The sequence below is a fragment of the Chiroxiphia lanceolata genome, chromosome 4 (genome assembly GCF_009829145.1).
Source record: "Chiroxiphia lanceolata isolate bChiLan1 chromosome 4, bChiLan1.pri, whole genome shotgun sequence".
NCBI lineage: Eukaryota > Metazoa > Chordata > Aves > Passeriformes > Pipridae > Chiroxiphia > Chiroxiphia lanceolata.
Window position 1 is genome coordinate 16,194,862 of NC_045640.1, and position 144,179 is coordinate 16,339,040.

Consider the following 144,179-nt stretch of genomic DNA (forward strand, 5'->3'; position numbering starts at 1 on the left):
TGTAAATCATAGAATCATTCAGGCCAGAAGACACCTTAGGAGATTTGTAGTACAACCTCCTCAAAGCAGTTCACAGTGAATTCTGACTATGTCGCTTAAACTTTGTCCAGTTGGTCTTGGAAAGCTCCACAGATGGAAATTCCAGAGCTGCTCAAGGGAACCCACTGCTGTGTCTATCCTCCTTAAAGAGAGTGTTTTCCCTTACACCTAGTCAGAACCTTGCTTGTATCAATTTGTGACCACGACCTCTTTTTCTCCTATCACACAAGTCAGTGAAGAGCACGGCTCTATATTCTCCACAGGCTCTTCACATGTATTGAGGGGCAGCTACTAGGTCCCCCCCCCACCTCCTCAGGTCTTCTCCAGGCTGAACATGACCCATTCCCTTGCTCTTTCCTCACAGGAGCATGCTCCAGTTCTGACCATCTCAATGGCTTCCCATTACACTCACTCCAGTCTTTCTTAGATTGTAACTATGCGTGTTAAATACACATCCTTTCATACACAGGCTCTCCAAATGCTTCATATTACTTTTCTTGAAGGCTTCCCTTGTCAAAGTAACAAATACTTGTGTTGCTTCACTGGGAACCTAAACGTGAGGATCCCGAGGCAGGTGGACACCTCACATTGCACTGAATTAACAGCAGAAGTAGCAGGTCTGGGTATCAGTGGTCTCCCCGCCTGCAGGAATCCAGACAAACATTTTTGCCTGCTTTTCCTCTCTCAGGAAAATAAAGACAAATTCAAAGACCTCCACTTGAATGGATTTCCAGAGGTACTTACATATACAGGGACTAACTGGTTTACCTAAAATGAATGAAACAGCAGTTTTCATTCACAAGGTACTCAAAGACTGCATTAAATTCACCACAAACACTTCTCAATCCATCCTTTAATAAATAGCACTTTCATACCTAGAAGGTAACTGAAATGTCATAATTGGTTTCTGGTGCTAAACACAGTGAAATGGTAATGTGGCTGATACAATCACAGTGCTGTTACACTGAGGTGGGGTACTTCAGTTAATATCCAATTTTTAAACATTTTTAAAGCAAGATCATTATAGTTGCTGACTTGCTGATGGCATAAAGGGGAAAATTTTCTTTTGGTGAACTGATGATACCTCCTCTTTTCTCCTGCTACCAGTACGGGGGCAACAGATTCTCTCAGACTTCTCTCAATGCAAGTCATTGTCTCATTTTTGAGGTCATTAGTGTTGTAGTGGAAAACATTCATTGTACTGCAAAACATTCCCTCTGCACAGTGGATTTCGTATCAGATAAAAAAAGAGTTTTAAAATATTTAAAAGTACACCTCAAGAAAACATGCAACCTTTCCTTAACATTGCAAAAAGTTCCCTAATATCACTTAGATGAATTTTGCATGTCTGCAAATCTAACAATTATATTCATGTCTATGACAAAAATAAGGCAATAGGTGTACTATTACATTTTTTTACTCACAACACAGGAGCCTGACAATGGTAACTGAAATTACCAATGAAGATTAACCACACTGGATTCATGGCAGACAAAATTACAGCTTACATTTTATCAGCATTCAAGATGCATTTCTGCCTTGTACATACAATCTTCTGCACTGATCCTGTGTTCATGGCTTGCTGTTCTTTCCACATATTTCAAGAGGTTTGGAGACAGAAAACTATTGCAAGTTTTTTGGTACAAGGTTCCAAGTTTAATGATTGGACAGTCACAATCTGGAACTGTGTAGTGAGAATTACAAATCTGTAAGGAAAGCTAGAGAAGTACTTCAGCAAACACTACCTTGCACAAACTTTGTAATGGCAAACATAGAGAACTATTAATTTCTACAGTATGAAGTTTTCCCAGTTATAGCCCTGATGCAAAGCTTACTTGGGAACAAAAGGGATTATTGTTAAATAATAATCTGAATATAAACGTGTCATAGTCTGACAACAGGCCATTAGGTCTTGTTTTGTGTTTTGATGAAATTTATGCAACTGCCCAAGTTGCCAAGTGAGTTACTTTTCAGAAAATCTACTGAACCCAAACGTTAATATTACCACTAAGAGGTCCTGATAACACTGAACTCTGCAGATGCATCACTGATGAACATTTGTTTAGAAATGTAAATGTATTCTTACGCTACTCTCTTATTTCTACAATCTTTTTTTCCCCTCTGGCTGAAACTCATCATTGTAATACAAACCTCATAATATTGAAAATATTAATGAAAATGTGTTCACAGTGCGAAAGTAATGACTCAGACCTGTAACTTCTCTAACACATTCTACCAACAATCTCTTAGGAAACAAGTGTCAAATACTGTGACTTTATACAAGTAGCATTAGTTAAAATTTTATGAAAGCACACAAGTATGTTTTCAAAAATTTTATTTTTATTGTTTGCACTAACTGTATCATCATTAACAGTTTTAATCTCTAACAAACTAAAGCAAATCAGCACACACAAAAACCTATGCAAGGTCAGCATTCCTAGAGCAGAACCTCTGTTATTTAAATGCACACCTGGGTGTGTAACAAGTCTAGTGACAGTTAGTTCATCCTAACACTTTAAACACAGTCATTCCAGTTTCATGCACTTTTCAGGGCTGTTAAAAAGTTTAATTTTAGGGGCAAAAAAAAGAGAACAGCTACAAGATTTATGGAGATAACTCGTTTTTAAACCAAAATTCTTATGGTCTAAATTATTAAACTACAGCAAGCACTTTTCTTCAGCTGTAATAATTTTGCTCTGCAAAACAAAAAAGAAAAAAAATTAGTCACTTTGCTGTTTTAGGCATAAATTATCATTAGCAACCTAAACACTTGCCAGCTCATGCTGCATATACTCCCATTTCTGTCAAGTGTTTGCCAGGTTCACTCACCAGCTCCTGGCTTTCCCTCTGAGCCGAAATGGAAGTGCGTATAAAACTAATCAGTTCTGCAATGAAGGGCTTTGCCTTTTTAAATCCTGGCTGAAAATCTGAGACTTACCAGGCAAGCACCTGCATGTGGTCTCTTGTCAACCCTACAGTAACAGACCCACAAACCAAGACAGTCCATTTGGTTTTACTCGTTTCTGCAAGTTGTTTCTGAACTAATTGTTGAAATTAAAATAGTTGATTATTAACTAGCAGTTTTGATGAATAAACTTAATCCTCTCAGTTTCTGAATGTAGTTTTAATTTGTTCTAGCTGGTGCATTTGGTTTTGGATCTGATGCATTTGTTATTTATCTTACTTCCCTGGCATAAATCCAGAAGGCAGCACAAGAGGGAAGGAGTGACAGAAGGAGAATAATTAGCCCAATTCAAACAGTTAGAATGGAAATACTGTAAGATTAACAACAGTAGATAGGGCAAACATCTGAGTACGTACTAAAGACCTCATGTGAGGCTGTAAGGGAATCCTGAACTAATAGGCATCACTGGAAGTTTAGCCCAGCCTCTCAGAAGCCACAAAACAGGATTTGCAATGTCAGATTTTAGCAAGTGAGACTAGAACCTCCCTGTCCACATCCCTGAGAGATCCTCAAAGTAAATTTAAAACAAAAGTACAATAGAATTACTGTTGGGTATATTCTACTGTGCTTCCAGATGCTAATTTTACCTGAAGTGAGTCCTTAACCCCTAAAGATGCCAATAATGTAGGAGCAGAAACCATGCAGGGATTCCCAGCAATGTTCCCGTGCCAGTTTCATTGCTTCTGTTTCATTTTCAGACCCTTGCACTGCTCCTCTCATAGAAGTGGACATTTTCTGCACTGATTCTTCCTGGTTTGCTAGCTCTTCTGGCTCCACACCAGTAGCTATTTGCTTCATGAGAGCCTCTGGAGGAGCCTTTTGGCACATGGAGGTCTTCAACACTTCCGTGGATTCACAAGCATGAGGGATCTTTCTAAGTTCCGCGGCGATCTGATTCCAGTAAATCTTTGGATTATTTCTGAAAGCACGACAGACTGATGGTTTGCCAGTGAATTCACACCAGTAGGACATGTCTTGGCTTTTGCATTCAATTCTAAGTTTCATCTCCTCATCGTCCCCACTAATGCTCATTGTGCAAATGTCTTTGGTTTTAGTTCGAAATTTGATTTCTTCACCATTGCTTCTTTTCTTTGGCTTCAGCTTCTGTCCCAGTCCTCCCATGCCACAGATAACAACTAGGAAAAGAAGAGTAAAACCCTTCATGGTCTGAGGAGTTGACCGAGATCCCTGAGCAACACGATCCAAAAAAGTGAAATCAGTAAGTAAAATGGTTGCTCACAATTTAAAGGCTTGGTGCACAAAGAAGCCTCTTTCCAGCAAAACATGGTATGTAAGGGTTGGGCTTTTTTATAAAAATAATAAATCACACTTCAGTAGGCACATGCCCATAATTTATAGCCTGAGGGAGTGTCGAATAACCTTGGGAGTGTGAACTCCCAAGTAGGTAACAAGACATGTCTTGTAAATGCAGTTAAATACAGAACGATAGTTGTATAACTAAGAAGCACATCCCTATTCAGATGAACATGTCATATTTGATTTTTAACAGATATCTGCCATTCTCCAGCTGCTTTATAGCTATCTTCATGCCAGAGCTTGTAAGACCATATCAAAGAAAAAAAAGATAAAAGTGCCAAAACAATCTCTGCAGCTACATCTGGATGATTATAAATGTGTCCTAGTAAAAAAGGCTGATTTGTACAACAGGTTTTCTTTGGATTTGCACAGTCAGGATGCACCTTTAGCACTTCATTTTGTCAGCACATGACATGCAGTGAGGATGCATGAAAGATAAACCATACATTCTTTGAGCCATGAAAGATTTTTACACTTGCAATACTTAAGCAAGATAAGGAATAAAGCTTGAGCAAAATAAGGTATTACAGGCCTAAACATACACTAAACATTTGGAAGTTTTATCATCACTGTCACACCATGAGTTACTTTCAGCCAACAGAGCAAGACATCAGAACTAATTTATCATGGGTCACAGCAGCAGGAAACAGACCACAAAGCATATCAGACAGATATTTGTGTTTCATCACTTTTTAGTATTTTTTTTTAAAAACAGGTATTTTCCTGTTCATAAAAAGTGAGCTGTAAAAATGACATAAAATAAAGGCAAGAGAACAGAAATATTTTAGTGCAGTTTCTGCTGCAGTAACTAAAAGCAGAGTTAAGGAAAAATCACTGTAACTCCCTTGGCATTCAGAAGGTTGTAAGGAAAAGCCCCTCCCTTGCTGTGGTAAGACAGTACTTTTCTGGCTAATAAGACCCCCACCAGGCACTTCTTCCTAAGACATATATGCTACACTCAGCTTTACCTGACCAGCTGTTGGAAAGGGGTATTAGGTATGCAACTGTGAGGTGCTAGAAACCCTGGAGTTAAGACTGGCCATACATAACAGAACAGAACACCATTTTCTGTATCTAGTTGCTCACCGGGCAGCATTAAAGAAAATAGTATGGCAAAAACATTCATTTAACGCATTGTGCAAAGCAGAACAACAACAACAGAAGTTTCTTGGGGCAGTTGACAAGAGTCCCAGCTGCTGTGGGGAGTCCCCAGCTAATCTGGAAGTTGCCCACTTGAAGGTGGAGCCATCTGGAACATCCATTCTGGGTATCATGAACCTTGTTCTTCCAATGTGTCATCAAGTTCCACAGGACTAAATACCATTTAACAGAGAGAACAACCTTGTTTTCTTTTCATCCCCTCTCTAAGGCTATTTTAGTAACATTTTTAGTAGAGGCCTCATCTCTATTCTTCCCATTAGTTTCTCCTGTCTGTCTCTTTCAAGGTAGGGTGTGACTCTCCAGCCAAATCTAGGGACAACAATGGTACAAACCTACTTAAGACTTAAAATTCACTCTTAGTTATTTTCTAGGGAGTCTTCTTACCCTTCAGCCAGCCAGAGAGAAGAATCCCTTTGCCCACCTCAAACTTAATTTCAAGGATTTCAAATCCCTATTGCAAGCACTCAAATGCCTCATAATATTTGACAAACAACTGTATTGTTTGCACTTTGTTATACACAACAGAATTGACAGTTCTTAGATAAGAAACTAAAGACATCTGTCTCATTCTAATAACTGCTAAAGAGTTTAAAACAACTTAAAAGTTACTTTATACCACTTTCAGATCTCTTCTTCTCAAAGTTTTCAAGTTTAATCATGAAAACAAATAAATTACAAGGATAAGGATAAATACCAAAGCTTGAATTCCAGTATATTTACATATTACAGCTACTAGGTTACTGCCAAGTGTTTGTCTCACTCCCATCTGACTTTGTGTCCTCTGTCTGCCTGTGCTTCAGATGAAAGAGCTCATGGTCTCTTGTATCAGTAGAACACAACTGCCATTTTACAAGGTAAGCTAGAATGCCAGCAGTGAACTATGGGAGCTGAAGAACTAGCAAATGTTTAATTCTCCTGTCAGGGCTACAGAAACAGGTTATATGGATATACTCCACAACTCATTAGCTTGAATCCTACCATCTCTGCATAATTCAGATCCTTTGTGGAAGTTGGAAGCTCCCTCACCCAGTGTCAATGTTCTTTCAGTCCATCCTGCTCCAAAAATAAAAGTCAAATACAGCAGAAATTTTTATTCAAGGTAAAAAAATTAATTTTCCTAAGATTTTAACTCAGTGTAACTCTTCTGAGACAGGTCTACACAACAAAACAAGTGAGAATCAAACATCAGGTAGTTAAGCAAGTTCTTTTTTATTTAAATGAACTGGGAACATTTTCTCAAATTAAAAATAGAAACTTTTAAAAATCTGCAGTTCTGAACATTACATATACACATATGCTACATACTGTCAATTAGAAATGTTTCCATTTATGATGTAAAAATTAAAAATTTAAGGTTATTCTGGATTAAAGACTTGTATCACTTTTCAAGCATTTCTTTGAAATTATAATAATGACTTACAGAATTATCCCTACTTCAACATAATGAACCTTGCTGGAAACAAAACTGACAATACTGATATATGAAGAGATTATTTTAGATCAATATATCCAACTACTTCACCTGCCAAAACGTTTTAGACTGGTAACATACATACTTTTGGCCTTTTGATGAATTCTGTTGTTAACTAACTCAGCAATGCAACTGTTTGCCTAAATTCAAGGCAGTAACTCTTAGTAACACAAATGTTAACTCCATTGCTAAACATATTTGAATTTTAACATTGGAAATCACAGTTTAAAATTATTTAGCAAGAACAGTATCACTGCCCCCAAAAGAGTCACAGTGATACCATTAAGGACATTAACAGAAGTGGGTGTCAAAGAGGAAAAGGAAGACAGAGAATGTAAAGCATTCTAAAAATTGCCAACATAGGACATCCCTCATGCTCTTTTTGAGTACTACTGAACTCTAGAAAGCTTAGCTTTTTCACTATATTATGTAACCCGCACACTCCCAACCCCCCACCCCAAAGTTTAAAAACAAACTTCTCCAAAAAGTTTTTTTTTTAGGTCTATACTGCAAAACCCACTAAATATTAAATAATTTTAAAAAAAAAGAGGAAGAAAACAAAACTACAACTGAACTTTTCAGATGCACAAAGAGACACAGTGGAACCCATTAAAATTCAAATTTAGTCCAATGTGGTCATTCAAGAGCACCAAATAGCAACACTGATCATGCTGGTAAATTCATTTGTGTAGAGTATTATACAATATTAAAATCTTAACTAAACACTTAGAAGTTTTAAGAAAAATGTATATACAAAAGTCTCTGTATACAAAATGTATTTTTATGTAAACGTGTATGTACTGTATTTAACACAAATCAACAATTTAAGATAAGAACTTGAACAACTGTCAGAGAATTCCTAGGCAAAGGCTGTTATCTAATTAATTTATATACTGTGATGTAAGGTACAAAGCCCAGTGTAAAAAAAGTAAAAAACAGAAAACATTTTTATTCAAGCCTTGGACAGTGGTATTTGAGAGGCAGTGCCCTGATCTCAAAATATTCTGTACAGTAGTTTATGGCATAACATTCAATAGTATATTTGGGATTTACAGTACAGCTGACATAAAACAAATGGCTCAGGATTCGTCAGATGAATGGAAATGCCAATACACTTGGAAGAATAATGATATGCTCCCGTAGAAGAATCTTGAGCCTCATTTACATAGCCTGGAAATAATAACAAAAACAATTCAGGAAAATCTGATAAAAAATTGATAAAGATAGAATTTTAATGTCATTTAAAAAGAATGAAGGCACAGATTTTCATATGAACCTGAATATGGTTGAAAAAGTTTTTTATTTTTAAACCTTAGAGCACCTTAGAGAGTTACAGAAATCAGAGCAGCTTTCTTAAAAATAGTAAAGTAGTAATAGACCTAGAATTGACTTAAAAAGCTTATTACTTACCCCTTAACGTTTCCAGTATGTGTTACCACTGTTCCACAGAGCTGTACAAGGAAAAAAAACAGAAACCAAACCCATCATTTTCTTTTGGCCACAAATGGAACAGAAATACTCTGTCTAACTAAGGTGAGACCAGCTCAGTTGGCACAGACTCTTCTCAGTCTTTTACCCATTCAGTCAAGCATTCTTCAAACAAGAGGAAATAGATTCACGGTTCTCCCCATCAACCTTTCTGGTTATCTTTGTTTCATGATAGAAAGAAATGCCTGGAACACCTATTCAACACCATTCCTTTGCAAACTTAATCCCCCTTAAACTTAAGCCTCCTGTTTTGCTCTCACAAAAATGGTGGCTGCATTTAAGGTTATTTGTATCTTTAATATGTATATGAAAACCCCTTGTGTGAGACACACACACCTCAAAGACCTCTCACTTGTACTTACGTATCGTAGTGTTATAAAAATATTTGCCTCTCTCTCCTGATTTTGAAGGCCAAAAAAAAAGTCTCAACCCTATGGGATTCTTTAAACCTGCAAAAGTACAGGTGTACAGAGATCTATTCAAAGTTGTATCCCTCAAAGCATCTCCAAAAATAATTTGTAGGAAATCAAAAAAAATCAAGGATAAAAGTGAAGAGTATGCCGAAATGAAAATTAAACCCAAGACTTTATTCATATGGGAATTCCATATTGAGAAATTCAAAGCATGTATGCCATAATTAGCAGTTTTTCAAATTATCTCAGCAGATCAGAAGGCAGCACTGCTTCAAACTGAATGTTCAAATTTTATTACAGAAGCCCATTTTAAGTAACTCAGAATTTAGGAAAAGGAAGTCAGACTGAACTAGTGGATCTTTGTGTAAAACATTATTTTATGCTAGTCATTTTTAGGTTATTCAGGAACACAATTACCTATTCATCGACGACTGAAATACCACAATAAAACATGATATGAACCTCAAGAGTATTAATATCCACACTAAAGATTCAAAGATAAGAAAGGGACTTCTAATGCCTGAGCAATTATTAGTTTCCTCTTATGTACAGTACTGAAAGTTCTTAAAAATAGATATGACAGTGGACAGTACTTTAGAATTAAACACCTTGTCAGTTAATTTAGAGAGTAAGTACCCTTTAGTTGCAGAACAGACCAGAAAAATTGTGATCATAAATATCACTAAAAACTCCTTCAGAATAAGATGTGGAATCAAGATCTGGTCAGTAAATAATTATTGTAAAATACAGTTTTAAATACTACTACTACTAATAATAATCATTATCATCATCATCGGATGCAGGCATAAAATCTGGCAAGACCCAAACTCTGAGCTCTCTTGGTATTTACCCATTATTTGAGTGGTTTTATCTTCTCTGCAAATACTCAACCTCTACTTTCAGTCATGAAGTTGCAAGTTAAAGCACAGTGATTTCAATCAAGCACACAGATTTCAATCATAAATTTGATCCTTCCTTATGCAACTTGCAAAGTTTGCAAAGCCAGATACTGAAGTTGTGGGACATCCTATGTTATCCCTATGGAAACTGAAATTCTCACAGCTAGCTTAAGTTTTATGGCACAGTTGTTGCAGAGGCAGAAAAGAATCCAAATCTCCTCTTTTTACACATAACTTGAACTTCTTGTTTTGTGATGTTACATTCTAGTCCTACCCATACAGAAACACCCATTTTCTATGTTCATGCTTTCTGCATACCTGAATCACCTGCCTTCTGCACAGGAAAAGCCCTTCTCACCATTTAAAAAATAAAATTACTCAAGAGTACAAATGCATCCCAGCCTATCACATTCAACTGCTATCAGAGTATTTTAATAGGTTTGTCAATTTAGGACTACCCACTGTGCTAGCTAAATACCTAATTACATGGATTTTAAGATCAAATATAGGCAATTCCTTTGTTAAGTTGCAAGAAATTACTACAGTGTCTGCTGTTATGTAAAGAATATTTGAGAAATATAAATCATACAGCATTTGTTATAGTGAATAATCATGCAAAAAACCAAACAAAATTAAATGATTCACTTTAAAGCATGCAGAAAATTGAACAGATGATTAAAAGAGTAGCTTAAGTAAGGACACACGAAGGCATGCAGTTTCAGACTTGGTTTACCTTGTAAAAACAGGATTGTGTATACCATATAAATGTTCTTTATGATAACCATTATTACCATTTTCTGTACTGTAATAAAATAAATACACCAAGAAAGACCATGTTAACTATAAGATGCATTATGTACAGTATGGCTTCTAAGACATGTACATGGGTGATGGTATGATATGCAAAGATAAACTGTGTCTGTACAAGAGAATATAATTTTTCCTTTGTAACTTTCAGGAGTTATGGCATAATTATAATTTTACATTTTAAAATATTTTTATATTCTCAAAAAATCAATTAATTACTTTTCTATTGTTGTTGAGTTGGATACTCTAATATAATCTATAAAGTCTGGTGAAACAGAACACGTTACCTCTTTAGAAGTAACAAGTTACATTAAAAATATAAACCCTCCCACATTAATAAAATAATTTTAGCAAATATCAGCAAAAATGTCTTACGTTTTCATGGGTATAGTTTCGACACTAAAAAAACACAGAAAAGGAGGAGTAATTAACTAGACAGTAATAAGTGAGTAATTTTAGCTGTACACAACTGTTTCTGCTCTACTGACTTGTGAATGTGCCATGAAAAATGACCAGTGTGAAATGTGAGAAATGCAGGGCACAGGCTACATGAACGATGAGCAAAACAAAGAGCAGAAAAGAAAACAGTAAAAACAAAACTGATGGGAAAATACGTAAGAATAGTTATCATAAAGTAAAATGCCAAGTCCCTGAGACAGAGGAACTGCAATTGAAAAAGGAAAGACTGGTTAGGAATAACTAAGACAGCAAGAAAGCAAATCATTAATTCAAGGAGATTACAAATCAGGCATAATTCACCTTAACAGGTTACTTAGCAGAGCTAATAACTTGCACATTTGGAACTTATTTATATAAACATTGCTCATGAAGCCCTGAAGAGCTCATCCTGAAATAAATTTCTCAAGGTCAGAGCCAGCACTATCTGCAGAGTCATGGCCCCCAAAGGCCAACTGCATGAAGCACTTTGCAGGCACCGACCCAAACCAGCAGCATTTCCCAGGAACATTAGGGTCTGCTCTGTCAGCACAGGTTTGAGGATTATAGAGCCTTCACATGAAACACTAGAAAAAACATTTTAATCCATTTGCCATTTAGTTTATTTAGGAGTATATACTTACTCATCATACACATCCTCTGTATCCATTCTACGATAGTATTTAGAGAGTTTTACAGCAAAAATTATGGCAGGAATTAAAAACATTGAAGAGCCTCCCAAACCAAACCAGAAGGTATTCTGAAACAAAACAAAATCAAGGAAAAAAAAAGATCATGGAGAAAATTAACCAGAAAAGTAATGAACCCCTGCTTCATGTTTGAACCATTGTTCCCAGGACACAGCAGAAATTAGTGGCACCGGTCTGATGGTCTGTCTGAGCTCCTTTATACCAGTGTGGAACATGGCACATAAAGCATCCTCCACTGTCAGTGTGAGCCAACATAAGAACACGACCAATCTTACAAATGTAACCAAACAGAAATATGGCCAAAGTTGCTCAAAGCTACAGGGCCAGAGTGGCCTAAGAAGTTATTTCAATGTACTCAGCTGTGGACTAGAAAGCAACTTCCCAACTCTTAATTTACTAGCCATGTTGGGTTTTTTCCTTGATATTTTAAACCATCTTTCTTGCAATTCTTGTCAAAATATGAGTTCACAGCACTTTCTCAAGGTACTTTATAACTTGTTAATTGAAGCCCTGTTTGTGTAACTGATTTCATTATCATACAGTTGAACTGAGTCATAACCTGATGTTAAAATGATGATTTTTCAAATTTGATTTGTATTGGCTGGAGGCATTTTGACTTCCAAGTGACTCAGCTAAGTTCTATCATGAGGGAAAATCATGGGTCATCTCTTACCACAAAGGAGAACAGAAGTTCTGTAACGTATGAACTAATCAATGAGTACAGCATGATTCCAGCAGGTTAAGAGGTTTTCACAGTTAAGCATTACCAAGATTAAGCATTACTTAGTTAAGCATTATCAAGGTTAGAGTGCTTTGCCTTTGACAGCTTGCACGTATTTACTGCTGGTACGATTAGGACCCAGCTCAATGTGCCATAAAGCTAAGTAATAGTTGGGAGACATTTTAGGTACTTTCCAGGCACATGGTTGCTTGCTTTACTTTTAATACATGCTGTCCTCTTTCCAAGCTCTCTTGGCAAGATGAAAAAGCCAATATTGCCCTTATATACTGCTACAAGTCATGCTCCAAGTCCCCAACATACAGAAACTAATCAAGATCTGTCTGCTACAAGTCAAGTGATAAAACCTCATTCAGGTTTTCTAAATTCCAGGAAAGACACTTGAGAAAGTTTTCCCTTGGTATTTTCCACTCACTTTCTACTCCCACTCCAATCCCGTTAAGTTAGAAATGGTTACAGTTGAAACTTCAGACCTTTCTGCTTTTCCACTTCAAGGTGGTACAGAATCAGTTGATCTTACAGAATTCTTGCTAATACAAGCTGAAGTTTAATGAAAACCTAAAACAAGTCCAGCACTGGTTTGTCTTTGGACTTGATCCAGATCAGAACATTTTCCTTACATAACTTGGTGTGTGATACTTTACTATTTTACTTCAGAATAGTCTAGCTGGAATAATTAAACGCAGATGTACATTAAAAGAATTTCCCACTTGATACCCCAATTTTGAGTAACATAAAATGTTTCTTACCACAGAATCGGTTATATAGCTGCATAAAAAAATATCTACTGCTGTATCTATCACGTTGGCAATAGGCTTGCATGCTGCTACTTCCATGGCAATCTGAAAGAAAGATTTTAAAAAAATACAGTATCTAACAGAATAAAATAAGAATCTCGAAACTTGCTTACAGTTAAATTTTACTAAATTGTTATGTCTCACCCTACCCAAATTCAAAATAAATACCAGTGGGATATGCCACCATCTGAACATCTTTTAAACATCAGCTTACTCTCTCAAAGCCTGCAGCTGAAGAGAGAAATTTAAAACAAGAAGCTAATGACATCAGTTTAAACTATGCAGGTGAGACTCAGTGCAGTATTGCTACAAATGGTAGATTTCAGCCTAGCCCTGAAAACAATACTGTTAAATTTGCACTGCATTCCAACCAACACAGCTCCTCATTTCTATTCTGCAAACCCAACAAAACTCTACGAGACCAACTTTCTCACTGATACTAAATACAAATGTATTAAAAACTGAAACTATAGAACATACCAAAAGTAACATTCTGGTGGTATTATTATTATTATTATTATTATTATTATTATTATTATATTTAGCTTTATTATGGGGGATTTTTTCTCAATTAAGGAAATGCACCTTACCGATTCCTTGACCCACTCAGTGTATTGCTCAAAGTAGCCAACTATGGTATCCATGTACTTTTTTGTCTCCTAGGACCAGATAAAAGAGAACAAAAGCAAGTTAACCTCTACCTCCATGACATCAAATTAATGTACTTTGACCAAATAAAGCTTACCTGGACAATAACTTGAGAAGCGTTGTTATTTATGAGAAACTGGGCAGCATTAACAGCACTAATGACATTTTTCACCTTAACCTGCAGAGGAAGAGATGGTGCTTAATATAAATAAATCCCTTTCAGGCTGTTGCAATGGCTCTGGAGCCATTGTCAGGACCTGCTCTCTTGATAAACCAGTGTCACTGTCTTGTCAAAATCTGACAAAACATGCAATTCTAGACAGAACATGAGCCTGCCTAAGGATTCATGATCATCTGACAAAATTCTCTCACTACTAAAAAAGGCTTGTATCAGTGGTTAAGACTAGTATCTTTTCCTGGAAACTACATAACTAATTAATATACTAGGATCTGTTTTATCTTCCACTCTCTTTCTTTTCTTTAAGCGTAGAAATAGTTACATCAATGCCTGTATATGCACTACAGACACACATGGTGCACAGGAAGAAAACACTGGGCCATATACTATCACAACAACTCTTGATGACTAAAGTAGGATTCTATACAGCCAGAATATGCCCCTAATCAATAACCTAAAGGATTGAGATGCTTTTTCAATATATGTACAACCCCATAAAGTCTTTCAAAGAACACACATAAAGAATATTGCACATAGAGCCTGAAAATGTAGAGATGTCAAACATGATCCCTTTCTTATCAACACTTTATTTTATGGTTTCTTACCTCCCCACCCAGACTCAAATCACAGACTCTAAAAGACATCTAACTGGTCTGCTGCTGTGGTTGGGTGAAAACTGCAATGGGAAGCACTGAGGTAGGTATGACCCACAAAGCTGTTGTAACTATGACCAAGGTAATGTGCCTAGATTCTTGCTACCAGAGCCAAGGCAGGCTGGTGGCAACAGAAAGCTTTGCTGCCAGAAAAGTAACTGTCCTGTTGGCCTCACTCTCTGGCAGAGCATGGAGCCAGCTGGTCTCACTGTGATGCAGGCAGCAGTTGCTACCTAGAGAGGAAACCTGGGCTGCCCTGGGGAAGCCTCTATACAGATCCAGGTTCCCACAGCGAGGATGCTGCTGCAGGAGCAGGGAATTAACAAGTACCATCTAATGAAACAGAGCCCAATGGGAGCTCAACGTGGAACAAGAGGTGGTTAAGGATGTGAATCACAAAGCTCTCTCTTGTCAGTTGTACTTTTGCATTTTGTTTCTTGGTCGTTCCCCCCAAGTTTTGCAGTCAAGGATTCTAGAAAAACAATAAACCTACATTTTGAGGAAAATGAATAAGCACACTATACAGAACTGTACTGAAGCCTACTTTATCATGTGACAACTCAGTTTACAATTCATTCTCCAAAAAACATCTCAACCATTCATTTTTTTTCCCCTTTCTATGCAGAAGAGATACCTAACTTCTTGTTACTACCTCAATACATTACAATCTCTCACAGTAACAGAATAGCAGTAAATAGAAGAAAACTGTACTGAAAATATATGCCCTGCATATGTGGCAAAAGGATTTAAAACACAAAAATGTTCCTGTTGCCAGAAAGAGAAGCTTACCATAAGTTCAGATGATGTTTTCTTCAGTAACCTAATGCTCTGGTTTAAAGTGCCCTATTGGAAAAGGGGGGAGAAAAAAAGCTTCAAGTCATTACTACAGGTATGAGCACACCTGGTTTAATATTATATTAATGCTTTGATCTTCTATAGATTATTTTGTTATTAATACTAAGTATCACACTATGTATAACAGTAACAACTGCATTAAAATGAATACATTGTGGGTTTAATCAGTATTTTGCCAACAGCACTGACTTAACTAGAGTTAGATCCAACAAACTCAGTAAGATTTAGCTGGAGGGAGGACAGAACAGTTAAAATCAGAACCAAGTGTTCAGAGAATTCTACATTGTGCAGTTTCTGAAGGGAAAAAGCACTTACCCTAGCTTTAACATATTTCTTGACAGTCAGTTTTTGTAAAAGAAAAAAGAGATGAAAATAATTAGGAGTTAATTAGGAAAGAACAGCATAGAATCAGAGTGGACCAGAAGACCTAATGTTTTTCTACAAGCCGGCTTTGATAGGGGCAGAAATACTGTATCAGATGCCAGGATACATTAAAGGTCTTCGTGTTATGTAGAGGAAGAAGCAACATCAAGCAGGTAGGAGATTCACAGCTTGATACTATACAAATCCATGTTTGGCAAAATCAGGCAGAAGTAGCCCTTTCACATCTTTCAGAGCATCAATAAAAAAACCACTTTGGCTCCAAATGCTACTCTCGAGAGTTTCCAGTTCTGTTAGGTGACTGCTAACTCCAAGAAATAAAGTGTGAAAGTGGTAACTGCCTTTATTACTGAAGACAAACGGCAAGCAAAAAAGAAAACGAGTGATTTCGGGTTAGAGCTTTGTAAAGTTCTCCCCTGCTTCCTCTTTTATTCATATATAACCACAAGTAGCTACAGAAAAAATAGTGAAGAAAAAGGTCGTGATTTTAAACAGTATTATAAAACAGTAGTATTACAAGTAGGAAAACTATTTATTAAACACATACTTTAGTTCAGATTACTCTTCACTGACACAATCTATGCTAATGCAAGTCCAGCTTTCTAACCTTTATTAAAGAGATTTAGAGATTCATATTTTCTACAAATGTTTCAATATTAATTTCATGTTTTTACCATAGCTTGCTCTAGTGGAACGACTTGCTGGTTATGAATCATCCGAATGCTGTTTGCGTGTCCTTTTAAGGCATTTTCCAGTGCTCCTTTTGGCTGCAAAAAATGCAATTATGCAGTATTGTTCAGTAATCTCAAAGCTTCCCAACAAAGCAAAAACCAAAGAAAGTTGCACATTATACCCATCCACTCCAGAACAGCTGATGCTAAAAATGAGATATGGCAGACTGAATTCCTCAACACAAGGAGGGGAAAATAATCACCGTATTAATAATTCAAGCCTCAGCAACCAAACCAGATATATCACCTTGCTTTTCTGGCTACAACATTATCAGCACAGATTTAACTGAAGGGAATTTTCACATGGTGCACTAAGTAATTTTAAATACAGAAGAGTGAGCACACCTCCCTAGCAGTTGCCACAAGCCAGACCCCACTGCAAGAACCCCGCAGCACTGTGCCCCAGCTGGGACAAGCATCTCTCAGTCATGGGTACTTGCTTTTGTTTTGGTAATGTGGACATCACCCTGAGGCATCCTCTGCTTTCTGAGAGGCACAGAAATATAGATATTTTCAGCCAGCAACTTGGAAAGATGCCTGTGAAGGTTATTTTCCATTTCTGTGGCTCCTGCCTTTCAGTAAGAAGATTTGAGTTCATGCTCTGATTTTCAAGTCCAAATGCCTGTCTGGAGCTCACGCTCGTTGCAAAACCCTAAAAATTTCGTTTTACTCCCAGAAATAAATTTATTTTCCATTTCCTTTTGGTGGCAAAACCACTTGGCCCCCTGCATATACACTGAATACACACTGTTAACTCCATTTTGGAAGTGTAATAATGGCAGATCTCAATGCTCAGAGATGTGTTTCCTTCCTGGGAGGTGTTCGTGTAAGCAGTCAGTTGTGGTCACTGAACAGTTATTTTCAGGATATTTCATCTCCTGTACTGACAAGGTGAATTCCTTCACCTAATAACACCTGTTGGTGGCATTGCTCCCTCCTCCATATGCTGACCCCCTTGGTTTGATGAAAGTTTTTTTTCCATTGTAAAAACATATGTTCAATTTTGTGTAAGGTGTCAAAAAATGCAAACTATACAACTGAAGTTACTGAATTCCAAAAGCTTTTAGTTTATTTTTTAATTGATTGCTCTAAGATCTATCACTAATAACAAAGTGGGATTATAAAATATCTGTGGAAAACAGTATCATTTTTTAACAATCTAATGTCTGTAATACATTGTATTGCTGTCATTTTGGCTTGGTATTGGGTTTCTTTGGACATTTCATAGATTACACTAAATAGCATCACAAGGAAGAAATAAAAACATACACTGTAATAGTGAACACATTTACTACTGCATTTGTCTTTTATATGAAGAAATTACTCTGTCTGATCTAGTCTCAATTCTATTGCTTCCTTAAGATTCTACTACTATAAAAAATAATGAAAACAGCCTACCAGGACAATGTATTTTCCTCTATGAAACTATGCAGAACATATCTCAGGGGCAACTCTATGTTAACACGTTTGAAGAACTCCAGCTTTCACTTGTAAAATAGCCCCAAATCAACAACAAAACCACCTCACCTGTATAACCTTCCACAGTAAAAACCGGAAATTGAAGTAAAGTGTGGTCAAAGATATTGGTATGTGCCCAAGTTAGCAGGCAACCCACATGGGTAAGCAGGCAATGTGCAGCTCACCGATGGTGCTTGGAGAAGTTGCTAACTACAATATAGGAAAACTCCAGGAGCAGCTGACCTTGACACAAGTGCACGTGAAGCAGAAAAAAGCCCCAACCAACAAAAAAAACCAAACCCCAAACCAGCAACAGGTGTGTGCAAATTATGCAAAAAGCTGAAGTAAACAAAGCAGGGGCTTCCACTGGTGCCCTCCTCTCCCTGGAGGAAGGATGGATGGATATCTGATAAATTCCAAACAACGTGGTCTCCCTCTGCTGTGTCCCTTAGTGATCCAACCAGTCGTAGTATGTGTGCAGTGTAACTCTTCCTTCTGCATTGCAATGCAGGAATCTGTCTGGGGCCAGCATCCAAACCATGACTCTCATTTTGGAAAATGAGTACAAAGCGACCTTGACATGCATACAAACATATCAACTGAATAGTCACTATCCATTAACATGGATCTGTGCCACTTGCAGATTGATTCATTTGTGGGAAATGTTGTAGCAGTACCCTCTGACCATTCTCCATGTGTCTGCTTTCAAAAACCCCTTCAGAGAAGACAGGGTTTCTTTTGTGCATTCTCCCTCCACAATGGAGCCCCAGTTCTCACTAGAGCTCTTATGAGCTGCCACAGTACAAATATCATCACTAATTGCAAAGTCTTCCGCTCACTAACTGAAAGAAAATTAATTCAAATCATCTTTTCCATCATGATCTAACCCATTTTTCTTCTATCTCGGACCTGAAAATGTAGCGAGCATAACAGGAAATACTGAAATGGAGTATTCCCCTCAGTTCTAAAGCAAACAGTGCAATTTAAGAAAATAGACTTCCAAAGCAGAAACTGTACAACAGCATACAAAAATCAATAATTAGCAACATCTAAAATACAGCTCATAAGAAACACTGTTCTAGAAAGTTTTTCCTTACATGACAGTGCACAACGTATGTAAGTGTCTAAAGTACAAGAATTCTCCCACAGAAAGTCTACTTTGCTATGTATTTATATTTATATGATATAAAAGTGATACATTTTATGTATTATTTTATTATTGAATTAAACTTACCAGCTGGTCTGCTCTTGCTTCTAAGTCATTAGCAAAGGAGAGAAGATCAACCTTGGTAACACTTTTATTGATCTGAAACAAGACGTGAACAGTGAGAAAAGGAGTCTGGTGTTATTGCATTTACACGATTTGTACTAACTATACTACCTACTCTGTTTACTCTTTATTTCTTTAAATATTACTGACCTTAACTTCTGAAGTGCTTTTTTCCCCCAACTTCTATTATCCTTCAAAATATGGCCTTTCACACAAAAGTAGATTTTTCTGTTTTGCCCATAGTTAAAGAATATTTCATTTTATACTTTGTCCCAGTCATGTCTCTGGTTGACTACAGTCTCACCTCTGTCAAATATGCTGAAAAGTCTATCCCATCTATTCCTGAAGAGCTGAAATTCAGAAGATTCTCCTTCCAATTTCATCCAGTAGAATGATTTTGCTGAGGTTTATCTGAATATGTTCAATTTTAAGTGCCACATCTTCTGTATACTGAGAGGGAAACAAAGAAAGCATAAAAGTAGTTTGCAACCAGTTCATATTCTGCTATAGCCCCTGCCCAAAGCATCTTGCTTTGGTGATGACTCATTTCCACGGAGAAGCATGTACTGACTTTTGCTTACATCAGTTAATTCAATTAACTTCAAAGAATCCACCAGGTAATGTTGGTGGTAATGTTCTTCCCTTCCCTGCAGTATCCACAGTAGCCAGTCAGGCCAGGTTCTAACCTACCTATGCCTCTTTCATACCAATGAATTACTTGCCTTCCATTCTGTTTTAAGCAGGCTTCCCTGAATAAATGCTAGTCCCTCCTAAGAGAGAGACTAACATCCCTCCAGGAAACATTATCCTTAAGAATATTATTTGGGAGAGGGACTGTGTCTATTAAGTGTGGGTTCAGTGCCTGGCAGTACAGAACTGAGGGTTTGCTGTAATGAAGACAGGTACTACAGGCAACCCCAAAATTACTACAGTCATGTAATGACAGTGCAGTCATGGATTATTAGATCTTAACTGAAAAGACTATTTAATCCCAACCCCTTCCAACCATTCTTAAGACCACAGTACATCATATCCTAGATCAACACAAATCTGACTGTAATCAGAAGAGAAGACACCAAGAAAGGCATTTATATAAAAAGAAGACTGTCATTAAACACCATAAGCAGCCTTTGGAAGACACGAGACTTCAACCTTCCTTCTATGCAAGCTTCAAAGTTAAAACCAACATTATTATCAGCACCCATAAAAAAAAAGCACATTAGAAAATCTTCCATGGACCACTAACACTGGTAAAACACATCTTACTTGTAACTAGACTTCTTTTTTTCAGATTAGCTTGGACAGTTCTTGACTCCTTGAAGGATGTTTTGTATATAAAAACAAAACTCTCATAAAACCAGGACACAGTTTTGAGAGTACAATGTTTTGAGAGCAAACGTCCTTCAGAAACAATCACGCACTCACTCAAAGTTTCTTTACTTACCATACTAATATTTAGAAACTCATTGATATTGAACAGGTATTCCAGGTGAAGGGAAGTATAAATTCCTTTGTTTTCCTTGCAATCACTAAAAAAACACAAATACACAGATCAGCCTAAAAACCACCTGGAGGACCAAGTATTAAAAGAATGATTAATGATTTTTTCTTATTCTAAGAAAATCAATCCTTTAGAAAAAAAATACTGGCTATATTTTTTGAAGCTCAGACTACAAGAAAAGTAACTAACAGTTGTCTCAAAGATGCAAAATATTTTATCAAAGAGTTTAACCAGTATCACCATACAATATTATGCTAAGACCACCTCTAATAACTCATATATGGGAGAAAATTGCTTTTGCTAGTGATTCACTAGAAAATCAGAATGTCTTCTGGAACATGTGTGATTTTTGGATGTGCCTGGAAAACAGAGCATGGAAGATACCACCAAATCAGTATGTGTAAATGAAATGAACTAAAGTGAAGTAAATATGAAATGAATTAAATGTTAATCATAATTTTAATACCTGTACACTTTTTCAAAAGTCAAGTTAACATTTGGATTTTTAAAGAGGATGCCAGCAAGATAGTTTTTCCATTGCTTATTTAGTAAGTAAGGTGTATCCAAACCTAGAAGACAAATTCAGTAACGTTACTATAATTCCAAGTTTCTTCGTGTACTTGTTCATATGTGGTCTTTTGACACATACCCACATCTAAGCTTATCACCCACTAATGAAAATATAAGCATAACAGCAAATTCAAACTCTGGTGTAGAAAGTGAATATTAAAGCTCCCCATCACTGAGGAAAGCTGAATCAGAAAAATCTGTCTCCAAAGGAAGACAGGCATGCAGTACTTACACTGCAAAGCAAATTAAACCAAGAAAGGATGAATGTCTCTTTTTGGTGTGTAAGGAGAAGGTGTAAAACCAGATCCAAACTCACTTAAAGTGTCCTATAAAAAATAATATGCCATACAGAGCTGACAAGACCACTGGGACTCACTGGGATCCTAATAATTTAATAACATGAATAACTTCACCTTGAATAAATTTTTATCTTCAAAGGGCTCACAGACCAGTTTTTCTACATTTCCACCCGTGACAAAAGTGAGCACCACTACAGTCATCAGCACCCAGGAGAAAAGAAAACTGAATCCAACTCCTCTGAAAAAGAAATAAGTTGAATAAGTTTTTGCTTTTTAAGAACATTTTATATTACCACACACCACACACACACACTTGGGGCAACAGTGAGGCAAACAGTTAGGAGTTATAACAGATAGGAAAACTGATAGACAGTTGAAATACTTCTGTTTTCCAAATACGTTCTTGTCCTCTGAAACAAATGTTTCAGCACTGTAAAGTCTTCAGCTAAAGTGCATCTAAAATGCTCACATTTTGCATTGGGCGTGCAAACTGTTTAAGAATTACATTTAAGAGCCACAAACCCATACAATTTTCTTTTTAAAATTCAACTCTTTAGCCTTGTGCTCTCAAAAAACGTTTTAGGAAGGTTTCAGTTGCAATCTTCTCCTACACCAGCAGAAACATTAATCCACTACTGGGCACTTTTCAACCCCAAACCTTCTGAAATGCTCTGAGAAATCAAGTGTCTTGGTCTCCTCTCATGGCCTTTTAATTTTGAGCAAATGTTCAAGTGTACTAAAAGCTATGACTTTCTCCTTTTATTTTCAATTATCTGTTCCCAGTTTTTCCAGCTCCCAAAGGGGCTTACACAGAAATTCATTAGCTAAAACACTCGCCTTAGAACAGTAGATTCAGAGGTTTTATCCTTCAGCTATGATCCTCAATGAAAGAGAAACCCAAATCCCCAAGTCCCTCAAGTATGTGAGATCAATATTTATTTCTACTTTTTCTCAGCAGATATAGATAGGTAACAAACCAGATTGTTTTTTACATCCTCCAAAATCAACCAAACCAACTTTCTACAGGTACACTTAGTTCATTTTTCCCATATAAGTGAAACTTACGCCATAAGAAAGTTTCCTCCAGTGTTGGAGATACAGCCTCTGGTTGTTGGAGAAGCATGTTTATCATAACCACAGGTGCCACAGAGCAATCCAAGATAGTAAAAGACCAGAATGAGGACCACCATGCAGCACAGAATGAGACACCCCAGCCACCTGAGGAAGAAAGATGAAGTTTTTTGTTATTTTCATGCAAAGAACACGCTGGACACCTGCAGAGAACATCATGCAATACTATATTCCCAACTGGCCCACTTGTGGATCTGTGTGAGCAACAAATGCTAGCAACAAAAACAAGCTACACTAGCGTGTATTTTGGACCAGAATATGGTTATTGCTGGATTACAGGCAGTTGCTGCTGAAGGACTGGGGAACAGGCAAACACAGGAACAAGGTGTCCCCAACACAGTTACTGCAGGTGGACTGTGCTGAAGCATCAAAGTGCTCCAAGTGGAGCAAACAATGACTCAGAAGAAGCAGATGTTCAAACAGTAATTTATTCAAGAAGCAATGGAGAAATTTATGAATGTGGACTTGCCATCAGTCATTAAGTACACAGCTGCTCTTACTGCAAGGCTTACTAACTTTTTGCACACTGTGTTAGGCTTGTAATTGTAAAAACCTAGGCATTGTGTGGAATGCTTTCAATGATTGGAACAGTTAATGGAACTTGATGAGGAGAAAGATCTTGGATAGGAAACGAACTTTAATTTTTATTAAATACATCACACAACAGGTCTATCTGTCCACATAGCTGGAGCATATCTATTTATTCATACATTATATATCACATTCTAGCCTTTAATCTTCTCCCAATTTCCTCTGCACTTCTTTTTCTCTTCTGTTGTCACTATATTTTTAAGTTCCTTTTTTCCTCCCTGTACCTCTGTAGAGAAAATTCTGTAAAAGAAATACTGTAATGAACATGCACAGCCAATAAAAAGAAAGCCATTAATGCTGACAGGCATATTTGTAAGAGAATATTATTAAGAACTGCAAATAAGGCACCTGTACTTAAGAAAGGAATGGATAGAAAATAATTTAAACAACTAAGGCTTGTTGGTCTCATTTGTACTTGAAGTATTATTAGGTTAGACAAAACCATGCATTTTAAGTGTCAATGTAGATGAGATATATTCTCCAGTAGCAGAATAAAACAATATATTTATTTGGTTAAATGTTATGTGAGCTTCAAAGAAAATACTGATAAATTTGTCAAATTAAGGCTCATCACAAAAAACTGTCAGATAAGGAATGGGCTAAAGGTAAGGTTCTAAAAAGGTTCTAGAAGTTCAGTCCTTCTGCTCACTTTTATTTAACACTGCATTAAAGCCATCAACACATAGTCTGTAGCAGTGAACTGATTAGGACACAAAGATAAAAGCAATTATCAATTATAAAATCAACCGAAGAGTCAAACAAAATGTAGGGAGAATCTGATGAGCTGGACGACAGAAATGACTAAAACTGGACAAAGGTAGATGGTAGGAAATAAAAAGCTTTATGCTTCAAAATACGAGATTACTCAACTGTAAGAGTCACAAAGTCTCAACCAGAAAGAGTATGTTCCCTCTCAACGTACCAGTTAACCCAGGCATTTGCAAGGACAAGTGCTACACCAGCAGGGACACATGTGGGTGAGCACAGATTTACAGGTGTGAGGCAGAATCCCTGCTACTCCCCTGTGGTAAAAAGGGTGCAATAACAAGGGATTGGCTGCAAGGTCTCTGTGGTCCTATGCCCTCACAACTTACCTGTAATTTAGTGAAAACAAGCCCTAACTAAAAAGTCACCCTGGCATTATAGAACAATTGATTTCCTTTAGGTGTTACATATTTGACATCTACCTACCTCTATCCTTCCTGAAAAAGACATGAAGGTCAAGAGTAGAAACTACCTCCTGCTCTGTGGTGGAACAGCACACAGATGTTGATCAGCTGCATTTTTGCCCTTTACCAAAATGCCAGTAACAAACGTAGCATGCCTTATGGCATCTTTGTTTCACTGTGTTCATCATTAATAGTTTACTTGCCTTTATAGACCACTAAGCTATTAAAAAGTATTAACAACAGGTAACACTTCACTCCTGCCTTATTTCATGTACATACCTGTAGAAATCATACTGCTCCACTAGTGGAAAATAATCTTGAACATATGCCTCACTCTGTGTAAGATATACCATCAAATCGTCTAAAATCTTCTGAACAGGGAGCGCTTTTGTGAAGGTAGTAATATTTGAACCAATGGATTCCAGCACGCTTTTGATATCTAAAAGAATATACATATTGCATGTTATAGATCCATAGAGCAAATTTACATTCCATGTATGCATTATAAAATGCTATTAAGCCATGTGCCACATGTAACAAGCAAGCCATGAAGACAAGTGTGAGGGAGAGACAAGCAGGCAACAAAAACATCAAGCTTTGAAGTAACACAATGGCATTTTAAAACGCACACTTTGTTTTTAGCATTCAGTTTAATGATGAAAGACGTAGAAGTTGAGCCAGAGTTCTTCCTCTTGCCTTTCATTATAATGAATGTGTCACCTTTTTATCTAGCCAGCTTAAATCTTCCTTTCATGCAACATTGCAAATGGTAACACTGATCAAGACAATTAGCCACTAAGTTTATGAAGGAGAAGATCAAAATCTATTTAAACTCCATGCCTTGGGAATACAACACTGTGAAGAAATTATACTTCTTATATTGAGAATCTATACTAGTTCTTTTCAACCTTATTAAAGAGATTACTTAAATAAATTCTTTCCAATTAATGAGCAACACTCTTGAGGTAACGATCAATTAATCCATTTTTCCCTCAGATAATGAACAACATGCTACCTATACTTACAGTTTAGATATACGCTATTTAGATTTACAGACACATGATTAATTCACTTATTATACACCCTGTCCATGTGTAAAATGCAGTTTCTCTATACTCTCCCCCTTCTTTCAACTTGAAACATACTTGGAACAGCAGGATGTATAACTACAGGTTGCAATTTGGTAGCAGACAACACCTTCTATTCTCAAACAAGATCGTCTGTTTTGATGTTTACTCTTCAAATCAACCAGGTAACAAATCATTCTTTTTAAAAGTTTATAAATAAATGCATTTTTTTTCTAGTAAACCCATTTATATGCTTTGTAACTGAAACTCAGTTTAGTGCAAACAAACTCAAAAAATTTATAAATAGGTAAATTAAGATGGCTTGTCTGTGTTTACACATAGCAGCAGATACTGAAAATGAGTAAATATGCTCTAGGTTTCCTAATGACAAGTATAACACTGATTTTCTAAAACTGGCTCATTTAGGCAAGTTCACACAGTACACTATGCTCGTATCTATACTGTCTTCATTTTGCCCAGGAGGGGAAGAAAAAGAACAGAAAAACTTACAAGGAACAGCTGCTTATATAATGCAGAACAGGTCCACAGTGCAAGAACAAAAATTAAAACAGATTAGTATACATACACTATACTACCATACAGGTATGGTCAAAGACTAAAAAGTGTAAAGCCCAAGTAATAAAACAATTAAGACAGTCATTTAAATTATCCTTAAGAGCATATTTTTACCTTCCCTTTGCCATCCACTACATTTTAATACAACTGCAGGCAGGTTCAGGTTTTTTAACATCACACTCCTAAATATGTCATAAACATATCAGTCAAGGAAAATTAGCCTTTCAACCAAATAAAGCGCCAGTGTGAAGTTGGGATCCCAAGATTTCTTGTGACTAAAAACCCTAACAGATAAACACCTCCATAATATATCCTATGGCCTATTTTTAGATTTAATTTTGGGTCCTCATTAAGACACAGTTGCCTTCTATGTTTTTTTTTCTAGTACCAGATTTAAAAAAAAGAAGTTAATCTTTTAATGATCTTTAGCCAAGAAAATATATTATCAATAAAAGAAAACAAAAACATTAATCAAAGTGAAAAGACAGTCCTCACCTGATAAAATGTTCCTGGTTTGATTCACCACTAAGTCTGGAGTATCATAAAGCTGCATAGCCCTAAGAATAGAAGTTGGAAAGATTAGAGCATGTTTCTCGTTGTCAATTGCTTGCAATTTTTTTCCTTTTATTCAAGAATCAAAACTATACATATACGAAAATGTATGTGATAAAACTATGAAAAATACATTTTTATCACTCCACATTAGAAAAGATGAAAGTAAAATAGGAACTCTAAGTACATTTCAGATTCAGTTTGCTCTTCAGAGTATTCCTTGGAAAAAAAAAAGCTAAATTTAAATATACATTAATCAGTTACAATGACCTCAAACTTTGTTGCCTGTCAGACCAAGAATGCACATATGAAAATTCAGTAGGTGAAAGGAGTTACTGTGTACCAGTCAAACGCCTCCCCTTTCCAAGTCTGTGCCTTCCAAACATGAAATGCATGTTAGAAACAATGAAATCCAACTGCCTCTAAAGATGGGGTGATGCTTTCTTCAGTGAAAAGGTAAAAGAAAGGGTCTAAGCCATGGAAACAAAGCCTGAGCAGCTTATCTGGACAGAAAGGAGATGCTTAAATCCTTACTCCCTGCAAGCCTGATCACTTCAAAAGCATGCAGGGGTCTAAGGGCCTGCAGACATTTTGGTTCCAGAAAGTGTCCTCTATTCCTAGAAAATGTTTTCAGATTTCTAGATTTTTCAACTGCCCAAATTAAGGAATTTTTTTTTCTAGGTGAAAATCATTGTGTTTTGTGGAAAGTCTTGCAAAATACTAATAGAAATTACACTTTGTCCATTGCACTACATTTAATGTCAAATATGTACATTAGGAATTAGAAGAAGTATTTCAATACAATAAACTAATCAGGAGAGCATAGGGTTTTTTTATTTCTTTAGCTTGAACCAAAAACCAAAACATGCTATTGGATTCATGTTTCTGCCTTTTTGTTTTTTTTAGGATTGTTCTTTCAACCTGACAATTCACAGACATTTTTGACCTGTAGTATCCTGGAGATACAAGCACTACATTCATATTTTCAAGTATTATATCTTGGCCCAACAATGGAATAACGAGAGACATCCACCACAAAGCAGGACGAGGTGGGAACAAAAGAATTCTGCTTGAGAAAACAAGGGAAAACAAGTGATTTACAAGTATCCCAGCTTATTAATTAAGAGTTTACAAGTCTGTCAAGAAACATACCTTTGTGAACGAGACTAGAAAGGTCTATTTTAAGGACATCATTGACCTTTGCAAGCTGTGAGCTCACTCCTGGCAACTAGGAAGCAAAAAACATGCCTGAGTCACACGAAGTAGCAGTCTTGCTAATTTAGTAAATATTTCACAGTTAAGAGAGAAGGTACAGAAACTAGAATGATTTGTAGCAGAATCTTTCTAACACACTCCTGAGACCTCTGCTGAACAAAAGCAAAGCTTAACCTCAGCATTTTTGGGAGGGCAGGTTATTTCACTGCCCAGAGCAGCACTTTAACATAGCTGCTTGACACACATTTTATCCTCTTCTACAGAGAAGATGAAAACAGTGACTGGAATTACCCAGAAACAGAATAAGGGAAGGTCACTTATCTGACAAGTGACAGCACACACCAAGTCACTAAGCTGCAGAAACACTACTGGGCTTGCTCAAGGCAATCACGCTCTAAGAGTCTGAAAAACATTATTATAAAATCTTACCCCACTAAAATTGGCATTGATGTTCAGTTGACTTAATGAATTCCTGATGATATTGCATGTTGAGGCGGCCTGAGCCGCATTGCACGCGGAGTCATTGAGGGTGTTGCTGAGATGGGTTTTAACATTCGTCAAGTTTGCATGAAGCCTCTCTGTTCCCTCCTGCAGAACCTCTACAGAGACACTCACATTTTCCAGTGCTTCCTTCGTTTCTCTGATGGCTGCAAGGATGGGAAATTTTTTAAAAACCACTTTAGTTACAAAGCAGACTACAGATACAGATATGAAGAGAAAGTGTCCATGCATAAATGCTACAATATTCTTAACAATACCGATCTAAATAATCCTGCCTCCCTCCCAAAAAAACCCTCTAGCACAGAATATGTACTTTTTGCACATAAAAATACATCACTCATGCTTTCTTACAGAGAAATGAATGTGCTCAGGCTATTTCATTGAGATTCCATCCACTTCCCAGATTACTCTTTTATACCTTTTCCCTACCTCTTCTTACTCAGTGATTTCAGTAAAGAACTTTAACACTTGGTCATTAGAAATTGGAAGAAAGCCCATATCCACAAAACAGTATTTTGCTTATAATCCAAATCACAAATTATGCAGCTGTAAGATGAAAGGTAAGGAGATCATGTTGCATCAGCCAAGCATTAATAAGCGTTCAGCACTGGCTTTAGATTTTATCCAATCACACCAAATAAACAGAACAAAATGAAAAAAACCCCAAACACTGAACAGGTGTTTAGTACACAAAGAACACACAGGACACAACTAAAAACAAGTTACAAAGTAAAGTGCACTTCACACAACAAAAGGTTTTACCGTATTTTTTACCTTTGATAGCCCTTTCCACTTTGACTTCAAGACAAATAAGAGAAATAAAGCAAAAAAGGAGAACGATGACAAGTGAATGAGAAAGAATTAATGGTTAAAAAAAAAAAATAAACAACCCAAGTGACTCAAGTTCTGGGTGTCTTTCCCTTTTTTCTATAAGCTCTACCTGATTCCTGAAAAAACAAGCCCTTAAATGGAAAAAATAATAAAGGAATATTTCCTCCAGAGGAGAAAGACTAAGTGTGAGCAAGGTTAAACTCAAAGATACAATGAAGAAATGCTGGATAGCATTTCTCATAATAGCACTCTCATAATAAGCTTGGCAGTGTACAGGACAAGAGCATTGTAGTTCATTCCCTGACCTGTTGAAGACTAACCTGCAAATACCTATGGACAGCTCTAAGAGGACAGTTTTCCTAGTCTCCCTTATATCAACAGAAAGGGAAACAACCTGGAGCAGGGAAATCGGATTTCATCTCTCTTCAATGACTGCTGAAATTAAATATCAACAACAGCACATAAATCTTGATTTAGCCCTTAAATATATTTATAAACCCTAAAATATCTGAAATCCTCAGTTAAAAGAAACATCAAGGATGAGCTGACTCATGGTGCTGCATAAAGTTATCCCATGCCGTGTGCTAGAAAGATAATGCCTGTTTTACCATGGCAACAAAAAAAAAGGACATCTTTACCTCCTGCCATTGTCAGAGCTGCATCAAGTGCAGGACGTACTTCTTTTCCCAGCTGTTCTTGAACTCTGGTTCCAAGCACAGGTCCAACATCTGTAGCATGGAAGAAATAAAAATCAAACATTACCGACTAGTTCAGCTTGAACTACCTCTTAGCATAGGTGCTGTCACACTCTTACATAACAAAGTATACTTATATTATTGAAATTTTTCTAAGGCCTGACAGTCAGAACTTCGTGACAGAAGGTAACACAGGGACACAGCTCTGTTTTAGCCAGCTATGAAAGCAGTAAATCAAAATACAGGGGAAAATATTCACCAGCACTTGACCATATAGGTAAAGACACATAACATTTCAACAGACTCCACAGTATGTATTTCACTGCATTTTCTACTCTTTTCGAAACAGGATTTTTTCCACAATCTATGTTAAAGAGGCCCAACATCTGGACAGGAGTTTTGTGGCATATTCTTTCACTCAAGCTAAGAGGAACTAAAAACTGTATTCTTTTCCTTTCCCCTGTTCCTCATGTATCGAGCAATGTCAAGGTCACCCACAACCCAGACCTGCCACCCAGCTCTGCTGAAATCCCTTAAGCGTGTTAAGCAGGTCTCCAGTCCCTGCCCCCTCACAGAGAGCATCCAGCATGGATGCTCCCAGCACTGGCATCATCCTTACCCATAGCCACCCCCACCTCCAAACACTCCAGTCTCACTGTCTACAAACAGAAAGGAAGCTTAGTTCAGCAAAATGACACAGAAACGCCAAGCAGAGTTTGGTGAAGCATTTTAATGTAACATATTCTTTAGGTAGTCACTGGGTCCTCTGCATTTTCAGAACACAGTAAACACATTTTTGAGTTTTTTTGCTTTTGATGAAATGGGAATAGTGCATGGTACAGAAGTATCCATTACTGTTAGTACCATCATGTCTGGCCTGAGATGAGAATTTCTGTCAAGCAGAAACACTTTTCAGCTTTTCCTTAGGGTGGGCAAATGAACTCATGTACAGTTCTCTACTTCTGATTCCCTTAGAGTGACATCCTTTTGTACCCCAGTGTCACACACTTAATTCTGGTATTTCTAGAAAATAAAAGCTATCTTAATTTACTGCTGATCACTCTCACCACAGATCCAGCTAGGTTCCCGTTAACTAACATCACAAATTGGCATTGAGAACTAATAAACATTTAATTTGAAATTTCAGTTTGGAGTGGCTGAGAAGCTTCAAGGTAGTACTTGAAATGCAGATGTCAATCTTTTTTTATTATTATTATTCTTACAGATTTAAAGATTACATACATCTTTTTAGACCAGTCTTCCTGCAGGAATTAAGCAGGAAGACTACTTTACTGCTACTTTCACAAGCACATTTGATGTGCAGTACACCCTCATACAGCCAAGACATATTAACTTCAGTGCATGCCAAGTTGGCTGCATTGAAAACTACCTTTAAATACATTTTAAACTAGACAGAAGCATAGATTATAGGCATGAGAAGTCAATTTATGGTAACTGGCATGATGCCACAGTTGCACAGTTTGATCCCAGCAACAATCCTTCAGCCTGAAATGCAGACCTGTATGCATTTACTAACATCTGCTAAAATGCAACTTAAATTATAATCTGCACTGAATATGGTTGGCCCTTTCTATTGTGAGTTTTGTAAAGCAAAGCTTAAATTATAAAAATAGAAAATAAAAATCATCTTTCTGGTTGTTTCTGTTGACTGAGAGCTTTAAAAGGTGATGCCTCATATTGTAACTGTGCTGAGGGGAAAGTGTAGCAGTTCTACTTCAAGTTTTATCTCCTGTTCTTCAACTGCTCGTTCTGAAATGGCAAATACATTAAGCAGCTTTAGAAAGAAGATAAGCTGATACCTCAACTTCTAGCTGAGTAGAGAACAAAAGTGCAACAAGAAAAACAGAGATCTCTCACTCATTGCAACCATCACAACTGCTTGCAGATTTGTTCATTGACATTTGGCTTCAATTTAAAAACTGAGGAAAAATATTCCAAAAAAAGCTTTAAGTATGGTTACTGAACTACAAAACATATACTATAAAACTATAGCTTTATAGTATATTTATGTAACTAGAAACTATAAACAATTTAATAAAAGACCTTTATTTTGGAAATACTACACATTACCAGCTCTGAGACTTTTTACATGAAAACAATTTTAGATTTGGTCTCATATACTACTGAGAACAGCACTTCTGTTTGAAAATCATGTTCTCATAAATAAAGTTTCACTTTGCATTATGAGCTAATTACATTATCTTACTGAAGCTTTTAAATACACGCTGCTAACCCCCCTTAAATCAAAGTACTTACTATTTAGGTCAGAGAGTGCTTTATCCTTAGCTGTGTTGTACTGGCTCACCAAATAGTCAATTTGCTGTAAAGAAGATGATTAAAAAAAACATTAAAAGAACTGGAAAAAAGTGATGCTTTTGAATGTGTCAAACTGCTAGCTTGAAACAATCAAAATATTTGTGCCAACTCCCTGGTTCTCTACTGTTTTCAGTTAACTAAGTATTTTATTTCCTTAGCAGAACTGCACATAATAAAAGACCAGTTTAATTGAGATATCTACTTAACTGGAACTTCTCTGTGGTAAATGATTCAGCTCAAAAGCAGAAGGAACTGTGACCTCATGAAGCCTTTGAGTCAGTCAGGCAAATAAGTTTTTTTGCATGTCTCCAATTTCGTGACTTGATTTTCTCGAGGCATTAGTTTCTCCTTCACGGAGAAACGTGAGGCACTGATGCAGTGGTAATTTTGAAGCAATTCACCAACCACACTGGCTTGTGTCTGGGCAGCCTCTCAGAGCTTCTCTTGCAGAAAGGAGACAGCTGCTCTGTCTTAATGCAAATGGTTTTCCTTACCTTCAAGAGGATTTGGTCTCAACTTGAGCTCTACCCAAAGACACCGTAACATTATAAACCAGCAATTTAGTTATCACCATATACTGTGTTTGGACAAAAGGCTATCAAAGAACCATCCCAAGTGGAAAGCTTATACTAATTTTGAAAGACATTAAATAACCTTCATTCATTTCTGCATGTTTAAAATAATGCATTATGAATTCTACCCCAACCGAGTTAGAGTGGTGTAGAGGTTAACATACTTGACAAATGGGTTTTCAGTTTTAAGCATGACTCAAATATGTACCAAAGCATACATGGCTTGTAGTCTCTGTGAGATACAGAAAAAAAAAGACCAAAAAAACACCCTCAAAACAACCTATTGATGATACAGCAGTGGACGTCATTAAATGACAAAGTGTGAAGCAGACCCTCTTTTTGTAAACAGGAAAAATATTTGTTTCTTACTAAGAAGGCTGTAGGTATATTTTTGTTTATTTGTTTGCTTTGTTGACCTAGGCTAACCTAAGGGCTAAAATTTTGCAGGGCTACAGGTTTTGCATTGTCTCCAGCAATGTCACAGATAAAAGGGGATTCTCTATCACTAATAGTGTTATCACTCAATACTCACAGTCTGCAAATCTTCTGTGACATGAACTCTTAATACAGGACTTTTTCAAATCCTCTTACATACTACTGTACATACCTCATACTGATGAGTCAAAGGCATCAATTTGGATTTCAGAGCTTTATAGCCAATTGGTAGGATTCTAGAACTTTTTCAAAAAGCTGAAGCACTTCTCATTGCCCCAAGAAATTCTTACAAATATGTGTGTCTACATGATACTCATGCACCTTGTCTGACGAAATGACTTAGAAGATACAGCTGATGACTGCATCAGCTCCAAGTCTAAAAAAATAGAAAGTAATAATCCTGTTTTGAAACTAAAAAAAATGCTAAGTGAGACTTTGAATAACCTCTGGCACAAGTGTTCCAAGTCCTGACACTTTTAAATTTAATAATTCAGCATTTTATTAACTTTTTAGCCAGTGTTTATTTTTTTCTCTATTAAGACAAGTTACTTCTTCATAACAGATTTTCTCCTCTGACGTTTCCCACTGCCGGCACTCAGTGTGCTGTGAAAAAGGACTCTGGTGGTTTCTGATATGATTGGATGAATCCTTCTGTGCCCCGTATCAGCTCCAGACTGACAAAAGGCACCCTGTTTCAACAGGGGTTATTGGCATGACCTTTAATTCCTGCCATGTACCTCCACCACTGGTCTGTCAGAGCACACATGCAAGCAAATAGTTGTATAGGGAACATCTTCAGATAGGAAACATTTTTATGGCACCCCCCAGATGTCTCCTGTTCTCATACAGCTCTGGCCAGCAAAACAAAACAAAACAAACAAAACAAACCAGCCCAGAGTTACTGTGACTGGAATGCTACCACACTTGTGGATTCCACATAATTGTGTGAATTCACCTATTCTAATTTCATGGAAGTAAAACAGATTAATAAAATTAATTTAATAATTAAAATTAATGAAAGCCAAGGCAATAGAGCTGTTGGACTTTTCTGTCTCCTACAAATTCACAAAGAATTGAAACTGTACATTCTTTACAAGCCTTCCTCACTAGCATTTCTTTTTTTCTTTCAATACAAAACAAGATATGCAGAGGACTGCTTATGGGATTCTAAGGCAAGTCTGAAAGGAAGGAATCCTTCCTGTTCAGTATGGTACGGTATGACTCTGGTTTAAAGAAAAAAACAGTCAAAAATATTCCTGGGAAAAAGCTATTGTGACTCAGCCCCAGAGCACATACAACTAAGTCCAAAATACAAGGAAACAGGAAAGAGCAACAGGAATCCAAGTTTACATGTAATATATGTTTTGTATGTATTCCTTTTAAACCTTATTTTTCCAAATTATTTAACTTCTGCTAGTGATTTACACTAGTTCAGTAGGAGGAAAAGGGCCTACAAGCATCTTAGCAGCATACTCCCAGAGTACAGCTCAGTTGTTCAAAGAATGCTGATTCATCAGGATAACTCCCAACACTTACTACCATGTGAAAATATCTTCCCTTGCATCATTTATTCTATTTAGTGAGACTGACACACAAAGAATAAACAAAATACTGCAGGTGTAATTTAAACCAAATAGAAAGAAAAAATTACTTTCTGCAAAATTTCTTATTTACACATATTCCCTCCCACCCTCATTCCCCATAAAGAAAAAATTCTTTACCGCTGGAGTGTCGTTAAGGAATATTTTCAGATCTTTAAAATTACTGTTAACCAGCTTCTTTGCTACCTCGGACTTGGTTAGTTAAATGCTGGTTGGCAGCATATGCACAGAGCACTCCAACACTACAAAAAATATAGATAACAGATATTTCTTTGTTACTGTAAATGCATATTCTTAAATTAAAGAGAACGAAAAAATTATAGCAAAAAAAAGTCAACATTATCAAAAGAAAGGTTTCCATAAATTTACAAATTCTTTTTCTTACTAGAGGTTCTCACATGCACCACCAGACAGAGTTGAGGAATGAGCTATAAGGGCCAATACTGTACTACTAATTCAAAAAAATAAATGAAAAGTGATGTTAACCCAAAGACTTCGGAAGTTATTTATGTACAAACTAATCCATTTGCATGGGTACTGTCAGAAAATGTGTATAGCCTAGGCAAATTGTATGAGACTTAGAAATGCTAGGCTCTTTTACAAGTATCATTACCTTGACGCAGCTATAAACAAATGCTCATAAGTTAACTGTGAAAAAGAATACATTTGATTCGATAACTTCAGCAGCAAGATTTATGCAAAATGGTACAATTTATTTACATAATTACACAGATTTTCCAAAAGCATATGGATAGTCCCTAATAATGCTAAAATAATATATAAGCATTTCCTGATACTGAAACGAAAGGTGGAAAGTGAGCTAGACTTCCAGTCAGCACTGCTGCTATTTTCTATTTGATCACTCCCTACTGTAAATTCTAATTACAGCATGGCAGATCTGCACAAACAGTAAGTAAAAGGCAATTAAAGGTCCCGTGAGAATCTTCAAAGCTCTATTAGCATACATGATCCTTAGCTTTTTGTTTAGCTTAGGTGTAAAATAGACTTAGACAGAAGGATGATTTTTGGTTTTTAACATCTCACATTCAGAACAGTTAACCTTTCAGACAAGTACCAGAAAGGTCAAGAGTAACCACGAGTGGTAACAGCCTCAGAATCAAGATGACTACAGACCCACTTGATGGGTTAACCATTAACTTTCCAGTAGACAGCAGAGATCCACTCACTCACCACAGGCAGGATACATCCCCACAGGGCAGACACTGCCTTGAGGCTGCACTCAGGTGCGTTACAGGCAATTCCTATTTGGCATATTTGTTCAATCTCTCACTTTGTGGTGTAATAAAACAGCTCAATACTAGACAGGCAGTACCCTGAAAAGCCATTATGGACATCCAAACACAGGAGAAGGGAATCACTGACACAAATGGTACCCTACTCTTTCCAGTCTGTCAAACTTATTAAGTGGAGTGTCAAGGGACCCCAGATACTAATATTTTTAAATAAGACTTCAAGAAAACCCCATACTAGGCTCCCTATGGGGAAAAAGATAGATGGAAAGTACAACTTTTGCTCCAAAGAATGTACATTCAAAAGAAGCCATAATACAGCCACATAAATGAAATGGTGGAGAGCAAATAGGTACCTAAAATGACTTGTGTATCCTGGCAAGATAGGAGCAAACACCCTGATTCATGATGCTCATCTTCTCCAGTGAATCAAAACAAAGCCTTCATCTTTATTTTGCTTTTCCTATTTTAGCTTTCCCAAACAAATGTAAAGGCTTGTTGTTCTCCTGGTAAAACTGATCTCAACTATAAGAATTTCTGCTGCTCTGACAATACTCTCAAAAGAAAAATTCTAATTTCAGAGCATGCTACAGGTGCAGGTCTGTTAGGATCCCTTCACTAATATTTTTCTCAATATCCAAAAACATCCAGAACAGGATGAGAGAGTTTTACATAAAGAGGTTGCTTCTCTACCTAAAATCTTATAGCCACGTCTTCAAAACTGGCTATTCATGAACCTCCCAGAAATCACTAAAGAACAAAGGGACATACACACTTATCTTCGTATTTACTTAACCTACAGCAAATGGCATATTTTTTTCCACTATGACCAACACTCAAGCAGCCATACCAGCTACCACCCAAGGAATGAGAATCCAAAATGCATAAATACCAAGGAACTCAGTAACTTAAAACTTACACCATCCTGTGATTCTACGACAAGCAGAAGTAAGCGGTTTAATTGTGGATATATACACTATTTTATTTAACTCTACTGTGATGGTAATTGCTATCAAAAGCTTTTTTTTTTCTTTGTTAATAAGAAAAAGTATCTCAAGCTATCAGGAAAAGCAAACATTTGTGTACCGCTCTGAGGCTCAGGGTTTATAACCACATCCTCATTCTTTAGACAACCAGCGTTTATGTGTCCTTTCAGTGCTATGCTCACAGAGCAGAAAGGTCAATTGGGAGCTCACAAAACAGTGCTTTGTACGACTCGAGCATGATCATCTTTCTCTTTAGCTTCCTAAATGGGAGGATACAAGATAGAGGAGATACTCCAAGGTGCTCAGAACAATTGCGAATGTAAACAAACACACAACAGGAGAGAGGAAAAATCTATTTACTATGTAACTGAGCCGTGAGTCAACATTCAATAAGCAGCTGCAAAGAGAAGGTCATAAAGCAAGAATAAAAAGGACATGTTTTTTCTGTAACAGATTAGAGAATTGTTTAAACAATTCTTCAGGAGTCCAATATTCCACATTCAAGTTTCCTGTCAGGTTTCACAGATCAATTTAAATGTTATTAATCCAGTTGCAGAGGGAAACCCAAGCTTTTCCTTTAGCTGAACTTGCAAAAAACGTCAAGTCACAGAATAGAAAACCTGAGCAGATTTACATATTGGAAGAATGTCCCCTTTCTCACTACTAGCTAATGCATTTAAGAAAATAATGGGACAGAGATTTCTGTACCAACATTTCCACTATTTCTTTCAGATAATATTAATTTCCAGGTTCTGAACATGTCCCACCAATCTCACAAAGCCAAGGATGCTTGTGAAGCCTGCATGAGATACTTGCCAAGATGCCAAATACCATTCCGTTCCTCCAGACTTGGCCTTCCCTAGCCTCATACATAACATCCACAGCTTCAAGAAAGAGGTTATAACACAAGCTCTCTTGGAAGGACAGAAAACTGACTACATGTTTTCTATTCAACAGCCAAGATATTTTTGTATTACCAGCAAGTCTGGTATTGCAAAAACACGCATTCTTCAAAATCCAATGTTCCTCCCTTTATAATATAGAGTAATTAAGGAAAATTATATTTCTTTCCTCGAAAAAACACATTGCCTAAGCTTGCAGATGCCTAGGAAATAAGAGGTAATAGCACGGTACTCCTGTCCCTAAACTCTCAGTTCACCTTTGAAGAAAAGCACGTAATAGTACTCATTATAAATTTGGAATATCAAACTACTTAGTTGTTGTGTTGATAGATTATTCTACATCCTCTGCTCTTTAGCAACAGAATCCTACTTTGTAGGGCAACATCCTGTATAAAGCTGGAATACCAAAAACACTGCATGTATTTTTGACTCAATCTATAAAAGAAGTATTTAAAACACAAAGTGCACAAACCAGAAAAAGACACACTAAAGGTCTATTTAGTTTAAGATAAACACCACAGCGTATGTAACTTCTTTCTTATATCCCCTCCTTGAGGAAAGCATACTTCTCACATTATGCTCACCTGAAGAAAGCAGATCTATCATAGAGCTGTGTTTAAAATTAATCTGTCATACTTTATTGCCTTTACACATCACTCCAATAAGCTTATTATTAAAACCTCATCCTAATTACCAGCAGTGCTACATCAGTGGAAAGTGAGAAGAAATGTTCGGCATGATTAAATTTACTAGTGAACTATTCTAAAATCTGCATTAACAGCATACATATGTCAGTTGTGAACTTGCACCCTGACACACAGAAAAAACATCCCCATGTTGCTAGAATTTTCTAGAGTTGTTACCTACATACAGAATCTATTGCAGGCTCTGAATTCACAGTCTTTCCCCTAATACTCTTTACCATGCATTTAATCTGTCTCTTCCATCCAAGGAAGACAGCTTGGAACCATTTTTTCATACTAAGGACTGAAAAAAAAATTAATTAAACAAAATAAAAAAATAAGGAAAAAGAAAGGGGGAAGAAAGAAAAACAGGAAAAAAACAGCTCAATGCTCCCTGCTCTCTTCAATGATCTTCTGAACTTTTGAGAGAATCTCAGAATGGTTGGAACTGCAAGAAAGATGAAGAAAGATGCAGAATATACACTCAGATGGTAATCCTGAAGAAGTCCCTCCAGCAGCTGTTCTGTGTGTATGTCCATGGGAATGCCTTTAAGGTAAAGCTCCCCTGCAGAGGTGGGGTTCAGGGTACTCTGATGAATGCCAGCCCTGCTAAATGCATCTTCTGAAGCAGTACAGCTCTTAGTGAAGGACTCCATGGCATTCCAGTCACCTGGTAGGGGTTTAGGAGACACCCCCCCCAGTGCTGCATGAACTCAAAACTATACCAAACAATGACAGGACCCACCCTAGTGATTTCAGAGCATACTTGATGTAAACCCTGTATTGGAGATCATTCAAGTTTTCATTCTTTTGGTTCTGTCTCAAGTAGCTACAAGCATTTTACTTGCATGGGACTACACTCTTTTGGTTACTGTCACAGCTTACATATTTAGCTTGGCACAGTACTCGAGAAGTGTGATTTTTGGGAAGCACTACAGGTAAATCTTCCACCTAAGCCAAACTGCATAGAAACTTTGGGAGAAAGTAGATAATAAATCCAGAACAACACTTAGTTTGAGTACAGTACAAGACAGTAGAACAATTTTAAGTAAATCTCAGGCCTTCTCCATTTTTTTTTCTGTTGGTGTAATGGCTACCGTAAGACTGTCCTTTTGTGTTACAGCATTGTAGTAAGCAGCCTGACATGGGTTCAAATAGATCCAGGCATGGCATCTTCTCTTCTCTTGTGAAAGAGATCCAGGAAGGGCAGGAAAATCTCTCTTTGTACAGAGGTGTATCAGAGACCTGAGACCTCAGTCAGGCTGGGATCAGTAATATTAGCCTTGTAAAGTTCTATCTTGCCTTGCACAGCCTTCACAGCATTAGAGACTTAGCCAGGCAGTCCTATGAGATCATCTCTACTTGTGGAACCTGTAGCCAGATCTCAGGTCACCTCCTCCCTAGGGTAAGCATCTGATACTCCTGATGTCTCATACAAAAGGATAAAAAAACCCGGGGAATTAAAGAGGCAATTTCACTAGTTCTGTAAAGCATCTTACTAGGATCGCTGATCTGCCAGTCATGGACCTGGGAAGAAGCATTTACCAGTGCTGGTATGTTTAATCCCACAAGGATAGTTGGTAGCAAATGCACAAATTTAAGAGACCACCAAGGGGGACGATCTCTTAATTTCTCTGCTGACAGGCAACATCCCTCAGCCATTATAACCAGAAAGTAGCATCCTGCAAGGTGGTGTAAAGACAGCTGGTGAGCTCTGTGAGCTCCCTTCAGTTTTGGCATGCTGAGTTAATTAATAATTTACTGTCTTCAAGGCACTTGTACTTTTTGTCCTGTCATCGTGGCAGGGATGCACCTATCAGCCACACTTGATTTAGGTTTCTCATTTTAAGACTACTAAGGGTCATGTTTGTTAGTGATGTCTGGGAGAAAGAGCTGTTCCCATATCTGATATCAGCATGACCTCTATTTGAGCATATACAAGGTCTCAATTTGTCCCAACACACAGTAGCAGAAAAATAAACTCTAGATTACAATGAATGACAAAGTACATCCGCCTGACTGAACAGTCACATGGTACAGATCAAAGACTTTTTTATTCTTTAATATAATCACAAAATAAGCATAGTAGGCAGGTGAAAATATGAAGAAGTTAGAGGAAAACAGAAAGCCTGAAGCAAACAATTTATTATTTGAAGGTAGGGAAAAGAAGAATCTTGACCGCAGTTCCTCATCACCCATTACACACCTAGCACAGGAGTGTGCTCCTAACACCAATTGTGCAAAAATGTCTCCAAACTCCAGGATTTACACTGAGTTCATGCATGGTTTAAACAACTCAGGACCCAAAAGAAAAAACATTATTTTGAACTAATAAGAATATCTGGAGGACAGCAAATACTGGAGGAAGCAATACACAGTTGCTTTTCACACCAGTACAACACTATAAAGAACAAAGCAGTACATTGTACCTCAGGTTCTCTATGGGATAGTAACTGAACACAGGCACAGTCTCTCATAAGTTGAGTGCAACATTCTGCAATTGCCATTTTGAGATTGGTCAAATTTCACCTGCCAAATTAAAACAATTTTTTTTGTTTCACACCTACATTCTGCTCAAGTAAGTATATAATGACCTGTAGATAGCAATGGTAGTAGCATTTTTATAATGCAGTTACACTTTCTTTAATAAGCAATAATATTGTAGTCTAATACAATAATTTCTGCACCTGTAGGCTAATACAGTATTATTTGTCGTACGACACTGCCAAAATAAGTGCTATACCAAGCTTCATATTGTTCTATTTATCACACTTGCCCTTATTATTAAAGAAGCAACAAAAAGAAATGTTTGCAAAACAGCTCCTCTGACAGTCAGCATTTTCTTCTGTCTTTGATGCATTTCCCACCACAGTTGTCACAGCAACGACACATACAGAAGCAAAGTCCACAAGAGGCAGTAACAAATAAATAGCAATCCCAAGGCTGCGAGACTATAAAACCGATTTCATAGTAGATGGCCTGTAAGTCAGACAAAATAGTGGTAATAGCATATATCACACAGCAACTGCAATCAATATAGAGCAAATAATTAGAAATCAAACTACGGACTAAACCATCTACTAAGTTACCAAGGTTACAGACTTGGTATATTTGTCAATAATTGACAACTTTTCTAACAAAAAGACAATAACATTGTAGATACTGATAGCTAACAATTATTTAGCTAGACTACTAGCTAGGCAAACTACAAGAGTGAGTACTAAGAGAGAGTAGGCTCACAAGAAATAAATGTGAATCAATGCAATTGAAACAGGTTAAAAATGAACACATTTGATTTCCTGGACCACAAATCTACTGTTTCTCACATGTGTTTCCAAAAAGGCTCCACAAATGTCAAGAAGGTTAACTAAAGCAACACTTCATGGACGGGGAAGGGAGGCTTAGCTTTTCTCCTTTTTATTCACTTATGAGTAGAAAGATTCTTATGAACTGCAAAGGGAAGTACTTCACTGGATGATTGATTACAATGGCAGAGGTTCCTCCAAACTGCTGAATTTAAAACTGCTTAGGGACAGGAAAACATGAAGGAGCAGATAGATTTTAAGATCTCTCAGGTAAAAACATTTATTCTGCTGCCAAACAGCAAAGCAGCAGCAACTAACAGGATGCTTTCAAAGCTGGAAGGAGTGAAAGGGAACGATGCAATTCCATGCCCTAACCATCTTTTACACTGCAAGAGACCCCAGACCAAGAAGCTGGGCCAGGCAGCCCTGGCACAGCCCTACACACAGCGCTTACAGGGGACAAGCTGTGAGCTCGCCGTGCTGTTTCCCTCTGCTGAAAACACAAGCCAGCCCATCCCAGAGAGGATCAGGCAGGTATCTGCACAAAGAGATCAACAGCACAGTGTGGGCATGTCCCAGTGCTTTTTCTTCCCTGATAAATCTCTTCTTCTCCTTTCCCAATTTTAGGAGAACTAATTCTCACCCGAGTACTTTGAGTACTCTCCTGTTTATACCAATACAAGGGCAACTTAGCAGAAAAGGAATGATATTGAGGCTGTGTAACTGTCCTGCAAAGTAAGTTAAAATTTCTCACAATCTATCAATCATGCTCCAGTTCCAGCTTTGCTGATGTCCGTCTTCACAATCCCTAATTATGAACTGAGTCAAATACAGCAACCATCACCATTACCAGAGTTGCAAATTTCTAACCTAATTACCAATTCTAGGATGAAAATTATTATTATTATTATTATTAACTCCTGGTTAAAACTTTTGCTTCCTTCTGAAGAATATGAACAAGATGTTTGGAAGAAGAATTTGGCTTAATTTTGCAAAAGAATTACTGTTTTCTATCTAGCTGAATACTTCAAAATTGACAACAGAAGTTATTGTAAGATAGGTTAGATGGGAAAACAGTATTTAAAATAACATTAAAAATGATTATGGATGTTCTAACAGAAGTAATGTATACAGACATGATTAGTTTCTTTTCAAAGTGTACATCTACCATAAGACATTACCTGAAGAGTCAGGACAACATTTTCTGGCTGTGGAAGTCAAAACAAATGGAGAATGTGTATAAAACACAGGCAGCATGCACAAAAAACAAATCCGGTGAATAATGAATAATTAGCATGACCACAACAATTAACAACACAAGAAACAATAATGAAAGCCACTAAAGTAAAATAATGCACAGAAGCACCATTAAATAATTATGGAAAAATATTCACAATAAATACATAGCAGGTATTTTCTGGTTTCCCTGGTAAGTAAAAGGAATCTAGGATTTGTCAACAAATACTTCCATTTTAAAACAATGACAGACCAGTTATTTCCACATTGAGCATCCAGTTCATACAATTCCCAACACATCTCACAGAAGGCCAGAAAACTGCATACTTTGTTGTTTAGTGATTGCTTCATGAACTCCACCTGTCATAACTGATATGATATTCCTGATTTTTCGTTTCAATTTTATTTTGGTAGCTCCACTAGCAGTTTTGGGATCTTAATCTTTGGGACTACATAAAAATTCATCCTCACTTTTAAGTAATCATGTAGAGGTTTAATTAAAAAAAAAAAAGGAAGGCTTTTCAGAAAATCTGAAGAAATCTCTTTTAACAGTTCTTAAATATCTTCTTATCTGTAATACCAGAAAAACACTGAAGACTAAATATTCAATGACAGGAATTCCAGAAGAAACCAACTTCCCCTTTGTTTCCATAGTGGAAATAGAAATTCTTGTATTTTCCCCTTCATGTCTGCATGACAAGTTCACAGCTCATAATGTTTTCCCTCTTTTTCATAACTGAAGAGAAGTGGACAAGCTAAAGACGGCAAGACCCTCAGCCCAAAGTCTGATGTGTGAAAATCATAAATGTTCAGGTTTTAGGATGTTTTTTCAGCATCATACACATCTTTATGAAATCTCTACTGAACAATATTACTTAAAATGTTCAAAATCATATTTTGATCATATCAACATATTTTCTCCCATACTAACGGGAGGAAACAAATGCTTACCCTCCCTTATAGATCTGGTACCAAATATGATTTTGAGCATTTCAAGCGAGGACTCTCCCAGCAGAAGTAAAGCAATGGCAGCAGCAGTGAGCTGGCTCCCCAGAGCGGGCACGGATCAGATGCTGGGCTGTCCTGGCAGACTGCTGCCCCTGGCAGGGGATGGGGAGATGCTGATGGTAAGAGTCACTGGGAATACTGGGACACACAGCACAGAAATGGGAAGGGCCTCCTGGGTCACCAACACTTTCTATAAATAGGTTAAAAAAAATTATACGGAGGAATGGTAGCAGAAATTTAACAGGATAAATATGAGCAGCAGATTTCCTGTTCTTGCTACTGTTCCCAATTGGCTGTTTCCCAATGCTTGGTGAGCATGGTTTCTTCTCACATGGAATTGCACATGATACATATTTCAGCCCCTTTGTTTCTGTGCTAGCACTATCTCTGCCCAAGGAGCAGTGCTTTCTTCCAGGTGCTTCCTCTTCATATATATTTTAAAGGTAATCACGCCCCTTATCAACTCTTCTCCTAAGCAAAGCAAACTCTTCTCCTAAGCAAAGCAAACTCTTCTAGTTTCCTCTGAAGACCCATAGGTTTTCCAGATTCCCCTAATGGACGTTTTCTGAACTCATCCTATTCTAAGTTCATTGTTCCTGAATTGAGTGATCAGAACCACAGGTAAACATGTCTAACTACTTATCCACACCCTTCAGCAATATTCACACTTCCTCATCTCCACTGGAAATTCCTCCAGGGGCACACCTACTGCCATGCTAGTCACTTCACAGTTGACTCTCATTAATGCTTCTGTCTTCTGAATGCCATCCTACTTGTCCTGATACATTTTCTTTTTCCAAATTTATTTCAAAGTTTTGCACTTTATTCAGGTCAGAATTTGGACTGATAAATTTCAACAAGCACATCCCCTATGCAGGACTAGAGCCATCATCAGTCTCAGATTTCTCAAGACTTATGTACTAGTTCCTAAATACTAAACTTGTGCTCATGTACACCACTTATGGCCTAACGGTTTTGTCCCAACTCTCCCAGCCAAGCCCAAGCCCAAGCCTGCTTTCCTCCCTGGGTATACAGCCACAATCTATGACGCACCACTCTTTACAGCCCACCAAACAAGTATATGGGATCAGCAAGAGTCACCTGATGCATCATAACAACAATACCTACACACCAGGATGCCAGGCAGAGGTTATCAAGCTACTGGAGAAATAGGTCTGTTGTCAGGAAGACATGGGAGCACAAGGTTTTCCCCTTTCAAATACCAAGGTCATTCAGGCCATCCTGGTTCAAGGCAGTAGCTCAGTGTCTGTATGCCAAGTGCCATATTCATCCTTCTGACAGGTACACCACACTGCAGGGACTATAAGCAAGCACCTCAGTGAAGTAACTTGTTATTGCCTGGCCATAGTTAAGATTCCTACTGCAGACAGCCCCTGATACTGTTTCAAAAGCAGAACACCATCCTTGAGAACAGCCTCAAAATCAGATGCACATTATATTCCATCTTCTTGCTACCAGATACCCTAAGAATTTCAACTGTTCCAGGATATTCACAAACCTAAAGAGATAATGAAAAATATCCTCCACACGATTAACACACTACACAAACTAAAATATACTTTGTAAGTAGGCTATGGGAGCTTCATTTTACAAAGGCACCAGAACCAGCACATAAATTCAGCTTTTCGAGAAAAACAGCTGAAGCTTACATGAGAGTTGAGCAGTAATGGTTCTCTCTAAGCTTTTTTAAAATAAAAGCAGTATTTTTCAATACAAAGAGCCTTCAATCTTTGTGCAATAGACACTGCAATCACATTACAGCTGATATTTATAAGTCAGCCTTAACTATGATTAGTTTCTTTACACTGGCTTGTGGACTTTTCCTTGTAATTGCTTTTGAGAGATTTTGGTCCCACATTTTTCATGAAACTATCACACCTGTTATTCAAAAAATTAGTATTTCTATCCTGTTCATATAGTTTTAAAATACTAATTCCTATTTTAGAAACAAACTGAATTTCAAAGTCATAATTTTCATTATTTTATGCAAATACACATAGACAATTACCTTTTGATAATCGCCCTGTGTCTTTCCCACTGCTGCTGTGCTACTTTTCTGATGAGATCTGAAAATAAGCAAGAATATTCCAGAATTTTAAACAACACAATTTATTAAAATCAAGGGAAAAGAATGGTTTGAATTCTACTGTTAGGTACACAAGATGAAATTAAGAACAGAAATCAACAGCATAGGCAAGCACATAAGTGTCCCCATAAATCTGTCTAGTAACAACATTTTTAATTAACAGTGTGTTTTATGAGCTCACAGGAAGAGACAGGTTATCTATCAGTTAATCAGTTACCACTGAAATACAGTAAAGGTTTTTCTGAGGTCATCCTCTGTACCATAAAATCATTATTAAAAGTTCATCACACATATACCAACTACTTGGACAATGTTCCAGGTGTCAGCTTTGCTTCATGTTTATGCCCAGTACACACGTGCATACATATACATACATACACACAGCATTAGATACATAATGTGCAAAATAAACATGCTAATGATGACTTCTTGATTGAAGGGTACAAGGAAGAAGACTCTTATCTTTCCAACATTATCCCAAAGTTTTTTCCCTCCCCTCCCGCCCTGCCCCAATCTCTGGACCAGCAGTTAGTATGGAAAAGCACCAAAACAATCAGAAAGCCTAACATGTTACTATTTACTGTGTGTGCAGCTCCATCTAAAACTCATTCTAACTTACAATATAAAAAAAATACAGCAACCACCAAAAAACCAAAGTAGGAATGTAACACAAATAGTGCCACTTTCAGTAAACCCTGGCAGCTGTACCAAGGATCCCCTTTTTGGGACATCACCAGCCTACCCTTATCAAGGTTTTGACAACTCTATGGGAACCATGCTGGAACTGTGGCTCCCAGTCATTTCTGTGACACCCTGCACTTGAAGAGGGGCTCCACCAGCCCCCCATGTTCATACAGAGCTGGACTTCATGCTACTATTGCTCTATTTTTAGTCTCCCCATATGCTAATGAACATACTTGATAAAAACTTCCAGTAAGTTACCTAACCTGAGGCTCAATTAAAGGACCTGAAGTTTCAAACCCAACTGCAGACCTCCCAAAAATCCAAGCCCTCTCAGAACTGATTCTAGCACTTGTGAAATATGTTCAGGGAGTTCACAGAGGCTTTGATCTCACTCCTCTCTCACCCTCCACATGGCTCAGAAAAACGAATTCCTAAACAAACAGCGCCCATAGTCCTCCCTCCCCAACACCCTGCAGAGGGAACGAGGACTAAACTGATCTGCACATTGAAGAGATCCTGAAGAGTTCCTCACAGAAAACTCTGTCCAAGGAAAGAAAACACACGACAGCAAGGCACAAACTGCTGTTTTAAGGCAGGTAGTCCCTGCAAGGAAGCTGCAGACAGCAAGACTGGCAATTAAAAAGTAAAAATCTGTTAAAACATCACTGAAGTGTCAAACTGGGACAGGAAGTACATTCTCTAACACAGAGTGCTGCAGTAGGTAAGCAAGGACTCTCTATGGTGAGGCAACCTCGTTTGGAAAGACCATCCATAGAGTACAAGACAAGGCTGAATCCCACAGTAAGAGAAATAAAACCAAAACATATGTAGAATAAGCACCTGGGAAGCACAAAAGAATTACGATCCCTGCAATTCCTTCCAAGCTCTGCATCTTGTGAGTCATGAGACTGCTGAAGGAAAGGGTACACACCACTGTAAGGGCAACACACAACTAAACCACCACTGCAGCTCTGACACATCTCAAGCAGTGGGATCAGCAAGTCCTCCCTGCATCGAGACCAATCCCAGGCAGCATCTGTGCTTCTCCAAAAGTTTCAGCAACAAGGAGATACAGAGCCTGCGTGAGGAAAAACTGCACAAACTCCAAAGGTGTAAATCCCACTGGTTGTTATGCAATTTTTTCTTCTTCAGCAGAGGTAACATTTCTTTATTCCTGTTGATAATTATACCATGTAAATAAAATTACTGGTGCATAAAATATAAATGCAATGAATTTTCTTTATAGCTAGATGGCTTTTAGCATACAGGAAAAGAGCTAAAAACAGCTCTCTTGTTATGTATTGATTCAACTATTTAGCATTGCGTGACACACACTATAGAAAAGCCACTAATGAGAAACTTCTACCAGCTTAAATGAGAATGTGATAGGAAGGAACAAAAAGGAAAAGCTTTTGTGATCCTCAGTGGCATGAAGCAGGCACAGGATCCTATGGCCCAGGATGCTGTGGCATCACCCTCTTTGCTGCTACTCCAACACCGACCAGAAGAGTTCCCAGCAATCTGCTCTCACTTTCAGGCTGCTCCTAACTCAAACATTCATCTTGCTTTGGAAAAGGGTTGGACTCACTGACATCTGGACTTCCCTTCAAATCTGAATTATTCCAAAGTTATCCTGTAATCATAATGACTTTCTGTTATAAATTATTTAGGGGAGCAGTGAAAACACTGCCAGGAAGCATGTAAGAAAGCAAAATTTTATTATTGACAAAACGTCCTTTGATACATTTCCTAACATTGGGAATTGGTACAAGAAAATTTTAAAAGCAGTAGTTTTTCACGTTAAATACAAGTTGAAAGATTTTACCCATTCTCCTAGTTGAGCGTCTGTCCCAATAACAAATTAAAAGTAAAAAAAAAAAAAAAAACATGTTGCATGAAGTTTACATACATCTGTACACACATATACATTTATGCACCTCTGTATGCATGTGTGTATATGTATGGAAGTAAGAGCTCAAGAGAAACAGAAGGTTGAGGCTGGAAGGGACCCCCTGGGATCATCCAGTCCAGTTACCCAAGGCCATGGCCAGTCAGGCTTTGAGTATCTCCAAGCAGAACAATCAATATTTAAAAAAAAACAAACCAAAACAACCCAAAACGTGCCCTGGTTTCTTGTGATATGCTTAAATTGCTCTGAATGTTCCTGATTCACGGTTTTATTTATATCGTTTCCATATTTTATAGCCTGCCAGTCAAAAAAATTACAGAAATCAATCTGAATACTCTGTGACAAATTTATGCAGCAAATTGCACTCTGTTTATGTTTCTGAAATTTAGAGTCTCTAAAGCTTGTTCATCAGAAAGTAAAACATCTTTAAGTTTAATAATAACAAGAAAGCCTGAAAATAGGTATAAATGTTCCCACATGGATTGAATAAGTTTAATAAGTAAGAACAATACCGGCTTCACACACAACACAATGGCTGCTACTGCACAGCCACTTTTTCCCCTCAATTTTACAGAATGTGAGATTTCCCTGCTGAATAAGATTCACTACTTACATTACTTTGCAATGATTTTTCAAAAGTAACATGATACTTCAGAGTGTTTTTCTCACCAGACAGCACACACTGATTGTCCGGTCTTTACTATGAATTTATTATTTAATAGCCTTCAGTATAAATGGGATTAGGTACATCCCTGGTTAATTAATTCCAAATGAAGTGTGGAAGTCATATATATTCCCATAAAAAATATTTTTGGCTATAACTGAATGTGAGATTATCTGCAGTTACTCATCCACACACCTGTACACACAAACACAACTTAGTGGTTTTGTGGTAGCAAAAATCTCCCTGCTCATTGCAGGGATGATCTTTAAAGGTCCCTTCCAGCCCAAACCATTCTGTGATTCTACCAGGTTTTAAACACATTGATAGTAATCCTGGGGAAACGTCCTGTGCCAGATACTGTGTAAACACAAGCTACTTATGGCTACACTGCTCATGCAGGACAATGAAGAGACATCTCAGATCACATTTTATTCAGCCTGTGATTCTGGTGTGCTTTTATGAACCACCTTTCCTCCCTAGCTATAACACTTCCTCTCTAGCATTCAAATAAGCTTTTATTTTCAACCGAACTAAGGTAACTCCACAGGACACTCTCGAGTTATTGGCAGAGTACCACCTGAAGGCTGATTTCTGTCTCAAATATACAAGTGTGATAAAAAGTGGTGTCCTTTATTTTCAAATTAACTCGATTACTTCTGAAATCTTGGCTTGACCAGCTGCACACATTGTTTCACAGGACCAGTAATCCAAGGCTTTAGCACAGAACACATTTTATCATTGGGGTTAAAGAGATTTACCTTGTGAGGCTCATTTACACAGCTAATTACATTACTGCTTTGCTGTCTCCCTCCTGTTCTCATCACACATGTGAAATGCCATCTGCCCTGGTAAATCTAACTAGCCAGATGAACCGTTAATTTACCAATGCAATTTGTGAAGAAATATTAAGCACCTCTGAGGATCTCCAATTAACAAAACATAATCACCAACTCTTGCATTGCATGAGTATTGTGTATATACACTCGATATCTCATTACTCTGTCTGGCTATCACTATGTATGCTTTTTAAAACTGCTCTAGAGAAAGGGATAGCAAAAATAATAGAGACTTAAAAATAAGCTGTCTGGCTATTAAGCATCAACATAAATTAGTTACAAATTCTTCTGCCAAGAAAGCTTTTCAAATCTAGGTGACAGGAAAACAGTTGGAATAAAACCTTTGGGAATGCTATGCTTCCTCTTCAGTCGAGCAATTCCATTGAGCCAGTTCAGCAATAGTGCAACTCCAACATTAATCAAATTATGCTAGAAATTAATTTGTCTTTTTATGCATAATATCATATATTAGGCTTCTATTCTGAAAGGTCTTCAAACAAACCAATAAGAACCATGACTGAAGCATTCATATCACACTGAATAGAGATTTTTTTCAGAACAACAGGGGAGAATTACAGAGATAATACACATGATCAATTAATAACTACTTTACTGCTATCTCATTCTAATGTATAAAACCACATTTCAGCCCATTCCTGTTCATCTATAATAGAGAGAGTCAATGGACTACATACACACTGAACAGTTCAGCATCTCTCTGAGTATGGGTCAATTAGCCTGAAATTAATGAACTAAAATGACTTCAAGTTTGTTTTTTTCCTCTCTAATTATTACTCAGACTAATGAATATCTCTTGAAAGGCCAAGAAAACCAGGAAAGCTGTATTAACTTTTCAGACTTATCAGAGACAAAAACCTTCCATGTATGTTATAGCAAGTTTACAGCAAATTCAGTTTATTGGCATTTAAAATACTTGCTTTGACTTGGGTGGATCTTTGGTTGCTTGCCCAAAGCCTCAAGCCAATAGCCTTTACTGCGGTCACATTCAGCTCCCACTGACGAGTCTCCTTCAGAAGGTAAGTCAAGGTCACCTTTGGTCCCCTTTACTGCCACCAGCTACACCACGGTTCTGCTCACTCCTACCATCCCTAATCCCACAGCACCACTTGTCTCTGGCTCCACTGCAGAGTAAGATGAGAGCTTGCTGAGGAATCCACCATGCACACTGGTGCAGAGACAGCAGAGAGAGAGGGTCCTGCCACACTGCTCCCCCTGTGTGCAGGAGGGAAACTCACTCTGTAGGCCATGTGGGAAGGCTCCCAGACAAGGAGGTCTTCCCATACAATAAGAGATCACTTAGTCCACAGATAAGAAGCCTAACCCTGCAGTCACTCATATAGTCTAGACCATTCCTTTCCCAACTCTAGAGTGAAAAGCTTCACTCTCCTCTTCAAAATGTCCTCCTCAGACAGACCTGGAACATAACCCTTTTCTCTAAACTAAGAAGAAAACCCCAGCCTTCTCAGATAATTTCTCCCCCAGCTTTTAGGCCAAGTCTCTCTCCATACAATTCACTGGGTTTTTTTTTCCCTCGAGTTACTAGGAACATCAGGTTGATTCAGCTTCCATCCTCCTGTTCCACGCCAGAGGTCATTCTGGCCCTCTTCCCTTCAAGCACAACTCTTGAGTGACACATTGACCTTCCCTCCCTGTTGTAGCCCACACACAAGATCTACTTATTTTACAGACATGGTGAAGGAAATTCTCTGTTCATCACCAGTCTGTTCACCTGCATTAAAGAAATAATGTTCAAAAACTAACTTTAAATTATCAGCCATGCCTTTGGACAAGAAAAAAAAGGCAAGTAAGAAAGGAGCCTTGCTGCTGCACCTCATCCCTGATGTGCAAAACAAAGCCCTAGAACTTGTTATTCCACAATGTCTGGAAGAACTTGTTTGAATGGAGGTAAAAAACCCCAACAAATACATATTAAATTGCTTAGGTATTTCAACTTCTCATCTAGTATGGCAATCTGTCTTTTAACTCTTTTCTGCCTTCAGTCTGCTGTTTCCTCTCATCCACACCATCATCGTCCATTCCCACTCCTTGACTCCACATTCTTTAATTATATGTTGTTATGCTACAGTACTCTGGCTGTCATAAAATTCAACACCACATAATATGACACAAACAAAAACACAGTTAATACATCTTTAAGGTCTTGTCACAGTTATAAAGCATATGCTGCTTTATTCATAATTGAAAGGACAAGCTACCAGACTACCTAGAAATGTGCATTAGCTTATACTGCACACAGTGCAAGGCAACGTGAGAGCAAGTGGGGAGCAGAGCTGCAACGTGAACTAGGTAATGAAGAGATGAACAGCTATGAGCAGGACTGAAAATGTAGGAGTGGTCTAAGCAGGGAGAGCTTTAGCCAGAGCACAGGTAGGACTAAGCATGGTGGAACTGCTGAAGACAAGTAATTGCCTGGCAGCAACAACTGCTGAAGGAACCAGAATGTGAAATTAAGGAGACCCCCTCAGCACCCTTCCCGACAGAAAATAACATTGCTCCAGTGAAGAAATTATACAGCAGTGGATCAGATAACAGGAACAGTCAATGAACTTCGTTCATGGACAAAAAAAGTTCCCCAATTTCCAAAAAATTGAAGTTGGTCAGGAAGACCAAATAGGTAATTTAAGTCTTCCACAGGAAATCCCCACACCTTAGAACTGCGCCAAACTTGAGGTTATTCCTTTAGTGCAGTCACATTTTCTCTTCAGGCATATTCTGCTTTCCATTGACATGCACAGACAACCTTAAAGAGCCTGGCCAAGGAAAAGATTTGAAGAAAAAGGAAATAGCCACAATATTGACGGTTACAGGACACATAGAATGAAAGATTTCTCCTTTGAAAATAACCTTGCAGGGGCTTTCTAGTTGTTCTTTGCTACAGAGAAAGTTCTGTTCTTGCTGAAGCTTTGGAAAAGAACAAAAAGAGAGAAGCCTTTAGAAAAATCCTTCCTTGGGACGCTGTAATAAATTTGCATTCATCACACAGACACGAAGGGAAGCAGAAAGCTTTGAAGAAGTATTTCACACAGAAACAGCATTCTCTCATTTTCTGAAGGCAACAAAACTTCTGTAGCACATTGTTTGCGCCACGACAGCTATTTTTTGCCGCTTGCTTTGTTTGCAGTAGCTACCTAAAGTTCTCCCTAGGCCACCATCTGGTAAGGATTTACAACAGATTATGGGCAAAGATTTAACTTGGTGCACTGTACATGCTTGTCTGTTTTAGCACACTGCACAGGCTGAGCAACTTCTTGATAGAGTGGGTTGTTTAGACACACTGGACTTGTAACTTTGATCAAAGTAGTAAATATTTAGTCTGTATGAACAACAGCATTTTTCCTCTTCCCTTCTCTCCTCAAGAGCTGCTGTAAACTGAGGAAAGCACAGAAAATCCTCACCTGCATAACTTGGATTATTGGAAATATGAACACAGATAATTAATTGGGAATGACGCACCAGAGCCCTGTTGACCAGATTACCTCAGCGACCGGCATTCTGGCAGCTTCCCTGAGATTCCTCGGAATTCCCTTTCCCTGTTTTCCCATTTTTGCAAGGGTCACAATTTTCCATGTTTGATAACTGGGTCATGCATATTGGGTTCAAAGTACTACAGAGATCATTACTTCACTCAGAAAATCAAAGCAAAAACAAAGTTGCTAAAAGGCTCAAAGTTTTGATTTGTTCTTTACAGGTACAGTCAGGCATTTTTCAGCTGAGTTAAACAGCCAAAGCAATACTTAATATTCAAGAATATTCACATTCACAACTTTAATCACTGTTTAAAGTTCACAAAAATAAAATAATTTGCTGTATTTTCAGATATAAGAAAGATCTTGACTATGTTGTGATTCCATACAGGTCATAATTTAATCACAGAAGTGTTTTTAGATAAGAAATCCATCTGCATGTTGAAAAAAGTGTCAAAGCAGGTTTGGGTTTTTTTTTTGTAATTGGCAGGCTTACACTAAGATGTATATTCTGATACAGATTAGTCAGTGTAAACTACACTGGCTGGCCTTTGTGGCAGCTGGTTTTCCTTCTAACATGAAGATAACTCACTAGTGGAAAAAGAAATAAATATACTCAAAAGTTTTCATACCTACACCGAAAAATTTAATACTGTTGAAAGGATGACAAAGCCCACTAAAATTATTACTTACACATTTATTTTGCTCCAGCAACTTTTTAATAGTGCATATTCACTTAGAAAAAAGCATCACTTTGGTTAAGATCTAAAAGTTACACAGTATATCTTGAGAAGCAAAAATAACAGTGAGAAAAAGGGAGAGGAAAAAATTGTAATTGTCATCATTTTCAATGTAATTAAACATTGAATATGACTGCTGAAAGATTTGTTGCAAAGATCTATCAAATCCTTCTTACTTCAGTTGAAATCATTCAAGAAAAAGCCGCCACTGAACAAGATTTAGGAGTTTGTTATTTTCTGAACAACCACCAATGCAAATTACCAGACAAAATTAAGAGGGCTAGGCTAATGCCATCTTGTTATGATGGTGTATTTTAAAGAAAGAGAGTCAAATGACTGCTTTTCCAAAAACAGGCAGGACAGTATCTCCCATGATTAACTCAAAATGCTTCATAATAGTCAAGATGATGAAGGAACTGAGAGGTCCCTTAGAGGCTCATGAAACCATTATTCCAGTAAATTCAGTGACATCCCCCCTCCACTCTCTCCTCATCAGTTTCACGAACTACAAGTTAAAAATTATAATGAGATTCAGCACTATGTGAATAGATAAGCCTGTAAAAATTAAATGAAGAGGGAGAAGGGACAGCAAAGTATCAGCCACTGTTAAGCTGGGTAAATTATGAAACCTCAGTCCAGTGGCCTGAAAACCCTAAGATTTCTGCAGTTGAAGAAACCTCTTTTCAAAGAGGTTCATGCATGGTACACATTACCAAAAATGTGGCTCACCCAAAACCTGTTCTGTCCCACTTCTCACCATTCAAGATGCTCTGGAAGTCTCAAACAAACAACATGCTTTTAATGGTTTAGATTTCCTGTTCACAGAGGGAAGGACACAAAGAACTGCCTTCTTCACATGGTGTACTCTGACTGCCATTGTGCCCTGGCATCTGAAGGCAAAACTTGGGCTTTGACCAAGTTGATGCCCAAGGTGCTTATCTCTTTGAGATACTAAATGGGATTGGCAAACTTTTAGATTAAGAACAATGAATACACACAGAGCTTAATTCAGTGTTTTACTGTAATTGCTAGTTCAGACACCATGCTACGTTCAACACAGCTAACATTACCAACCTCAGTCCCAATATACACACCATACAATAGTACTAATTAGCTAAATATAGGCATTTCTAGTACATGGTACCTTTGCTTATTTCTTTGAAAATATTCAAACCGTACCAATGAAGCCCCTTTACCTCAAATGATGAACAAACAACAAGGTCACATTCAGTCACAATGCCATCCTGTACCTCAGACCCTTCCCTTCCTTGTAGTTAGCAGCCCTGGATTTAACTGTGTCTGGAATTTATCTCCTGTGCACTGAAGCAGGGAATGCTGCTGATCAGCTCTCTGGTTACACCTGTGTCCCCCATTAACGTCGTGGGAGAAAGCACTTTAGATTTGGGAAATACAAGTTGAGTCGGTATTGACTACACAACTATAAGCCCACTTAATTGATGATTATTATCTAAACTCCAAGAGGTACTGCTGTTTGAGGTACCCTCCAGCTATTACCACAGCCATCTGTGGAAATGCCACCTCTGAGTACACTCCCCACAGAAAGTAACCCAAATTCCCTCAAACTCTACCTGAGGTTCATTTTCATTAGTTTCTCCCTTCTGTTCTAATAGTGTTGGAATTGTAAAGTTGAATTGTCATTTTCCAATTGCTGTCAAGGCATGTTTTTTCCTCCTAGGCACAGCTGGCAGGCAGTATTAAACCAGACCAGGGCAAGCACCGAGGATACCGAGAAAAAGGATTCCAGATGTGCACACAGAGCAAGAATTTTAGATGATCAGCTATAGTACCCTGATTAAAAAATTACTTCCATATTTTCCACATATAATACCTGTCCGCAAAAGAGATTCCTTGTTTACATAATCCAAAAGAAGCGGGCAAGAAGACATCAGAGAAGTATTAACGTCTGCAACTGTAGTTTTCTGTGGTAGCCTCTAGTAGATAATCTATATAAGTCGCCCCTCCCTAAAATCTGTCTCCTCCCTGTACACAAAAAATCCTCTTGACAAGCAATCTGTTAGAGAGTCTGCAGTTTGAAATAGTTGAGGGAAGAAGTAATTGCTCTTCTGATGCCTCAGAAAATTAAAAAGCCAGCCTTAAATCCGATTCAGAAATGTTCTCAGACTGTTCCTTGTTTACATGGGTATGTCATCAAATAGAGCATCTCTTAACTTCCCAGCATGAAATGAGCGATGATTTTTTTAAACACTACTTCCTTAAATGTATCAGAGTGGGCAGAGAAGAGGTTAATTTCTCTTGTATATTCCTGCTGCTCCTTCTTCCCAAATATTTCCAACATTACACACAAGAAATTTCTTCCAATGCATACACCATATTACCAAAATAAGGAGCACTCTAAGTTCTTATCCCAATTCCACACAAATGACATTACCACTGCTGTATGTAACACCTGTCACCGGGGACCTGCATTTTTTACATACACAATTCAGTTACTATTCTAAATTCACATCACAGCTCTTGTCACAGCAATGGAACAAAAATAGTTACAGGGATGTGGTGAAGGCACCAACTCTACAGCTTACTGAAACTGTCATTTCACAGCAGAACTTTGCCAGTCTAACAGCCAACTCACTAAAGGGCAGATCTTGCTCTTCCCCTCTTCTCAGCTCCTGCACCAGCAGCTCCATCTGTGCTCCCAGCCCCAGGATGCAAGCTTTTAAGAAAACCAGTCCACATGAACAGTGGGGTAGCTATCAAACACTAGCTCAAAAAAACAGTCAATCATGTCAGTACAGTTTCACACCCAAACTAAAACTGAGACTTCACAAAACTGGAAAAAAGGATATTCTAACTTAAGTTTTTATACAGCATCATAATGGCTGTGGGTACCTGAGCAAAATCTTATGGTGCTGGACTGCAGCACCTGCAGAGCCAGAGCACAGTCCTTTCACCACATGCTCGTGTGGACATGCCCAAAGCTCCTGGGTAAGTCTCAAGTTTAAAAACAAAAGGGCACTACCAGCTACACATAACTGAGCTTAGCTCCAACATCCAGACACAGGAATTTGCTTTTTGTAGGGGAGTTGTGGAAGATCTATTACTAACAGGAAGCAAAACTAAAGCAAAAACAGGCAGCCAAGAATTAAATAGTTACAAAAGGCAAAGCAGCTAGTTTTACCCACACACAAAAACATAATTCTGACTTACTCAAGTTTAAGTGAGGGGGTGATGAAGTGTTTTGATTATTTGCTTTAGGACCTCACAGCCAATAGATTTAAAAAGTCACTATCCTAGGAACTCATCAAACCCATCCACGACAACAGTGTTTTGAATATGCATTTTCTATTACAGCTATACTAGCTGCAGATAGAGTTTATTTTCACATCAAGTCACATGTTTCTTCTTGAAAATACATTTAAATGCTTTAATTGCTGAATACAGTCATGGGAGATATTCATAGAATCATAGAACCAACCAAGTTGGAAAAGACCTCCAAGATCATCAAGTCCAACCCTTGATCCAACCCCATCGTGGCTACTAGACCATGGCACTAAGACATCCAGCCTCATCTTAAAAACCTCCAGGGACGGTGAATCCACCACCTCCCTGGGCAGCCCATTCCAATGCCTGATTACTTTCTCTGTAAAAAATTGCTTCATAATATCCAACCAAAACCTCCCGGCACAGCTTAAGACCATAAATCATTACAGAGACAACAAAGACTAACTTGTTGAACTTCACAATCTGCAGTGGCTTTAAGGCTGACCAGATGAGGAGAAAGACCAAATGGGATTGGAGACAGGACTTTCCATTAAAATAGTCAAGTTATGATCCTCACTCCTATTCTCAAACTGTTCAACAACAAAGATTCCACAATCAGAAAGAATTGAAAGGTGTAATCCAGGTCTAAAAACCAGCTTGTTCATTTTCTAAACAGGAAAATCATATATTTAACTATTCACACTATCTTTTGCCCAGGAAGTACTTGCATTCAACAGCTGATTTTTATGTTTAAGTTTTACTCCTGCTTCAGCACAAACAGGGTTATTTCAAATAAAATACAGATGCTGGAACAAAGCAACTGTAACTTAACTGGCAGAGTTGGCCTGCAAGACGTTGAGGTACAGCAGAGTAAGGTAAACAAGCCTATCAGTTTTGGTATTATTTCACCTAAAAATAGGAGCAAGAGCTTTATTCCCAGCTTGTTTCCTTTGTGAACTCTTCACATTTTTGTTATAAAACACAAGCTGTGAAGCCAAAAATTTGTTGTGCACATCCTGCTGGGAAGTGGAATCTCACATTAACATTGTCTTACTGCAACTAACAACTGTTTCCATGGGAACACAGACAAAACTAAGGTACTTCACAGCAGCCACAGTATCAAACTGACCATGGCCTCTCTGCACCAAGTTCACATCTGAAGGTTTCCAACACAATAGGTGACATGCACCATCTCACAACCATGAACTAACAACTTCATTAATAAATTAATGCTGCAGTTTATGACAATTTCTCAGTAAAAGAAAAACTGACAATTTGTTTTGTTAGATGTCCTCTTTCTTAGCTGAGTGATAGAAGCAACTTGCAATTCTACTGAGATTAGCTCAGTTGGTTAGAGCATGGTGCTAATAACATGAAGGTCATGGGTTTGATCCCCATATGAGTCACTTAAGAGCTGGACATGATGATCCTTGCAGGTCCCTTCCAACTCACAACATACTGTGAGTCTATTTATTCTAAGTGGTGCTATTAACAAGAAAGAATAGTAATGCTCTATCCTATACAGTCCTCAACAAAAGGAGTAGTAGCACCACAATTTCCATTTCATAAATGGAGAAACAAAGGCACACCAAGATTAAAGCGATTTACTGAGCCTCAGGTAGCAAACCAGTGACCAAACAGTCTTTTCCAAACAGTGTATCATTAACTCGAAGTGGAAACTGCTTCCACGCATATCAGTTTATTTACACTTGAGTAGATGCACTCCCATTTACGGCAGTACGTCATCTAGTAACTAGCCTTCTTCCTAAAAGGCATACTTGGGAATGAAGGAGTTTGAATGTAATACTGTAACATATTCAGATCCATCAGAGCACTGTTCCAAGCATCAAGATGACTTGCAAAGGCAGGAATATCTACATGCAGTTAAGACAATGCTACCACTTCTTTTCCGGTCAGCTAAGAGTACTAATAGTAGATTGGAAAACGGAACATCAAGTACTTCCAAGTATTAGGAAGAAAGATAAGACTACTAAGATCAAAGGACTAAAGTGATTGATGCCAAGTCCTGCACACAAATCATACTTCTGTATCTCATGGTTATATGCAATACATTGGGGCATGAACCTGGAACAAGGTATTCTGAACCACCAGTCCAAGCAGAATAATGAAGTTTTGAGTTAGAAACACCAAAAGACTTGCTTCCAGTGCCCATTTGTCATTATGTTTATTTTCATCACTGAATCAGAATTAACTCTATTTCAAGTCAGAATTAAAAAAAAAAGGCATTTCAAATATGTAACTACACCACTAATACACTGAATGTGAAAATAGAACAGCATATGGCAAAAGAGATTATGTGGATTAGCCAATTAAATGGTATGACTCAAACTGACATGATCCGTCAAATCTGTGTTTTGCAGCGAAGGATGTGGGGGCATTGGAACAGGACTTCACCTAATTCAAGTAATGAAAGCCAAACTTCTGAAAATAACTGATTTGGCAAAAAGTATCTTCAAGGAAGGAAAGAGAGGTATGACATGTTCAAACCTTAGAAGTTAAGAACAAATGATCTGCTTCTGGATGTCTCCTTTCTCTTTAACACTGGAGTTCACCACACCAATGTGATGCAGAACTCACTACAAGCAGTCCCACAGGACAGTAATCTTGATCATAAATTCTGTATTCACTAATTATTCACATGCTTAGGACACATGATATTAATTTTGACATACGAGATTACAGACCAAATTGCTGATAATATAAAACCACAGTAAACATCTCACTGAAATCAAGTTTCCATTTGATTCAATTCAAGCGGGCTTTAGGCAGAATGAAGGCCTGTTTCTAAGAGTTGAATGCAGATGGCAATCCTCACCTACCAGGTCTCACAGAGAGATAAACAGTTCACCTGCATAATTAACAGAAGGAATGAAGGAAAAGAAGCAGAGGTATCTGGAAACGGTTCCTCCAAAAGGTGACATTACTGTCACCCTCATACAACTGCCCTCATTACACCTCCTGCAAGACCTGCTCAAAAGACAGATCCTGCAGGTAACAGGCCAGGATGCTACTCTGCAGTTAACCCATGGGACTCTGAGCACTTGTCTAAATAGACCTCATTCCATTTCACTTGAGCTCATTCTGCTACAGCTCTGTCAGAGCTGCATGAAGAAACATCAAAAATACAAGCATACAGTAGTTCAAAGATATCATAAATGTATGTGAACAATTTGACCAAAGAACTTAGTTTATCCTCTACTCCTGTCTCATGCTGTTTCAGTTATGCAAAAAAGCCTCAAATGCATCAGTGACAGCTTTGAGATAGGTAAGATTTGAAACTTCACCAATATCTCATTTTCATTAACAACCTCCTCCCCACCATGCTTAAGCAGAAAAATGTTCTTTTATAGAGAACTGTACACATTTCCAGGCCATAACACATGCTACTTACAAAGCCCTTCACGTAATTTACTTCCTGACTATGGCCTTGGTATCTACAATAGGGTGACAGCATCAATAACAAGTCTGTATTTAAAAAAAAAGTAGTTTATCTGCTTACCTTGAGGAAAAGAATTTGGCTGCACTAAGTACAGGAATGCGTGTACTATTTTAAACAAAATTCCTATTGACCCAGGTTCATGGTATGCACCTGTATCATACGTCTTGGATGGTACAAATCCAAAATCCAAAGTCCCAGGAGGTGGTTTGTATATAGGCTGCACCTCTGAAATAGTACTTCCACAGAACAGCAGCAGCAGCAAACAGAGTTCCACAGCCATAGCTAGCAGTATTCATAAAATTGGAGGTAGAGATATTTGTCCAACCAAGTCTAGAAATCTTCAATACATTCAGCTGGGGGGCAGCTTTTTAGCCAGGGGAACAGTGGTACACTCTCACACCTTCAATTCTTTAATGTACTCCAACTTCAGAGTGGTACAGCAGCCTCTTGTGGAAATGACTCAGCGCACCATCTCTGGCAAAAAAAAAAAAAAAAAGAAAGAAAGAGCTCGTTAAGGTATGTGCAAGCAAATAGGAAAGTGCAAGATAACCTGCAATCTTCTGTGGAAACTGAACAGTTTGAAAAGCGTGCCAGATAGGATAGGAAAGAAAAAAGACGTTGAAGTTTGTGAATAATATGGTATACTACATACACTGTACTTGAAAGAGGTGGAAAAAACAATTATGCACAGTTCCAGGTCAGTGAGTTTTCAAAAACAAAGCAGAACATTGGTACAGCTCCGAGGGAAACAAAACTAAAAGAACAGTGTATGAATTGTGCTTCTGACTAAGTACAATATGTCGTGTCACAACAGTTACACAATGCATTTAATGCACAATTCTACACCAACACCTTTACTTCCAAGGTATTTCCAGGTCAAAGAGATGCTGAAGATGGAAGACTTTCAACATGTAGTATAGTGAGACCTAAGTCTCTCCCATGCTTTACAGTCTCCAGTAAAACACAGGCTACCTTTCTGAAAACCAGTATTGACTTGCAAGAAATCACACTGTTTGTGTTTGCAGTCTGTGCTGCACTCAAAGAAGAGATCAAGATCAAGAAAAACATGGAACAAAGGAATACAAAACGAGATCAAAGAACTAGAGACAGTTTTGTTTCCCCACAGTCCAACTGAGTTAAGAGGGAAAATTCCAGCCTATCTTTCCCCCTCATGGCTTGTGAAAATCAAGAAGAATGAACAGTAATAATGCTACAAATAGCACAATTATCCAAGCCTTATTCAAAAAGACGATGTTAGCAACTACTCCGCAATATGATGTTCAACACAGGAACACAGTAATTTAGAACACATTACACGATGAGTATTTTCTTATCTGGAAAAGAATATTTTGCTAAAGATTAATGAAAGAAAAAAAAGTCTAGATCCAAAATATTAATTTTCCTCCTTTAATTTTTTCTTAAGACCAGTTTTTTTCAGCCTAAAAGATATTTTAGTGGAATTTTATTTTATACATCTCTTGCTCTAGGGCTGAACACAGAAAGGTCGGAAAGTTAGAACTGCTTAGGCTGCAGTTCATTATAAAATCTACAGAAACTCTACAGGACAAAATATCACAAAACCAGACCTAAGTGGGGAAAAAAATTATTTTACCTTAATGACAGAACAGGGAAGACTGTAGAAGTCTGATATACTACTATTCAACTTGGTTTTCTTAAAAAGAGGTATGAACAATTTTTCTAAGTCAGGTTTATGTTTTCTAAGTCAGGGAATTGGTAGGTGTGTTTGTGTAAGCTGAAATGGAGAAGATGACTTCTCTAACTGGTGTCTTAAGGCAAAGCATGTTCTCTGTGGTGCATTCTGCTATTGTAGAAAGAGAGTAGAAGAGAAAGAATACACGAGCTTTGGGTTTTTTTGATAGATTTTAGACTAAAGACAATTTAGAGTCTATCTAATTGCACGAACAGGCAAATAAAGCACTGTCAAAATGTCCCCCCAACGTGGGAAAACAATCGCTACACCTGCTAGAAATGCGAAGTCGTGTATTAACCAAGACAAAGTGGGCACTTTCAAGACAAGGACACTCCTTGTACCACAAATACTAACAATATCCTGCTAAGTGGACACACATAAATTTTCAATTCTGAAGACACTACTAAAGTCTCCAACTCCTCACAATTTTCAGTCAAGTTTTTATAAAGTTCAGGTGAGTTTCATGCAAATCAAAGAATCTTCAGAATTCTGACCATACTCCATTATTCTCCCTTTGTTGGCAAACGTATAACAGTAAACACGGTACATATAATCTTACTGGGCAATTCCTGCAGGCTGACACCAGTTCTCCTCTGTACTACAGAAAACACTAATATATTTTCAAGGTTATATTAATAATGACCGGAAACTTGCGGAAACACCATTAAACCTATAACTCAGGATACCTCTGAGTATCCAATATGTATTCAACCTACTTAAAAATAACTCAGATGTAAAAAGTTCTCAGCAGTTATCCTTTTCTTGATATCTAAAAGAAACTTAGCTGGGAGCATATTAGTAGTTAAATATGCTGGATAAACAGCATTAAAGAGGAAAAATCTATCCATGAAACTTGTAATTGTGAGAACTGCAAGAATGGCATGCACAGTGGTGACACATATAAAGAGAACCGAAGTTCTCTTAGCAGTTTATGCTAATCTTCATTGCAGCATGTGGCCATCTCATTTCCTCAGACACAGTGTGGTATCACTGCAGTCAGTGAGCTACAGGCACTGCCATTACAACTCTCCCCAAGTTCAAGTAAACAGTGAATGTAAAGAAGCTGTGTAAAACTTTGAAATGCTTACATTAATTATCAAATAAGCTACTCATTTCATTACTACGTTTCAATAAAAAGAGAAACCAGAACCACACACCCTGTGAAGATACATAACAAGATAAATAATAATGAAAATCTTTAAATTATTTTCTGTTTGCAAGTGCCCATCTTTAAAAGATTCAAGCTTTTGTATTTTATTCTGTAGTTAACACTAATATTCTACACCATCGCTCACACATGCAGCAACATTATCATATCTCAGATATATCCTATCTGTTATTAAAAATATTGTAATCTTTTCCAAAACCAGTAAAGCTTCAGCACCTCCACTGTAATTTTAACAAGGGGAGAGGAGACAGAGCAAGATGCATTAGTTCAGCAACTGCTTCCATGATACATCAACTCTAGATAACAGAGCTCAGAGGCAGCAGGATGTCCAGCTCGTTGTTTCCATGGGACTGGCCTCCTTCTGTTCAACACTGCAACTCACGCAAATACAACACTGCAACTCATGCAAATACAACACTGCAGTGCACTGATGCAACAATGATTAACCCCGTGAACTGAAATTCAATCAACCAGGAGCTACATTGCTAAAGCTCAATGGTGGATCCTGCTGGCAATGAACCGGGATGGGGCAGGATGATGGAAGATGCAGTTGTCCATAGGAAGTCCACACAAAGGTGCTGGGTACGTTTGTTACATTTTTTAATTATACATTTGAAGATCCAAGTCCATAATCCCCTTGAGTGAGATTGCATCCGAGCCAGCAACCACTCGAAGAGTGAAACGAATGAGAACAGCCACAAAACAGATAGTTACAGGTAGATTAAAACTCCTAAACATGCATCAAAAAAGACCAAAGCCACACCACCACCTTTCCATTCAAGAGACCCAAAAGAGCAAGCCTAGTTAGATGCTGGTAAGCTAAAAGGTATAGTTTTCTGTAACTAAATCTGCCCTAAGCCTACCAACATTTACAACCTGTTGCCATAGGAGGAGCAGGAAGCAAATAAACCTAACAAGCACTAGGAACTGACTGCAGAATAGGAGCCTGGCAGCTCTGAGAAATACTACACAAATAGCATCTTGCACACAAGGCAGCCTCAGTACGCACCTGACTTGCTTGCTGCATGTTCAAAATGAGTAAGTGCTCAAGTGCTGAAAAACTGGGTATTCAGAATCCAGTTTGGTTTGAGCAGCTTCTCAATAATTTCAAAATACATAAATTAAAAAAGCAGCATCAAAAAATCCTGCTGTTTTACAAGTCACAGCCATTTGGAAACAGACACAGACCTGTAAAAATTCCAGGGGAGATACCTTCCTTCGAACATCAGCATGTCTGATTTTCATCTGACTGCATTAATATTTAAAGTACATTTTCACTAACTGAACAAATATATTTAACTTGATTTTAAATGATGCATTTACCCCAGTACTCATAGAGCATTTCTTGTGAGATTACTTTTCAGCATCACACAGAAAATTTTAAAACACAGTAAGTCCAGCCCATAAACAGGCAGTTTTTGGCAAAGGTGAACTGATGAGTGCCGCGTACATGTCCCAACACCAAGGTATCAAGATACGACAGACCCCACATATTCCCACTAGCAGCCGAGACCAAGCCTTTCCTTCATCCCCTTTCCAATTACGAAAACTGTAGAGACCTCTTCCTCTAACATGCTGCTTAGTCCTTGATCCGCAAACTGCAGAGTAGCGCGGGTACCGCAGCTCTGCCTCTGCTGGAATACCGGCCGATGTGGTAGTTTCTTCAGCTGCTCGCTCCGCATGTGCGTGCACAAGATACAACCTCACGTTTACCACCACATCTGCCCCTTTTTTTTTTTCCCCAGCTCTCGGATGAGGATCCCGGCTCACTGCAGAGCTCACCCTGACGAAAAAAACGCGTGGCCACCCGGGGTGTGCCGGCGCGATGTGCCCAGGTGCTCAGCGAGCAGCCACCGCCAGCACCGCCCCAGGGAGCTCCCGCGGGGCGGGCGGCAGCCGCCGCAGCGCTGCCGTACCGAGCGGGACCGGCGGCAGCGGACGGGCCCTGTCCCCGCTCACAGCCCCGCCGGGGGGTCGCCTCTTTGCCCCCCCTGCCCCTGACGAGCACATTTCGAGGACAGCACCCTGTCCCCGTCCGCCTCCCTGGGACCGCTCAGGCCCCACCGCCCGCCCCCCGCCCCGGGCAGGTGCCCTCAGCGGCCGCCCTCGTTCTCCTCCTTCCCGCGTAGCGGCTCCCCCTCGCCCCCGAGATCTGTGGGGCTCTCCCCGCCCAGCTCCCGCCGCTCCTCTCTGTTCAGCGCCCGGCAGCTCTGAGCAGCCCCCAGACCCCTCCGCAGCCGCCGCGGAGAGACCGCGCTGCCCGCGCCGCGCCCACCACCCCACTCCGCTGGCTCGGCGGGCGGGCCCGCCCCGGCTGCCCGTGGACCGGCCGCATCCCCCCGCCATGCCGCAGCCCCCTCCCCGCGGCCGAACCCGTCCCTCCCGCCATCCCGCTCCCCGGCCCCGCTGAGCACCCACCTGCCCCCCCCCTCACCGCGCGCTCTTGGGGCGCCTCCATCCTGCTGCTCCCCGCTCCCACAGGTCTCTCTCCCAGCCCCGGCTAAGCCCTCCGGGATCCCTACCGACCCCCTTCCCGAAGGCAGCCCCACTCCCTCGACAGCCACCCCCTCCCCGTCACCTGGCTTCTCACGGCAGCTCCCCGCCCGCCGACCCTTTCCTCCCGCAGGGGAAGGGGCCGTGCTCTCCCGGCCAGGATCTTCTGCCGCCCGCAGCGGGAGAAGGCGGAGGAGCCTCACCGCCGCCTGCTGCCCGCCCCCCCGGCCCGGCGGAGCCGCCCCGGGACCCCTCTTCACGTCCCCCCCCCCCGCCGGCAGCACTCACCGGCCGAGCGGGCACAGCGATCCGGAGGCGGCGGGCACGGCCAGCACGGCACAGCCCGCCCGCTCCGCCTCAGAGCGCCGCGCCAGCCGCGCTGCCAGTGCCGCCCGCGCATGGATTATGGAGGGCGGGCTCTGCTCCGGACCGGGGCTGCAGGACCACCCCGGCAGCCCGGGATGGAGGGGGGAGGAAGAGGAGGAGCGTGAGGGCTTTAACCACGGAGGGACGGGCCGGGCGACTGGGAGCTGGGCAGGGGGAGACGTTTCGTGGAGCGGCTTTTCTGAGGCGGCCGAGCGGGTCGGGCTGAACCTGCACCCGTGCGGGTGGGAGCGCGCAAGGCTTGGCGACCTGTTGCATCCTGAGCCGGCTCCTGCCCTCTCCCCGACCGGGAAGGGGCTCTCTCCGCGACCGAGGGCCGGGCTCCGCCGAGGCACATCCCGCTTCGCCGTCCCAGGGGTGGCCGTGCCACCTCCCCTGGGCGATTTCTTCTGGGGGTTGGTTCGAGGTCGAGCGGGTTTGCTTTTCCCGTCAGGATGACTTACTCCATTAGCTTTCGAAAAAAACATCTTGTTTTACCTTCCTCGAGGGGTGTCCTTATTGCCTGATGGGTTTAGCGTTTCCTTTAGGGCTGTTATCCATGTTCCAAAGTGGTTTTTGTTCCTGAAGACCAGTGATTTATTGGTAAAATGAGAAGTGTTTTTCCTACAGTAGCGTACACTGTCAAAGGCTCCTGTGCTTTCCCCCTTCACCCTTTTGTCATTTTTATTTGCATCTTTTGTATTTTAATACAATTCCTCTCTTGCAATATTAAAATATAACAATGATTCTTGCCTCTCTTACTAGACCCCTCATTAATCAGCATGACAAATGCTTTGCAGGGCAAAGCAAGAATTTTCACTGGACATCCAAGGTTGTGCTGGGTCCTTGGAAATCCGTAAAACACTGATGGAGAAAGCAGTTAGTCTCCCTTTTGACAGGCAGAAAGAAATCAAGGCTCCAGCTGTGGCAGCAGTCTGCACTGCTAATGCAAGTTTGGCATTAGCCAAGGGTTTCTCCAGAGGTGGCATTTAGCGTTGCTGAAGTCTACCTGTATTTCAGCTCAGGGCATTTGCCAGCAGTGCACATCGAAGAACAAGTTGCTGCATGGGCTGCACCTAGAAAGAACAGTTATTCTGACCACAGTTAACCCCGGACTTGTTCAGTAGGAGGACACAAAGGTACAACCCAAAATGGAGTGGCACTGAGCTGCAAGACAGGCTCTTGTCCTAGTTCTTATAGTTGTAATGTACTCTGAGCAATGCATCAAAGAGAGACAGCACTGTAGTCTTGGGGAAAACACAGAAGACGTTGACAAAAGGACAAATGTGTTAAATTAACCAGGTAGTCCTCAAAAACAGAAGTACAGTTCCTGTCTTGAGCTTTGGATGAAACTTATTGTAAATACAAGAGAATGGTCCTTCCAAATAATGGGCTGTGAGTGCCCAACGCTGTTAATGAGACAATCTGGTGAAGTCGATTCCCTTGCTTCCATTCAGGGTTAAATCAAAAAGGCCAAATTTTACTGACCTCAGTGACTTGTTGACTGATTTTAAGCTGCAGGATGAAGGCATATGACTACAGTGATAAATAACTGCAAGGGTGGAATAGGCTGTAGGAGCTTAAGAGAATGTGGAAATACAGAGGAGAACAACATGGGATGAAGTTACCTAAAATCTTGACTTGCTGGAGCCAAAGACACTTAGATTTTCTTTGGGGTCACTAATTTATACAAGTTACAGGTTTTCTTCCATTTATGGTAGGCTACCACAGTACTTCTGGATGAGAAATATCTGCAGTTTACATAAACAAGGACACACAACTAGAGTTACAGGAAAAAGATGTTAGCTTTCAGAGAAAAAATAACCTAAATCAAGACCAACATTATTAATGGAGACATTTCTTCGGTAGACTAAGCCAACACTTATTTTCTAATTAGTATTACCCATGTATAACAGATTTCCTGTTTATTTTTAGGGATGATGCTGTCAATATAAGAAAGCTTTTCAGTCATATCTGAGTCTTTTTGTACTATTAGTATCTAGCCTGAAATAAGGAACTTGCCTAAGGTGTCTGGAAGTGACTGAGTTAAGATAATTTATATCATATAAGGTACTGAAAATATGTTCTCTGAGTAGCACCTAGTTAAATGTCAGAGCTTGTCACTGTGAGATGCTAAATGGAAGCCTGACCTCTTCAGCTGCCTCCCATTACATTGCTGGCAACCCCAAGTATATGTCTGACCTGAAACCGCTCTGAGCAGCTGTTGACCTTTCCTTGATGTTTCTTCTCTGCTAACTGCATGTCAGGTAAGAGACAGGCAGTGGGAAATACTGCACCAGTTTGCAGCCCTTTCCTTTGCTCCTTGCCTCCCTGCCATCCAAACCACAGCTGTGCCCAGGCTTGCTTAGCTGCACGCTCCTGTGGGCACCATGAAGTATGTGCTGGTATGTGGTTTGCCTGCACGTGTAACACAGTCATGTTAGAGAAGCAAAATATGTAAAACCAGCATGGAGTCTTAGCAAGCTCAGAGAGCATCAAGAAAACTTGTCCTCCAGGCACTGCACCATCTTCTATTTGTGGTCCTTTGTGCTTTATTAGGGTGATTGGGCTAAAATTAATCAGAATGCCTTCCAGATCTGCTCTTTGGGGGCCAGAACTTTTAAATGACATCAGCACTTGGGACTGTGGTCAGGTTCCCAAGGCAGCTGAACCACTAATTGCTCACATAAATGGGGAAGTGGTCTTTCAAACCACAGTGCCTGCCGTAGGTGATAAGGCCTCTGAAAACCTGCTGTATAAGCATTCAAAACAGGAACAGCTGGATGAAAAAACCTGGCCCATACTCTGTGGTGAGCATTTGAAAATCTGGCTGTGTATCAATCTCTGTCATCTCAGACAAAAATCCTCAGATAACAGAAAGATACATGAGATTTAAAGCTTAACTATAATGGTTGTATCATGTAATTGATTTTTAAGTAGAGCTTGTGATTAAAGGTCTATTAGATAGATAGCTTTTTTCATTAGCTGGGAGCCAAGCTAGGCATAGTATTGCCTGAAGAGATTTAAAATCATAACTCCAAACTTTCCACCTCCCAAAAATAAAAGGGTCAAGGTAGAAAACCTCTTGTATTATGTTTAGTCTTCCTCTGACTGTTTTCTGAGTGTGTATTTAGGGAGAGAAGGGTGCATGGAAGTGGGGGAGGGGAACAGTTGCCTTCCTTGCACGGAGGCTGTGGAGAAAAGTGATTTACACCCTTTGCCAAGAACATGTCAAAGAGTGAAATCTTCCAACACCCCAAAATCGAACTAAGTCTACCAATCCCTGTCAGCTTTACCCTTCAGCCCAATGCCTGCCCACTTGGCTCATCTTTCTGTGGATTATAACCTCTGAGTCCTTCCTTGCCCTCTGCCACCATGCACTCTGACTACCTCTGCCCTTCTTCCTGCTGCTCAACGTCACCCTTCCCTTTGGTTCTGGCTTAGCCCTTTGGATTTTGCCAGCCCTCCCAATTAGCTAATGCTGCCCAGCAGCACCCACCACCTACGCACATACCCCATGCCTTCCTTCTGCTCAGCTCCCCATCAGCACTGTTTCTCCCCTCTCCGACATCCACAGTTGCAGCCCTCTTCATCCTTAATTCTCCTGTGGGATGCAAGGCTTAAGGGATTACAGGCTGTATGAGTTCACAACCCGAACTCCAAGCTGTGAACTCTTCCAGGCTGGAGCCAGGCTAGCCCAGGCTCTGCAGGCTTTGGGAGAGGAGGGAGCTGAGGTTATAGCAAGCAGGAGGAACATGTTGCTGTATTAGACACAAAACATGTAAAATTTGAAAGAGATAGAAGGGTACATAAAAATGGTGAGAAAGCATGATTGCTGTGTGCTATACTCTGACATATATTTGCCTAATTTGCTCACTCCCGAAGAAAATAAAAAAAGGAAATGGACAACCTTACTCACATTAATTTTCAAGCTTAGAAAACAACACAACCTTTCATGGTAGCCCTCTGATTCATGCCAATTTAGGATATAATTTCAATGAGGATTGCCTTCATTTGAATGGAGGATTTATCCTGCTGTATATCCCTTTAGGATGCCTTCAGAGTTGATGTTTTGTCAGCTACACATCTTGCCATTACGCTCTGCTGTGCCCCTTTCTTATGACTGTGATAGGTCTGCATGACAACTTGTCAAGGAACTTAAAAATTATATTCATTGCTTTTCATTTGAGGAAACAAACCACTAGTAGTTGCTATAACAGGTTTCGCAGTTAAACAAAGATACAAACTGACAGGGATTGCATGATGCATGTACTTGGAGCTTGTATCTTCTTTTATGAGCTCCCCCCCTATCTGTTTTTCCATCATTTCTGTTTTATTTCTACTTGCAAGCTTTGATGCTTGACATTCTGATAAATTACCATCTCAGGAATGCTTGAAACTAAAATGGGAAAGGCACACGTCTTTTTGACATTGGAACAAAAGAAGCATGACTTGGTTCTAATGCTGTGTGATAACAGATTGGGGAGCAATGGCCAACCACCACCCCAGATTTTGGTTCCAGCTCTAGCAACTTACACTTCTCTGGTGACGAAAAGGTCAGCATCTCCCAGGTTCATTCTGTGGGAACTGTATGTAATGAGTCATCTGATAGAGGATGTGGCCATATGAGCAAGGGCATTTCAGTTTGTTAGAAAGCAACTTATGGCTTTAAATAAATGCTTTCAAATGAAGTCCTGAAAACCTCTTGCACAAGTGTAATTTCACCTGATAGAAAAAAAGATTTTAAATAAGGATGCTCCTGTTTACTAAACTTGAACATGCAGTTTGGTGCCTTTCCCCTCAGAAATGAGGTTACAGCCATGGGGCACACCTGTTCTCAACACTGGTAATTCCTTGCTTGTGACCAGTTAATCACTGACCACCAGTACAGCTGTTTCTTGTGGTACAGTGGTAACTTTTGGGGGCACATACAGGCTTCAGCCAGGCTGAGTCCCACAGGCACAGTGACAAAGTTGAGTCCTGACTAACGAAATCACTGTGCAGATGATGCAAGTGGGCAGCAGGTGTATGTGGTACAGCACCAAGCATAACCTGTGGCCTCACCTCAGGTTACAGTCATGGACACTCGAAGATTAGGACTGATGGGTTCTTTGTTCTCTCTTATGGCTTATTTTTTTCATTTGTTTTTGTTTTAATGAATGCATTTATACATTTCTTCTGAAAGCTAGGATCTGAGATGGACTGCTTGGACAGAGGCAAGAGAGGCTGTAATATATGGTTTACACAAACTATGCATCCAATGCATGTCAGTTAGAACAGAACACTACAGAACTAATCAGCCAAACCAAGTACACACATGAAAGATAACACAGAAGCAAAGTGAATGATCTTGATAGTCATTTGTCAGAAAAAAAAAGGATATTTTCCTCTCTGTTTCATCCCTATGATAAGCAGAAGTCCCCTCAGCACAGGGTGACTATCCCATGCTTCCCACAAAATGTAATCCTACCTCAGGAGCTTAGCTGCTGCAGTGACCTTCTTTTGTCTGCTTGTTCATAGTAAAATCTGTCTGACGTGAGTAAAGAAGATTGGAAGAAGGCTATTTTTAGTATCAGTATAAAATAATCTGTAGCACAACAAAATGCAAGAAAGAAAGGTGGTGTCATTCTCCCTGTTTCCAGGAAGAATGACACCACCACCTACAACATCTTGTAGGAAGCACATAAACAACACACGTTGCAGGATTAACCTGACAGGGCCCCTCCGCTCTAGTTTCTATTATTAACTTTATACCTAGTGCAAGTCTCCTCAAATGAACTATATGAGGTATAATGATTTATCTTACACAGACTATACCTCAGCTGAAAATTTATTAGCAGAATAGTAAGGGCCTGGGTTTTATAAGGTGATGAACTTTTCCCTCCCTCTCCTGCATGCTTAAAAAAAATACCATTTCTATCCTTCCCCACCCCAAGCTCCCCCTTTCAGCTGAGTGGTTGGGATAGCAGCCTACTATCCACAAGCTGTTATCACACAAACCAAAAGTGCAACTTCTCCCCTTTGCCACCTCAAAGCTTCAGCTCCCTCCTTGGTCTTCTCAAGTTTGATACAAAAATGTTCATTATGACTGAGCAAAAGACTGCAGTACCAACAAGAACACACTCCAAGCAAAATGACAGTTTCTTTTCTATAATATAGTGGATTTTTTTTTTCAAGGGAAATGTTTTCAGAATTTTATGGAGGAGATTGGCTTTTTCTTTCCCTAATGTTCTTATTAATTTATAATTTCCTGTGTTTAACCTGCCTGCTAATAAGCTATAAGAGTGAAGTATTTGCACTGTTGAACCATACAAGATATAAAAAAGAGAAGTTGACCTTTAACTCTGCTTCTTTGCCTTTTTGCATGGTTTGGTTTTCATATTATAAGTATTTCATGGAAACATTAAGCCTTTGAGAACAGAGAACATTTATAGCACTAGAGAACACCTGAGATTTGTTGCTTTACAGTCTGTGGCCTTAAAATCTAACCTGAGTTAAGAGGTAGCACATATCTATATTTGTGCAGGCAGCAGAGCAAGAATCAGCCTCATGCTCCAAGATCCGCAGTGTGCTTCTTGGTTCTGCCCTGCTTCAGGCTACAGCTTCCCCCCCCTCTCTGCTTGAGTTCACAGCTGAGCTGATGAGTACAGCAGGGGTGCATCCATGTTGTCATGCTGGTTTGCTCTTTGCTCAAGTTTCCAGTCTCTGGCTGCATAAATATTAGTTCACATGTAATCTTCAGACTGACACAGCTCAAGGAATAGTGAAGTCTGGGTGCAAGTCATTCACCTGAGAATGTCCCACAGTCTGCAACCTTTGACCTGGGAATGCAGGCCCACATAGGCACAGAAAACAGACACATTGCACACATAATGTGAGCAAAACAAAGACTAACTTTCATCATCAAATTTACTCATACCTGCTTTCACAAAAGGGTTTGCAGTAAGTCCTGAAATCTTTGGTCTATACTGCATCCGGTGAAAAAATGAATGATCAAGTGTTGTTTCAAAAGCTTCTTGATTCATAGTTTTTTTATTTCTAAGCCAGAGAGGACTGTTGTGATTACTTTACATATGATTCATGTGCATTACACACATGAAGCCATGAAGACTCACATACTAGTTTCAATATTAAGCTCATCAGGTATGGCAGACTCCTGGAAAGAGGCACCAAGATTTCAGGTGACAGTAGAACTTGGTTGTACTGTGAACAGTCTGAAAGGCCATCTTCTCTCATTATTTAAGACTAAAATTTTAGCCTTCACCTGAGTTGTCCAGTTTCATTTCCCAATTTATTTTCCACTCTTTTGAACAGCCTCATAATAGTGATGACCAGTGCAGTGGCTCCACAGTACCAAGGAATACCAAAGAATTAGTTGTGGTACCACTTGGTGATGATACTAGTCTTCAAGTCTAACCTCTGCATCTTGGCCCAACACTGTTTGGCACCATTTGACCTTTGTGAGATTATTTTAGTCTTTTCCTTTGACAAACTGAAGGTGTTAAGATAGTGTAGCACTGTTCTTGAAGAGAATCTTGCTAGGTAGGACTTCAATGCTTTTTTTCTTTTCTTTTTTTTTTTTTTTTCTGAACTAAGTATTAGAAAGAAACATGTTAAATAATAAGACAAGTTTTAACACCTACCAGCACTGGTATTGCCTGGACACTTGCTTGAAATAGTACCTGTGATTGTGTATTGCTGGATTTTCCTGACATCAAGTCTGGTACAAGCTACACAGTGTTATAAAAGAGGGTCTGCACTTGGAAGAGGCAGTGATCCAAAGTGGACATGACAGATAGCAGACTGGAATTTTGGTGCCGATTCCAACTAGAAAGCAGCAGTATTCTCTTCAGCATATAAAGCCTGCAAATCGTACACAGCTGCTAAGGTAGAAAAGGCCTTTTGGCAAATCTGGAAGCCATTGTTTATTATTCTAATGCTTTATCTATAAATCTGAGCCTTACTCATATTGTGGCAGTCTTTCTGCTCTTTAATTCTGTGAACATTGAATTACAGACATTTGAAGAGCTGAGGTCTAATAGCTTAGAGCTTAGATTGCAAACTCCTATTCCCACTCCTCTCACTAAATGGACACTTCATTAGACTCCTCTGCATTTCATCCTTCCCATTTGATGAGGTGCTCACAGAAAGGCCTTACAAAACAACCAGGAGCAACTACCTGCCTGCCAGACAGACTATTCCCAGAAACTGAAGGACTCTATGTTGTTTTGTTGTGTTTAACTTTATAAGTCCAAATGATAGTAACTTTCAGAAAGCTTTTGGTAAAACTTTCTCCAGGTTACCGTTCTCTGTTTCTGCTGTACCTTACTCATCCTAGCATTTGCCTCTGTACAGGCTTGAATATTTGCTTTTGCAGATTTCCTGTTGTTACCCTCTGCTACTTGCAGTAAGGAAAATAAATAAATTCCCAGTTTGTGCTGTAGTTGTAGAAGCAATCATCCTATAAAAAGTAATCCACAACTCACTGCAGTAAAATGTATTAGTTTATATATTCTGTATGAGCTGAGAGTTGGTACAGTGAAGGCATGTAATTAAAAAGTGCACTTTGGATGTATTTTGAGCTTTCCTTAGCAGCTGTTACATATTATGAAACATGCACATTGTGGTGGTTTTGTAATTGGATTTAAGTAGCTTGCAGAATATCTCAATACACAGAGCAAAACCCAGCAAAACATTATAAAAAAAATGTGCATAGTAATTGCACCCAAGAGTTGCAAAGAAAGAGCAGAGAGATCACATGAAAAATATTTCCTGCTTCTGTGAAATCTGTGAAAATTCCCAGGAAGACTAGGAAACATCCCTGGGATGGGAATGCAGTTTACATTGAACTCAGCAAGTGAAGATATATGTGTGTGTAGCTGGCAGCCAAATCTGAATTCTGGTGCACATCAAATGTTATTAGTTTGTACTTAATTACACAGCATACCACATACACTTGAAAAGTCCTTTGAGTTGAATTTTCAGTCTAAGTTAGTTTATATTAGAACCATTCTGATATTTATTTTCTGTAGTCGCTTTGCAACATCTGAAAGACAGCAAATTAAATATCTTGTCTTTTGATTTTGACTGAGAAGCCAAATTTCTTTTTTAACACTGAAGTTCTTATGCAATAGGTGGGAGGAGATAGTATTTTATAATTGTATGCTTAAATCACAGAATCATTGAATATCAGGTTGGAAGGAACCTCAAGCATCATCTGGTCCAAACTTCTTGGCAGAAGCACTTAAAGACTTTAAGTATACATTTTCTCACTGATTTTAGAGAGGGAAAAAAATCTTCTAAGATATTTTTGCTGCTGAAGGAGGATTTGCAATACTACCAGGGACTGCTGTTCTATTTGTGAGCTAAGATTACTCTCAGTGAAATGGCTCAGCTCCCTGAGGTTCTCAAAATTCCTGTTATGCCTTTGCCAGATTCACAATAGTCTCCCATTTGTTATTTCACTAAAAAGAAAAAAAAAAAGAAGTATGTGTTTGGCTGAAATAAAAAGGAGAAACATGTGCACAGCTGAAAAGCTTCAAAAGCATCTCTATAGAGCACCTGTGTGCTGAAGAGCATCGAGGATCATTTAGTGCTTAATCAGGAGCTGTGCATTGCAAGGCTTGGAAGAAGAGATGTGAAGATGGTCATGGAAAAGCTAAAACCCCTCACTATGAATCTATCTGTCCTCCTCTTTCTCACCTTGAGAAAAACACTTTCTTACTGCAGTTCACTTTACTGACTGTCAAAATGGGTATAATAAAACTTGCCTTTTTTTCACAGCTTTCTGTTTTGGCAGTGCCTCTGGAGCCCTGTTTGAAGAGCACTGTTATGGTACAGTACAGTGTCTTGGGAAACCAGACAGATGTATGCCATGTTTAGAAATTATTTTTCTGTTAAATGAGATCATAATTGATTAAATTGCTGGGTAATTAAGGGATTTTTACTCTTCTTATTAGATAAACAGACTTTTTATTGCAAACAGTTCTCATCTTTCTAAATCAGTTCCAGGAAACCCTATAATGTCAGTCACTATTAGCATTTGGAATAGCATTAAGAGCTTTATACAAGCTCATATTAATCTGTCTAGGTTAACCTTTGTATCCAGGCTGCCTCAGTTGCTGTATTTCAAATCTGCAGAATGTCAGTTCTTCCTGGTGGGCAGGAAGAGGTTTAGCACAGATTTAGCAGTGCTTTGATCATAGTATGAAGTAATTTTGAACTTATTTGTGACCAAAAAAAGTTTATGTGGAGCACTTTTATTCAGTCTTATCAATTGAGTTTTTTAATCCATTGGGGCAAACTTTTGACCTCTCGCTTTTGCTCTAGAAGCTGCTTCAAAGACCAGATGAATATTAAGACAATAGTAGTGTCAAGAATATTACATTTCATTTGGGCACTGGTTTTCACAACTGCAGAAATACTACACAGGTATAGAAACAAAGTAAAAAGGGTCCCCAGTGCTCCTTCCCACTGCAAAGTCTTCCCAGGACATCCTAAGGCACTTGCCCAACCTGCACTCCAGCACTTCCCATGAAGGCAGTGCCTCAGACTGTGTTCCTCAGGCAGTCTGGTCCAACTATTTAATGATGCTCATAATGAGAAAGTTTTCCTAATATTTAACCTAGATATTCTTTGCTGAAAATTAGGTTTATTTTTGCTCATCCTTCCCAAGTGGACATGGGGATTAATTGATTGTCGTTTTTTTAACAGTGTTTGAAATACTGGGACATGCACTGGAACATGTTACCATGTTCTTTCTCCGGTCTTCTGTTTTCTGGATTAAAGCCCAGTTCTTCACAGCTGTCCTTACAGCCATGTTGTCATTTCTGTCTTGTGACCTCTCTCAAATTTGCATATGTCCTTTAAAACATATAATTCCCTTGTGTAAACATGCTACTCCAGCTGAGAGCTCCTTTCCTGAGGAAAGCAACCCAACAACATCCCACACCATAAAGAGCCACTTCTTCATGCACTGATGAATCTGCCTTCTTGGTAGGCACGTACTCAGTGTGTGTGTTGGTCCTTGCCATATCCAGAATCCCTTATGCACTGCTTCTGCTCAGACAAGTGTTTCTGGGGTTGGGTTTTTGTGTGTGTGTGTTTGATTTTTTCCCTCCTTTTCGCTTTGCTTTCTTTGATTTCATATATTTGATTTAGAGCCTTCCCAGTTTTATAAAGACTATTTTGAATAATTCTGCCTCCAAAATGCTTGCTGTGTTTCTCAAATTGGCATCAGTTGCATATTTTATAAGAACACCTTTCCACTCCTTTATCTGTATCGTTGAGGAAAGTATTGGAAGGCACAGAACTGGGTCCCCAGAACATCCACTTGAAATTACTTTAGGTATTGCCACTGAACCATTGATACTGACTGTCCTGTTGTGTACAATGAAGAGTGACACACCATCAGTGTTCTCGGTTGCACACGGAGCAGGGTTAAGCATGGTTTTGTGAGAATAGCACAAAACCAGGAGTCAAAGAGGTTTGATTTTTTTAGTTCATTTTGTCCCCAACTTTTAATACATATGGTAGAACGTTACTGTAACCTTCTTTTCACTGATTTCCTTGTCCGTAAAAGGGAAACAAAGACGCCTGTGAAATGCGTGGCTCCTCAGGGGAAGATGCTGTTGCAGTGCAGAATGTCAATGGTCATACATGTGGCCTTGTCATCACTTGTACTGGTTGAAACTAACACTGCTGAGCCCAGTGAACCTGTAGGACTTCCAGTGTTGGTATCAGAACCCAGGTCTGTTCCGTGCTTTGGTCTTTGCTTCCATTTCTTCTTTTAGCGCCTGGCAGCACGATGCACGTTTGTGCTTGGCTGGCACTGGCACTGTGTGAAATATGGCTGGAAGCAAATTCTAATTGCAATTCCTTGTGTGCACCTGGCACAAACTTCAGTACTGTCAAAATGTACCAGCCACCAGTGAAAAAGGGAGGTGGGACGAGATTGTCTTCACGGTTGTTGCTGTGATTTTGTAATTCATATTAAAATAGTTAACTTCTTTCCTTTATGCTTTTAAGCTTCCTGGTAATGATGCAAACCAGGTTTTTAAAGCTTATTTGCAGCAGAAGGTTGCGATAAAACTGCAGCTTGAAGCCACAGTGAGATTTGGAATCATAGGGATAAACAAAACTTGTTCCGAATAAAAATGTGCGGAAATGCTTGCTTGGTGCCATGAAAAGCACCGGGTAACCACTGAGGAAGCCGAGCAGAGCACCAGCCCAGGGGTGCACTGCCGTGCCAGGGGCTTGGGGCTCAGCTCCACGGGGGGTTCCGGGCTCTGTCGGCACCGCTCCCGCCCCTTTTCCACACAGCCTGTCAGACCCTGCCCGGCTTCTCCCCACTCTGTGGCACTGGGTTGACCATGATGCTGAGCCTTTGAGGGGGAAAGAGGAAATACAGATCCTAGAGGAATGATTAAAAAAAAGTTGATGTTTATGACTGGCTGCCTGCTTACTTTTTAAACATGAAGGGAGACATTTGATAAATATTTAAGTAGCACCAATTTATTTAACGCTATACATGTTTAACAAGATGAATACTAAAGAGGCTAAATAGATTAAGATTCCCAAAATGATTGTGCCAAATGTGTCTGTTTACTTCAGGCCTCTGTGTAGCATAGCAAGGATATTTCCACCACTGTAACTATCTCTTAATATATTAATAAACTGGGTGCTTTGTAACTTCAACAAGCATATCCTGCAGTAAGGTAACTACGCTGAACTAAGCAGTATTTTTTGCCACTGCGAAGCATCCATGGTGTATCTATGTCAACAAAACATCTTCAGGTCAGACCAGGCTGGGGATTCTGTGCCTCTGCTCTGGCTGTCACCTTGAGCATCTTTACTCTCACCTTGAAAGGCTTTGCTTTTGAATGTAGATGGTTTTAATGTTTAATAATGCCCTTGCACACAAATACACTAGTCTCACCAAACTCACATGTAAATATGTGTGTATATACATGAAATGTGCGACCCCTCTGTATCTCCTTCTCAGTCACACGTGGTGAGGAGTAAATTTGAGTGTGGAAGATTAGCCTGAGTACTTTGTATGACACATAAAGCCTCAGTGAATCTCTCTTGATTAGTTCTCCTGTCCTGACCCTAATACAGAGGTAAAAATATTTAATGGCCTGTACTAAATTAAGTAACACAAGACTGTGACTCAAGTATGCATGACTAAATCTAGTTTAGTGATTCTTATGCTTAAAGTGTGTCACCAAGATACCCCCAGAAGAGAATGGCTTAGGTAAATACACCATGGGATCAGCTTGCAAAGGAAGAATCACATCTGTATACTTGTTTATATTAGTCCAAACCACACAAGAGCCCTCTGGCAGTGCTGAGCTTTTGCTTTGGACAGTAGAATCCCATTACAAATGAAATTACAGCATCAACATTGAGAGTTGTTCCCTTTTGTTGTATTTTGATTGAGAAAAAGCCTGCCTTCAGCATAGCATTGTGCAGCTATCATAGCCATTGATGTCAGGGCAGAAGACTCCAAATATAATATTAGCCACTATTTCATGCTTTTATTCATCCCCCCACCACATTCAGAGAATCTCAGCTGAGATCAGAGTGCCATGTTAGAAACACAGGCTCTCATCCTCCACAAAGGTTCAACTTCACACGGGTCAGGATGGGACAAGACTGGGGAAAATCTTCCTGATGGAGCAGACAGAGGTGAACTTCTGTTTCTTTGCAGTGAACACTTCCCTGATACAGCTCCCACTGAAGAATGGGGTAGAGCTGCCTCTGCCCTGCCACTGGAGCAGTCCTGCCCCACACAGCCAAAGCTCTCACCACCAGCAGCAATTCCCCTTCTTGTAGGCAAAGGAGGCAGTGGCTGCCTCTTGTGGGGGTTTTGCTGTCCCTGTCAGGTTTCTGCCTTCAGCAGCTGCCTGTTTTGCCCATGAATTAAGCCACTTAAAGGAGGGGGAGAGTTTCCACATGATCTGGTGAATTCTCTTTTGAGCAGAACTGGACTATGAAAACCTGAAAAATACTTTGGAAATTACACCATCGCATATGAGAAATACAGCCTACATATCCATATATAAACCAGGATTTCACATTAAATGCATTTATCCTCATTCTGTCACCCATGGAAAGTTATTTTCACCATTAAAAGTATGCATGACAACTTGTTTATCCATTCTGAATACACTGGACAGGAGCTAGTTTTCCATATTCAGAGCAGAACATATATCACCTTCAAACACAAATATCACATATATTAAAGATGCTTCCTGGAAGATTTAATTCCCTTATCAATTTTGTTAGACAGCATGGCAGACAGGGATAAAGCTCTGGGTTCTGTGCTGTAGAAAGATCTTCCTTTGGTCTTAGTAACACACAGTAAGAGAGAGGCTGTTGAAGCTCCCTTCACAAATAGCGAGGAAGGGACACTTCAGCAGAGAGGCAATAAAAAGCCTAGTGGGAGGCTACCAAAATCACAGCATTATTTTACTTGGGGGCAGCTTGCCAGGACAACAGGAGTCCTGCTGCCTCAGAGGCTGGAGGCTGAAATAAAGACCAAAACACTGCTCTCAACTGGAGGAAGACCCAGGTCTTCAAATAAGTCCCCTCAGTTAATCTGTGGAGATCAAAAAGAAGGTAAATGGGGTTTTCTTGTTCTCTGTAATTGGACAAATATGCAGAGGAGTTGTTTTCTCCAGATTTCATAAGATCTGGTTACTTTTACTTACCAAAACATTATGTGACGTTCTGAAGAACTCCCTAGCATGTTGCCCCTCTTGGAGACAGCACAATTCTTAATACTCCTGCTGAGCAGAGTTACTTGTGGGTCCCTCCACCGCCAACACCACAGTGATTACTAAAGAAGAGAGAGAGTAGATAACATATCAGGATTTAAAAAAAATAGCTGCCTACTGCCTCCTGTATTTACAATTGTTTTGCTCCAAATACAAACACTGTGATCTGCTTCAAAGAGCCATTTAGGGATGTGGAAGCAGAGGAAGAGTTCAGGGTAAATTTGCGCTGCTTTTGAGTGAAGTTTCAGTAGCATACAAACACTGGCAATGCTCAGTCTCTTGCTGTGAATATCTTTTTTTCCTCAGTCCTGGGGTGAATTGCAGTATGAGATACAGCCTTTAGAAAAACATTAATTAGTATTTCAATCCACAGCATCTAGCTTGAGCCAGCTGTTCTTTTAGATTCATCTACAGTAGCACATGCCCGTTTCTGAGATTTTATAAATAAATTAAACTGTGCATGTACTTGTTTTCAGTAGTACGTAAAGAGCACACACATTTTATGTGATTTTTCCTTCTAGCAGCTGAAAAGTTCAGTATTTGATCGTCCTGCAATGGAAGCCCTCATCCATGGAGTTGCAAAAACCCCCTTGTGATGAGTGGGGGCAGGAGAGGTGAAGGAACCATCAAAATACAATTCCCAAATTGTCATACTGCCTTTGTAATGGCTGCTGGGAGCTGTATGTGTTCATGTGGCTTAGAGACTTATTTTGAGCATTATTGTCACGCTCTTCCTGGCACATTCTCCTCTCTTTCATAAGTAGCAGGTCAGAGATACTAAGTGATTGTGCATTATTTACACATCAGTGCTATGCAATTTCCATCATCCACCTACAGAAACTATCCAAATTCAGCAGCACACTTAACTGTTCATTATGCATAATTTCCCAAGTCTCAGATACACACTTCAGGCCATGCTTTCCTGCATGGTTTTTTTTTTTCTATTTACTAATTTACGCCTCCTTTGCCCTACAAATATATATAATTCATTCTGAATATTTTATGCAAAATGTAATACTAATGGGATTTGAGTCTTGCTGATAAGGATTCAGGTTCAGTAACTGGTATTCATACAAAACTTAGTCTCTAGGTTTCAAAAGAGATGTGATCCACAGTGCAAAGCTGCTTAAAGACACAGAAATAACAATGCTTAAAAGAATAAACAAAAAAAAGAGAATATGTGTCACACATGCAATTCCTCAAGATTTCTTCCTGAACAGGAAGAACTACTTCTTCCCCAAGACAATGCTGAAACCTCTCCCATTACCTGTTTGGAAGAAGATGAATTTAAAAAAAAAGCCCACCGTCAAGCTGGCAGCTGGATCATGCTGCAAAAGTCTTGTTTTTCAGTGTTCGTGCTGTCCACTGTCCACTGTTCAGGCAGCCAGCCGGCTTAAAGACAGAAGATGACACCCTCCTCTGGTTTGGAGTAGCATGCACTCTGAAGTCATAAAAAACTTCAACCCAGTTATTTTAATTTCCCATTGCAAAGAAATAGAGATATTTTTGTTCAACCTGGTGCATTGTCTCAGTATTTTCTGAGTGCACCCCATTATACTTATGCCACGACAAGAGAAAAAGATTTGAACTATTTGGCATTTCATCCTCTATGGCCATTTCTTTCTCACTACCTGCAATTTGGCTGACTGGAGAAATCTGAGTTTCATTTACACTCGTGATATTTTCACTCAACATGTTAGTCCATATCATACTGTGCCCTCATCACTCAACACCAGTCCATTACTCATAAATAGTGAATATAGCCTCTCTTATGGCACTCATTGATCAGAGGGAGCCCCTCCATGCTCTCAAAAATCAAACAAACCATTTCATTTTACACAATTGTGTTCTACACAATGTTTTTTCATACAATGGGACCAGAAGTCCAAGCCTATTCATGCAAACAGCCAAAGTAAAAGTACAGACACCTCTAAGCAAGAATGAAGCAGTGTCAACACCACAGTTAGACTGCCACATTGGGCTACCCTTTATTCTCTAGCACTTGTCATAAAGAAGAGCCACAGGAAGGCATGTGTGATATCCAAAAATTGCCAGCACAGTGCTCCATCTGTACCTTTATCAAGCATCCAAGAGACAGCCAGAGCTTGTGCAGCCTTTGCTGGTGCAGGGCTGCAGTCCCTGTTACGTGAAGTAATCCAAGATTCTCATTCATACAGTTGTGGCTGTGCAGAGTTGCACTGAAATCACCTGTATGGCAACTGTACCTTGAAAACAGACAAGTTACCTGGCAGAAAGATATATATTCCAGATGCAAAGAGTCAATTATTTTCGAGGCTATAATGTTTATGTAAACACTGGGAATTGACTGGGCTTCTTGTCAAAATAACATGCAAGAAGTTTCCTTTGTTTTCTGAGTGAGTCGTCTTTTTCATTTTTTTTTATTTTTATTTTTTTAAATTTTTTTTTATGCAGAGACCTCAGAGGAAATAGGGAATCTACTAGAAATATCTTTCAGTTATTCATCAAAAGAATTTCTGATGACAATGGTGTTTTGTATTTCTGAGTTGGACATCAAACAACTACTGTATAGAACAGCACATAAACCTGGAAAATTTCTCGCTGGAGTCCTTCACAGATATCAAATCCCAGCTCAGTCTCTCAATTGTTGAAAATCTGGTGAGGGATTATATGAACTACCTCTTGTTTGTGTGTGCAAGTGTCTTCCCTGATCATTAGAGCTATCAGGAATATTATATGGTCTGGGGAACAGACAGAGGCAAGCCCACCACGATGGGTCCAGAGCAACCTTCTCTGGCAGAACTCCAGCAGCCCCATTCAAACACTGCAACAGCTTGTGCAGCACTGAGTCTCCCTGCAAAGCTCAGGTTTCCAACATATGTTGGCCATAAAAGAGCACAAACAACTTGAATTAAATATGTGAAAGATAAATAAGCTGTAAAAAAATTGGAAGATCAAAGATGGAGAGATTATTAGTATCAATGCCAGATGTTTTAGAAAAAGTGGTCCCAAGTGACTTGAAATGAGAAATTCTTGACAACCCTGTTTGTACATTATTTCACAGTTGCATTTATCTCCATCTCTTCACTATTGCCAGTGAAACAGGGTCTTCTTTGGAAAGGCAGATGCTGTTTGTTATGCTCATGCAGTCCTTTTCTCTGATGACCATTGGACTCTGCCATGGTTGTTTTTTCTGTAAACCCACAGTGGGAACCACTGGGTTAAACAGGGCACTGTTAGGTTAAATGAGATTATTTAGGTGTTAGAAGCACCTTGTAACAGGAAATAAACACACTGAGAATGAGTGGCTGGATGTTAAAAGAAAGGTCACAGTTTAGGAGGGAAAGTGTATGTGAAGATCACAGTAAGCCTTGGCACTGTAATTCAAATTCATCTCTTTCCATCAGTTACCAGGATTTACCCCATTGAAACCGCCCCCAACAAGGGAAAAGAACCAAAGTGGATGTGTTTTCAGAAATGGTATCTATGAGTCTTACTAAGGGCAAGGCTAAGCCACAAAGCTCACTTGGGTATTGCTCAAGTAGTTGCAGGTATGAGCACAAGAGAAGGAGAAAGAACTCAGAGGAGGCCAGTGGGGACTGCCTTGGGTACAGCTGCAAAAGCACATGTAGCAGGACCCTAAAAGAAAGTCTATGAAGACATGGCTCTGGGTACTGGCCGTAAGGCTGATGAGATGTTAGAAAGGAAACACCATCCTGTCTGGTCTTCCTCAGGCTGAGCTAAACAGCGCCAGAGTCTTTGCCAAGAAGCAGCACTGCATTAAAGATGCATCCGCATTCAGTTTCCTCCTGCAGCTAAAACAGTCTGAAAGACCATTCTGATCTTCCACTGTCTTGGTTCAGTTGTACAGCAATCCAGAGTGAAATCCATGAGCATATTAAGAAATTCCCTGAATTACAAATGAAATTTGCACAATGATCTGTGCTGCTTTATAGCTTGTCCTTGCATTATCGTGAACAAGACAATGAAGATGAGCGTTACTCTGCTTTCAGACTCTCTTAAGAAAGCCTCCTAATAAGACGTTGATAATGTATCCCTCTGAAATTAATGGAATATTTAGTGTGTCTGCATTGAGGAATATTTGAGAAACAGCATTTGTTTCAAGCAGTGTTACTAAATTTTTGATGAGTTCTATAATCTAGAACCATAGAGATATGTTTGGCTTTTGAAACAGAAGTGTTTGATTTACATTTTGTGATTTTTCTTCAAAACAAATAAATTTAGACAACAACTTACTCAAAGAATTTGTTGAAGAGAACTGGTCTATCAAAATACCGTCGTAAAGCTGTGTTAGGTGGTTTCAATGTATTTTTCATCAGAGTAATGAACAGATGAAAACTGCCTTGTTTAGCAAAGGAGATATTGCTGTGCTGTTTCATTTTCATGCTCCCATTCAACTTCTGCTGGTGAATATGGTACTCACTCAAGTCAAGTTTGCAGATCATCAGTTACTATCCTCAAGTGTCCACACAGCAGTGGTCATTCTCAACATACTTTTGCAGTTTCCCTAAAAACTGTAGCACAGTGGTTGGCCTTGACTCAGTACAGTTGTAGCTACTGGGTAACAAATGGTCCTGTTAGTGAGGGAGATGCATTCAGAGCACAACCCCAAGCGTGTGACCAGAGTTAAATTTCATTCCATTGCAAAGAACAATGGACATAGGTCAGGACTATGCACACACATACAGATTGATGTGTTTTGGAGAATGTTGCTCAAATGAAATGAAAATAGAGGAAGAGATGCTTTTTCAGTAGTTACCCAACCTGATTTCTACTGTTAGCTTTCTACTACAGCCAATGACACTTTTGCCAGGTGAATTCAGGAGCTGCAGTAGAGCATGGCTGCCAACAGCAGAACTTAACTGGTAAGATATGATTAATGTACACTTTACCACACCAAAGCAGTACAATCATTTTAATACTGCCATACTAAATTTGGTCCAATGGTACATCAGATCTGGAGCAGACCTGCCTTCTCACCACTAATTGTACCATTCAAAGACGCTGAGAAATCATAAGGTCAGGACAGAGGAAGACATATTCTTTAAACTTAGCTTTCAGAATTCTCAGATATGCATCAAAGAAGGAAAGAGAAGAAGTGTTCACAGTGTTATCATATTATTATTAGCTCTAGAGAGCTGTATGTGACTGTAAACTCAACAACTTGTGACAACTGTTCAGTCAAAGTAAATTGTTCTGCAAGCCATATCTCAGCTAAGCCTGTTCATAAATGGGCCTGCTCTAATTGCTGCCTTGAAATGAAGCTGCACACAGAGCCAAGGCAACTCACTAGTGTGCTCATGACAGAGATGGGAATTAGGAGTTGTTCAGTTCTTACTGTCATTGCTCTTAATAAGCCCCTATAATTATATGGTAATTTGATGCAAAATTTCTTCTGTGGGTTCTCTGTAGTAGAGTAGCATTTCACCCTGGGAGAAAAAGTTTAGTTAAGGTGGCAAGCCTCATTTTTGCACTGCAGTCCTGCCAGTCTCACAACACTTGCACTTGCCATATTTCTTAAAGCTGGAACTCCTGGGGTCTTCTTACTGTACAACAATCCGCAATTTCTGTATTTATTTTAGAGAAAAAGCCTCCAGTTCTTCAGGTTACAAACAAAAGCTTCCAAAAAATTGCTACTTATAGAAAAGGTGTCCTGGAGGTCCAAGAAAAGAAAGTGCTATCTGAACCTATTTCTTTTTTTCAAATCTCATGGTGTGTATCAATCACGGTGCTTCAGACAGGGGTGAACCTGCTCAGAATTTTATCCTTGGAGAATGGATAATCCTGAAGCCCAGGCTTGAAATTCCCTTGCACATTCCCTTGATGAAGCCCAACACAATGACAGTAAATCATAGAGTTTCCTTTGCTTCAGAAAAGTGCAGTTCTTTAGGATGGACCAGCACTATAGGTCCTTCTGGCCTTGTTTCTTACTCTGAGACAGATTTTGGCTCAGTGATCTAGATTCCCGGTTCTTCATTTCATGAAGTTCTTAAGCAGAAATAGTATTTTATGTCCCAGTGTGAGAGAATGTGCTGCTGTGAAGCTTAATTGAGATTTGTTGTTTTTGAGATTATTGGCTGAAATATGAAACCATGATATTATATTTGCACAGGGATTTAATGTACATTTCAGAAAGCAGAAAGGATTGTGGCTCAGGTGAAAGTTACTATAGAATTTGGGGTATACTTTTTCATAAGTATATCACTTTCAAGCAGACACAAGCTTTTAAGTAGTGCCAGTTGTTTGCTAGGGGACTTGCCTAGGGGGATCTATAGTGTATTTCCTAATTAATTACTTCAGATTAAAGGTATCTTTAAATGTTACTGCATTGAAGGGCAAACTATAGTGGTGCTTTCAACTTCCAACCTAGGAATTAGTAATTAAATTTGTTTTAATTAGGAAAAGTCAGCTAGAACTAAGAAGTTGCCCCACATAATTTCAAAGATTTTTGTAAATTGCAATGCCCAGGAAATTGCTATCATTGGCCTGATAGCAGTATTGTGGGGTGGGTTTTGTGAGGTTTGGGTTTGTTTTGCATTTGTGTTGTTTGTTTTTGTTTGCTTGCTTGTTTGTTTTTGGGGGGTTGGTTTGTTTGTTGTGGTGGGGTTTTTTTAACAAGTATTTGACTTTAGGTTTTTTTTCATTAGATGTTATAGACAAGATTGTGGTCTTTACACCAAATTAGCACCATATAAAAATACATTCATTGTACAGAAAACCTGTCAGAGTGAAGTATGTCTCAGATTCTTTGTGGTCTGCTGGAATTGCATTGAGAATACAGGCTCAAGGACTTAACTTCATGCCTGAAGTGTTTTATTCTCATCCAAAAATATAACATCCAAATCTTTGACACCTCACTGGAAGTGTAAATGTAAAGATTATTGAAGTGCAAAGGAAATTGGGCAAATCTTGCACCTTTCATCTCCCCTTCACAGCACTACATCAAGGAGTTCATGTCAAGATAGTGAGTGACATTGTAAGTGGAGCTGATATTGCATCTTAATTTGCCTGCTTTGGGTCTTGAAAGAAAATGACTTTTGATTATCTGTAATCAAGGTGTTGGGGTCCCAGAGCAAACCCATTAATCTGTATTTATGGCTATTACACCTTAATAATGAGAAGTGCCAATCTCAACAGAATATGCAAAAAAAATCAGTTTCATAGAATCATTCAGGTGCTTAAATAAAATTAATTAGCATCTAAATCTTTGTAAATTCTAGCCGAAACTTGGTGCAGTTTGGCCCTGCTGCTACATGAGAAATGTTCAAACTTTATGCTGACAGAGACAACTTCATAATAGATTTGCTTTATCAATTATAAGATATTTAAATAAGAGCATAACATAGAAAGGGAATAATTATTCTGTTGGTTTTGTTTCAACAGAAGCTATTTCTGAACCATTAACAGGAGGGTGGCCTCCAGTCTTGGGACCAGTACTTCAAAGATGCAGACAAATTATGGAAAGTCTAGAGGAAAGAATGTTAAGGTACTTTAGTCTAGGAAAAGAGATGATCAAGAAGAGGTAAGATAACAGTCTTCCACTAAAAATATAGTTAGGAAGAAAGTGATTCATTCCTTGAGCTATCTGCTAGGGTAAGGAGAAGGGAAATGAACGTATTGCAGGCTTCCTCTGCTTCCGCTCTTAGCAGGTAGCACCAGATTAAAGATGGTTTATTATGCTGCCCAATATCCTGCCAGCAAGTAAGGATTCGCTCTCTGATGTAGAAAAAAAGAAATATCTCAGAAAAAAAAAAAAAAAACAATTTACAGTCATCACTGCAAGGGAAAATCAGCAGGGACTGGTGAACATTCATCTGGGCTTAATAGAAGGGCCTCTGCCCAGGAGATGGAATATCTGTCACCACCTAAGCCTCAAAGGCACTGGAGAGGCACAAAGACAGCCAGGAGTCACACACTGAGGGACTCTGGCTGCTCAACTAAGGTACTTAGATAGGCTTGAACAGGAGAACATCACAACAGGTAGTCTTGCTCCAGGTTTGTAAATCCTAATCCTTCTGCTCAAGGATCAGGTGGAGCCAAATTCTTCCTGAAGAGAAGTACACAGATGATGTTTCTGAGATGGCTTTGTCACCCTCAGCCATGGGATGACATTGCATGAGATGTTGAGGAGGATGGGAATCCTTTTGACAAGGGAAGCCCTGTTGCCTGCCAAATTTCCAGGATGGAGAGGCCTTAAGTAATATTTGGTAGAAAAGAGTAACAGGAGCCCATTGGTAAGCAAAACCAATTCAGTCTCAACTAGAGCCCAAAGACCAGAAGTTATTATAAATCCAAGGGAAGGACAGGAAGGAATATCCCTCCACTGAATATTTCAGATGCGTGAACGCTGCCTGAGCTGCTTGCCACTGTGTCTCCCTGAGCTGGCAAAAGACAGGGACAGGGGAAGAGCTGCAGCTTTTACCCTGTTTTTGAAGGTCATGGTGGCTGACTTGGACAAGGCTTTGCTTTCTTGCTTCTCATCATTGGACACTTAGAACATCACAACACACTTAGGTGATTTATCTCCTTTTGTTCTCTATGCCTCCTTAAGGGCCCTTGATAAACATCAGTTCTGGTGATAGCTTAGTACTTTTCTTCTTTTATCCCCATAAATACTCAAAGGCACATTAGTAGGGCTTTGCACTACATATTAGGAGAGCGTCTTGCTAGATTCATATCACTCTTCTTTGTAGGAACACTGCGCTAAGACAAAACACAGCAGTACAATCCCTCCATTCTCCCTACAAAACATACCACCAGCAATTTCATGGGGACTCATATGGATCTTGCCACATCAGTATGGAGGTTTGTGAGATTTTTCACTCAGCTTAGGTCTTATTCTTGGCACCAAAACAAAAAACTCCAAAAAGTGGCTAACAAAGTTGTTAGCAGATTTCTTGTGATGTAAAAGAGCAATCTGTAGAAAAGGGAAATAGGAAACGATAGATCAAACCAACTGCAGTCTTCCAGAATTTTTCTGGGCATGTAATCAGACTTGGGTTTTGTTCTTTTTAGCGCTTGAAGAGTAACACGATGATGAATGACAGCCAGCATAAATTTGTCAGATCATTTCAAACCAGTGCATTGCCCTTCAAGAACATAATACATCAAAAGATGAGAAGCAGCAGATAATCACGTATGTTGACTTTCATGAGGCTTTTGATACTTTCACATGATATTCTCAAACTAAGGAAACAGTACAGACTAAGATTACTTGGAGCAGCTGACAAAGCTTTTTGGGAAATCCTGCTTGGGAATATTTATCACTAGTTCATCATCATACAACAGTAAGTTTCTGCAGGGGTCTCTTCATGCTCCATTGCTATTCAGTGTTTTTAATCAGCAGTATTGGGCTGGTGCCAAAGGTAAAGGTAAAGGGCAGGGTGTGGATACACTACACACAGGAGTTCAAAACAAAGTTGACTAATCACAGAAACAGATGATAAAAAAATTGAACCAAAGTAGCTCTAATACAGGATTTTACGTTTTTGGCAGCACTACACTTGAGCACAAGTGCAGGCTTGGGAACAATCAGGCAGTTCCATTGGAAGCATATAGATCCTGCAGCACATTCAAACTCTCCTGGGTCAGAAGTGGCATCCTGTTTTTAAGAAGTAAATTCCATATCAGGATATGGTAGCTAAAAGCTGGCTGATGTCATCCTCAGGCTCAGGTCAGCTGGGTTGGAAAACATCAGCTGGAGTTCTGTGCTCAGGACGAGCATGGGACGTGCTCTCCACACAAACAAAAGCTGAACTCATTGGGGTGGTTGAGCAAAGGAGCCTGAAGGGAAAGATGAAGCAGTCTCAGCTGCCATTGATGTAAGAGGAAAAGAGAGGGAGAGGCAAATGTTCAGGATGGACAAAAAGTAGGGAGGGTTGAATTTCAGTAAGAAAAAACCAGACAGTAGGAAGGTAACAACAGCATTTGCAGTGGTCATATTTACTGTACAAGAAGGTTGTGGGATCTCTGTCATTTGAGATTGAGAAAGATGTTAAGCAAATGCCTATCAGGAGGTACATGAATTGGATGCTGCATTAGACAGGACCTGACCTAAAATAAAGAGCTCTATCCAGCTTCTGATACCAAAGATCGGGCTTGATTAGTAAGATTTAAAAATAAGTAGACTAGAAGTGGGTGCAGCAGTGAGTGCTGGAACAAAACAGGCAGATACCAGCTAAACAGCGCAGAGGACAAACCTCATCCCTGGCACCAAGCTGCTCTCCACTGCTCTTGTGGCAGGGAACTTGGCCACCTGTGCTGGACAAGCACCAGTGCAGAGGAACAAGGAGGGAACTGCAGCAGAATGGAACCAGAAAGATCCAAATTTTGACAATGGCATCCCAGAACACTCTAGCTGCTCTAGCCTGGTGTACTGGACTGTCTTTCCCTGCTTCTTTACAAGCTGTGACTGCTGTGTGTAGGCATGGCCTAATAAGGCAAGTAGCTTTGAAAGGTCCAGTGTGGAAGGGCTTGAGCTGCTGTACTTGTAGGATAACTCTGATGCCTCCTTTGCCTTCTACGAGGCACTGGCTGAAGCTTGGTGTTCTCATTCCCATCTCCCACAGTGTATGCCCGGTTGTTATATGCTCACACACAAACTCATCCCATTTTACATGGGGCAAGTGGAACAAGGCCCATCTGTCTTCTTCCTGTGCCAGTCAAATAACGCCATCATCATCACCACCACAGCACCATCCCTCCCCCCTCCCCTGAGCACTCAGCTGTCAGCTTTGAGGTGCAATGATTCTCTCATGATGTAAGTGCACCATTTACTTACTACAACAGCAGGTCAAGTAGGAAAGTTCTGTGCCATGACAAAAAGGTACATTATTTATGGTTACAAAGGCGACCTTGACAAAGGCCTCAATTTTCTGCTCTGTTCTCTATGTTCAGCCTAAATTCAGGAGAGCCTGTCAGCATTCACATCAGGCCACAGCATCACCTTGGCACCCATGAGCAGAGGGAAACCATATTTGGCCAAATTCCTGAGCAGTGTAACAAAGGAGAGAAATTCTCTGCTTTTATCAAGTGCCCAAGGCCAGCCCCTTTCCCCCTCCCCCCATCTCAGTGAGTCAAGAGGTTTGTTTCCATCTACATATTCACACCTTGCTCTACAAGCGCTTCTTGTCTGGTATCAGAAAAAGTGCTGCTCAAATGAAGACTTTCCCCAAGTCCTGAGCACTTTCCTTTGCAGAGGCAACTACATCCTTTGAAGATCTGGTGTCCAGTCAGGGGAACCAAAGCACCAAATAACCAGTGGTACAGCTGAATTCCATCCAGAGGCCCTTCAGCTGATTTGAAGGGGTTAGGCTGACAGGCAAAGTGACCAAATGGCAGATCTTAGGAGCATGGAATAATGAAAAAAAGACTTTACCTTAATTTGTCCCTTTCACATAAATGTACAAAAATGCATCTGTGGAAATGTGCACTCAAATGCAGAGGCTATTTGCAAAAATTCCATTTTTTTCCCCACTGTTATTTATCAGCCCCATCCTTCCTTCCTTTTCTCTTTTTTTTTTTTGAATAAATAAAATTGCATGTATATTCTTGGTGGATCACTAGCAACCATATAAATGACACAGGCTTTAGAACCCCAGTCTGCTGAGCATTACCCACAGTGGGCAGAAGAAAATGCCTGATTAACTCTTCTGTGAAAAGCATTATCCTGAACAATTTCTCTTTGAGACACTAGGAAAGACTTTCAAATGCTCCACAATATGCTAAACAGAATCAACAGGTTTCATGAGGCTTTTAGGCCACAGCTTTTTGTTCCTTAGGGGGATCTGGTTTATAGCTGTTGCAGGATTGTGTTTGAGAGTTACTAGTTGTCCTCATCCTCGTATTACCCAGCGGTGAAATCATAATGCTGATAATTTGATACCCATCTCACTATTCATCACAGGGTGCTGACAGCTACTTGGAGTATTAAACCAAAGCCAGCAACTGTCTATGAAAAGGTAATTACTATAAAAAATAAGACAACCAACATTTTAAAAAATTCCACTGAGAATATTTTCTTCTACAGACAAGATTTATTCAGTCTTTTGTCTTAACCCTCCTCCCCTCCCAAAGCTTCAGATTATGGCCTGGATGAACAGTAGAATAATCAATGAAAATCTGACATATCCAAAATGACAGCAAGGAGACCAGATTGAAGAGCTAGCTAATTTCTTTGGTGTTTCAGCTGTAAGAATTTTTAGGTAAACTAAGACCTGCAGACTGAGTATGTGGTGTATTAGTCTCTTACTGTGCTCTTTGTGTTCTCATGGACTGCTCACAGCAGACCTAAACCAGAGATTTTTTTTTTTTCTCCTTACTGTGATTTTGTGAAACTATGGAGCTTGTATTTTTGTCACTTAGGTTTGCAGTTTGGTTAGTGTATCAAGAGCTTAGCACACCTACTGCCCTCAGGCCCTCTGGGACAAAAATACACATTACTGAAAACTGGGACTACAGGAATTTTAATGTTTTAGAACTAGACTTGTCAAATCAACTAAATAAATAGCAATAAAAGAAATGGCATATGTATTCAGATGAAAAGCTGTAACTTATGTCGTGCAATTTGCCATTTTGTACGTAAGATGTATAAAGCAGGTAAAGCAATTCTACAAAATTACTCTTGATGCCATTAGCAGAACATCTACTGTAAAGAATCACTTATTAAATATACTGGGGCTTTAGTCCTTGCTTTTAAGAAATAGGGTCTAGCAGAAAAACTGGCTGGAGAGTTTATCACTGCCCACATGGAGGCCAAATAGGTTGTGGTAAGTACTGAATGGCTGGACAAGCACCATAAAGCATTACCTCAGATGGAGCAGAATTTGCTCTCCTCTGGTGTCAAAGTAATTTTAAGTGACTAAAGACAACTCAGATATTTAGATCAGTCTAATAGGTGGGTTCTTGCTACTGCATGAAGGACATTGCCCCATATCAGTGGTTAGTGCTAAGTTTCAACACAGGGTTCATTTTCATTGCAGCTCTGCCTTGTGAGAGTCCACAGGGAACAAAGCATCAACTGACCTTAAAACAAGGTCCCCCAGCTTCCAGCTTAGATACACACGATACTTCAAGAATTCTTACAAGAAGAGACTCATTTACCACAGCTCCTGCTGCCTTGGCTGTAGACAGAAAGTGGCTGATAGCTCTATTGCTGCCTTCAATAAGTGTCAAGTTCAAATCAAATCTGCAGGAAAATTTTGGTCTGACAGTCAGTCTGTCATCAGATTGTACTTGCTAGCATCAACTCACACACCCCCTCCCGTGTTAATTTGGCATGTCACTCCTGAGAATGTGCTGTCCAATGCTGGATTTTAAGTTTCATTTCCACACTTCTCAGTCATCAGAGGCATCACCTCCCAAGACTCCACAATTCCACTTACTTTAAACTGTCAGTATCAAACAAGTGATTCCTGAGCCACCTTGATACTTAATCTATTTTCAGGAACAGCAGATCAGGAGCCTACAAGATGGAGAGAAACATTTTATAAGGGCATATAGTGACAGAACAAGGGGAAATGGCTTCAAACTGAAAAGAGGGCAGGTTTAGACTAGATATTAGGAAGAAATTCTTTACTGTGATGGTGGTGAGGCACTAGAACAGGCTATCCAGAGAAACTGTGGTTTGAGCCACCACACTACCCCATCCCTGGAAGTGTCCAAGGCCAGCTGGATGTGGTTCTGAGTAACCCGGTCTAGTGGAAGGTGTCTCTGCCCATGGCAGAGGGACTGGAACTAGATGATATTTCAGGTCCCTTCCAAACCAAATCATTCAATGATTCTATGACATAAATGTATAAACATAGTCCCTATCTGTCAGGACTGGGCATCACAGGAACAGACTACTTCTGATATTGAAAGTAGTCAACAAACTGCACATAGATAGGAAGAACAACCAACATAAAACTTATTTTTAAAATAATAAACCAAAAATTGCTTTATTAAAATTATACTTACCTTGCAACATAGCTCTCATACCACCAATCTAAGATTAAAAAGTCATTTCTGATAAAAAAAGTGAAAGCAATAAACAAAATATAACACATGCAATGTGTTTGCCTGTGCAATACAGGATTTATTTAGCAAAGTTTAAAATAGAACTGCATGAGTCAACCTAAAAAAAAGAGAACTCAAGGTAGTGCTGCTGCAAACCCACATCTTTGTACTCACAAAGAATCGACCCGTCTCCCTCCCTCTCCCCCCAGTGCTCATTTCCTGCAGTCCAGCTGTCAGACAGAACTGTCTCCAATTTAGAGTGAAGCCTCAGCTCTGCCTGATAGCCTTGCTCTCCTAGACATGAGTGATGAATGGGAGAAATGACAGTCTACACAGCCTAAAGCAGCAGCTGTGAGGTACAGGTGGGCAGCATAGTTACAACAAGGGCACATTCTGAAATCTGAGTTTACTTCATCACAAAAATCATAAAAGTGTTTTGGTCAAAATTGAGAATTATTTTTAAAACCTATTGTAATTTGGGGTTTTTCTGTTATTAAGAGCTCTGAGATTACTAAAGAGTGTTCTTTGGTGTTATATATTTATGATCCCTCTTACAATTCCTCCATTGGCAACATGTTTTTCAAAACCAGAGTATACTGAAGTCCTAAAAAAAGTGTAACTAGGCTCAGGATTGGTAGGTACAGTCAATGAACATTACCATGCTCCTAGAGAAACACATATACAGAAATGATGCACCAGATGTTTTTTGACAGCCTTCAGAGTCTAAGCCTCTCACACCACTAGATGCAGAAAAATTTCCTTGTGATGAAGTTGGTCCCATTGCAGCCTCCTCTGCCAGCTGTTCAATACTTACACAAAGCTATTTGCTTCTTTGCAGTCAGCAAAATTAAAACAGTCCAAATTTCTAAGAAAGAGCACTTAAACTCTGAAGAAACTTTAAGAGCAAACTTGTTTAGCACTTGTGAAGAGCTTTCTGAAGCTACGATCACCCAAGGTGGACAGAGTTGATACAACTCCTAGTTTACTCATGACGGAGTAGCCCAGTTTGTAAGACAAAATGTTGCAGTGTTTCAGGAGTTTCACAGAGTTTGATTACATTTGTGCTATAATTAAGTTGCATTCATCCTTGCTTACCACCACCAAATAGATTTACAACTGTAGCCCAACAACTGAGCTGACACAGCAGCCACAACTGGGTAAATACTGGCTTTAACAAGTAACCTCATCAACTATGCTGACTCACAGAAACACAATTCTAAATGAATGCTTAGAGTACAGAAAATTTTGCACCACAAAAATCAAGACAAAGTTGAAAAGTTTCAACACACTCACTCTAAATTAAGAGGCAAGTAAATTAACAGTGTGCTTGTCATTGTAAAACTACTTTGCTTGAGGGAAAATTCTGCTTGGCTGTTGAACATCTGAAAGGCTTCAAAAGACTAATTAAATAATCCTGTCAAAACAGTTGTTCCTTAATGCTCCCATAAAGAATAATACTAATTATGAATATATACTGTACTCAATGTGTGCATTTGGAATTAATTTGGCAACTGTGACTTTAGCTCAAATATCACTGCTTGACTAGATTTTATTTTTGGAGGGATTTATCAATTGAAGAACTGCATTTATTCACTACTTAACTTCTGATGCTTTTACATATATCAGTGTCAAGAGAGGAGCTTTTCAAGAAAACCTGAATAAACAGCTGTATCTATAGATGAGAAATTTGGTGTTGCTGGGGTTTTTTTGTTTGGTGGTTTGTTCCTCCTCAGCCACCTCTAGAGTTCTGAGAGGACCACCCAGGGCCAGAGAAGCAGCTGTGACCCTTCACTGCTAGATATCCAAGGAATGAATCCCTGTAAATCATGAACAAAAACATGAGAACAATCAGAGAGCTTGCAGCAAGAGGAAACAATGATGTTTCATGCCTAGCTGATCCCCTATGAGGCTTCCAGAGTTTAAGGGGAAGTGTTGTGTTTGCAGTGCCCTCTACAACCAGTGCCTCGAGCACACCTTTGCACCATCGTGACCTGCAGGTCAATGAAGTTATGCCTACACAGCAGGCAGAGGGGTACCAGCCATATCCCAAAACCCAGCTTTAGACTGCTTTAGATCTGGGTACCACAATTCAACTGTCAAAACAAACCAACCAAGGCTCCCAGTCCCAGGAGGATCCAGGACAGGACTCAGACCCAAGTGCAATCAGCCATTACCCTTCCACTGCTACCACCTTGTGCTCAGGGAAGGATTTGCCTGTGCTTATTCTGCATTGATATTTGTCTTTGTTGTGTAGGTGTAAGTAGACCAACTGTAGTAATTGACTGCACAAATTACAACTCCCCTAAGATACAGTATTTTTTCATTTACATGGTGTGTGCCCTTAAAAACCAAATTAATAATAGGCTGGCATAAACCAACTGCTACAGAAATAGATTTGAAGTAAAGCCATTGATAACCCAGTTCTTATGCACATTTGTGTTCCACATTTGCAGGAATCTTACTTTATGGAAATCAGAATTTAATACATTAAATACATTGCAAGATCACCAATTCTAAATACTAAAAAAGAAATCTCAACGCTGTACTTTTCCTTTTTTAAACAAATATTACAAAATTGAATTTTATTGAGTTTCACACAAGATGCACTTATAAAATTGATACAGAATGTCATTCAACAGAAAAAAAAATGAAAGCAATTTCAAGCTTTCTTTAGCAACTGCTGAATAATTATGAAGTAAGATACACCAAATTGACAGATAATCTTAATCTCAACGTGTGAACATCTCCAATCAGTATAAAACACATCAAAATTTAAAGAATTTCTAATTTGTCCACAGCACAAGTCCTCTTCTTTTTACTCTCATCCCTGATCAGTAACTAGAGATTTTGGCCATTACTCCCACTACTCTTAATGGGAGAGGAGAGGCTGAAAGACTGCAGCAACAAGTTCCCACTGAGCAGACCACATTGCCTGTACTGCAGTTCTCATTACCAAGTCTGCTCAGATAAGTAACAACTCTGTCCAACTGCCTCCGTTTGCTGTATTACTGTAGTCCTGCAAGTTTCAGGGATAAGCACATACATTAAATTTTCAAATGTTCATATAGCAAATAAACTTGGGCTTTCCCACTCTGACAAGTTATGAAATTAGCAAAGAGCAAATTGTCTTCATTTGTCCAGCACTGAAGTACTTTTATGATACCTTTCCTTGAAAAGTGAAACTGGTGCTTACTTAAATGTCTGAAAGGCATAGGAAGCTAATGCTGTGTTTTAACAAAATATGAAAAATTTATCATTAACTAAGGGGTCTCTCTCTTCTGATACAAGACTCCAACCCAAGTTTTGAGCTCAAATTTAATCCATTCTTGTTCTGAGGATTCAAAACCGTCTTTTGTGAACTCTTTCACAACTGCATCTCACATCAGAAATTAAGATGCATTGTAATGCTTTATAGATCTACTGAAGTTTGACTACAACCAATCAATTAAATTAAGATGCATAATTCTGATTTGATTGTCAGTATTAGCTTTTACAAGCATGTTCTCAGGCAAGTTAATACACAGATGTCATTCTTCTAAGAGTCAAATGCAAAAGGTACTTCTTTTCTGCTGTGTTAATGCCGTACATACAGTTCCAACATGACACTTCTTCGCTGCAGTTAACATTGCTGTTTCTAAACATTAGAAGTGTCCCTTTAAGATCTTTTCCCACAGCAACAAAAAATCCTCAGCTTTTAAAAGTAATTTTCTAAATAATTTGCCTTGCAGGACACACAACACATAAAATGGATATGCTTCATATTTGCCCAGTTAACCAGAACCTTCATTACCGTGATCTTTCCTTGGTGTTTAGTATTCAGATAAAATACTATGCAGTAAGTCTTTCACTTAAAGGCAAAATTTTATTCTGATTACAAGATTTTCAAGATACATCTTGAAAAGGTTTTTGTTGACAAGAATAACTATCTTGACTTACTGGTTTGTGTATGTGTTATGTACCAATGCTTTATGCGTTTGTCGATATAAGCACAAGTTTTGAATTCTGCTTGCAGATGTTTAATAAAACATGGTAACAGGATAGGCAAGCTTCTGGTCAAGTTGTCATACATTTCCAGGAATATCCTTACACTGGAGGAACCTTCATGAAAAACAGTGTTCTGGAAGCATGGTTTCATAACGCAGAACAGGATTATGTTTTTTTCCAGTCTGTTTTCCAGCAAAGTGACACTGCAGCTCTGCCACCAGGCTAGAGACTCACGATCCACCACATTTTCCAAGAGGCAAGCTAAAGATCACTTACTTGACCTGACCAGATACCAAGCCAAGTTACTTGTAGAAAGAAATTAATATTCTTTTTTGCCATTAATAATTTAAGTTTTTAAATAAATATTTATGTGCCTTTTGGCAACTGTCCATTCTGGTAGCATCTGCTGTCCCAACAGCTCAGTATCCTTAGCACATTGATTTAAAAAAAAAAATCTTAGTCAATTCTGTTTCCACAAATAGTAAACCTGTCTATCTCCAACAAGTCTTTCTTTGCAGACCTGTGTTTTAATTCTGAACTGTCTTGGCTTATATCTTTTTCTTCTCCATCAGGAGTCGTCAGAAATTGATCAGAATTGCTTGTTACAAGTAAAGATGGCGTACTGTCCTTCTGATGCACAGGCTGATTGGTAACTGATGTAGATCCGTTTTCATCTGTGGAAATTCCTGTTGGAACAGAAGACAATTACAAAGATAATCATGAGTTTAACATGGACATATTGATGCAATTTGTAACATCCAGATTCACGCAAAGCTATTCTAAAAAAGTGCACTGCATCAAATCAGCAGAAGCAAGAGAATGCTTTCTGGAAGCTACTACCTCTTATTAGCTTTACTGTAAGAGATTTCCTTTCCTAATTTAGTAAATGGATAGAAAATTAACTCTACAGAAGTTCAAATAATGAGCAAGTGCATAAGCAGCAGAGTATTTTTCTGGTTTACATGCTCATTTTTTTGGCTTAAGCAAAAAGATTTTTGACAGTTGTGTGAATCACACAAATATTTTCTACTGAAATGAACAAAAGGAATCTCTGTGGCAGGAACTAGATGTGCCTAATCCTCTACATAAGTACAGTAAACCTGCCTTCTCTAGGGATGGCTAATAAATGACTCATGCACTGCTACACACTTTACTAGCACTGACTCTTAAAGCAGTGCTGTTAAAGATGTCTATTTTTATTCCTGCCTCTTACTTCAGGGGGACTGAACACTGGCTTCATTAACCCAAGATATTTGTAAGTAATATCCACGTATTGTTTCCATATTTTGTTAAAATTTTTGAAGAACTAAAATGCACAAGCAAATGACAAAGAAATATTTTTTCTTATTTACTATCTCCTTGTAAAGACAGAGGTATTGTTTCTAAAGAAATCTGAAAACATCTGACTGATGTGGAGAGTACGGCAGACCAGCCCAAGGGAACCTTACTTGTCAGAATGGTAGAACTATCCAAATTACTACAAAAATTTATTTCTGTAGAACATCTGTTCACAGTGTACCAACTACTACTTGAAGGTACATGGATTATGCTCTACAGTCTTATGCAAGTTAAGGTAATAAACTTGCTCTGAGAAAGGAGACAAGTAATGCTAATTGTAGAACTTGGTTACAAACATAAGTATTTTCTAACTCATCATCGGCTTACAGACTCAGCTGTCAGCCCACAAGTGATTACCAGTAATTAGAACTTTCATTCTTCAAGAGCAAGTTTAAAATTTTATTCTTCAAAATTTTAACTGTTTCTGTGGACGAAATGGAAATCTTCAGAAAATAAATTGACTTAAATTATAAGCTGGCAGAAAGGAGATGAGATTAATTCCCTTACTCTAATTCTAATAAGAGATGGGTTGAACAACTGTATTGAAAAAACCTGATGAGTGGGAGATGGAGATTAACTAAGATTGTAGACCCCAGTAGTAATAATGCAAATACACAAAAGCTGTGAAAGGTAAAATTATTCGCATAATTGATTTCAAGTAAATAAAGAACTGTTAAAAAAGTATAAAATCCAAAAAAAATGTAAAGTCAAGCCTTTTAATCACCAATGCTCAGAATATTCTAAATAAAATCTGCAAAAGCTTTTTGGTTGCTACTTTTCGATCAAAATCTTTCCATGGCAAGAGGAAATAAACATCTCTGCTACTTCAGTTAAAAATAGTCTTCAGGATATATATACTCTAAGTTTAACACTCAGTATAAAGTAAGTGCAACTTATTAAGTGTCATACCCAACTGTAGTGCTAGAATGTTTAATTAAAACATTATCATCACGATACTCCTCCAATAAAATGCAAAAGACATTTACACCAATTCATATTACATTCTTTCATCACGAACGTAAAGCAATTCTATTAATTTAAAAATAAATGCCTGCACCAAGTTTCTGCCTGATGTGATTTGACACAGGTGAGATGTAGAGATTTATGACTGAAACCGACAGATTCCTAACTCTCCTGTTGCTGGCGAGACACTCTGACGACTAACAGGCACCTTGCATTTCAAGCTGTTCACGTCGTTGGCAAGCAGTAGTGAACACAATAAAAGCCTCACTGTTAGGTTCTCTAGGGCTCTCATTGAGCTTTTCACAGAGGAAGATACAGTCCAATTCAGTTGATTGGAACAATGAAGGTTTCTGTTTCCTTCTTTAATGTGTCACAGAAGTACAACAATGCCACATTCCCATTATATATTAACTGCTAATGCTGACGACCTCTAGGAGAAAACTGCACTGCACAGACTTGAAATAAATTTAGTAGAGACCTGTTGAAATTCTTATTTGGATTTCATAAAGCTTTTCATTAATTTTTTCATGACAACTACAATTAATTATACCTAATTATCCCTATGCCTGAACCTACCATGTTTGACATTCATTTCCATCAGAAATACATAGATTGCTAACTAAACTTAAGCACTGCCACAGTTGATGTGTAAATATTTACTTATTTGTGCAGTGACAGTGCAGAGGGGTTTGGACTACGTGTTCTTAAAGGTCCCTTCCAACCCCAAACATTCTATAATTATGATTTTCAAACAAGAGCTTGCCACTGTTCCCTTGTTTCTATCACCTTTGTTTTTATCCATGTATAAGGGTGGGATCTTACCAGAGATAGGAGTATTCATTACCAAAAGAAGATGTATGAACTAAAAGCAATAAATTCTATTACTTATTTACTTATGTTCACAGCTGTGATATGGTACAATTAAGGTCCAGCAAGAGGGTGAATTTGCAGCATTTAATCTGAAAAAATTTTACTGAAAACGAACCAAGGCAATTAACCTTACCTTGGGTAGATTTAAACGTGCTTTGTTGTTTGCCAGCTGTCTTCCCTGGGGTTGCAGTCAGGACAGGATTGAATAATTTCTCCTCCATTTTTGCTTCCTTTACATATTGACATGATTTCCCCAGCAATACAATACTGTTAAGGACTTTGAGAGATATTAACCTGAAAAACATTGTTTACATATTTGCATTAGCATATTAAAATAATTGCATATTATTCATACTGCAATTACTTATATGAAAATAATTGCATATAGTTAGTGCTGCCTTAGAAGGATTAGCTAACAAATTAAATCCTTTCAATAGCGAGATCAAAAGGTAATTACCTTTTCCTAACAATTTATTTCAGATTCAGTGCTTAATTTTTTTTTCCTCCAGAAAGCATCTAGAGAAAAACATCAAGTTTTATCATTTAACTAAAGGACTACAGGGACAATTAAGCAGCCATTTAAGACATCAAACATTTAAACACAGAAGGAAAAAGGGTCCTCAACAGTCAAACATAAATGCACTACCCTTAGAACTGTAGCCATAAGTGTGCTCAGCCAAGGATCGCTTGTCGACTTTGAACCACAGGACAGCAAATATAGAATAAGGTTGGAAAAGACCTCCAAGATCATTGAGTCCAACCATTAACCCAGCACTGCCAAGATATCTAGCTTTCACAAATTATAGGCTAATTGTAATAACTACTTTTTCACATCACAGAAGACAGAGCATAAAACTCAACAAATCCAAAGATGTAGCACTGCATTAACCATCACAGCACAATCCAGCTGGTGGCAGATTCCTTTTCTACTATCACTAATTTGCAGCACAGACTCTGGCAAACTACTAAATCTCTTTTACATCTGTCTTTTCATTTGAAGAACAGGAAGGTCTCATCTACCACCAAGTGCTTTTAGATTTACCACTCAAATAAGCCTTGTAATATCTAAGTTCCATTACTAGCTAACACACGACTCACAGACCAATGTCCACTGCAGTGAGTGAAGGCTCACTGCAAAACGACAAGGAAACAATGATCTATTCTCTGTAGGATGAATGAAACACTCTGTAGGCAAATCAAGCTATGTAACAATAGTGAACCAAATGTAGACTCTAAATTCATTCTCCACTCTGAAAAGTCTGTTTATTATGTACATCACTAACAGACTAAAAAGCCAACTTGAAGTGAACATTCACAGATCCATGGAGCAGGTCTAACTGCTTAATCATAAAGTAAACCAACCACACTTCAGCAGCAGCTTCACTCTCTCTCACTACATTAATGTAATCAGAACTTGTCAGACACAAAAACACTTTTAAGGGAATTTTATGCAATACATTTACTTGTAAAAGAAATTTAGAGAAATGGAGGAATGAGCAGAGCACACCACTTTCAGTACTCTTAAGAAAGTGACATTTTAGTATCCAAGCAACCACAAAGAAAACATAATTTCATAGAAGTTGAAAGCTGTACTTCTCTACAATTGTATTAATCGGGACAGATTTTACTTCAGAGAGTTAAGAAGCTCTGCATGTTTAATGTTTTAGAGGTGTTTTTCTTACACTTCTTATGTAACATGTTTTTGTTCTGAGAGTAGGTTTTTACAGCATGATTTGTCTCTGATTTAATGAGATCAGAAGTTGAAAAGGCCATAAATCAACACTTTACTGTATCAGTTCCAGCTTCTCCTGGAAAATTATGCAAGTGTTTCTAGCAATTTTCCTTCATTCTATTCTGCCAGCCCACCCCAGGCTCAAATTTCTAACAACAATGTAAGTTTGTAGTTGTTCAAAATTCTAGAAAGAGAAAACTCAAGTTTCATATGCTGGGCAAGACTTTATTACTATAACTTACAGTACTACAGTTGTTATTTATCAATACAAAACAAATTACAGGCTCAATCCTTTGCCCAGTTAACTGTTTCAGATTTTATCACGTCATTTCTCACATATCTGTGCTATACTAATTTGATGAAAAGCTGAAATTTATGTTCATAACACAAAATACTTGAAAGATCCAAGAGGTAAGTTAGCTCCAAATCTGACATCATGGCAGAAGTAAAACTCTGTTCTCATTTTTCAACAAGGACAAAATAGACCAAAATGTATTTATTCTTGTGACCTATGCCTTCAAGGAGCAGCATTTAATACTTCATATTAATCACTTTAATTCTTCCTGCCCTCCACTCTCCAAGCCACAGCAGCAGTGAAAAATCCAGGACTGGGCTGCAGCAGTGGAATGGTAGAGGTAGGAAAATATTACATAAGTTGGGAAAAAGGAAAAACCAGAGTGCAGAATGAAAGTGCTGAGCTTGGTATACCATCTTGAATGTGATGATTAGGGGCTACTCCTTCAGTTATATAGAGCTGGCTTTAGGGTGAACACAGGCACAGCATGTAGTATGCTGGGGAAGAAATCAAAGTATGGTGCAAAGGAATGTGGCTGAAATTTTAATAATTGGCCTATATGCAATATCTCAAAGCCCTAGTTGTCTGACACTAAAAAGATGTGTCCCTACAGTGATGTGGACTAGACACATCTGATCAAGTGCTACTTTTTTTTTGCAGATAAAGGTCAGATTAGAGATAAGAGTCTATCTATTAATGAAAAATGTGCAGCAATCTTGTTCTTTTCATAAGCTATCGTAAAACAGTAGTCTCCTCTCTTCCCATGTACCTGCAGAACCACTCCCCCAGACCTAGAAGTCTTTCACTTCCCAAGCCTTGCTGCCTTCAATTATAAGCACAACTTGGTAGGACACTGGAAGAGATATTCCCACAATAATGCAGGGCAGGCTCTTTGTAGCAACTTGAATCACTTAATTCTTTATGATTAATTTTAGGATGATTCCAATATGTATCAGAACAGAGAGACAACAAACACTGACAGTTTTCCTAGAAACTGGCCATCCTTAGGCAGTCTACAGCAAGTGCCTTGAGACAGGCAAACTAGATTCCATTTGAAGTACAACTATGTGTATCTCAGAAGTACATATCGACTGGTGAGAAGCTAAAGATAACACAAGTATAAAGGGACTGGGCAGCAAAGGGATACTTGCAAAGCATTGGTTTTGGAAAACAAATTGCCACAGGACATTATATTCCTTAACTGAGATTACTTATTAACCTCACCCTTCCCAGAGAGGTGAGCCTTGCATTTACTTTTTTTTTCATACAGCAGTTTCCTAACACAAAGTAAACCTTGCATTTAACTACCAGAGAGAAAAATTCACAATCTGTTCAGAGCACTTAAACTGCTTATTTTTGTTGTCTTATTGAATTTTTTCCACAGAAAGCTTTATTCCTTAGAATTCAATTTTCATTTTTACGCAGAAGTACGGTGTTTGTCTGTTATAAATTCTCACAATTGTTTTTCCATTAGTTATTTTCATTAATGAAGTTACTTATTGAGGGCTATAATCCCTCAATGCAGTTACAGTATTTAGGGATCAATCTGCACTCATAATTTCAGATTATGAGCATAAGGGTTTTACATTTATGTTCTACTGAACATAAACTATGTTTACAACGATATCTAGAAGTATCAACAGAAGCTTCTTTCATATATCTGATCAAATAATGGTGAATACTTCTCAATTGTATGCATTTTACTTACCCACAGTAGAACAGTACAACACAAACATAAGCTAGGACTCCTTGTACTTTTATTGAGCTTGTTACGACTCTTATGAGCTGTTTTAAGAATAAAAGTTAATCAGTTAAAACTTAGCACACAGTTATAAACAGAACATCATAACAGACATTTCTTATTTGGTAAATTCAAGAAAAAGTAGAAACATTTACATTAACAGAAATTTATTCTAATGTTCTCCTTGGTAGTACCAACTATTCAAGATTTTGGGTTGAATAAGTATTATACTGCTTTGACAAAACTGAAGTCTGATAATGTTTCCTTCACCACTGACTTTCAAGTAAAATAAGTGAAAAAAGCCTTCAAAACTCAAGGGTTGGAAGGCGAGTTAACAAATTTTGAGGAAAATATCAAGAGATGTTGATGCAGCAAAACAGAATCGGTGTTTTGCACCAAGCTAACCTTATGAATACAAAACTGCTTTGTGGACTAGGTATATGACTCCCAAGTTTCACTAACATGATCCTGAAACCTCAGTTTGACTTCAGTAGTTCACAGTTAGGGTTTCAAGTTAGCGAAGCACTTAATTTTATTTTAAACCTATTAGTCTCCAGCATATCATATCATACCAGAACACAAATAACTTGAAAAAAGCATTTCAATTAAATTCTGACGGGATGTACTTTACGTCATTATAAAAGAAATAATGATTAGGATCATAGTTGTTTGTGGGGTTTTTTGTGGTGCTTCTTTTTAGGGTTTTGTTGGTTTAGTTTTGATTTGATTTTTTGTTTGTTTTAAATCCTGAGTACAAACCTACATAAAGCCTGTCAACAGTATTTTCCCCCATCTCAATGGGAGAACATTATATTTAAGTTAATTTATATTGATATTCTTCCAGGAAAATTGTGAATTAGCATATTTTCTGGCAAAACAAGTACACATTCCCAGCATTATGATAACTACTGCTTATCTACATGTGTGTATAGGGAAAATTAGAGCAGCTATTTACAGAAAACATTCTCCCATAGTTAATTCAAGACAGACAGCATGTGGACAAAGTTCCATTAATGAAGTGATTCATTTTACAGCAGCATGTACCAGTAACAGTCAATTATTTCAGAATGATGTATTCTACAACAGCTCAAAAGCTCAGTGCCCCATATAAAAGAATATTTAGTCATTAAGCATGCCATCACGGGGACAACCACAAGGACTACTATGAAAAACCTAAATAAACTGCTGCACTACTGCTAACCTTCTGGCAACCAGCTGCTTTGACTATTCCAAATGAACGAATAGGATAACTGCCAAAAGTAATATATGCTTAATAAACACAGATGTAGTTTAATTCCACTAGTACAATTCAAATTCTTACAAATTCTACCAAATTAATACATATTCGATTTTCTACGAAAGGCATTCTATGTTCTAAGAACCACTAACGCATTTGTGAAGTCATAAGTAGTATGTGATAGAGGTTATACTGAATGCTAACTCAACCGTCCAGCATCATTTCAGTTCCTTAACATGATAATTTCATCCTCAAAACATCCAGTCACCTATCTCAGAGGCACATAGTCTCAAAAGTGAGATCTTATTGACAGAAGACTGATAGGAAAGATACAACTTACTAAAACAGCAAGTGGAAGAGGAATGAAACCCATTCTTCTGGAAACTGAATCACTATAATCCGTATATGCCTAGGAAAAAAAGAGGAAGAATAATGAACTACTTATGCAAAGGAATGAGCTTATTTTCGCTTGGCATACCCTCTAGATAAGAATAAAGATCTGTTAACAAATACTATACTGGCATAAAGTGTACCTATTCACATTCTGGAATTCAAACGGAGATAGCTGTACTCTCAGACAAAAATGGGATACTGCCATGACCAGTAAGATTAGCTTCAGTGCTCTAAATCAAGAGAAACTGGAGTATAATAAAAATCCCTAAATCGAGAGCAATTAGGATACTGAATTCAAAGGCACTGCGATATTTTGTCTGTACATTATTAGTAGCTTAGAGAGCTTTTTGTATTAATTTGACTGATCCTCAAATAGTCTATAGAAAAAACTGTAACAGGGATAAAAGAACAATTATCCGCCACACTAGCAATTTAAACTATTTGACAAACATCTATAATTAGCCTTAAGATAACTATGTTAAAATAATTTTGAAAATGTGTTTACATTTGAACACTCCAAACAGTTTGCATGACAGCTTGCCCGCAGTACTGAACACTGCACCAGAGGTCAGTGCCCAAATGATGCTACTTCACTTCCCACAGAGGATCCTTAGGAAAAGTAATAGTTATCAAAACTAAAAAACTTGGGTTTTTTATTATTACCAAATTATTAATAATTAATTGTAACTGAAGATGCCTAATTTCTTTATGAGGTTTAACTACTTCATTCCTCACAACAGCCCTAGAAACATACTCAAGAAAACTACAGAAATTATTGCAATAATGTTCATTTAATAGTTAAAGCATGTATCTAGAGCACTGATGAGTGGAACCCTAACCAGTGAACCCTAACGAGCCCTCCTCCAGGAAAGGTGTGCTGTAAATAGTCTTCTAAAAAATTGTACTAAATAAAAACACAAGCGAGCTGTGTGTTCTATAAATATCCATGCCATAAACAGTAGCATACATGGTGCAAACATCCCTATACATCTGTGCACATTCTCTGTGAAGAAACAGAAAGTCCTAATGAACCCCGTGTTTTAACCCAACACAGTTAAAATAGTGTGAAAAGAACAGGAATCTAAAATTATCTCAAGAACATCCAGTTAAGTTTGCTTACTTTTCATGTATCTCAAAAAGGTTATGTTACAATCATCACAAAAAGGATGTTACAATCACCTGCTTAGTATAAGTGTATTTGGAAGAGACTTCTCAGCAATATATTAAATAAAGCCTGAACCGACCTAAACAACCGGACAAAAATAATACTATAAATCACAAGGAAATATTTGTTCTCTCTTATTAAAAAAAAGCAGAGTAGGATTTCAGCAGTGTAGGAATGTAATAGTACTGTATGTATTTCTTTAGTATTTTTTCCAATATCCTCCCCCCCATAACAACTATGTTAGTTAATACAAGAAAGTTCCTTTTATTTTCAGGCTTACATTTTTCTGTCGGCTGCTAACAAGGTCAAATGCAAGACTGGCTCTGTATTCACTGTAGACCTGGAAAACATCCAGCACATCAGATGTGTGATTAATTTGTTACCACACTTTATAAAAGCAACACAGCTATTAACAAAATATTTCCACAGAATGTTATAAACTTATGCATTTGCTGCAAGAGTCAAAGCCATTTTTTCTGAGGTCTGATGCACCCTTCAAGAGATGAACCTCTATTCCGGCAATAAAGCACCTTGCATATATATACAACAAACAAACAACACTATGTTTTAGGAACTGAATGAGGTTTTATAAATTTAATGAATTTCAGGCTCATCAGAAATACAAAATAAGACAAATCTCATTTACTTTTTTTCCCCTCAGAGTTCATAACTGGTTTTAAGCTACAGGAAAGCTAGCACTAGCATCAAATTAAACAAATGAGAGAGCTTTCTTATGCACCAAGCAAGTGAACCCACAAAAAAAGCAAAAGCAAATTGCATCAGAAGATGAGGGTTTTCCTTCTCTTTAACTTTTAACAGTTCTGCAAATTAAGACAGAAAAGTGTCTATTCTAAGGATAAGTGGCAGGACAACTTGCACTGCAGGTGTTAAAAATTCTGGAAAAAGTCTGACCTAGCAACCATAAATCTTTAGAACTTCATACAAAAAGATACAAATAAACCTTGCAAAATTGCTAATCACTACCCCCATCCTCCAGCTGTTTCAGCACTCTGAAGCATGCTACATTTTTGGCTATCATGACTTCATTACTGCTCTTTTCCACACTCTCTATATGAAAGTAGGGCATGCATAAATGCCTCTGGCATAAGGGAGCTTATTAAGTGCATCTATTACACTTGTTTCTCTACTGTACAATGCAGTTACTTTAGAGCTGTTGAAAAAGACAGCACTCCACAAGTTTTGATCTCATTTCCCGAAAAGTGGTTTTAATAGTGAAAAGACACTAACTCACATCTTCACAAATTTATCAAGTGCATCTGAATTCACACAATGTGGAAGACAAATGGCCAATGTATCATGCTGCAACACACAAGAAGTAACCTCATCTACTGCTTTAAAAGAAGGACTGGATAATATATGCGGCCCAAGAAATTTCAGGAGTGGGAAACTAACATAACCTACTTCATATTAGTGCTCCAGGGACAGTGGGAAAAAATCTGATTTCAGATTCCACTTTTAACACACATGCAAGAGCACAGTTAAAATAGCCTAACAAGGTCTGTTTTTCCAAAAGCCCGAATTTTAACCCACAAACTATTTTGTTAGGAAATGGTACAAGCTCTGTCTAGACTGCAGAACAAGCAACCTTCCATCAATTTAACTAATGATCACTTCACAAAAGCATCTGCCAGTTATGTGAATTGTAGCTATTATGTGAGCTGTTACACAACACTTGCAATAATTTATGGATCTGGAACTACTAATTTAGAAGCAGAGGTGTTACTTCCCCATTTAAAAGATGCTCAGAAGTATATTGTATCAGGAAATCAAGATTTTCCAAATTATATGTTATATATGAAAATAACTATTTTTACATTTTCTGCACTGGAAAAAATTTTAATGCTTAAAAAAAAATATTAGGAAAATAAACTACAACTTAAAAGAGCACTCAGCATTCCAAACAGGATACCTACATCTGCTGTGATGTCATTGAATTTTGTTATAAAGGCATGTTTCACAATATCCACCGCAATTTCTGAAGCAACCACCATGCAAACATCCGGGAATAACACCCAAAGATGATCTGTAGGTTGGGAAGAAACATGTTAGGCCATTTAATTTAATGCCAGGATACAAAATAAAGATTATAACACTTCTGCTCAACCGCAAAAAATCCTCAGGAGTCTGAGAGTCCATGACTTAACATCACCACTCAGCACTTAGTGTGCATCTTCCTTATTCCATCACTGTTCTAGAAACTTATCAGTACTATACAATCTCAGCACAGTTAGGATAAGGTTCCAAAGTCTTTACTTTGTAAGGCTTTATCTCTATTAGGAAAAAAACCTTTGCAAATAGTAGATAGTACAGGTTCAGTACATATAAGGAATAGGCAGAGCACCTGCAGTTTTTGACGCTAAAATTTAGGTAGACTGGAAACATTAAAGCAAAATACACCACATAGATGAGGCTCAAAATTATTAAAGCAATGTTTTAATAAAATAAAAATCAATATTTTATTCAATATTTATTCAATATGGTATTAAAATCCTAAGTATAATCAATATTAAATTAAGAATGGTATTTTTAACATCTTTATCAAATTCCAGCCTCGCAAAATAACATTTTCTAGGGAATCTTTCATTCTCTGTGTACCCCAAGGAAAGGAAAGGGCAGGGAAGAAATCATTCCATACACTACACGAAATATAACTATGCATGTTTATGGCACAACAACATATATTTCTAGCAGAGGATAGAGTCACTCTTAAAAGAATGCCAGAAATAGAAAAATGAGAATCTAAGGTATTTGACAAAATTAAGATTACTTAATTAAATGTTTTAGTTACCTTTATCTTTCAGATTAAGGAAAGAAGTAAGAGATACAGTTGCTGATTGGACAGGAATTTGTCATGTTTTATTTAATTTTTCTACTACTTTACTCACCTGGATTCCATGAGAACTGTTCCATATTTCTTAGACATACAATTAGTAGCAGCACGTAATTGGTGAACCTCTCCTTTATATCTAGATAAAAAAAAAAAAGCTGTCAACTCCAAAGAAACATTTGCTTGCATATACAGGTATCTACTCATTCTGAGGTTCTATCATTTATTGATTTTTGGGTTATATAACCTTTTCCACAAATTATTTAACCAGCTGGGAACGACACCACAGACAGGATTTCTGCAGCAGGCTGTGGCCTGGTCTGTCCGATGCTGCCCCACCTCAGGGTTCCAAGCAGCAGAGGGGACTTAAGTTGTGACTTACTATCACCTTTTCCAATATGTTAATAAAATAATCATCTTTCTCGATAAAATTTATGCTTTCCTTCTGGGACTCAAAAAGAACCAGCATCTCCTGGTACAAAAATGAAGATAATATACCCATCTGTCTTTTCAAGGTATTAGCAAGGTGCATTTCATTTTCTACAGATTGTGGATATCCAAATTGCTGTACACTGGGTTCAGTAATAAGAAGAAAAAAAGTGTTTCAAGACAACTATTCTGCCTTAGCTAGAAGGTTCCTACCAGTCTTTTACATCGCCACCTTAAAAGGGACCAGCAGGATGTATCAGCAGTTATCAAAACCATAAGTACTGTTCATTCATGGCTGGGCTTCGTGAACGAAGATTTGGGAAAGGCTCTATCCCCATTTGTTACAGGCACGCTGGTGGCTAATGAAGCCAATACGAGATAGACATGTCCGATTGCAAAAGGCACAGCAGAAAGACTCCTTAGTGGTATATTCTGCAAGGCACGATTCTTTCTGTGTTGTCTTTTCTCCTCAAGAGTGATCCTGCGTGCGTTCTCAAAGGAAGCAGCGGCGTTATAGATGGTGTGTCTCCAGACCTCCTGATTGGAGGCCAGAGTAGACCAGTTATGTTGATCAATATGGCCAAGGCTGAGATGTTGCTTCAGGGAGCCCTTGTATCTTTTTAAGTGCTGTAACACAAAAGCATTCTGACTACACACAAAGTCCTATGACTTGCCCTCCCAGACAGGGCAGTCTTTTGTTCTGCTTTGGTGCCCTGTCTCCAGAGATGATGCATACAGCTTGCTTCAGGAAGAAAGCATCACATTTTTTAGCTTACTAAAAAAACACCCTCCTGAAATTACTGAAAAACAGGGTAAAACCTAAAACAATATCACAATTAGCAAGTCCAAAGAAGTCTCTTTAGAAGACAGAGTTATTAGAAAAATCTGTGAAGATACTGTTATTGCTTATTACATCTGTTAATAACCATTACAATGATTTCTTTGTGGGCAAGTCACCTCCAAATCCAAAGAGTTCACTTCATCAAGTACCTCCTATATTCTGTGGGGTTCTAGCTACTGATTTTAGGAAAAAAGAAATAGAAATGTTCAGAAAAACACAAAAAAATTGAGCTGGTCAAAAAAAAAAAAAATTTGACTCTGTGTCAGCTTCCATCATCTCTGACTAAATACAGGTGAATAACAATGCTTGTGGCTGCAGTTGTATAGGGTGTGTATGGCATAACACAGTATAATAATACCTCTCATTTTAAAACAGAAGTTTCAAAATACTTTTAAGCCTGAAAAAATGGAGCAAAAAGAAGAGACCAAATCCTCCAGAAGAGGGGAACAAAAAGCACAGGATTCAAGAAGAATGAGATTGAACGTACACACGAAAAAAGACATGTCTTGGGGTACATAAATTCAGCTTTCAGTACAGGCTCGGGAACGGTCAGAGGAAGTACAAGCTTCCAAAACACAAGAAGTGATGTATTTATGGGGGAAGAAACAAGGAAATTCTTCAATACAATAAATTTAAAGCAGAAAAAACCAGGACATAGATAATCATAATTTCTCAGTTTCTTGCCAATAACACTCCAGCAACTCAAGCATGTTCTTCTTTGCTTCTAAATTCACAAAATACTGCCCAAATGACCAGAACACAGATTTTCTGGAAAATCTAGTTATGAGATACCACTTGGCGCTGTCACCAATGGATTAAAATGCAGTCAAGCATTCATTGATCTAAATTCTTTATCACATCCATTAGCAACCTGGAAATAATCACTGAGTTTTCAGACTTTTGTCCAGAATCTCAGACAGGTTTCATCTTGTATTTCCCGCATTGCATACTTCCACACTGCCATGATACATTGCTGGTCAGCTACGTGTAAGACAACACACAGATCTCATCTTCAGTGCTTCAGATCTTAGGGGGCCTTTATAGACAGTTATTCTCAAGTGGGAATTAAGGACCTTAATTCAAGCCTAAATATAAAAGCGTTGTCTCAAGCTAATCCTCCAGACATTTATTACCTGCTTGGTTTATGTACCTCACCAGACGACAGGATTAAATGGAGAAGGGACATCTTGGGCTTTAAATTTCCACTTGTGCTATAATAATAAACATTTTTCTTCCACTAATTTCTGAGACTGGGTGACAGGCTGACACCTATTTTTCCCCTCTGCTTTTTTTTCCTATTCTCATTGGCCTCCCCTCTAATCTGTTATCTCTGCTGTCGCAGCTGTTCAAGGCTGTTAGGAGTGAGACGAATGACTGTGCCTGCTCCTCTTCATCCTCATCTCTCTCATCAACTGACTGTCAGAGATGCAAGCAAGGGAGACAGCATTTTACAGCAATTTCAACAGTAATCCCAAACAATTAAAAAATTCATTTCATTTCTCACCCTTATGGACAAGGACAAAAAAGGCTTCAGGATATCCAAATCAACCACTGGTAATCAGTTTTAAATCCCAGTTAAAATTTCACAATACAAAATATGCAGCAGTAATGTTTCATCATTTATTACAAAGTTGTTTGATGCTACATATGTACATTCATGTTTTTTTAAACATGTGAGGGGAATTTCCTGTACCATGTATTGCCACTTCTTAGATGATGTGGCGAACTATAGAGCAAGTAAGGCTACATTCCTAGATTCACACTTAAAGACAACATGCTCTTAAAGAACAACTAAAGCAAAATAAATTATTGTATTTGTGAATTTAGCGAAACCGTGACAAGCCACCAATGTTAGCGTTCATTTACAGAGAGCTCAGGTAGTAGCAGAATGAAATTACTCTACTCTGCTTTAGCATAACAAAGAATAAAGTAGAAAGAAAGAGTGCTCTCTTCTTCATTCTCCATCATGACCATCCTTAGCTAAGACTGATATAAGCCATTTCAACTCAGTTTGACATGTATCCCAAGAAGTATTTATGAGAAGCATCAACTGTTTTTCTGTTAGAACACAGTATACCTCCAATAATTCTTTCCATTATAAGACAAGATTAAATGAGAGCCAAAATGACAGACTGAGGACATTTTAAATGGTCTTCAGCTACCTCCACAAGCACACGATTAAGAAGTTTATTTTCACAGTGTTCATGCTCCTAAGTGTTGACAATCTGACATCTAGTAGTAATTCAGATATATTTATCCCCTTGACCAGCCTCTTGTCAGCACATACCATGCATAGTCCTGATGACATACAATGCATGAAGTCCCAATGAACATCAGTGATAAGTGGTGTCCCTCAGGAGTCCATATTGGGATCAGTTATTTAATATCTTCATTAATGACACAGATGAAGGGATCGAATGTATCCTCAGCAAGTTTGCAGATGACCATCAAGAGTGGTGCAGTTGCCACACCTGAAGGGTGGGATGCCATCCAGAGGGACCTCGACAAGTTTGAGAAATAGGCCCATGGGAATCTCATGAAGTGTAATATGACCAAGTGCAAAGTGTCACACCTGGGTTGGGGTAACTCAAGGTATCAACATCAGCTGGGAAATGAACAGATCAAGAGCAGACCTGCTGAGAAGGAATTGGGTTTGCAGGTGGATGAGAGGCTGGACATAACCTGGCAATATGCACTTGCAGCCCAGAAAACTAATCGTATCCTGGGCTGCATCAACAGAAGTGTGGGCAGCAGGTTGAGGGAGGTGACTCTGCCTCTCCACTCTGGGGAGACACCACCTGGAGTGCTGCATCCAGGTTTAGAGTCCTTAGCACAGGAAGGACATGGACCTGTTGGAGTGAGTCCAGAGGAGGGCCATTAAGATGATTAGGGGGATGGAGCACCTTTCATACAAGAAAAGGTTGAGAGAATTTTGTTTGTTCAGCCTGGAAAGGAAAAGGCTTCAGGGTGACCGAATTATGCCCTTCCATCACCTGAAGGGAGTCTACAAGAAAGATGGGGAGGGACTTTTTACAGGAGCATATAGTGATAGGACAAAGGGGAAATGGCTTCAAACTGAGAGTAAGTTTAGATTAGATATTAGGAAAAGAATTCTTTACTGTGAGAGTGGTGAGGCACTAGAACAGGTTGCCCAGAGAAGTTGTGAATGCCACATCCCTGGAAGTGTTCAAGGCCAGGCTAGATGGAGCTCTGAGAAATCTGGTCTAGTGAAAGGTGTCCCTGTACACAGCAGAGGGGTTGGAACTAGATGACCTTTGAGGTCCCTTCCATACTAGGTCTTTCTATGTTTCTGTGATAAACTGCGTTCCAATGCCATGCTTAACCTGCACACTTACTAGGGCTGGCCCTGAAGCCTGGCCACACACCATACTATGTACTGCCCATACACACTTCAGATTTTTTTGAAAGACGGCACTGAATTTGCCTGTGCTTCCATGCATCCTCTGGTGGTGCAAGTGAGTAGATATGAGCGGTCACATGTCAAAAGCTAGCCACAAGACCTTTTTCCATTAGGATAAATCACGTATGCCTATGAAGGTTGTCACATGAATAGAAGCGGTAAACATAGAAGTGGGGCAGTCTTTAGAACACCTAGTTATTTCCTTTCAGACTCCCTGGCACACCATGAAGGAATGCTGAATCAGGAAGGAAAAAAAATAATTTTTATCATGTAAATCCCAGTGTTTATATGTTTAGATCCCAAGCTGGTTATAAATTGTAACATGTAAGAAGTGAAACAAGATCTTTTGGTTTACAGCTCAGCAAATCCCAAGTAGCTCTAGTGACAGCTACCTCTTAACACGTGACCAGAGCACCAGAAAGGATCAAAGATTGAACAAAGAATCATCAAGGGGGCACCGATCTCAAATGTACTCCTGCCCCCAAATCCCTTGTCCTTAAAATGAACAACTGGATTAGAATAGTGGTATTAAAAAAAACATAAAGCCACAAAAGAAAGCAGTTTGAATTCCAAAGACCAAAGATAAAAATAAAGGCTATTCACTATTTTAATCAAAGAGACAGATAAATTGGGAACAAAGCAGAAATACAGAATTAAAAAAGAATACAAAATTATAAAGAAAAAACGTGAAGTTCCTAAGACTTCAGAGTAAAAATAGTAAATTTTTGACACAAGATTTAAAAACCTGGAAACAGTCAAGCCTAACAGCCAACTGAAGCAAATAACCTAATGCACTACACCTAAAGTACTTCTTTGTATGAGGCACAATTGCGTTTTGTGAAAAAAAATTTAATTTAGAGCGCAGCTTGAAATTAAAATAAGACATTTAAAAGCATAAAGGAAGGCAGCATGCTGGGCATTCCACAATGATGAAAGAGCTTCTCTTTGTAATTCTGGTCTCCTTGTTCACTAATCCTGACACTATGAAATGAGTTTACAGATAACTATTTAAAAAAGAGAATATACTACTTAAATTAAGGGAAATATTTCTTCCTGCTACAACAAATCAAAACTTTTTTTGTCTTCTGTATAGAAGTCTTTTCCAACAGTCACAGTATTTAGACTGCTTGGATGCACCTGAATTTCCTAGTGAAAGTCAGGGTGACAATGCAGAAGTGGTTTTGCTGCAGCTGACAATCAAAGCTGCGGGACTGACATGACTGAAGTCACAGATGCTACAGCTGCAGTCTCAGGCAGCTATATAAGCCCCAAGGTTTGTTGACCTTCTGCACCTAAAAGATAACAGGTTCAGTTTTATTAGATAGCAACGTAACCAATGCATATCTCATGGCCTGTTCAATTAGTTTTTATGGAGATTATTCACAGTACTTTTAGTCTTGAACTTTTAGTGAATTAGCTGTTACAGCAGAATTTTAAGTGGCCATACAAAGGTGAGGAGGATCACTGTGTCCACTGACACTAAGTCTAGATATGGAAATACTAGGGAAAATAGTACACATGAGCTTGCTGTCCACAAAGTGGTGCTGAGCACAATGCCAAGTAAAAATGATTTCACAATATCCAGATCTAAACTCCTAGCTTGGTGGCACTTCAATTCCTGATGTCTTACTACATACCAGCTTGAGCCAGGCAAGGCTCTGTGAGGTATTTCAACATGTGATACAAGACATTTCTTAGGAAGTACAACTTCAACAGTTCATTTCTCTTCTCATGCTTCGATTCACAAGATAACTTGCTTTTCTATTTGGAGCAACTTCTCTTGAACACAGTATCTACTCTTGAGGTTATTGCTTATCTTTTCTGCTAGATCATATTCTTCTTTTGATTAACATATTAAATAAGACAGGAGTTTCACTTATTCGTGACAAATTCCTCAGATCTCTACAAGATTCGCATTTTTGCCCTCAAGAATTACTATAATTTAGCTACTGTATACTAATCAGTATCTTTTCATTGAACTGAAAACGTGTTTGACAACACTAATATCTTGAGCAGAGCCCAAGAAAAGGGGATGGAAAAGGGAATTCATTCTATCTAAACTGAATCAGCTGTCGCTGTCATTGTTGCCCTACAGCAGACTGCAGACCTGAGAAAACGGCTGGAAGAAACTGAGAAAGGTAGGAAATACGTGGGGGGGGCTTATACTTAGTGTTTTGTTTCAGTTAAGTGCAGTCCAGGCATGCAGTTTAAGCACATGGTGTCTAGGACACACTCCAATGCCTAACTGGAAGCTCAGCCGACAGGACCAGCCTAGCCTGAGTTCCAGGGGCAGGATATGGCATTGGCATAGCATGCCAACACAACATACATCACTATTTCAGCTGCATAAAAAACACACTTAAAGGATACTAAAGTGATCCGAATACATCAACAATACTGTTCCATCCTTACTGAAGATGTGCTGCAGTAAATCTATTCAAGTTCAAAAGAGGTGAAAATCTCTACTAAAAACCTGTTTCTGTTATTTATCTGAGAAGAAAAACACTGCTATTTATAACCATACTGAAAAGTGTTCCAGAAAAACTTATCTGTTTGAAGGGAATAAATTAGCTTGTTTTGTGCACTCTTCTATGTAGGTACTCACTGCTTCCATTCCCATGTGGTATAATGAATGGCATCAGTTTTTCCACCAGCTGATAAAAGAAGACCTGATATTGCTATTACGTGTCTTCAATAATGATATCCAGCAATAAAACATTGATATACTTTTCTTTTTATGGAGGAAATTACTAGCCATTTCTAATATCAGTCCTTTGTTTATTTTAACATTTAATTGAAGAAAGAGGCCTTGCCTTTATGTAGCAGAGGTAGACACATACTTGTAGCTATTTTCTGCATTACTAAGGAAATTTAAAAAAACTCATCTACATTTTCTGTCAGTATTTTAGTAAACATCACTTTTAGGCGTTCTCACTGTAAAGTTAAATACCTTCAATTTCAAAAATAGAGGTAATTAAACCTTGGAACCAAAAATAATACTATTAACACAGAATAAACAGCTTATCAACCCAGCTGTAAAGATTATTTTGTTGTGTTTTTAAGAACTTTATGAGATAGATTAAAATTTAGTGCTAATTTTTCTGTTATGTGATATTTTTTTGTAAATAGTCTTTCATCCAAAGAACTACAGAGCAATTGCCATTTAACATTTGCATGTAAAAAATCACCTCAGCAGCCAGAACTCAAAACCTCATGCAAGCTACTTTTTTTTTTTTTTAGCCTAGGGCACATTTGGGTTCTCCAGTTTAAAAACTATGAGCTGGAATGAAAAAGTATATTCTATTTTCTTTGCTTATCTTTATAAATGAAAGTGGGGAAATTTAAGTCAGATATACAGAAGAAATTCTTCACTGTGAGGGTGGTGAGTCACTGGAATACAGTGACCAGAGAAGCTGTGGATGCCCCATTCCTGGAAGTGTTCAAGGACAGGCTGGATGGGGCTTGGACAACGGTTTAGTGGAAGGTGTCTCTGCAGGGGAGCTGGAACTAGATGATTTCCGAGGTCCCTTCCAGCACAGGCTATTCAATGATTCTATGAAAACAGTACAAGCAAAGAAGCTCTAGTACAGCCTGAAAGCGCAATCTCTCCTATTAGCTTCGAAACCCAGAATTCAACAAATATTTCTGATGGCTGATATCAGTATTAGAAAGGACCCCCATGAGAGGATATTCTTCTGAGACACACTGAGTACAAGTTCCCAAAATTCATACTAAGCAGCAACACAGATAAGTGCAAGAAGCATAGCATGTTTCCTAAGTACCCTCTGCTATTATTTTTACAGCATATCAAAACTTAAAGAGTCATCTCTGGTATTTTCTTTATATGCCAGCTACTTCATTGTTACGTTAGTTGGTTGGCTCTTTTTTTAGGGATGGGGGGGGAAGTATTTCAAGATCCATCCTCACAACTGCCCAACAAGAGGCATTCTGAGATCACTGCCAACATAGCATGCTACAGAATCAACTTTTTGAAAACAGAAGACTTGAGACACTTGGAGGCATGGGTATTTTGGCACACACACAGGTGTTTCAATCAATAGGTTGTTTTAGCACCTTAAATAAAAACTAGTTATAGAAGGAAAACCAGTGTTCTTTGAAGTGGAATATCAGTTTCATCCTACTGAACCAAACAGTAATATGGGTGATGAGGAATACAAGTCAGAACAACCAAATTCACAAAGATAAAGTAATTGTAGTAAGAATATTAAATACACTGAATACATTAAATACACGAATAAATAAAAAAAGGAGCCTCACTTCACATTTTCTCCTGATCAGCACAGCTATACATACCGCTATTTGACATTTGGAAAAGATTGTTCTTCTCAAACTTCTTGAAAACACTTCCTTTTATTTCAACAAACTGCAATTTTTAAAAACAGTTAGTTAGATTTATTCATGAAAAACTGATAAAAACAAACCATATTATCAAATAATATGTGAATAGACATATGATACACAAAGACAAAGGATGCTGAAATGAATTAGGGTAGCTATACAATAAAGCTCCATACTTACATTATTGGACATCATGATGGTAAGCAGTGATTTATTGTGGGAATTGAAGGCCACATTAAGGGTTGTTGCTTGAACCATTATAAGAATAGCATGCAGGACTGGATAGCAGAGTTAAGGAAGCATATTTGAAATAATTTTTCTGCACAACAGTACTGAAGAGCACCAAACCTCAAATTTCCTCTTTTGCTTCTAAAGTTTAACAAAAAAGTTCCTATATCCATGACAATCGGAATTACAGCAAGACAATACTTACACGTATGTAATATACCCACAGTGCTTTGTAGCATGTAATAATTAAATTAAATTTTCTTGTTCTAAAAGAACCCAATGACATTAATCAGGAGAAACAGTGATACAATCTGAAGAAAAGAAATTCGAGGTAAAAAGATGCAGAATTAGTCTAAAGATTTCAGAGCTAACAGAGAAAAGTTCAAAAATTCTAAATTCATCACCATAACTACTGGACTATGCATCACTTGAGACATAATTTTCACCAATTCACTGTTAGGTTATTTCACACTAAGCACATTTGCATCCTGAATACGCACAAGTTTATCCCTTCATTTCCAGAAAATATGTTCAAGCTAGATGCATTTACATTCCACTAAAAAAAACCCCACTGTCTTCAAGACTCCGTGACCCAAAATACTCAAATACAAATTAGAAATCAAATTTTCCACGAAGTACCAATTACTGTTTTTCACTTTTCACTTTACTACAGGTATTTAAAAAGCTCTCTGATACTGCAGTGGTATACCATTGAGAAGGGATTTTTTTAAAAGCTGGTAGGTACTGGCAATTTTACTTTGCAAGTAAAGGAACACTGCTTTAGGAATACTATCAGTTTTTCAAATGTATTAAAATAAAATAATGCAGAGCAATTACTCAATTTATTTTAGAAAATTTTGCAATTTATCACAGAAAAAGGATACAGACATACAGCACTGCCATGAAGAAGTGAGGAATCACACCTATGTGAGCTCTTTTTCTTTCCTTAGGTTCTGTAGCTGTCCAATAAAGGGCATCCAAAATATCTTGTCCAAATGAAGAAATCAGACGATCAGCCACCTAAACAAGAACAACTTTTTACTGCCTTTCACTACCAACTTTTCTCTCCAACACTTGAATATGCCACTGTAAGTACAGCTCAATTTAAAAAAAGTTTCACATATTTATCACTTTTCATCTCTTATTTATTGCATTTCTGGATTTTACAGTGATACTGTTCCTTTTGTCTGCTCAGCAGTTTACTCTCCCTCTCAAATTTACTATCCCTTTTCAACAGTATTTATGATAAACAATCCTGTGTTGTTATTTTAGATGCTTCCTTGAAAGACATTCAAGTGCAGTTCAAACCTCAGCCTTTGATAAAGCAATATGTATGTTGTGTCAAACTATCATAAATGTTCTTCCCCATCCCTCTGGGTTTAATAGGGGAAAAAAAACAATGAAAAGTTAATTTCAGATGCATGACTAAGAATATCAGCTTACAGGTACAAAAAGGATGGAAATTAGACTTGGCTCCACTGTTCCCTGTATACTAAAGTATATACTTTATGCAAATATCTGCATAAAGCGGAATTCAAAATTAAAAGGAGTGTAACACGAGTGATCAAGAGGTACTTGAAATTCTGCCAAAAAGGGAAAATTAGTTTGGAAAAAAACCCAATAAACACCTGAAGTGTAATCCAAAGAATATACGCCTAAGTAAGAAAAAAACCTCCTAGCTGTAATTCTAAAGATAGAAAACATATGCACAGCATTTTAACTTGTAATTTAATACCAGAGCAAGAAAGGTCACATGGAGTTCCATCAGTTCTCAACACTTCATCATCATCATCAAGCATGTAAAACTGAATATCATTACAAGGAAAGAGGTTTTCTCTGTCTGTACACTACAGTTCAGTAATTTTAAAACTAAGCTGCACAGGGCAACAAAAACAACACTTCAAAATTTAAATTTGGTATCACAAGGCACATGTCTGGCTAGAAAAAGAGTTATCTCTCATTGCTTACTAATTCAACCAAAGAGAAACAGTTAAATATGAAAAACTACCTCTACTTATTCAAGACAATATTTTCTCTTAGTGTCTTTCTGTAAGATGACAATTTTGGACACGTTAAAACAAGATGTAGCAACAGAGGACTAGGTGCATAATGTACCTTCAAATGTTGAACCATATCTACTAAAGAGAAAGTAAGTTCTTGGCACAACACAAATAAACCTAGACTCAGGATCATTTCCTGACTTTTTAAATTAAGAGTTCTCACGGTAAAGATACCAAAGCGAGTGAAGTCATACTTATTAAAGAAACATTTATTAAATGAAGTTTCCTAAAATATGAAAGCTGAACTAAAATAAAATTTTGCAGGATGTTTCAAGTAAACTATAAAATATACTACCAAGTATCACCTATGAAATAGAATGAACAAAACTGTGAGCTGATGAAATCATAAATCTGATCAGTTCAAGAGATATTTACAGTGGCATTGTTTTCGGCTTTTAGATTTTGTAAATTAGGGTGATCTGCATGATTTGGTTCCTGCTCATTGTGATGACCCATTGAATAATTATACCTGGTGTAGTAACACCAACTACAGAATGCTTGGAGTTTGGTAATTTTTTTGTTCACAATATTGTGAGGGTTTTAATAGATAAAATGGTGGCTTTTGTTTCATTGCTATTTAAACAGTCCTTGTTTCTTAGTTGAAAGGATAGAAAATATTAAAACCCACCACAATATATTGTTGCTTGCTTTTCCAAATATGACTTACCTAAACCCTATATGCCGGCTCCAGGCTCCAGCAGAATTCCATGGTGAGTGCTGTCACCATCATAACGCACACTGGGGCTTCACAAGGAGCAGGAGCCGGTGGGTCTGAATCTAAAAAAGAAAAGTGTCATTTAAGCCAAATGTGCTGAATGCTCCCCTCAGGTTGTCTATTGGGAGCATTCAGCACATAATTTGAAGATTTTGCATTCCTCATATCTGTCCAGGACAATATTCCCTGGACTTGCCAACAGCCGAAAACATTAGGACATTGTAAACATCTCTGTTGCTCAGTGATTTCACTAAATTAAAAAGATCTTCCTATTCTGAAAACTTGTGAAAAAATGTAAAGCATATTGCTTAAAAAAAGTACATTAACAGTTCCTTAAAAAACATTGCTTGCATCAATGGCAAAGACTTTTAATAAAAATCACCAAAGCAGTCTAAGCAAGCCAATATTCAAACTGTTGAAAGTTAACTACCAACCAAGTCCTTCAGTGGGATCCCATGAACATTTTCTGCCAATACTGCTGCAAGCTGCCATAGTAAAAAAGCCCCTTAAAAACATGCCCTCTGTTTGGCATGTTTGGTTTCATGAGACACTATGGTAGTTAAATACTGTTTCCAGCTTCAAAGTCTAATATAATTTTTCTAATAACCATGAGTGGTAATAGATTTTTCTCTTTCCTAAAAGAAACACTCAGGCAGCACTTTTCTTAGTTGAGATACATGCTTTTGATTCTGCTAAATATAGCAAAATAATTCAACTCTTCATTCAAAATGGAATGGCACGTGGCTTCCAATTCACAGCAAACACTGTAGTATCGCTTCAAATTATTTGGTAAGATGAGAAAGTATAGCACTAAGTGACTTGAAGTAGTCTTGAAATAAAGAGAAATTACTATTTTGAGCACATGGATTTATTTAGTAAGTGATAATCTCTCATCAATTATGGAACTATATATGGATAAGTATTACCCCACACAACTAAAATCGATATAGTAACTCAGTGCTAATTTAATATTTGTACATATTTTTCAGCAAATCTAAAATCAAAGGAAAATAAAAACCTATGAATAAACAACTGAGGTGGCTTGTATGATATTTATTTCACTTATGATAACAAAGTGTTTTATTTATGCAATATTTTCGTATTTTATGAAGAAAGAACAAGTGTCTTTAGACAACATATTGAGATTTAGCAGAGTGTAACCCTGTTTTAACAGTCTTCAAACAAAGGTACAACAGATGTTCAAACAAGGATTAATGTCATTCAGAGATCCCAGATTCCTAGCAGAGTAACTTTTGTGTACAAAGCCTTGAGTGAGTCCTTTTTATGAGGTTGTATTCCTACTATGTTCTATATTTGCAGGATGGAGATAAGATTGTAGCTATGAGAACATTATTTACTTTGTGAATCATTAATCATAGAAGTGCAATTAAAAATCTCATGCTTTACATAAATAATTAAACAGAAACTATTTTTTCACCAGAATTTCTCTTTATCTTGCCTCCTGAAAGAGAATTTCCTTTTCTTGTGTCACTACATTCATTCAACTTACTGCTTATGTACTCAGGCTTAAGTCTGCTAGCCAGGACTCAGACAGGTTAAGCAGTAACATGTGTCCTTGCATACAATGAAAGCTGTATTTCCATAATGATGGATTAAAAACCAAATTCCATGTTTTCTACTATCTTCCTTCTCTGCTCTCTCTCTCAGGATCTTATAGTTATTTCAAATCAACAGTTTCTACTTTGCTCAGTGAGTTCAAAACCTCATTCACTGTCTTGCATTTCCTAAGACACACCTTTCATTTTCATTTCTCAAGTTTCCTGCTGTGGAATTGATTAACAAGCTCCAGAAAGTAGGCAATTGGAAACAGATTCTAAAAACTTATTTTTCACAAATCTGCCTGTTTCACTGCATCTAGGCTTATTATCATGGGTGTGTGCACATTTGTGAGAATACCAGATGTGCCACATTCTAAGGACCAATACCATAACACAACATTTTAGATAGTCTGAAAAAGGCATGCTTCATATTCTGATACCAACATTCTTACCTCAAGCATGTTATAGATGATGTAGAGCTTTATGACAGACTGTCCCCTTATCAGATGATACATCATAGAGTAGTCAACATAGTGCATCATGAAGTAGCAGATGACCAATATAACTCCTTTGAGAATGTCACATACCTGAGCAGGTTGTAGCAAACGTCTATCACTGAAATACAAAGGGCAAAAAGTTCCACTAAATGTCATATACCCACAAAATACAAGTGTTACCAAGTCAACAGGAATTTACAAAAGCCATTAATCAAGGATATATTTTAATGTGGTTTATTACTGCCCCTTCCTCTGACCCTCACTTCAACTCCATGATCATGATACACATTTAGAGATCACACTCATGAACAGGATCACATCCTCTTATCTGCCACAACCCTTTAGTTAAAACAGCGTATTTATTAAGAGTTCCCAGTTATTAAGAACCTTCTGCATGCATGCCCTTTGGTTTCTAATTTACCTTCCCTCTTCCAGCCAATCATATTTATGATTTTGACTTCCTCAGTTACAGAAGTTGTATTTGCTATGACCAAAAAGAAATGAAGTCGTAATCTTCAATTTCAGTCTAATGAACCAGATGCTGAGGAATAGGTTGTAAACATAATTCTGTATCTTCAAGTTCTAAGCTCTGCAGCAGTAAATGCAAACAATTTGACATCAGAGCTTGAGGTTGGTCACGAACCAATGCAGAAGTTTTCTATCCACAGTCCCATGAGTAACCCAGGAGACTAAAGGAATCATTACACAATTTCTTCCTATAAACTAGAATTAGAGGAAGAAAATAGCTTTACCTCAATTGCCCCAACAGTAGCCATACACATAATGAAATTGCAAGGCAGTATTTACTTGTCTATTTACTTAGTTTAGTATGAACAGGATGCAAAGCAGTTAAAAAGCCTTCAAATGAAATCAAAAGGTTGACAATTAAATATAAAAAAAATGGAGGAAATAATTTCTATTATATACATTCTTTATATACCCTGAAAGGCTTTTACAGAAGTTAATGTTTCATAAAAGTTGGAACCAATTAGCAGAATGCAAGTTACGAATTTTCAATTTCTGTATTCTTAAATCAGTAGGTTATCCAGAAATTAGACAATGTTCTCATAAACTGATAATATGTTTAGAAAAAAAAGTAGAGTTAGTTTGTAAGAATTTACACTATTTATAAAAAAACCCCATCCAAACAGTTACTTATGACTTCTGGGAGTCAAGACATTCTACAGACCATGGGGACAAGACAAAAATCCCTGCTACTTCACTCTTTTTATTTAAATATATTATCAGAGCTGGAGTGTTATAGTTAGTGTTTCTTTGTTGTCTTCCATTCAAAGAAAAATGCCCTGAAGACAACATTTTTGCATTACATTGCTATTATATTATTATATGGGCAAATAGATCATGCGTTTGCCAGGACTATGAGCAAGAAAGTTTCCAGAACTCTCAGATTTACAGTATTAGACTCTGAACAAAGAGCAACTGCTCCTTTCACTTTTTACTGCATAAACTGTATTAAAATTAATTATATTCTGAATAATAGAATTCAATCTGGTCCAGCATACGAGAACTGCTTAGTGGCTTTCTCTCCATAAGAGACATTTTCCTGCTTTCAGAAGTCATCCAGTAACAATATCCACACCACTTATTTCAGACGAAGTCCTTGAGAAAAAGCCTCAGTGAACTTTCTTCCTTTCCCCACCCCGCAAACTGAGTTTTAACTGAAAATACTAATTAAAAAACTTACAGAAAACTAAAAGTGTATGTTTTGCCCACTGCTTGAAGAACCTATGACTATGTCTCTGCATGACACACCTCCCCCAAAAAATGCACCCCAACCTGCAAAATCACGTTTTGAAAATTTACTGCCTTATTTAACTACATCTGACTTAAATGGTTATACTTATTAAAATATAATAGCATATATTGAAATGCATATGAAATTTAAGCAAGTTCATGATTATGATTATCATTCATATGCTGAGTAACACAGCATGTTCCTTTTTCTCCAACCTACTTCCATTTTGAAAGCGTACTCAGTCATTTCAGTACAAGTCTACAGACAACACTCAAACTCTGCAACACAGACTGGGATAAAGTGGTAAAGGTACTCCTACTCCACCATAGTAACGCCAGGTCTTAGCACGTGAAAAAGAGAATCAGAATTTGTTACTTAGAAAATTAGCATCCTCATACTTCCCAGTCAACAATTTCTTTATCACTAGAGAAGTAGTGAGCAGTACCTGGTAGAGTACACCTGACTAGCAAAAGAGACACTCACTTCAAAAGCCTATGTTTTAAAAGTTTGGCAAGGTACCAATTTCAATGATAGGATGGTGTCTCACTGAAATGCACCAGTAAGGAGAATCTGTTTATGAAGCTTCTGAAGCAGTCAGAAAGATTCTCACAGGAAAATGCTTTGATGTCCACAAATCAATACAGACTGAAAATATCATGTCAAAGGTTTTCTAGCTTACAAGTAACATCAAAGATGCTCAACCACCACTACAGTCACGAGTCACAGATGTTCTGTACTCTTAACTCTATCACTCTTCTGCTTGTGTTGATTTTCATCTGTATGACTACATTCACTCAAGTGAAACCAATTCAGAAGCCAGTGTAAATGCAGACAGCAACCATCACAGGGGAATACAAACTCTGAAAACAGACTACATACAATCAAGAGCACAGCTGCTCTTCTAAAAGTGGTCTCAACTCTGCAGACTAATACTGTATGAAGTTCCATACGAACTTGCACACAGCATCATCTACACTGGAAAGATTCAATTCAAAGGCTGCCCTAAAGAGGCAGTTCAACTACTTGATTGTGGATGCCTTACAGGAATTAAACTTGTAGAACAGATTACATTCAAATAACATTTTTAGAGAATTTCAGAATCATTTAGGTTGGAAAAGACCTTTCAGTTAATCAAGTCCAACTATTAACTGCCAAGTCCACCACTAAATCATGGTCAACACATCTTTTAAATACCTCCAGAGACTGTGATTCCACCACTTTCCTGAGCAGCATGTTCCAATGTTGACAACTCTTTTGGTGAAGAAATTTTTCCTAATATCTGATCTACATGTCCCCTGGCACAACTTGCAGTCTTCTTGTCCTAACTCTCAAAGTGACTTGGATTTAACTTCTCAGTAGTGTGTATGTCTAGGAAAAAACACTGCAGTAAACAATTTTTTTTCTTAAATCTTAATTAAAAATACAATCTGTTAATGTTCTATTCAAAGCTGTACATAACTTCTTGTGCTTCTCATCCACATGGTCCAACATTAATGCTGTGACGATTTCTTCAAAACACAGTAGTCCTGGTTTTGGCTGGGAGAGAGTGCCTTTTCTTCTTAGTAGCTGGTACAGTGCTGTGTTTTTTGGATTTAGTATGAGAATAATGTTGATAATACACTGATCTTTTGGTTGTTCCCAAGAAGTGTTTACCCTGAGTCCAGGACTCCTCAGTGTCTCATGCTCTGTTAGTGAGGAGCTGTACAGAAAGCTCGGATGTAGCACAGCCAGAACAGGATGTCCCAAACTGGCCAAAGAGCATCACACCCAATATATAAACTGAGTGAGTCACCAGAAGGGGACCCTCTACTGTACAGGGACTGGTTGGTACCAACTGTGTTGCGTATCACCTGCTTCTTTTAGGTTCTGTTGCTCTCTCTCCCTCTTCTTATCATTACAATTATTATCACCAGCATAATAATTAGTAGTATTATTAGCATATTTTGTTTCAATTATTAAATTGTTCTTAGCCCATGAGGGTTTACCTTTTCTTTCCAATTCTCCTCCCCACGGGTGGGGGATGGAGTGAGTGAGTAAGTGGTTGTGTGTTACTTAGTTGCCGGCTGGGATTAAACCACAACATCTCAGTCACAAAAACCTCCTCCCCATTTCGAACTTCCTCTGTTTGATGACAGAAGAGCTGTCAGCATCTCTACCCCCTAGGCAGTACAAGGGATTACTGCAAAGGCTGACTACACAAAACTGCCTTCTAGAAAGTGAGAAGAGTAACAAGATCCTGGCATTTAAAAAATATTTCAGTGTTCTTTCATTGCACACTAAGAAAGACTCCTTCATATTGACTAGACAAGTAATCTATGGTGTACAACTAACATGTTTCCGACTGAGATTAACTATGTCTACACTGTAGAAGTTCACAGAAGCATTTTTATCGTAGCAGAATCCTTTTGCACTCTGGTTAATAACATTTACAAAAGGATTTCAAGGCGTGGTTCTGAATATAATATAGAATAGGGATAATTATTTCCTACAAAGACAAGAAAATCAAATAAATTGATAAAGTCTAATAATTTGTCACCTTTCAGCAAATACACAGAACTGACTGCAAAGCCTGCAGTTATGAAATGATGTAGTCAGTGTTCAGTGAGAACTGAATGCTGCAGTTTTCCTATATGATCAGGCTCACATTGGTCCAACCTGTATCTGTTACAAATCACTCCTATCCTTTGTATTAAGCTATTTAATACGTATAAACACACACAGGCTGATATGATTTTATGCCTGTCATAACATCCTAGCCCACCCATTTCACATGCTATATTTTCTGCATTCATTTTTTTCAGTATGTTTCTATTTATTTTCTTTAGTAACTACTCAGTGCCAACAGTGAAAAGTACTTTCAAAACATCTTAAGCACTAATTAATCAGACTTCATGATTAATATAACATACAAATTCATACTGCTGCAGTCATCCACACCATGAGTACTACAGAATCTCAAAGAAACAAAGATAAAAGCTGCTAGTGGCAGCTACACAAAGGCCAAGAAACAAACAAGAAAAATACAGCATAGTGTTGATAATTTTAATATCTCACCTGAAAGTAGGAACCCAAGTTGTAAGAATTAGCCATTACTGAGCTACTGTGATAACTCAGAGTAGTATACTGTACAACCTTAGAAACCACTGAACAGAGATACAAGAAGCTGGGACACCTTAGCCCATTTCAAGACACTTGGTGCTTTTACAACTGTGCATGAAGTGTGATGAAATATAGAGAGAAAGATTTCACATGAAAATCATGTATAGGTGGTTTTTCTCAGGAGTGTCAAAAGAACAATAAATAAAGGGCAGTACAACTATCTTGTTTTATATTTAAACATTCTACTAACAAAACAGCAAATTATTTTTGCATAAATCAGTTGGTCTTTTCCTTCAAAGCTATTCCAGGCATACAGTGATGCTGCACAACTGAGTTAAATGTAACACTTGCCTGGCTTTAGTGAACTCCACTCTCAAAAGATAGGCTCTCATGATACTTTCTCCGAGATGCAGTTCCTCTAGTATCCTACCAGATTCCAGAAATAATGTTACATAAATGGTTTCACCATTTGGTTGATTACATAGCTGAATACAACTCACTTCTACAATTTTCACGTCTCAAACCAGTAAATAAAGGGGTTCAGGGCATCTGGACTGTCCTTCAAACACACCTTATTAAGATATATGATGTATGTTTTTTCACCCAATTATTTTCTGTCATTATTTGAGCAACCTGGTTTAGTGTAAGGTGTCCCTGTCCATGGCAGGGGGACTGGAACTAGATGATGTTTAAGGTCCCTTCCAACCCAAACCATTCTATGATTATTCCATTATTACTTCTAAGATTTTCTGTTATAAGTCATGCTCTCTGAGATGCTCCTTAACAGGATTTTACAAGTGGTTTCATTATGCTAAGTCTCAGGTTTCCACATTAACTGTACAGCATAGACTATCAACAAATCAAATTTTAAAACTTCCTCAAACAGCACAGTACCTTAATACTAAAGAGTAAGGCTCATCCATTCTATTGCCCACTACATAAAATCTTATATTGCTACACTATTGCTACCACTGAATACTCCAAGCTGTTTCAACGTGAGATGATCTTTCAATCTGCATGAATTCAGAGTGAAAATCCAAGCATTTCTCTACAGATAAACTCTCTTGCACTGTAATGTTAACTAGCAATACAGGAACAAAAACCACACAGAGACTTCAATATTCTACGGCATGTATTTAACAAGATGTGGAAACTCCTCAGCCTTTGGGTACAGTTATCATTACATCTACTAACTGACAGAAAATCTCCTACAAAACAAAGCCTTACATCTCAAAATCATACAAACACAGAAATGCATGTTTAAGGGCATATACAAGCTTATTATTCATTTTAACATAAGAAAGTTACGTTCAAGCCATACTACAATACCTCCCTATTCCACCACAGCATGTTTCTGTTTCAGCCCAGTCATTTAACAAAAGGAGAAATGTGCCAAGCTGAGCGCTTATCACACAGCGTTTAAAGCAGTTAAAAGTCAAATTATAGCAAAATTTATACAATGCACTGACTGACATCAACCAAGAACTATAAATTTAGAAAAATCAGTCTGTTACAGAAAAATACTACTTTTTACAATATACTAAAAATCAAGGTTTAATACTCATACTTCAAACTTTCCAGTTTATGGTTTGTTCACCTTGAGGTACATTTAGAAAGTGTGAATCCAAGTCCTTCCCCTGTTTTGAAAACCACTGGATCTATGCATGTCCCCCTACTTTATAAAGCTAAAAGCAAGCAACTTACCTTATAACTAGTTAGGAAGCATTACTTTGCTATTCTATAAAATTAATTAAAATGCTATCACATTAGAATGCTACCAAATATCCTAGCTACCCACAAATTTCTTTTATAAATTTTAGGAACACCACCACCACCACCAAAAAAACCTACTTTTTTTTCACGATTTGTGATACTTGTAAAAAATCCACTTTTTTATAAATACAGCCAAACTCATATCAAGACCTACATAAAACAGCTGCCCAGAGAAGAAAAATCTGGTGTGGAAAACAAATGTTCATTGTAAGCAAACTCACTAGATAAAGTGAAAGTTTAAGGAACTAGTTATCTGTCTGTAATTTTCAAGGTCTGTCTATTTAGTATCATACTCAAAATGCCATGATCTTCATCTTACATAGTAATAAGAGTTTTGTCTCCATCTACTGGTTGACAACCATTAAGTTCAATCATCCACATGGTCTGTGACTACAGAGATGGTAATACCACTGGATCTGTAATGTTTGCTACTGAACAGCACGATGGATTTCACAGTACTTTACTACAGAAGCAAAATGGCTCAAGGCTTTCAGTGTATTGTTATCTACCCCACCAAGTCGTTTTTTGTTCTAACAGCTGTACAACTGAAGTTACTTAGCATTCAGCAGAGCATTATTAGGAAAAAAATCACAGTTTACCAATATTTATCTTTAATATGTTAAAAATCACAAGTAGTTAATGCACAAGTTTAAGTGAGTGATTTCTGAAAAAAACAAGACCGTGTGTTAAGTACTTTAACAAGACTTTCTTATTGAATTTAAAGTTGTTAAACCATTTGGAACATGAAATGCACCCTGAACAAAGAGAAATTTGTTCTTGCTGTATAAAAAACCTCCTCCCTACAGTTGTTTCTCGTATGCTTTTCAGCAACTGTCACTGCACAATGAACAATGTTTTCACTATATTGTGTAATCTACAGACAAGTACACTTGTCTGAGCACTTAGTTACTTAAGTATCCAACCTATACACACTCTGAATATATTATTATAAACTTAACGATGCACAGACTGTCATATGATGTCATATGACTTCTTAATTTTTGTCTTTCAGGCTTCCTGGTGCTCCTCAATTCTTTACTAGTCTGATTATATATGGTTTTCCAGTCACCTTAGGGTTGTTTGAGTTTTGGTTGTTGTGCTGGTTTTTTTTAAACCAACAGGTATTCGAGACATTTTTCTTGTTTAACTGAACAGTTAATTGCATTTTAAATGGTTCTTTTTGTTTAGTCTGCTTAGTCTCATCCAAATAATTCAGATTACTCCCCTTTGAAGTTAACACAGACAAAATTTCCAATACTGATGTCATAGATATAGTAATTTAAGATATGAATACGGTAACAGTGTAATAATGCTTTAGGTGGATATTTTCATATTAATAAAAAATAGACATATACATTTATAAACTTATTATAAGAGTAATGTTTCTATAAATGTTGTTTTATTTCACTGAAAAAAACCTTTTCATTTATACAGGTTTATTGTTCTGCTAATAATGCACTGAAGAAGTCTTTTAGCACTGAGGTTACAAGTTCGAGCATCTATCTTACAGAAAACCTTTTCTAATTATATTATTTGTAGGATTTTTTTTTCCTGTAGTCTTTATCGATCTCTCAGTTCTCCAAGGTATCCTTCATTAATCAACGGTGGCGTCATAAATTCCTAATCTTACATGAAGCACTAACAAAAATGATTAGATTAACACATAACAGGATATTTCCCTGTTAGCATAACTAAAGATGTCAGGGAAAATAAAAAATCCAAGCAAGTTTGGACTTTTTAAAATGTCCAAAGTGATCCACTGGAAATATTCTACAATTATGCTCATTTGGCTTCAGGAAGAAAAGCTATTTTGATCAAATCTAACATCCAGCTTGAGCCTTTAAAAAGAAATACATCTTACAGTACCCAGGACTTCACTGCTGTAAAATTGTGATAATAAAAATACGTCCCAAATGAAGAATTCCAAGGTACTGAGAACTCAGTTTGCCAAGATTAGATGGCATTGCATTTCTTAAACAATAAAAAGCCTCCACATGCACACAACACAGCACGAGACCATGCTAAGAATGAAACAAAACCAACCTTGCTGTTAGGCCCCGATGAGAGCTGTCTCAAAATAAATTAAAAAAAAAAACAAAAACGAGATTTCAAATAAGTGACAACTAGAATAAGCTTTCATTAAGCTTTTATTTTTTTAACAACAGTATCAACTATAACTGAAGTCAGTAAACAAACATGCTAAAGTGCTGTATTTTATTATGCACAGAATCATCTTCAAGTCTAATACTAAGATACCTGGCAATGAACTCTCAGGACTCCCCAGAATTTAGGTTAAGCATTACAAAAAAATACCAGCTTGAAGTACACGCAAAAATAAAGCTATGAACCTGACTGAAGCAGTACTTAGAACAAACATCAAAAACCTTAAGGCACTATAAACTAAAGTACAGCAGGGGCTATAGTTTTTCCAGCATACCCTATTTTAAAATGGGCCAAACTGGTCCCTGGGCACTCTAAGTAAAAATGTTTTATATCTAACATCACAACTTCCACAGTGATGCAAGTTACATATGAAAATATACCTACTACAAACAGCACTGAATCAATTTTGTGTGTTGGTTATTAAAACTAAATGTTGCTTTCTCCTTTGAAGTATGTTGGTTAATTTAGCTACTTGTAACCAGTCTTTTTACTGATTACATGTAGATGTGTGAATTTGGCTGACAGTATAGAAGGAAAAAGAAAATCAGGATTTACTCACCAAGGAGGAATCCCTGTGACACCACATTCCATCCTATAAAGGAAGTGAAAGTGCTCTTCCCTTCGGTCTGATTTACAAGAAAGAAAGAAAGAGAAGGTTGTAATGTTGCTACACTATGCACTGCTATGGAGAGGAGAAAGGACTACTTGGTCTGAGAGTACACTACCAAAAGTAATGAATGCACCTTCCTTTTTTGATTGGTAGAAAGTTACACATTTTGGTGGGCAGGTGCACTACTTTCTCAATGAACTTAAGGTGACAATAGGAGCTATAGTCCTTCACCAAAAAAAAAAAAAATTAGGCTTGGGACTAAGTGTGCAACAGAGGTTCAAATCTATTTAATAATCTGACAATATGAACAAAGAAATAATGTCCTAATAAGAATGCCAGTGTGTTTAATTTTTTTCTGAGATGCTTTCTTTCTTGAAATAATGCTGTTCTATTTATTTCCTACTGAAAAATGTAAATCTGTGAATTCTTAGGAGGGCAATGGGAATTTTAAGAGTTACATAGAATATAGCTGAAGTTAATGATGCTATTGCTGACAGGACCTAAATTAATTTATTTCAGAGAGCAGAGTAAAAGCAAAATGCAGAACATGTATTTATAAACTGTATCTACTTCCGCGTGGAAGAACTGTGAAGGTCTTGTCATTCAATCTTCACATATAAAAAAATCTTCTACTGTACTTTCTTGAGAAAACTAGAATTTGGAGGAGAAAAAAGTCTCACTTTCCCTATCAAGTCCTTACTTGCTTTGTGGAGATGATGTAAAATGCCTTTAGGGATAATTAAATTGGGAGTCCCATTAGAGTTTCACTAATACACAATTTTAGCTTTCATATCACGGTGTTTTACAAATAACATAGAAGAGCTTTTCCATATTCCTATATGACCTTTTATTGATGTGCAAAATATTTTCAACAAAAATTAGTTAGCTCTATGAAAGTTTCAAAACAAGCAGCGATATTATTCTACCCAGAATCTCTGGGTCTGAGGTATTATTATAAAAAAAGCATCTGCATTTAAAAGGAAACCGTACCTTTCAGCCACAAACAGAGTTATTTTTAGGAACCTGTCACCAAGGACTGTAGTTAGGAAGAGAATTCCACCAGGTCCACTTCTCTCTCTACCTTAGATTGGTTGTTAAACCTAAGTATGTGTTTTTATGTTGTCAAAGAATATTTTAATAAAATTAGAGTAGTTTAAAGATTAAAGAGAGTAATTTAGGAAAATTCATGACTCAAAAGAAAATACAGTAAAACTGATTTTTTTTTTAATTTCAGAAGATGTAATTTAATTTTGTGAACTGTTTGTTAATTTTTTAAGAGCACCCTGCTACTTACAAAGCACAGAAACAATGAAGTTGCACCTGCCAAAACTACCACAATGTGATGATTCAGCCTCTGCAAGTTTGATCACAGTGATTTAACCAGCAGTTTAGTTCACTTAATGATCGAATCTTGGATTCTTCTAACTGAAGAAGTTTTAGAGTCTTGCTAAAAAACAGCTTATTTAGCACCAATATAGCTCTCACAAAACCACCAAACTAAATTTGCTCAAAAGGAAAGATCAAGTGATGAGGAATGACAAAAGTCAAACTGAAGCGCTTACACTGTCCAGGCAGAAAAAGGAAACCACTTTCTTTAAGATACATTACTCTGCTTCCTTTCAGAACTCTGTAAAATGGAATATTAAAACCTATGGAAGAGGCTATTAAGCATGCCCCATACACTTAAGCACTGTGCACAATACAACACAGACAGGAATTAGCCCATTTACATAGAATGGGGGTTTATTGTTTTATAGAAATAATGGGTAACAATCTTTTTCTACACTGAAAAGAGCAGATAGAATTATGAGGAAATAAATGAACTGAAGAGTAAACTGAAAGGGAGACAGAAAACTCATTGCTCAATTATTTCACTGAGATGTTGAGAAAAAAGTCAAGATGAAGGGAGGAGCACTTTTATTTACTACACAGAATGGAATATGATGTGGCAGGTTCAAATAACAACTAGTCAACGTTTATTTGATATTTGTGAGAAAGAGCAAGCTAAACAGCCACCTGCTTTGTAAGTACTTTTTGCAATTACAAATGTGCTTTACCTATTGAACTCGTTTGTTACAAACACATAAAAATGTATTTCCTAAGCTAGAAGAAAATCACAAATTTTTTTTGCCATAATAAATCACATAGCATAAACAGAAAAACAACAAAAAAACCCCAAAACTCAAAGTGCAGGCTCTGAATATCTGGAAATAAGTACATCTGAAAAAGTTCCATTAGATATCACAGACATGAATTCTAAATCTTTCAGTAAAAAGCCACCAACACTAGAACATGAATGAATTAGACAAAGCCTCAACTACTGAACAAGTAAAGAGATTCTAGGGATCTAAATTCCAAAGACATTGGAGGAAACTGTGACAAAAGAAATCGCTTCAGCAGTTGTTACAAAAACAAAGCCTTCTTCACTCAAGATCATCTCATTTTCACTGCATCTTACCTGGTAACACTTTCAAGTTAACATAGTCAAGTTAAATAGATTAAACTGGATTCTACCCTGCCTCACAGGCTAAAAATCCTGTCAAGCAAGACAGACTAAGTTTTAACACTGAAGGTTCATGTACCTACATATACACACATCACATATGCATGAGTGCGTGCGGTGTTTTCAATGTCATTTGCTTCACGATATTGAACAACAACCAAAACCAGCAACTGGTCTTTCAAATTTTTAATCATAATTTCAGAAGGGCAGAAAACTTCTTTGTCAAAAGCAAAACTGAGTTTATAGACAAGGAAAAACATTCTTGAACAAAAAAAAAGTAGTAAGATCAAAATGACACATTAAAATCCATTACATTTACCTGAATTTTAACATTTTAGCAATACCATCCACATGGATATCTCACAATAGGCACATAATTTGACTTGTCATCAGGTTAAAACCAAATAGTTGTCACTTTTTAACACAACTAAGAAAAATCTTTTGACCTAATCAAAGTCTGAGAGTCAGCTCAAAAATAACAGCACAATAAAACATTAGAGACTGCCACCTAGTGCCTGTGTTAAGCATCACTAAAGTACAAACATTTCAACTTTAGACAATACTTTAAAATATTATTTCTTGTGCAACTAGACTAGCATTTGCTCTAATCAGAACATACATTTGTAAACTATGCATCTAAAAGCCCTTCACATTTAAAAGACAATATTAATAACACTAATTCAAGCAACCCTGTTAAAAAAAAAAATAAAAAAATCTGTAACCGTAAATCAAGTTTTGGGAAACCTGGAATAAAAACCCTGAAGTCTTTCTTCATTCAGGAAAAAATTACAACACTAATACAAATGCTCTTTTTCTTTTGAGCTACACTTAAGGCTTAGAAAATCAGCTTTACTGTAAAGTAGCAAATTTTATGAAGGAAATTAATTTTATCCAATTTTTTATGCCTATGCCAGAAAGGCAAACTAAAAATCCTATGTATTAGCAACTTTATTCTTAGTATTGATCTGAACAGGAAAGCAAGGAGCTAAGATCTAAAAGTTCTTAATATTCTGATTAGTTTTCCTCTCTAAGAGTTACTCTCCAAGATTCTTCAAAGGAAAGAAAAGAACACATTTTATTCAGGGATCCTTTTGGCAAAGTTTACCATGAAAATAAGAAAAATTTTTATTGTTAACAAACAAACAAAACCACCAAAAACTTCTGTTTCAATATCAAAAAGTCTATCAAAAGACATGGGCCAAGTCAGTCAGCCTTAGAAATTTTGAAACAGTGTTCAAATAGATGTCAGATAAAAGAACAAAACTGTAAGGTAAGGTTACATCTCTGTCCTTTACTAACCTGAATATGCCTAAGTGGTGCTGTTATCAAACTGTTGTGTCTGAAGGAAGCAATGATGACAGTTAGTGACTGGTGGCAAAGCTTAGAAGTCCCATACACACACCTTTGCCTTGGCTAGTTTAGACCAAAACTTCTATTTTACAGTGGAAGAAGTCATCAGTAGTTCAAAAGGTACAGAAAGGTAATAAAATGAAGCACACACATAAATGGAGAAACATTATTTAAGGGTATCAACACCTTTCTCTTAAATCAACTTACCGTAAGCCATAGCATGGCAAAGTGATGAACCGGAACATTGCCAGAAAGACTCTCAAAGGAAGCAGGGTGAATACATAGAGAAAAGCATCCAGGCACAAAAAGATTCCAAAAAACATCAACTAAATTACAAAAATAAAACAGAATTATGTTAGTAATTTATAAAGGGTTACAAAAGTTCATAAGGAATTATTTTATGAAAAATACATTTGCATAAGGCTAATTTACCAAATAAGCACAATACTCTCACTTGCTCAATCAGCTGAACTGTAACAAAAATTAACATGCTATGCACTTTGAAGACTATTCAGCAAAAATTCTGCACCACAAGGTCCAAGCAGCAAAGGCTTTTGCAGACTTTCACAGCTCACCGAACTCAGTCTTTATTTAATAGATGAACTGCACTTGGATATAACTGCAGCTCATTTTCCAGTGGTGACTTTCCTCTAAGGTTACAAAAATTCATGTTTTAACCTTAGAGGAAAAAAGCTGTGTGTAAATGTGCACAGCCAGTTTTCAGCATTACCCCTCTATTTTTTTATTACCTGGTAAATTTTCTACTGCATAGCTCATTACAGTTTGGTAGATCTCTTTCACGGCATATTCATCTTTTTCATATAATATAAACTACGAAGAGGTAAATTTCCCATTGCCTAGTGCTTTATCCTTAAATTTACAGAAACACTTAAAGCCATTTCACTATATCCCTAAGCCAAGCAACTCTACGATAATTAAACTAGACCTAAACTCTACAGTTGAAAGCTCTTGTATACCAGACTCTCTTCACATGACATTCCTTCTTCATCTGATCTTTGGATGATTCTATGAGTCTACCTGAATGGGATTCTAGGCACATGCCTTTATACTTCTGCCAGATCAGGAGCTAATATTTTTTCTTTCAAGGATAATGATGTAAAAAAGCAAACTTATCTTACTACACAATTAAGACTAGCAACATCTAAGCAGGCCTAATGTCCATGACAGATATGCATTTACATGTGGAAGTTGTATGCACTGTTGATGAGAAAGGAAGACACTGGGGTAGTGGGGTGTGTATAAACCAAAGTACAAGCAAATTACTTTTATCTCCCATAAGCCTTTCAAAATACCTTCTTTGTGCAACAGCCACATCAGTGTCCAAGGAGCTACATATCACTGATGTGTGCCCTTCTCTCACTCTTACTCCTTGTGCATCCTTATAACTTTCACAGCAATCCTACGGACTGCACTCCAGTGCATCTATTCATAAGCCACATTAAGAGGACTGGCTTGGGCATAACAGCACTGCTGTCATCCCTGAGTTGTTACTTTCCCTTATAATATTATTTCAACTAATTCTGACAGAATATTTCAATACCATCATGATATTAAGGTCTCTTCCCTGACATTCACTCATTCGCCTCTAATACCATATTCTAAAATTTCAGCAGAGAGTTATCATTTAAAGTTATCAGGAGCAGCATTACATGAATGGTGGATAAACACATGCAGTGCATTAATATGCTATTAAGCAACCTATTTCTTTGCTAACTTTTAAACCAGGTGCTGAATTTTCAAGCACTGGGGATGATAGAGCTGAACACTTTCCTTTTTTTTTTTTTTAACTCCTTAACCCAAGTAAAATAGAAAGACAGCCTGTCATTTTGCCTCTCTGTTCTTTGAGGACATTTTATAATCTCAAAAACAACACTGCATTTTCTTTTAGATTTAGACAGACTTCTTCTCTGCCTGAGTGTAATGATGGTTTTTCACATTCTGTAAGCTAGTGTTAATATTTGCAATTGTTTTTTAATGTCCTCTTTTTTCTAATTTTTTTACTACAATGCACTTGCACATTTACATGCATCCATTTAAATATAATCAGTACTGAACCTTCCAATCCTTTCTGTAAATATTATTTTTGCTGTTACATTCCAGATACTGAGGAACTAACAGAAAAGCTTACAGAGCTTTTCCATCATCATAACTATAACTTAGAAAAAGAGCACAGTTTAATTTTGAGATCAACTAACAAGTCTTCCCTTAAGATGGCAGGAAGAGAGACCACCTTTTCATTTAGTATAAATACCCTACTACAAGGACAAGTTTCCACTGAAATTGCACAAAAAGCTTGAGTGGAAGCAGCACTTATACTGTAAATTATCTAGGTTCCCCAAATAAAAAAGGGTAGTCAGAACAACAAATACAAAAATACTGCCCTTTTAACATCACACCCCACTCTAAACTCTGGGAATGTAATAAGTGCATATTAAATAATATCTCTCAATATTAGGTTTTGATAAATTTACTCCAGTTTATTCTCACTATCTTATCACTATCACATTCTTATTCTGTAATTATACTACTAGGTAGAAAAAGCAATTAAGAAAATTCTTCTGTTCCTTTCCTAGTGTCTTACATGCCTTATTTCAAGTAAACAGATTTTTGTATCACATAGGCAAACGGTTCCTGCAACAGGTGATGATCTGTACACTATTTAGCTTTCTTTCTAGATGCTCATCATTGTATTTTTTTTAATGAGGAAGATTCAATTTGACATAGCTAGTATGAGTACTAAGCTGGACTAAGCCAATGCAAAGAACTAACAAATTTGTTTTGTAATCTCCCTTTAAGAAGATAATTATCACTTTTTAAATCTGTTTATTATTCAGTTTCATAATATTTCTTATTCAAAGTACAGACTGAAGTTTGATGGAGTTTGCATGGTAAATCAATTTTACTACAGCATCAATCTTATGTATAAAAAGACTGCTGGTCATTACTTGTTCCTACACACTGAAGGTTTTATTGGAAATCTGAGGTGATGATCCTTCAGAATAATTTCTGCCTTACATGCCTTGGAGACAGCATATAAGTCTACATAATTACAGTGGAGATGATGTAGAACTGCTGTATTGTTCAAGCGAGTCTCGACCATAGGTGGAATATTCTACCATAAACTGGAATGGGTAAATAGTGAGGACGTGAAGACACCACCCCTGGAGAGGTTCAAAGGCCATCTGCCTCTGATCCCCAGCAACCTGTTTGTTGTAGGTGACACAGCTTTAAGGAAGGGCGTGGATTATATCATCTCAGAGGTCCATCCCAATCTCATTCATTCAGTGATTTTCTGCAGTAATTGACTGGGAATTCAGCTTTCTAAAACCAGGCCTTACCATGGTTCAGGGATCAATTTAATGACACTGAAGGAGGAACCAGGTGCTACTGACAAAGGGAATCCTACTCTCCCTCCTTCCTCCACTGCACTTTCATCTTTCTGCCCCTACCCAAAGCTACAGAGGTCCCCTTCTGTAGGCTCTGGACTGTCAAGAATATTGGCTGAGCAAATCAGCTCAATAGCACAGAATAAACAGAGCAAGAAAAGTGAAGCATTCATTGCTGAATTATGAGCTGATTTAACTCTTGGAACAGTCCAACAAGCTCATGCAAAGCAGGCAGCATGCATAAAGCAGGAGACTGAAGTGGGAGGAAGAGTGAAATAAGCCTCTTCCTTCAATGTAAGTTAAATTGATTTAGTTCTATTTGTAGTGGATTTAGTTCTATTGATTAGTTCTATTTGTAACTTCATCCATAGAGATTCTGGAAATTTTAGCAATCTTAATTTTAATGTTATCATTACACTACAGCCTAGTCAAACCTTATTACCAGTGTTGCCTTACTCATTATCCTTGAGCATACTGCTGCTGCTGCCTCCCAAATCAACATGGTTATGCCAAAATAAAACTCTCCTCTACCTTACACCACTGGAATTGGCTCACTGCAGGGCCAGAATGACATCTAAGCTGATATAAAGGAGGTGGCTGGAATCCCTCAGGAAGGGCCACAGCACTGGGATAGAGAGGGAAGATGTGGTAAACAGTAGCAAGAAGCAAAATAGAAGACTATGAAAATTATGTCAAAAACCTTAGACAAACTCATCCATCACCACATTTTTATAAGACTGAAATCTTCCCATCCTCAAA

General features: G+C 38.1%; 3 protein-coding genes across 7 annotated transcripts in view; all 3 read right to left on the minus strand.

Annotated features, from left to right (window-relative positions):
* Window positions 1-2,395: 2,395 nt before the first annotated feature.
* On the minus strand, window positions 2,396-6,571 carry FGFBP2 (fibroblast growth factor binding protein 2). Of its 2 annotated transcripts, none has more exons than XR_004356759.1 (2): window positions 2,978-6,571; window positions 2,396-2,735 (listed from the first exon to the last, which is right to left on the minus strand). XR_004356759.1 is itself a non-coding variant. In XM_032686045.1 (2 exons), the coding sequence occupies exon 1, from the start codon at window positions 4,166-4,168 to the stop codon at window positions 3,605-3,607; it is 564 nt and encodes a 187-aa protein (XP_032541936.1). In that variant the 5' UTR covers window positions 4,169-6,571; the 3' UTR covers window positions 2,396-2,735; window positions 3,592-3,604. The 2 variants fall into 2 exon arrangements, 1 of the variants encoding a protein (XP_032541936.1); XM_032686045.1 differs by having other exon boundaries at window positions 3,592-6,571.
* Window positions 6,572-6,669: 98 nt separating this feature from the next.
* On the minus strand, window positions 6,670-67,359 carry PROM1 (prominin 1). The gene is given in 32 exon segments (XM_032686046.1): window positions 6,670-8,123; window positions 8,364-8,404; window positions 10,487-10,555; window positions 11,640-11,755; window positions 13,194-13,286; window positions 13,832-13,900; window positions 13,987-14,067; window positions 15,510-15,563; window positions 16,631-16,723; window positions 19,380-19,451; window positions 19,720-19,787; window positions 19,790-19,865; window positions 20,860-20,944; window positions 21,383-21,484; window positions 21,898-22,023; window positions 22,851-23,003; window positions 24,956-25,115; window positions 26,254-26,262; window positions 26,815-26,876; window positions 28,020-28,099; window positions 28,516-28,733; window positions 30,057-30,146; window positions 32,391-32,454; window positions 35,179-35,241; window positions 35,243-35,303; window positions 41,660-41,741; window positions 41,744-41,858; window positions 43,366-43,392; window positions 46,458-46,486; window positions 46,489-46,515; window positions 61,635-62,048; window positions 67,235-67,359. Coding segments are annotated over 30 exon segments (2,583 nt in total). The 5' UTR covers window positions 61,855-62,048; window positions 67,235-67,359; the 3' UTR covers window positions 6,670-8,123; window positions 8,364-8,385.
* A 31,271-nt stretch (window positions 67,360-98,630) lies between these two features.
* TAPT1 (transmembrane anterior posterior transformation 1) overlaps window positions 98,631-144,179 on the minus strand; it is a 50,849-nt gene continuing 5,300 nt past the window's right edge. For 2 of the 4 annotated variants that reach the window (XM_032685335.1, XM_032685337.1), the window contains 13 exons: window positions 140,221-140,339; window positions 135,431-135,454; window positions 126,715-126,877; window positions 122,813-122,948; window positions 121,881-121,978; window positions 121,656-121,725; window positions 112,709-112,789; window positions 111,737-111,846; window positions 110,083-110,142; window positions 108,585-108,653; window positions 106,975-107,051; window positions 103,373-103,533; window positions 98,631-100,754 (listed from right to left, as the gene is read on the minus strand). In XM_032685335.1, coding sequence (XP_032541226.1) covers window positions 100,525-100,754; window positions 103,373-103,533; window positions 106,975-107,051; window positions 108,585-108,653; window positions 110,083-110,142; window positions 111,737-111,846; window positions 112,709-112,789; window positions 121,656-121,725; window positions 121,881-121,978; window positions 122,813-122,948; window positions 126,715-126,877; window positions 135,431-135,454; window positions 140,221-140,339 — 1,398 coding nt within the window. In that variant the 3' untranslated portion in view covers window positions 98,631-100,524. Of the gene's footprint in view, window positions 100,755-103,372; window positions 103,534-106,974; window positions 107,052-108,584; window positions 108,654-110,082; window positions 110,143-111,736; window positions 111,847-112,708; window positions 112,790-121,655; window positions 121,726-121,880; window positions 121,979-122,812; window positions 122,949-126,714; window positions 126,878-135,430; window positions 135,455-136,109; window positions 136,177-140,220; window positions 140,340-144,179 lie in introns of all 4 variants that reach the window. The other 2 variants (XM_032685338.1, XM_032685336.1) reach the window with 2 other exon arrangements.

Excerpts from the sequence above, each read along its gene's own strand:
- FGFBP2 (XM_032686045.1), bottom strand. The coding sequence starts at position 4,168 with ATGAAGGGTTTTACTCTTCTTTTCCTAGTTGTTATCTGTGGCATGGGA.